Genomic DNA, 125,773 nt, shown 5'->3' with positions numbered 1-125,773 from the left:
TCCTGACTGATGTCCTGAGATGTTGCTTCAATATATCCACATAATTTTCATTCCTCATGATGTCATCTATTTTGTGAAGTGCACCAGTTCCTCCTGCAGCAAAGCACCCCCACAACATGATGCTGCCACCCCCGTGCTTCATGATTGGGATAGTGTTCTTCGGCTTGCAAGCCTCCCCCTTTTTCCTCCAAACATAACGATGGTCATTATGGCCAAACAGTTTTATTTTTGTTTCATCAGACCAGAGGATATTTCTGAAAAAAGTATGATCTTTGTTCCCATGTGCAGTTGCAAACTGTAGTCTGGCTTTTTTATGGCGGTTTAGGAACAGTGGCTTCTACCTTGCTGAGCGGCCTTTCAGGTTATGTCGATATAGGACTCGTTTTACTGTGGATATAGATACTTTTGCACCTGTTTCCTCCAGCATCTTCACAAGGTCCTTGGCTGTTGTTCCGGGATTGATTTGCACTTTTCGCACCAAAGTACGTTCATCTCTAGGAGACGGAACGCATATCCTTTCTGAGCGGTATGACGGCTGCGTGATCCCATGGTGTTTATACTTGCATATTGTTTGTACAGATGAACGTGGTACCTTCAGGTGTTTGGAAATTGAACCAGACTTGTGGAGGTCTACAATTTTTTTCTGAGGTCTTGGCTGATTTTTAGATTTTCCCATGATGTCAAGCAAAGAGGCACTGAGTTTGAAGGTAGGCCTTAAAATACATCCACAGGTACGCCTCCAATTGTTTCAAATTATGTCAATTAGCCTATCAGAAGCTTCTAAAGCCATGACATAATATTCTGGAATTTTCCAAGCTGTTTAAAGGCAATAGGCAACTTAGTGTATGTAAACTTCTGACCCACTGGAATTGTGTTACAGTGAATTATAAGTTAAGTAATCTGTCTGTGAACAATTTTTGGAAAAATTACTTGTGTCATGAACAAAATAGATGTCCTAATCGACTTGCCAAAACTATAGTTTCTTAACAAGAAATTTGTGGAGTGGTTAAAAAACGAGTTTTAATGACTCCAACCTAAGTGTATGTAAACTTCCGACTTCAACTGTACTTAGTGGCAGTACAAAATTGGTACCCTTTCTGCCCAGAGACGCCATTCAAATGCCTGCTAACTCATTACAACTTCAGCTTTAAGCACAAAGTGATTTAGTCCCCCTGTGACCAAGAAAAAGTGCTCTTGTTTGAATTCTACGTTTTTTCATGTTGATCTCTAAATCCATCTGAGAACATCACAGCAAGATGACACTGCTTTTGCCGCAGATGCTTTCCCGTCTCATATGCCATATTGTGAGCTGAGCTGCGAGGTTCACAGGCAGAGGAAATCGATCCCTTGTCTGGATAGGCCAGAAAATGTGACGTGTTTTCTCTATGCAAATTAGGTGTCAGATTACACCTACTGCATCTCAGCCATAGAATTTGAATTTAATAGGATCTCTATGATCTCATCATTGGCTTACAGGAACGCGTCAATTCTGCCTGTACATGTTGCGCGATTCACAGAGCGCCCGTACACACAAATGTCAGTCGGAACCGGTCCAAGAACTGCTCATAGTCCCCTAAATAGGGGACTTAACATTTAAACTTGTCTCACCATCCATCATTGAGAGGATGAATGTAATTTTCTTTAGCAGTTCAATTTCTAGGAAGAGCTTGGTTCTACTGATCACTATCACCTGGCAAGATTTGTTTCACGAAGTCGTCTATAAATAAATACCCACTCAAGGAATAGTTTGCCCATTACACAGTGGTGGAAGAAGTACCCAGTTGTCATACTTGAGTAAAAGTAAAAAATACCCAAACAGAAAATGACTCAAGTAAAAGTGGAAGTCACACAGTAAAATACTACTTGAGTTAGTCTAAAAGCATTTGTTTTTAAATATATTTACAGTACCAGTCAAAAATGTATTTTTTTCTTCTATATTTGTACTATTTCTACATTGTATAACAATAGTGAAGACATCAAAACTATGAAGTAACACATGGAATTATGTAGTAACCAAAAAAGTGTTAAACAAATTCAAAATACATTTTAGAATCTTCAAAGGTGCCACCCTTTGCCTTGATGACAGCTTTGTACACTCTTGGCATTCTCTCAACCAGCTTTACCTGGAATGCTTTTCCAACAGTAATGATGGACTGTCATTTCTCATTGCTTATTTGAGCAGTTCTTGCCATAATATGGACTTGGACTTTTACCAAATAGGACTATCTTCTGTATACCTACCCCTACCTTGTCACAACACAACTGATTGGCTCAAACGCATTAAGAAGGAAAGAAATTCCAAAAATGTCACACCTGTTAATTGAAATGCATTCCAGGTAACTACCTCAAAGTTGGTTGAGAGAATGCCAAGAGTGTGCAAAGCTGTCAAGGCAAAGGGTGACTAATTTGAAGAATCTCAAATATAAAATATTAGATTTTTTTAAACATTTTTTTGGTTACATGATTCCATCTGTTATTTCATAGTTTTGATGTCTTCACTATTATTCTACAATGTAGAAAAGAGTCAAAAGAAAAACCTTAATGAGTAGATGTCCAAACTTTTGAATGGTACTGTAAGTATCAAAAATAAAAGTATAAAATCACTTCACATTCCTTGTAATAAATAAGCAAACCAGATAGCATGGTTCTTTTTTTATTTAAAATATAGTGTTGGAGTGTGCCCCTGGCTAAGACAATTTACAAACAAAACATATGTTCAGTGAGCCCACCAGATCAGAGGCAGTGGGGATGACCAGGGGTATTTTTAAAGAAAAACATTTAACTAGGCAAGTCGGTTAAGAACAAATTCATATTTACAATGACGGCCTACACTTGATAAGTGTGAATTTGAAAATGTTCCTGTCCTGCTAAGCATTTGAAATGTAACTTTGGGAGTCAGGGAAAAAGTATGGCGTAACAATTACACTATTTTCTTTTGGAATGTAGTGGAGTAGAAGTAGTCAAACATAAATGGTAAAGTAGAGATACTCCAAAAAAACTACTTAAGTAGTACTTTAAAGTATTTTTACTTGAGTACTTTACACCACTGCCATTACACATGTTCATGTAAGCGACTTACCCTTTCTGCAGAGGATGATAAGTAGACTGCACCTTTTACATTGTCAGGACAATTTACAACTATTTACTATTGTGGTTGAAAGCTGATAGACATCAGTTCCTTTCAGAGCTGGAGTCTGGACAAATATCTATTGCAGTTTTCTAAAGTTTAATGACAGTGCCCACTAGTGGTGGTTGCTATGAAAAAACACTGACATAGCAATGTCCTACAGTAGTACTGTAGATAGGCAACTGAATAAAATGTGAAAGCGGATGTATATATTTCTTTGCTAAGCAAAGATATTTGTTACATGACTTATCAATTCATATTTGCTAGTTCCAAAACACAGGGCCTTATATCAATGTAAATAAATGCCTCTCAGATAACATCCTGTAATCAGAATCAATGAAATCACTCTTGTTACAGTGATACGTTTAGGCACAAGGTACAGTCTTATGATGGGACAATCCATGACATGAAACCAATACCACGACATATGAGGAAATAGGTGCTGTTGTGTAGTGCATTGCGGCAGTTTGATGTTAAACAGAATGTAACATTTTGGACTAATGGTCAGTAAAAGGCTTTTGCAGACAAGTATAACAAAAAGAGTGGCTCCCTTCAAGCGTAGAGTGGATTTTTCTTCTTTACGGAAACAAGACTAATATCCAAGACCTTAGATTTTGTCAATAACAAAACAATCGATTCCAAATGGAACAAAAATCAAGTAATTGTGACAGGCTACAGGGAGAGAAGGCATTAGAGAGCGCTGTCACCAAGTTGTTCAGATCTAATGCTACAGTTCAAAATTAAAGGACACTGAAAAGGGATACACAAGCTCATGAGATTTTGCCTTAGTTCAGAGTTGATGCGTTACAATACATACGGTATGTCAGAGTTATAGAACTTGATCACGCCAGCACATTTGTACTGAAGACATTCCCAATTATTTGCTCAAAGTACCAGTGCTCATAGCAGCAACTGTTTGAAGTAGACACAGCATACGGTGACAAAGGTGAACTCAAAACAACCAGCACAGCCTGAATTGGACAGGACTCAAATAATCATTAATTGAAAGGGTTATCATTTTGAACTAGATTACAGGAATTATTTATAAATGGATTCGTCTTAATTCTGAACCCACTGAAGTTAAGACTCCAGGAACTCCGTTTAACAAGGTGCATTACAGAAGGGAAAGAAAATCCTTGTTAGTCTAAAACCTTGACATGTATTAGTATATTCATTATTTAAAATAGTATTATTTAAAAATAGAACAGCTGTAATTTATGGTTGCCAAATCAACCCAAACAATGGTAGTAAATGGCTGCTGTTAAAGTTTGTAAATGTCTATGATCAGTTAACAAGTCCTGGCTGGTACATTGCTAAAATAAAAAGCAGGCTTTAGTTCTTTATATAAGATGTACCCGCATCAACATGTCAATATCCAGAGAAAAGAAACATGTTTACTTTCAAACAGCACACCGGGAGAATTGTATAGTTCAATGCATCTTTACTGAAGAATATATCAAAACGAGACACTTGTAGTTGCGAACAGTGAAAATTGCTGTGCCATGGATGTATTCAAATATTCCATACCGAAAACCGCTGTGTGAAGTATTGACAGTACATATACTTTGTAGGTAAATCTAACCTCTTCTCATGACCTAATGCTACCCGTCTTTGTTTAGTTGCATATAGTTTAAAGAGTGGATCTCTGTACATGTAGTTCATGCTCTGTCCTAAATACATCCACACCATAATGAATAAGTCTGTCCAATTACTCTAAATCTACAGGATCAAGCCTCAAATGGTCCAGGATCGCAGTGGTTCATCTGCCAGAAGAAGGCCGCTCTGTGTTGCGATTGCATGTGTAGCAAGGACAACGACAAAACTATTGGAAACAAAAGCACATTCAGCCAAGGTTATTGGTTAATGTTGCAGCTGTCATCAAGGCTGAGACACATCGTTCTCTTCACTCCGTCTTTTCCTGGCAAAAACCCCCTGCAGTCCATATTCCCATCGATTGTGCGTTTCAAAGTGCCATTTTGTTTCATGGTCACTGGCCACTTGGGAGTCTGAGCTGTAGTTAGACTTGTATTCACTCTTGCTTTTGCACTTTCTCTGGGTTTTCCTGGACTTTTTGGCGAACAACTTTCAATGTGGTAAGAAAATTCCCCAGGAATAGGACAAGAAATGTCAGTGCCAACATAAATACCTGAAATACACAAAAAGGCATTAAAGAAATCACATTTATGCTGAAAATCTTTACAAGACTACTGACACTGGAAGTTAAACCTTCCATTGAGGACATCTAGTACAATGACATCACAGGTGTCATTCTTAAAATTATTTTTATTTTAATACACAGTTCCAAAAATGTGGCATGTCAGTAGTGAAGTTAAGATATTGGGCTTTTAAAAAGCAAAGTGTCACCAGCTACTTCATGATGACACAAAATTGATATATTTTGCATCATCATGATGATGTGGCCTGTGACTGAGTAGAGAGTAGTCTTGTAACGAGACAGGGGTGGATGTAGAGGCATGTTGTACTGTATTCTATATGAAAACAAGGGATTTTACAGAGATTGGATGGTAGTATTTCTGTCCTTACCTGCCACTCTTTACAGTCTTTATGTCCTGCCAACCGAAACAGGGTCAAAGCATTGTACAGCTGCCAGAACTGTGAATGGGATTGGAGAGAGAAAAGTTCAGTCTAAGACCTAAAACCTTATTCAAGAACACAAGCATGGCAGCTGGCGTATGTACATGTAAAAGTATAAACAGCTGAAATAAGGAACAAAATGTAAGCTTTGCAATCATGTTGGGCAACACTTATTTTACAAGTGTGACAGATTTTGCAATACCATCTTTTAACTTCTTCAAGTCTCCCCACTCCACTCTCTTCCCCCATAATGCCTCATCCTAGTCTGTGTGAAACAAGCTGGCACACACTCAGACCTCATCCCTGGATAACCATTTTAGTACAGTTGTGTTAGACTTACATGTCCGAAGAAGAGGAATGGCAAGAGGAAGGTGAGCCCTCTCCACATCCATGACTGGAACCCCTCTGCAAAACAGAAACAATTAATAAAATGGTGGAAAATCCAGAACATTGAATAATGTATAAACTTCCCGAAAGACAGTATGTTTACATCCAGTTCAACTGGCTTTGTCAGGAGTACAGGTTAATCATTAGACTAAAATACATGGTAGAGTAAAGTAAGCTATATCAAAAACAGCTAAACAAGAGGGACAAAAGCTTTATCCTCTTGACCAATACTATGTTCAAAGGGCAGCTGCAAACTGATTGCAAAATGTTGTCCATTAGCTCCCTCTGGTAAGCAAGATTTCACTAAATATATTTTGCTACAGTCTATCATAATTGGAATTTTGGGCAGTAGAAATGTAAACTTTGATTAAAAGAGGACGTGTGTGAACTCATGCAGGGCATTCCGACAACTGGGACATCACTCAAAATGGAAGAGTAGAGACTTGCTCAAGGTTAAAACACCACCTTTGTCCCATTTTTCCAGTCATGGGGTTGCTTGTGGCCCACTTCTTTGTAAGAACTATTAAAACACATGCAAATGTCTTGTACAGGGAATATAGCGGAATACAAACAGTGTAGCTATTCCCACCGCAAGGCAATCAAACAAGAGAAATGTCGGTATAGGGACAAAGTGGAGTCGCAATTCAACGGCTCAGACACGAGACGTATGTGGCAGGGTCTACAGGCAATCACAGACTACAAAAAGAAAACCAGCCACGTCTTGCTTCCAGACAAACTAAACACCTTCTTTGCCTGCTTTGAGGATAATACTGCGCCACCGATGCAGCCCACTACCAAGGACTGCAGGCTCTCCCTCTCCATGGCTGACGTGAGTAAGACATTTAAACGTGTTAACACTCAATAGGCTGCCGGCCAAGACGGCATCCCTAGCCGCATCCTCAGAGCACGTGCAGACCAGCTGACTGGTGTGTTTACGAACATATTCAATCTCCCCATCCCAGTCTGCTGTCCCCACATGCTTCAAGATGGCCACCATTGTTCCTGTACCCAATAACACAAAGGTAACAGAACTAAATGACTATCGCCCAGTAGCACTCACTTCTGTCATCATGAAGTGCTTTGGGAGACTCACCTCCACCTTAGCTGCCACCCTAGACCCACTTCAATTTGCTTACCACCCCCAATAGATCCACAGATGACGCAATCACCATCACACTGCCCCTTACCATCTGGACAAGAGGAATACCTATGTAAGAATGCTGTTCATTGACTACAGCTCAGCATTCAACACCATAGTACACTCCAAGCTCATCATTAAGCTTGAGGGCCTGGGTCTCAACCCCGCCCTGTGCAATTGGGTCCTGGACTTCCTGACGGGCTGCCCCCAGGTGGTGAAGGTAGGAAACACTTCTTCGCTGATCCTCAACACTGGGGTCCCACAAGGGTGCGTGCTCAGCCTCCTCCTGTACTCCCTGTTCATCTATGACTGCGTGGACATGCACGTCTCCAACTCAATCATCAAGTTTGCAGACGACACTACAGTAGTGGGCTTGATTACCAACAATGACGAGCCTAAAGGAAGGAGGTGAGGGCACTGAGTGTGGTATCAGGAAAATAACCTTGCACTCAACGTCAACAAAACAAAGGAGATGATCGTGGACTTCAGGAAACAGCAGAGGGTGCACCCCCCTATCCACATCGACAGGACAGCAGTGGACAAGGTGGAAATCTTCAAGTTCCTCGGCATACACATCACAGACAAACAGAAATGGTCCACCCACACAGAGTGTGGTGAAGGCGCAACAGCGCCTCTTCAACCTCAGGAGGCTAAAGAAATTTGGCTTAACACCTAAAACTTCGACAGATGCACAATTAAGAGCATCCTGTCGGGCTGTATCACCACCTGGTACGGCAACTGCACCGCGCACAAACGCAAGGCTCTCCAGAGGGTGGTGCGGTCTGCATAATGCATCACACAGGGGCAAACTACCTTCCCTCCATGCCACCTACAGCACCCGGTGTCATAGGAAGGCCTGCATGTTCACCCCGCTACCATCCAGAAGGCGAGGTGCATCAAAGCTGGGACCGAGAGACAGCTTATTTCAAGGCCATCATACTGTTAAACAACCATCACTAACACAGAGAGGCTGCTGCCAACCTACAGACATGAAATCATTGGCCACTTCAATAAATGGATCACTAGTCACTTTAATAATGTCTTGCATTACTCTTCTCGTATGTATATGTATTCTATACCATCTTGCCTATGCCCGCTCGGTCATCCATATATTCTTATTCCATCCCTTTACTTAGATGTGTGTATTAGGTAGTTGTGGAATTGTTAGAGTACTGTTAGATATTACTGCAGTCAGAACGAGAAGCACAAGCATTTCGCTACACTCGTAATAACATCTGCTAACCATGTGTTGGCGACCAATAAAATGTTATTTGATTTACAGGCATGACTGAAATTACTGGCACCCTTGATCAAGATGAGAGAGAGAAAAAAAGACGAAAGTAATGAGATATTGTATGCAAAAATTATATCATTTTATACAATTGCTCAGAGGGAAATATTTTATTTAACAAGTAATAAAAAAACTATTCTCAAAAAGATAGGGGTCAGAATTATTGGCACCCGTGTTTTCAATACTCATGCACCCTCCCTTTGCGAGGATAACGGCACAGAGCCTTTTTCTAAAATGTTTTATGAGATTGGAGACCACATTGGAAGGGATCTTAAGAGACCATTCCCCCATAGAGAATAGTTCCAGATTATTATGATGCATTCGTAAATTCACGCTGGAGTGCCCTGGGCGTTCGTAAATTCAAAGCGTTGTCAGATTGTCCGTTCATAAATTCAGAGCGTTTTGCTCTTGAAGTGTTTGAGCGCACACTGGACACTCTGGCCAAGGAATAGGGTTTATTTGAACGTTCTGACCTCCCAAGTTAACTGGGTAAAGTTAGCTAGCTTGCTTGCTACTTCCAGACGTAACTGAGAGAACACCTCACTCTGACCATTTTACTTGACCTAGCAGAGCTGGTTAGGCTTTTCACAATGTTAACTAGAGCGTTGGTGACTTAACTGTGCTGCTGGCGACAGTTTAATGAAGCAAACCCCCCCACTATATTTTACAGTAGATATGGATTTTTTTTCTGTATATGCGCATGGCGTGCGTGGCCAAAGAGCTCTATTTTCATGTCATCCAACAAATGCAAACACACAATGTTCTATTTTTTTTTAGCATACAATATAGCTCAGTATTTGTATTATTTATTTTAGACCGCCTTTAAAAAAAATGTTTTATCAAGGGTGCCAATAATTTTGGTTGTGACTTAATGGTTCAAAAGCTTTCCCAAGTCATAACCAATAAGCAAGCCTTAGAAACTGTCTTAACTGAAAAGGAACTCATCATACCCACTGTGAGGTCCAACTGATTTCTTTCCCCCAAAGCTCGTAACCTGTATAAGCAGCCACTTTGGTAGTAATATTGAAGAAACTGCACAAAGCCTGAAAAACACAGGGATGAATTTCAACAAATGAATCAAATACTTTTACAATCAATCATATGAGTAATGACATGGACTTACATTGTGCGACTTCTTTTCAAAAAACTCAACACATGAAGATAAAATGAGAAAGTAGATGCTTACTCTGATAAATGGAGAAGGCAAGGAATTGACTTCTGAACATCTGATACATGGACCCCTCTGGCCTTTGAGAAGAAAAGAGGAACCAATCAATACAGGCAATCTAATAACATTTATCAAACTGCTCGTCAAGCAACCTTTGAGGATAACTGCCAATCGATTTTGACCGACAGCAATTCATGAAAGTGTTCAAAGTTGAAAATAAATAAAAAGGACTTACCAGGTAAGCATTACACCTGATAGGAAGGTAGAGACGTAATGATGGGAGACCCACCACCCTTTGATCCTGAAAGGACACATTGAGTGGAATTAGAATAAAGCAGCAGAACTAGGTCAACATGCTAGTCTATTATTTGAATCTCACGGAGTAAATAAATAATTCGGTCACATAAAAAGCTTAGTAGCTCACCGGGACCCATTGCTCATGAGGATGCTTTCCCTTATGGTCAAAGTGCAATAGTACCAAACCAGCAAGAAGTTGAAGATTTCATCTGTGACACTGAAACAAAAAACAGACATTTACAACTACCTTGCTTTAACAAAACATTAAAAGATGCAATGAGGAAACATCAAAATGTATAATATAACCAACTCACCGGTAATTGAACAAGAAGAGACAGGTTATGGCAGCAAACATCAAGATTATTGTCATGCAAAGCTTGAACTTCTCATATTCATCTTTGTAGGCAAATCTGCTCGAGCGAAAAGATACAACAAGGAATTAGATGCAGCAACCAAACAGATGTGACTGAATACAGATATTCTGTAAAGCTGAAGCAACACACTTACTTAGCCTGGTTGCTGAGGAGTGTGACATTCACATTGCCAAGGACCAAATTTAAGTACAATCTGAAAAGAGACACATACTTTTACACCCTCTAATGACAAACTGCGTCAAATCTGTAACCAACCAAAAAATAACCATGTCCTCAAATACACTGACCCATTCTTCTTTGGCAAATAGGCTTCCATATCAAAGAAGAAATGTTCTTTGTCTTTAATTTGCATTTGGATGTCTTTGATCAGTTCTGTTTCTTTCTCATCGCTTGTTTTTGTACATCTGTAAGAGAACAACACACTAAATGCTCAGGTCCTAATTATGAGAACCTTTGGTACAGGAAAACAAGACTGGATGGACCATTCTTTGTCAATAACTGCAAGCTGCCAGCACTAATAATAGGCTACTTACTTGCGCAGACTGTTCCGGAGGTCTTTTAGACCCTTCCTCTGTTTACTAATGGCAATGCTGCATGTTGCCTGGAGGTTGGTGAGCTCATCGAGCTTCTGTCTGTACACTTTGTGAGTTTCCTAGAAATAAGAATGGAAAGCAAATGACTGCACATTGCTCACCAGTACTCAAATATGTTGATAACGGTCAGGCAATTATTTTCAAAGTCCAAATTTAGACAAGCCGTGATGGATAAGGTCTTGGACAGATCCCCTCTTTTATTCTTGCAGTTTGAGGCTGTCTCAGTGGCTTACTTTCTTTCTTTCCTCTCTCTATGGTCCTTGATCTAGCAGTATATGACAAGTGGATGGAAGGCAATATTACAATATCATTGAAACCTATCCAGTCGTTTCAAATGGTAGCAATTAAGAAGGAAATAACGTTAAGAGGGGAGGAAGACACGACTACACCCGGAGTTAAGTGACATTTATTTGCTACTTATCCGCATTGGTTGACTGATTTAACTGCGCCGAAGTGAAAACTTGGTGGATTTCACTTAAACACAACTAACGTTACCTAATCATTGTTATTAATCGGAGTTGGCTTGCTAGCTTGCTGGTTATAAGGACTATAACAGGCGAACGTTATTATTGCTAGATATTTAACGTTAGCTAACATTCGCCATTCATTGTTCAAATGTGCGGATATTAAAAGCTAGCTGTACCACTTTAAGTAAATTTGACTTGCAGATACCACAGTATACGAATTAGTTATATTGGAAAGTTCCTAAATACAACATATTGTGTACAAAAATACCTGATGTTGTGTACAAAAATACCCTTTATCAAGTTAGTATGCTAGCTAGCTTCTAGCCATGTTGGCTGGGTTAGCTAAACTAGCTAGAAAGCTAGCTGAGCTGACAATAGTAACGTTATATCAGTTATCTTCCAACCTCTCTTTCTGAACTGGCGGTAGTCCACTTCATGCCACGCACCTAGCTAGTTATCAAACTGGCTTCACATAGGCCTACCTGTAACTGTTGATATTCTTGGTCAATTTCTCCCCATTCAGTTTGACACCTTTGCAGTGACATTGTGTCAGTAAGCGGCACTCGCCGACTCCCACTGTACAGAACGGACAGTGCAGCTGTCCACGATTATTTTCTTATTTCATTTAGAGCGCATGCGTCTGAACGCCTACTACTGAAAAATGTACATCTGTGTCGTCACTTGTTCTAAGTGCAGAAACAAACTTACTAGACAGGAACCCCTACTACAGTAACATTTTCATAAACAGAACTGCATTTGTATGAATGTTTTGAATAATGATTTTGAGGGCAATATAATGACACATTTACAAAGAGAAAGTTTCTCAGCCCGAACGAAATCTAGTATTTGTACATCTATGCAAGTTGGTTGCTATGGGGATAGGACGCTTGGTAATTGTTGCCTCGCTTGTCTTTTACCACCTAGCTAGCTAACCAGCTATGTTGACCTAATGTTAAATTTGACTTCACTTTGAAAATTTAAAAGACAAGTGGATTGAGCTAATAGGAGTCGTTCGCTTGGACACATACGAGGTACAATTTGAGTTAATCAATTATTTTTAGCTGTAAAAGTAATGTATAAAAATTTCACATTTGCTAGCTAGCTAGCTAACTTTGTTGGCATAATCTGCGAAATGTTCTTATTTTGTTTCAGTTTTGGTTATAGCTAGCTTCAAATGATAAACTATTTTCAACTACCTGTTCCATGAATGGACTGTCAAGTCTTTGCATCCATAGCTGTAGTCTAGTGGTTACCAGATACATTTATTTCTACAGCATCCTCCAAACCAGTTGGTGGTGGGGCTGCAGTTATGCTGTAAATTGATTAAGGATTATGCCTTTAAGTTAATAAACAATGTTTGAAAATCATGTATGTTCTGCTTACAGCCATGCCTCATCTGAAGAAACCTCGAAAAGTGGAGCCCCTGTCAAAATTATGGGACAGAAAGGCACAAAAGTGTGGACTGCGACACACTGTTTATTCAGTCAATGGAGATGAATACACCGGGGATTGGCTGGACAGCAAGAAGCATGGTACTACTGTAGCATGACATAGATTTTCCACACACCAAGTATTAGGCCTAGGCTTACTGTGTCACCATTCAGACACATGGGCTGTGATTGGTTCTCTCCAATTTAAAAATAATAATCTTTCAACAGATTATAAGAACATACAGTACCAGTCAAAGGTTTGGACACATCTACTCATTCAAGTGTTTGTCTTTATTTTTTTCTATATTGTAGAATAATAAACTCTTGGCATTTTCTCAACCAGCTTCACCTGAATGCTTTTCCAACAGTCTTGGAGTTCCCACATATGCTGATCACTTGTTGGCTGCTTTTCCTTCACTCTGCGGTCCAACTCATCCCAAACCATCTTAATTTGGTTGAGGTCAGGTGATTGTGGAGGCCAGGTCATCTGATGCAGCACTCCGTCACTCTCCTTCTTGGTCAAATAGCCCAAATACAGCCTGGAGGTGTGTTAGGTCATTGTCCTGTTGAAAAACAAATTATAGTCCCACTAAGCGCAAACCAGATGGGATGGCATATTGCTGCAGAATTCTGTGGTAGCCATGCTGGTTAAGTGCCTTGAATTCTAAATAAATCACAGACAGTGTCACCAGCAAAGCACCCCCACACCATCTCACCTCCTCCTCCATGCTTCAGGGTGGGAACCACAAGTGGAGATCATCTGTTCACCTACTCTGCATCTCACAAAGACACAGCGGTTGTAACCAAGAAGTCATCAAATTTCGACTCCTCAGACCAAAGGACAGATTTCCACCAGTCTAATGTCCATTGCTCGTGTTTCTTGGCCCAAGCAAGTCTCTTCTTATTGGTGTCCTTGGTAGTGGTTTCATTGCAGAAATTCGACCATGAAGGCATGATTCACGCAGTCTCCTCTGAACAGTTGATGTTGAGATGTGTCTGTTACTTGAACTCTGTGAAGCATTTATTCTGGCTGCAATTTCTGAGGCTGGTAACTCCAATGAACTTATCCTCTGCAGCAGAGGTAATTCTGGGTCTTCCTTTCCTGATCTGTAAATGATGGGCAAATTAACATTCATGGATATAGTTTACTTAGAAGGGACAGAAATAGGAATGGTGGGGGTGTAGCACTGTACATTCAGAATCATATACCTTCTGAAAGGAGCGATTACCTTAATGTATGTCAAATAGAGGCACTATGGGCTCAAGTACATCTGCCTCACCAGGCACCCATATTGGTAGGTTGTGTGTATAGGCCTAGCTCTAAGGTGTCCTATCTGGATGACTTATGCACTGGGTTTGACCAGGCCACAGATAGTAACAGAGATGTATTTATCTTGGGTGATTTTAATATAAATTGGAAGGATCATAATAATTAAAATATAACTAAATTGATGAGATATGCCGAGAACTGTGGTTTGAAACAAATGGTTAATGATACCACTAGATCATCAACTAAGTTGGGTCATCGTTCAGATAGCATTGATCTGATCTTCTGTAATATACCATTGCAATGCTTAAAAGCCAGATCAATGCTAGTGGGCTGGACAGACCATAATATTGTGGCCATTACCATGAACACCAATGTTCCAAAGAAACCCCAAAGGATTGTGGTCATGATACATTTTTAAAAATTTAATCATGAGCTATTTCAAAATGATTTGGCTGCTGTACCCTGGGCGCTGATTTATCTAGAGGATGATTTAAATCACGCTACTGAATGCTTATTGATTTGCTCACTGAGGTAATGGACCATCATGCACCAGTAAGAAAGAGTACAGTTGAGGTTCGTCAATCTCCATGGATTGATGAGGAACTGGGTGAAGCATTTTCTCAAAGAAATATGGCAAAATTCTTAGCAGCCATATCTAAACTAGAAATTGATGAACATAATTATAGAACATTACGTAATTATGCAGTTAAATTAAATCGTAAGAAAAAAACGTTATTTTACAAAAATGCTTTTAGTGGTTGTAAAAAGGTATGGAATACAGTGAAGGGCTTACTTGATACATCTATTTCATCATACCCATCTAGTGTGGAGATTGATGGGAGAACAATAACAAAACCAGCTGATATTGCCAATAATTTTGCAGTTTCTTTTACAAAGAAAATGTATTTACTGAGTGATAATGTAAACACCCATTCTTCCAAACAAGCTATTGTCCAATGGATTGATGATCATATTATGAGCAAAAAAACATGCTCTTTTAGTCTACAAATGGTTTCAGTAGAGGTGTTAAACCTATTGAAGTCATTACCCAATGGTAAATCTACAGGTTATGATCTTATGGACAATTTTTTACTTCGCTATGCTGCTCCCCAGATAGCAGCTCCACTGAAATACATATTTAATTGGTCACTGGAAAAGGGGACATTTGCAAATGTATGGAAGCATGTTAAACTGTGTTCTATCCTGAAAGACAGCAAAAAAACAAAACAATTACTCCTCCCAGTAGTTGACCAATCAGTCTGCTCTCTTCACTCAGTAAGATATTGGAGGGTATTGCGAGTCGACAAATATGGGAGTACATGGAAAAAAATGATCTGATTACAGCCAATCAGCATGCTTATCGCAAAAACCATTCCACTACCACTGCATTGGTTGACATGACTGACCATTGGCTCAATGCTATGGATAATGGCAGCTTTGTGGAGTACTATTTTTAGATTTTAGTGAAGCATTTGATTTAGTGGATCATTAAATAATTTGGACAAAAGAGAATGTTGGTAAGAGACAGACATTCAGTAAATAATAGGAATAGATTGTGTTATCCAGACAGAAAAGAGAAATAGGCAAAATAACATTTCGATTTAGACCAATAAAGAAATTGAATAATTTAGCTGAGCAAACCAGAAACCTTTCAATATATAAATTCAAACAATACTTTAAAACCATTTAAATATAATACATAGGAAAGTTGTGCTGGACTATGGTCGATGAAGAATCAATCTATCTTGTTAGACTGTTAGGGTATTAATCGGGTCAATATGTTAGTGTATTATGTCTGTTTGTAGCAGTGTGTTATATGTAAAAATGTGATCGTATTATAAATTGTATTTTAATGTTTAAGGACTCTTGGAAGATTAGTCCAAATGAGGACTAAAAAAGATCCTAATCAAATCAAATCAATCATGTGGCAGTCCTCATGAGAGCCAATTTCATCATAGTGCTTGATGGTTTTGGTGACTACCTCATGAAGCTGGTTGAGAGAATACCAAGAGTGTGCAAAGCTGTCATCAAGGTAAAGGGTGGCTACTTTGAAGAATCTCAAATATAAAATATTTTGATTTGTTTAACGCTTTTTTGCTTACTACATGATTCCATATCTGTTATTTCATAGTTTTGATGTCTTCACTATTATTCTACAATGTAGAAAATAGTAAAAAATAAAGAAAAACCTTGGATTGAGTAGGTGTGTCCAAAGTTGTCAGGTACTGTAGATAACTTTTTTTCTTTCCCACTATAACTTCAATAGTATTGGTCATCACTTAATTTGTTACCAGCTAGACCTATTTAAAAAAAAAATCTGTAATCAATATGTGGGTAGCTTTTCTCACTGTTCCTTTAATTTTTCTAGGCAAAGGAACTCAAATTTGGAAGAAGCCCGGGGCCATTTATGATGGAGACTGGAAATATGGCAAACGTTATGGATATGGGACCTATAGCAAACTCCTGTCTGTAACCAATGAGTATTCAAGGGAATACTCAGGTGGATGGGAAAATGACAAAAAGCATGTATGTACACAGGACAATGTTTGTTTTGTTAGGCTAAAAATGTAAATAATGTAAACCTAGGCCTATTCTATTTCTTCATTTATTATAAGACACCTGGCCTCAGTGAAACAAGGGCAGGTTTCTATGTCTTCTCATCTACCTTAGGGGTTTGGGACCTACTTCTACAGTGACACTGCCTGCTATGAGGGAGAATGGAGTGAGGATCAGAGGAGTGGCTGGGGCAGGATGTATTATGACAATGGGGACATATATGAGGGAGAATGGCTGAAAAACAAACATCACGGACAGGGCATGCTTCGTCTCGGTAAGGGCACATTATTTTACATTTAAGACTATCTCATGACTGGGGCGGCAGGTAGTCTAGTTGTTAGAGCGTTGGGCCAGTAACCGAAAGGTTGCCGGATTGAATCCTCGAGCTGACAAGAAATCTGTCGTTCTGCCCCTGAACAAGGCAGTTAACCCACTGTTCCCCGGTAGGCCGTCATTGTAAATAAGATAATGTTCTGACTTGCGTAGTTAAAAAGGTTACATTTGAAAAAAATAACCATTTAAAAAAAAAAAAAAGTAATGACTTGTCAGGGGTGTGTGGAAGACAAAAAAAAAGTTGATTTCCAGAGTGTGCAGTGGATGGGTGAGAAAGATGAAGTAATTGTAGACTACATTTTATTGCATCTTCATTAGAGTACTTTGACAATATGGATGTAATTCAATGAAACACTAAGACATCAATATTGCACACAAGTCTTACTACTGTGCCAACAGTGATTCGATAATACAATGGGTTTTTTTGTGAAAAAAAAGTTGTAATTTGGTTTTAATTAATTCTGTGTGGGTTTGAATGGATTTAGCCGTAGACTATATACAGTATGTCAGGTTGCGACTTCTCTCATTTGTTTTGAAGCAAATGAAAACAGGTATGAAGGCAACTGGAAGTATGGGAAGAAGAATGGGCATGGAAAGTTCTTTTACCTGGACAAAGGTCAGCTTTATGAGGGCTTCTGGGTGGATGGAGTGGCCAAATGTGGAACAGTCTCTGACTTTGGAAGAGATGAGGCACCAACACCAACAATATACCCAATTCCTAAGGTACATACTTTGTCTTTTGAAGTGTTTTAAGAGGTTTGTCTTTACCGGGTGTTGCAAGTGTTGAGCCAAGCCACGTTACCTGCTTATGTGAATATCAATTCACTGTATGGTGAGGTCTCCCCCTTTTCTCTATTTAAAGGTACATCTGTTGGATGTGAGATCAGTTTTAATGGAAACACAATCAACATACCACAGTGAATAGGACAAGCCAAAGAAGAACATCAGAACACCCTAAAGTGCTCCATCTCTGCTGATCTCTGGACACCATGCTCACTTACCATGCTGTTAAATGCCATCATGTAACAAATAAAGAGAGCACATCATCATGAGGAAGATTTGAGTAATTTTACTTCTATGAAACGGGACCACTGAACATGATTTGACTTGTAATGAGATCATGGTGCCATCTGGATATCATTCCCCAGTGGCAACTCGAGGTATTACAAACACATTCCTAGAAGCAAAACTAAAAGTAAACAGTTACATTTGCCAAGACCAACCCACTCAGTGTACAAACAAACAAGTCACAAAGGGTGCACTTTGAACAGAAAATGAAAGCAACAGATAACACTTTTACAAAGCCAATTGTGTTTAGAAAGAATATGTGCAGTTAATCTCTGTATTCACTGTTTAAGCAGCAGTGAAAATAACTTGACACTTTTCTAGTCACAAATTCATATTTTCCGACCAAATAATCATGGTACAAAATGCTATTTCAATACCACAGGTTACAACTATGAAAACACTTTTTGTAGAGTTTATGCAGCAACATTTGGCCAACCGATTAGACTAAAAATAACTTAAACAGGCTGATTACATTTAATCTCTCAAACATGAATTGAAACCTGAACCTTAGGTTGAATACAGAACTGACAGAAGTAAGACAATGGTCGCGTTCTGCTGGTCAGACGTTGCATGCATCAACCAATGGTTGTGTGCCCCATCGTCGACTGCGCCTTCGGACACCAGATTGTTATAACATATGTGGTTAGCTGGTACTTAAAATACCTATCCAGGCATTGTAAGATCTGGCATGCATCAGCAACGCCTGGGCAGAGGTACGTGCCCATTCATTGGTGCTCATAGAATACAATGAGGCAAGCCACCGTGTCACAATATAGTAGTTAAAGGGATAGTTTACCCAAATTACAGAATGACATATTGGTTTCCTTACCCTTTAAGCAGTCTATGGACAAGGTATGACAGCAATCCAGTCTTTGGTTTAATTTCCCTGGGACTGTTTCCACAAGCTAACGTTTTAGCATTTGAGGCACAAATCCCATTCAAGTCATTTTTTGCACATCATGTTCAAAACTTCTAAGTGACTTTTGAGCTTTACTACCAATTTTAGATACTTTCTTATGATTTGGACACGATGCGCGAAAATTGCTAATATCGACCCATCAATGTGATTTGTGCCACAAATGCTAAAAAGTTAACATGTGGAAACAGTGCCAGGGACACCAAAGCATAGATTGTTTTCATACCTTGTCCTTGGGCTGCTTAGAGGGTAAGGAAAACAGCGTCCTTTTGTAATTTGGGTGAACTATCCTTTTAATGAGAGGCCTCTTTAGCCCCCTCCTACCATTACCTGTAAGGTAAAAAAAAAAAAAAAAAAACTGGCCTAAATGCTCCAAATGCCAGTGAAAGATGCATTCTCAAACATTTGTATAACTTTAGCCAGTAGTTTTGAAAGTGCTGGTCACGAGACAAAAGTGCTACCCGTTTTTTGTGTACGACTTCATCCAATTGTGTGCTATGTCATCCATTTTGTGTGATATGTTACAAATATAGCAATTTGTATGATTTCATAAGATTGAGCAATTTGTGTGGTATGTTACGAATCCAAATGACCCTTTGCTAAGCCCCCGGCCCCCTTGGTTACTGTTGCAACCTTGGACCACGTTTTCCCAGGAAGCCCAATTCCCCCTTCGAACCACTGGCATAATCCCCTCACAATGACAAACTGTGTTTTTAATACACAATGAAATGAAACACAGACTACCCCGTGCAAGTCAGGAGACTCTCGGGTATGTTGTGGTTGACTGTCATTGCAATTGCTTCATGGGAACCTGGTCAAATGAAGGTTGTAGTGTGGCTAGCCACTGGACGGCTTTGAATGCACCGTCAGCATGCAGCCAAAGTTACTAACCACTTTTGGAGCCAACTAGTGCTCTTAAATCGTATCCTGATGTCGACAGCAGATGAGAGTTGTATTCTAGCATGGCTAATTTAGCTTTTTTTTTATATATATATATAAAAAAAGTTATTAACTGCAATATTGGGTGGTCAATAAGACAGAGCTAGTTAAGCAGCTGAGTTAGCAAACAATGTAACTAAAGTATAATTTTGAATTAGTAAAATAATTAAACAGGCTCTGCATTTCAGGAATCACAGTAGCAAGTACCTGCGCACTTTTCAATTGTAAAGTCATTTAAAACTATTTGTTTTTGGATAGAAATTCTGTTTTTGTAATGGCTTTCATGTGTTTCAAATATGAGCTTATCCGTGGTGTTGGAATTGCTGACAGGTGCTATCCATTGGAGCGCTGCGATTGGTTAGAGTGCATCTTTAAGACTGTGTTAACTGGTATAGTTTCACAGTTAAAAAGTAACACTGTCTGGAATCATTCTTTGAAAAATAATTTTTAAAAATCTCTAGAAATGTGAATATTTGGAAATGGTGAGTAACATCTCAAATGTTTTGAAATTATGAGCAGATTATGTAGCGTTTTAATAGAAATGTATAACTATTGGCAACAAAGGATTGGCTTGAAATAGACATTATCAACGAGAGGTCAGTCTTTATGGGAAATGAGAGCTGGGGGATTGCAAGTGGGACTCTCCTCTACCGTCCAGCTCATTCTGCAGCCTGGTCAGGTTGGATAACTCCTCCAGCTCCTGGAACTGCCTGTCTGTCTTGTGGCTGACAAGGGAACGGTAGAAATGTACAGCAAAGACTATAAATATCAGGCCAAAAGGCACCATGATGGAGGTGGAGGTGATGGCAGCAGCCACACCTGCAGATATGGTCCCATTGTTGGGGTTGTGGTTCTTAGGCCTAATGGGTAAAAATTTGACCCAGCAGAGGAGCACCACCTCAGCCAGGAAGAGCAGGGTGCCAATGACTGTCGAGAAGGCCCAGGCCAGCTCTATGTGGTGGTGCATTCTCTCATGTGGAGACTCCTTCACCGAGTTGAGGTTGTGAACATTACTGACTGCCTCGATGTTAGGCAGGATGCAGGTACTAACCATCAGGGCAAAGAGGTGAACAGCCACCAACACTGTGGTGCAGGCACTGAAGGCAATGAGGAGACCAGGTGGGTATGGATAGCTTGTGTCCAACTGAACCTCCACCATTGCTACCTGAGAGAAGGGGGGAAGAACATTGTGGAATAAGCATACAAGACAGGCTGTCTGGAACATGACCTTCCAAAATGAAGCAGAACTCTTTTTTTTTTAAACTAGGGAGTGCAAGAAATCCATACATGATTAATACATAACGTTTCTGGTTTTGGATGATGCTGGTCCTCATGCTATGCACATCAAATAATTGCCTCTGCTGCTATGCATCTGACTTTGGGCCAGTTTATTCCTTACCATAGCGAACCCAGACAGTAGAGCAGACGTTCGACTGGAAGCCTTCAGTTTTGCTCGACTCAAGTAAAGCTTCCTCCACGACAGTGCTTGCAACGAATGTTCGTTCAGACTCATTGCACTGCTGAAATTGAATAGACTGAACGGGCTGATTGTTGTTTGACTCGTAGCCTATGTGGCTGTTCAACAATTGGCATTAGCTAGCCTAGATAGTAACATCCTCGGTGTCCACTGACATCGATGTACAAAAATTATCGGTTGAGGTCCATTCTATCGATTCTCGCTAGTATTCCTGTTTACCTTTAACGTCCACTTCTTCCGCACCGCCGTTTCGATCGAGCTGGATGGCTGGCTGCACCCCCGGATTACCCATAAACCATTGCGGTAAAGATACATAAACTTGGAACAAGTCTGCCTATGTAAAATAAGTGAGTTATTGCTATAGTTGATCATACAAACAAGGTAGTTACCTAATTCACCACAAAACTCTTTCTAGTTCGTACAATGATTAGATTACGGTCATTGTTTTTCATGTAGGGCCACTTGTGCAAAATGTCACCAAGCTTACTTGACCCCATGATGAAGGAAGATTTTGACGATGATCACCCAGGAGGTGTTTTCTCTGGCCTCTCGAAGGGGTCTTCGTGGTTTAGAGAGAACATGTCAGAACTGGTAGACGCACGTCGACTGACCCGAATGATAGATCGAAAGAAAAGAGTGAAGTCTATCGGTTTTATTGTAATTTGATCAAGACAAAAGTTTTTCCCGACTCATGCAACACTTGGGTATATGAGATATGCACTGAGACAATGAGGCCAAGTGAGCCGACACTTGCAAAACGCAGTCAATCCATCAATCTGTGTCCTCATGAATTTGAGTGCGCAAACACTTTACGGTATCGCGTGTTTTCGGATGCACTCTCATGCAAAGATTGAGACGATAGCTACAAATCATTCCAAGCAAACAGTCTGACACACGCTTACTCAATCTTCCCCAATAAAAATGATACCAATTCGTATTTGTTTTAAATAGCACGCTTTTTTTCATGTTATTACTTTAACGTCACGGGTAGAGTGAGATTGCAGTAGCCTCCCTGGGGTGCTGTTCCGCCAATGTTCAAATCAAATTTATTTATATAGCCCTTCGTACATCAGCTGATATCTCAAAGTGCTCTACAGAAACCCAGCCTAAAACCCCAAACAGCAAGCAATGCAGGTGTAGAAGCATGTTAAATTGTGAAAGCAACATGTGTTTAGTTATAGGGTGCGTTCGTAAATTCGCTCTGGCTATCTATTCCGATTTTAGAGCACTCGCGTCTAGAGTGTGCCAGAGCACAGAATACTGATGAATTTAAGAACGGTCAACGCCGGTTTTAGCACAGTTACCAATACTCTAGGAAACATGAAAACAGTCTAACCAGTTCTGCTAGGGGGAGTAAATGGTCAAAGTGAGGTGTTCAATTCAATTGAATTCAAATTGAAATTGTACAAATAGTTAAAGTAAAAATGGAAAATAAATCAACATAAATATGTGTTGTATTTACAATGGTGTTTGTTATTCACTGGTTGCCGTTTAATTGTGGCAACAGGTCACAAATCTTGCTGCTGTGATAGTACACTGTGGTATTTCACCCAATAGCTATGGTAGTTTATCAAAATTTGATTTGTTTTTTTTTCGAATTCTTTGTGGGTCTGTGTAATCTGAAGAATGTGTGTCTCTAATATGGTCATACATTTGGTAGGAGGTTAGGAAGTGCAGCTCAGTTTCCACCTCGTTTTGTGTGCAGTGTGCGCATAGCCTGTCTTCTCTTGAGAGCCACATCTGCCTACGGCAATCTTTTTCAATAGCAAGGCTATGCTCACTGAGTCTGTACATAGCCAAAGCTTTCCTTGATTTTGGGTCAGTCACAGTGGTCATGTATTCTGCCACTGTGTACTCTCTGTTTAGGGCCAAATAGCATTCTAGTTTGCTCTGTTTCTTTGTTAATTCTTTCCAATGTGTCAAGTAATTATCTTTTTGTTTCTTATGATTTGGTTGGGTCTAACTGTGTTTCTGTCCTGGGGCTCTGTGAGGTCTGTTTATGTTTGTGAACAGAGACCCAGGACCAGCTTGTTTAGGGGACTCTTCTCCAGGTTCATCTCTCTGTAAGTGATGGCTTGTTATGGCAGGTTTGGGAATCACTTCCTTTTAGGTGGTTGTAGAATTTAACAGTTACAGTGCCTTGCGAAAGTATTCGGCCCCCTGGAACTTTGCGACCTTTTGCCACATTTCAGGCTTCAAACATAAAGATATAAAACTGTATTGTTTTGTGAAGAATCAACAACAAGTGGGACACAGTCAGGAAGTGGAACGACATTTATTGGATATTTCTAACTTTTTTAACAAATCAAAAACTGAAAAATTGGGCGTGCAAAATTATTCAGCCCCTTTACTTTCAGTGCAGCAAACTCTCTCCAGAAGTTCAGTGAGGATCTCTGAATGATCCAATGTTGACCTAAATGACTAATGATGATAAATACAATCCACCTGTGTGTAATCAAGTCTCCGTATAAATGCACCTGCACTGTGATAGTCTCAGAGGTCCGTTAAAAGCGCAGAGAGCATCATGAAGAACAAGGAACACACCAGGCAGGTCCGAGATACTGTTGTGAAGAAGTTTAAAGCCGGATTTGGATACAAAAAGATTTCCCAAGCTTTAAACATCCCAAGGAGCACTGTGCAAGCGATAATATTGAAATGGAAGGAGTATCAGACCACTGCAAATCTACCAAGACCTGGCCGTCCCTCTAAACTTTCAGCTCATACAAGGAGAAGACTGATCAGAGATGCAGCCAAGAGGCCCATGATCACTCTGGATGAACTGCAGAGATCTACAGCTGAGGTGGGAGACTCTGTCCATAGGACAACAATCAGTCGTATATTGCACAAATCTGGCCTTTATGGAAGAGTGGCAAGAAGAAAGCCATTTCTTAAAGATATCCATAAAAAGTGTCAGTTAAAGTTTGCCACAAGCCACCTGGGAGACACACCAAACATGTGGAAGAAGGTGCTCTGGTCAGATGAAACCAAAATTGAACTTTTTGGCAACAATGCAAAACGTTATGTTTGGCGTAAAAGCAACACAGCTCATCACCCTGAACACACCATACCCACTGTCAAACATGGTGGTGGCAGCATCGTGGTTTGGGCCTGCTTTTCTTCAGCAGGGACAGGGAAGATGGTTAAAATTGATGGGAAGATGGATGGAGCCAAATACAGGACCATTCTGGAAGAAAACCTGATGGAGTCTGCAAAAGACCTGAGACTGGGACAGAGATTTGTCTTCCAACAAGACAATGATCCAAAACATAAAGCAAAATCTACAATGGAATGGTTCAAAAATAAACATATCCAGGTGTTAGAATGGCCAAGTCAAAGTCCAGACCTGAATCCAATCGAGAATCTGTGGAAAGAACTGAAAACTGCTGTTCACAAATGCTCTCCATCCAACCTCACTGAGCTCGAGCTGTTTTGCAAGGAGGAATGGGAAAAAATGTCAGTCTCTCGATGTGCAAAACTGATAGAGACATACCCCAAGCGACTTACAGCTGTAATCGCAGCAAAAGGTGGCGCTACAAAGTATTAACTTAAGGGGGCTGAATAATTTTGCACGCCCAATTTTTCAGTTTTTGATTTGTTAAAAAAGTTTGAAATATCCAATAAATGTCGTTCCACTTCATGATTGTGTCCCACTTGTTGTTGATTCTTCACAAAAAAATACAGTTTTATATCTTTATGTTTGAAGCCTGAAATGTGGCAAAAGGTCGCAAAGTTCAAGGGGGCCGAATACTTTCGCAAGGCACTGTATGCCCAGTTCCAAACCAAACCCTTCTGTAGAAAGTGTTTTATGACATTGGAGAACACATTAGGAGCAATCTTAGACTACTCCTCCTCCATACAGGATCTTTCCAGATCTTTGATATCCATTTTCTGCACTTATGGAATACCCTCTTCAATTCATATCACGTTATTGGTCACATACACATATTTATCAGATGTTACTGCGGGTGTAGCGAAATGTTTGTGTTCCTAGCTGCAACAGTGCAGTAATATATAATAATTCACATCAATACACAGAAATCTAAAAGTGAAATAATGGAATTAAGAATTATATAAATATTAAGACGAGCAATGTCGGAGTGGCATTGACTAAAATACAGTAGAATAGAATACAGTATATACATATGAGATGAGTAAAGCAGTATGTAAACATTATTAAAGTGACTAGTGTTCCATTATTTAAGTAACCAGTGATTCCATGTCTATGTATATAGGGCAGCAGCCTCTAAGGTGCAGGGTTGGGTAACCGGGTGGTAGCCGGCTAGTGATGACTATTTAACAGTCTGATGGCCTTGAGATTGCTGTTTCAGTCTCTCGGTCCCAGCTTTGATGCACCTGTACTGACCTCGCCTTCACAGCAAATTTGAAAGTGTTTATTTAACACCATGCGTGTTCATTTTAACATTCGTCCAGTGTTTATATAGGTCCACTCAGTGTTAACACTTTTTGTAGTGTTAGTATTGAAACACCCTTGAGTGTTAAGATACAACACTTCAGGTGTTGTTCAAATGACCCATCGGTGTGACCCACCCTCAGTATTAAGCAGCAACACCTTTCAGTGTTGAGGATCAACTCTAGAGAATGCATCCTGTAGCTGAATTAACACCAGGAAGTGCTAAATATTCACACTAGGAAATATATATATTTTTGTCTGGTTCTCACCCACTCATAACTCAAGCCTGCAAGTTGTAGGTGAGTTAAACAGGAGCAATAAAGGATTTGTTACAAGAGTAGTGACTCTGCTTTGTATCATTTATTTAGGCCACAAAGAGAGGGTGGATCAGAATATAATCAGTGCATCACAGGCACATAAAAAAGAAATCGGTGCATCACAGTGAAAACAATGCATCACAGGTGCATCACAGTGAAATCAGTGCATCACAGGCGCATCACAGTGAAATCAGTGCATCACAGGCGCATCACAGTGAAAACAATGCATCACAGGCACATCAGAATGAAATCAGTGCATCACAGGCACATAAAAAAGAAATCGGTGCATCACAGGCGCATCACAGTGAAAACAATGCATCACAGGTGCATCACAGTGAAATCAGTGCATCACAGGCGCATCACAGTGAAAACAATGCATCACAGGTGCATCACAGTGAAATCAGTGCATCACAGGCGCATCACAGTGAAAACAATGCATCACAGGCACATCAGAATGAAATCAGTGCATCACAAGCGCATCAGTACATGTACTATATGAGAGCAAGAGTATTTGCAGAGTTGCTATTTAACACGAGGAAGTTCTCCTAAGACTAGGTATGCTATTTTCTTGACAAATTTGCCAATAATCTGACTATTACTCAATCATGTCAAACAAAGGAACATAAATGCGCTCATCAGCACTTTGAAGACAAAAGGCTTATACATCAACTTTGACAATTTTGTCATCAACACCGTCAAACACAGGGAATGCATGGTAATGTTCAATTAAATTATCAGCATGGAACTTGTCCAGCAATAAGTATACAATATTGTTAACAACAATGATCTTAGTTATTTTTACACAAGACTGGCATTTCATGCTCCATCTTAATGCAAACTAACAGTCCCTCTCTGTACTCCATGCCATCCATCTTAACCCAGCTGGCAGAGTAAATGGCTTTCTGCATAGTGACCTGAACTGACGCTGCAAACTCCTCACCAGCAGTAACATCACTCAGGGAAAACACTTTCATCGGTCCATACTCCGTATGTCGCAATGGTGATGTCTCCCAGTGATGACCTATACGAAATTGGTGTTTTTGGTAAGGGACTTAGTAATGTTCTTGAAGTTTTTGAGGGTGTTCTAAAGAGTTTGTGCTTTGCCTCAAACCTCATATGTAATAAAGGACTGATTTGTCTTATGCATGCTGGGTGTTTTTATAAAGTGATGTGTGGGTATTAAGAAAAAAAACGGATTATTGCAGTAAGATGAGCAGCAAATTCCAGTTCTCATTTTCTGGTGGAAAAACATCCCCCAAAATCAAGGGAACGTTTCTCAGAAGACAGTTTGAAAATAATTAAGTGCTATGCCAGTTCCACTGTTCTCTAGGTTGACTTTAGTTGGATGGTTTTTGCGTTCCAATTACCCATAGTCAAATGAGTAGATTCTAGAGAGAAGTGCACGTTTCTAAAGAAAATCTTCAGAGACATATTCAAACAACAATTTTAACTCAAACTGAGCAACCCTTACTAGAATGTCATGCATTATGTCCACAGAACAATGACTACAAACATGTAAGTGCTGCAAACTGTTCAGTTTAGAATTTCTTTACACCATTCACAGACGGGAGCTGTGGGTCTGACTGCAACGGATTCAAATGCATTTCAAATCGATATTTACCACACAAAGGTCATCCTCACTGTAAACCGTCTGAACATTAGACTTTTCTATCAAACAGAACCGGCAAAAGTAATGACCACTGAAGGACCCTGAAACCAAGGACTGCATTCACCCCCAAATTGTCTCCGGTTATTTGGCAGATAGTGCCATAAACTCTATCAGTTGAAAGTAATTTACACCATCACTCCAATTTAACATCATTAACCAAGGGCTCTAGAATGGCATAAAATACATATTTCTTTAGATCTTGATAATGAAATAATGAAAATAAATTAATATTCATCACAGCAGAGTAAAACTTGGTGGGGATTCCTGAGGACAAAATAAATGGTGCCTATCTGGTAAACACCACGCTTGGATCCAAGCAGGTTGGCAGCTTCAAAGTCATCATAGTACAATTGGATCTGTAAAGCCCATCTAGGTTTTGAGAACAAGGGATGAGTCTCAAAAAACTTCCAACACAAAAGTCTTCATATGTGTCTTCTACAGATCTATCCCTAGGTGCATTTTCCAATAACTTACAGATTTCAGAATTGTCGACACATGAACGTCAATATTTCCAGTGTAGGAATACAAATGTATCTTTCACTGGGACTTGATCATACATGCCTGTTTGTTTATTTTGCCTGCTGTCATATCTAACTCTCAACACTACTTCTACTGACTCCACAACATCTCTTGGTTTCTGTTAAAACTGGCAAATGGGTTTTGAAAGTTCTCCCAAACTATAATTTACAGCAGATGTAGAGGGGTTATCCATAGGCATAACTGACAGAACATCTTGTTCAATTTGGGAGTGCAGCCCAGTAGTAAGCTCTTCTAAATCACAAACTACTGTTGACACAACACTATTTGCAACACCGCTAGCTTGCAACATGGCAATGAAGGAGGCACACATATCTTTAGCAAGACTGTCCATTCTTCTTAAAACAATCACTGAGTGTTATGGTGTGGGACACCAATGTTGCCACCCATTTGTGGAGCTTCTGACTGGACTGGAGAATCAGCAACATGAGAGGGCACTTTTAAGATTAATGCATCAACTACTTTACCAATATCCTTATGAATACTATTCCGAATGTTTTCTGAAACCGGAGTATGTTGAAAACTGCCATCTACAATTATCTTGAGCACCGACCAATCTAAACTTGGTGGAGGGATAGAAACTATGCTTAATTCTCAAATGAGATATCAATGACTGGCTGTTTCTGTGCAACGCTTGACAGTAAAAGCACCGTAACCTACATTTATCTAGTTAAGAAGTTTTGTCCTCAACTCTATCATGCTAGGGGCCTCTCTTGTTTTGTCTATATCAATGTTGTAGATGGTTGTCTGCACAAATGTGTAGAAGTTGACAAGAGCATCGTCATACGTCAGGTTAAAGACAAATTGGGCATTGAACAGTTCATCAAACGCACACAGACCACTAGTTGCCTGGCAGGGAACAAGCCTCTTGTCCACCATGATGTAGTAGTTGTCAATCTTGCTCTGTCTTCTTCCGACGGCAAGGAGGTATGTCTGTCGACCATGGCTCCCATCAAGATGGTCTACAATGCTGCAACACACAAATGGTCTTTCTAAGTCACTCTCCACATGTTAAGACAATGAAGAGACAACCCCCAAAAAGAAGCCTACCTGGTTAAATAAAGGTGAAATATATATATATATATATATATATATATATATATATATATTTTTTTTAAATAAATAGCCTCCTTGCAAGCTTCACCAACAAGGTCCAGGACAGTCTTCCTCCTATGGGTTGTGCCTGGGGTGAAATACTCTTCTTGATGCACCCAAATTCAGGAGGAAACGGACGTGTGGATCCTTGACTTTTTGACTTTTTTTGGGGGGGGGGGGGGGGTACTTTTGAATATAAGAAATATTGTTTCACCCTTCCCTTCTCCCTACTACTTTGCGTTAAAGTGATACATTTTCACCCCATCCAGTAGGTGGCGGCACACACCACAAACGTCGTTTACGGACTGCCATAATACCATAGAAGATGATTTATTGTGAAATTTAGCCCCGACTACATCGATTCGCCCAAGGTCAATACTTCTAAACATGTAAATTGTTGAAATCTTACCCTGTACCAATGTTTAACCTCTGTAGTTGTGTCCCTTTATTTGTTTGCTCAAATCCATACTTTTTAACAAAACGTTCGTCAAATACAACCTCGGTTTCCTCGTTTCGGTCTCCAAAATGGCATATCAGGAAGAATACGCTAATTCAATCGCAGATTACGTTAAGTAATGTGCATTAAGTCATTTTAGAGCAACACAACATTAGTCAACGGTCGGTGGTTATATTTGAATGTTTTGTTAAATTTGGATTTCAGTAAACAAATAAAGGCAATACAGAGGACAAACAGGTACAACGATTTTTGAACGAAAATCGTTTACCACTTTAAGAAGAAAATTGAAGAAAAATGAGTTTATATTAGACAAATTAAGGTAGGTTCCTCCCGGTTTCGTTCTGTTTAAGAAACGTTTTGCAGCCGGATCGTTCTAGTGAATATGTCCCTGCTCAGTTCTGTTGCAGTTCATCAGAAACTTCCTTCACCATGTGGGGTTGAGTTTAGTTTGCTAATCTGAAACATATACTGGAGAATGCGCACCAAGCCAATTGCACATTATTTGAATGGTAGCGGGTGATTATAACGAAGCCATGCGTGTCACACGTTGTAGTTACACTAACACATTGTTATAATAGATTGTCTAAATAATTCAATGTCTCCGCTGCGGATATCGCGCATGTATGCCATGCCGTTCATGAAATTGCAGATCTGTGACGGACAGTGTGGAATGGTCGCAGAAAGAAATTGTAGTGTTTTTTATAAACGTTCACAACTATTTGAGTTGACATGAATAAGTAGTGTTGGAAATCAGCCACTACGGATGACGTTGTCCAACAATGTTTTGATTCAATCGGTGACGTAATCCAGAACACAACAAATATGGTTCCCACTTAGTTTTGTGTCGAAACGTAAAGTGATAATTACTTTCAATGTGATTATTTGTTTTTTTTAAATTAAGGTTTAAACGGATATACTAGGCAAGGGCTCAGATCATGGAAGCGAGTGCAGAATCTGGACGCAAACTGGTGTGTAGCATTACCCTATTATAGCTAGCCTTGTTTGACTACTGTGTACGCGTTAGCTGAGCTATCATCAATAGCTAGCTAGCGTTACAGTGATCCTCATTAGTCAGAAGAAGTGCCATGTTAAAATGTTGACAAAGTTCAACTTTATGTAGTTACTTACATTTGACTTGTTTGGTAAATTATATAGCTAGGTAGTTGGCTACATTACATTATTCACAAGCCCACTCAGCGCAACGTTGTGGCAAGTGCAGCAGTTCCAACGTTGTTGTTATTGTTTTGCATCTATCTTAGCACGTTATGTCAATGTTGATCCGGGACATGATATCAGCGATTGATGTATTTTACGAACATTGTCTAATCATCTGTAAAGGTGTTTGCAGCAGAAGGCCCATCTACAACCACACATTCAGAGGTTTAGCCTAGCCATGTGCACGTGCACCACTGTTTTATTGTGAATTATTTCGAGCCTACACAACAATGCACTGACTGGCCTACTCTTTTCTAATTTGAAAAGACAGCTCTTATTCCAAGCCATGCATACATATTCATTATATGCAATTTTTAAAAACACGGTTAGTGAGATGTGATAAATTAATATATTGATATTGATATATACTTTTATAACAGTTATTTTCATTCCTCTAGCGCTCCATCTGCCGGACAATGTATGACGAAAACGAGGACTTCTCTGACGTTGAAGAAATTGCAAATGTCAGGGGTTTCAATCTGGAGGAGAAACTTGTTAGTGACTCATACAACACACATTTCGTTCAGTTGATGGATGGCAAAGGTACACATCTGTTTCATTCATAAAATATTACCACACACTCACAGTCCCCCATGCAGACTCATAACTGACTGGACATGCACAATTTCTACCCTTTTATGGATTCACACATGATAAGGGAAAAGTTCCTGTTGGGTAATTCATTTTTGTGCAGGATGTCCTCACAAATCCATGACATACACACACATCACACATTGCTCTACCTGAATATATATGCAGAAGTTATGGCCCACTGACTACACTTTTTTCTTCTCAGATTTCACTTATGAGTATGTTCAGAGAGAGGCACTTCAGACCCCTCTTATTTTCAAAGCCAAAGATGGACTGGGAATCAGGTGAGACATGAGTCAAATATGATGACCTGTGACCAATACAATCAATTTGTTTTTACACTACTGCTACTCACTGTTTATTATCTATGCATAGTCACTTTACCCCTATCTACATGTACAAAATAACTTGACTAACCTGGATCTCCGCACATTGACTCTTACAGTTACTTTTTACTTTAGTTTATTTAGTAAATATTTCCTTAACTCTTTCTTGAACTGCGTTGTTGGTTAAGGGCTTGTAAGTAAGCATTTCACAGTAAGGTCTACACCTGTTGTATTCGGAGCATGTGACAAATACAATTTGATTTGATCATGTTTATCCTATTACATGCTCATTTTCTGCCTTGGTTAAATATTGGGCTTTATGGAATGGTTTGATGTTAATATGCTTATCTTGACTATATTCTTTAAAAAAACAAAAACAGAATGCCAGACCCGGAGTTCACCGTCAGTGAGATTAAAGGTTTGGTTGGTAAGTCTATCTGTTTTTAAATAGCAGGCAAAAAAGTTGCTAAATGCTTCCTTTCCCTCCATCAATTCTTATCTTAGTCAGCAGTGCTGGTGTACTCCACAATACCCTGCATTTCTTGATGAATGAAAAGCATGCTACTGGAAAAGGTGTTATGTCAAAAAGTATGTGGGTGTTGATGTAAACTTCTATAAGCCTGTAATGCAAAAATGAGATGACTCACTGTACAAAGACAATTTCTATACATTTGCATTACAGACAAAATAGATATAGGCCTAGTCATATAGATTCTATATTTTAATCAGACTGACATCAGTTAAATGGCACTTTTTACTTAGGCTAAATGACCACTTATTAGATTTCGGCAGGGTTCTTCAGTGCGACGATTTTACTCGCATAAGCGCTTAAATATTTTTCTGTGCGACCTAGAATTTTAATTAAGGACTACCAGTGCCCAGACAAATGTAGCATTCTAGCTTTACTACCTCAAAGATTTTTAATTGTGCCCCTACATTTCTTTGTAAGCGCCTACATTTTCAACTTAGTGCACACATATTTGGTATTTTATTAGGATCCCCATTAGCTGTTGCAAAAGCAGGAGCTATTCCTCCTGGGGTTAACACAAAACATGAAACATAAATACAGAATGACATAATACAGAACATCATTAGACAAGAACAGCTCAAGGATAGCTACATACCTTTGTTTATTTGCCCGACGTAGGCTAGCCCTGCTCATGTCAGATGATGAAAGTGTTCAGGACAGGGTGTACTTTTTTTTATTATGGTACATAATGTATGTGTGCTGTGGTTCAGCAACTCCACCTATTGGTAAAGGTTATGAACAAAGCGCATACAAATTGTACAGTTGTACCCAGGTTTACCGTAAGACTGCTGTGTTGGTGTTTGCAGGTAGCCGTCGTGCCGTTGATGTGATGGATGTGAGCACCCAGAAAGGCTCTGAGATGAGCATGGCCCAGTTTGTCCGCTACTATGAGACGCCTGAGGAAGAGAGGGACAAACTCTTCAATGTTATCAGCCTAGAGTTCAGCCACACCAAACTGGAGAACCTCATCAAGAGGCCCACTGTGGTGAGATGACGCTGGCAGTTTTTATTTCATCTGTTCATTATGAACGAGAGCAAATTTGATAGTGAATGCCAGCCAACTGTCAACTCTCTTATAGGTGGATTTAGTGGACTGGGTGGACAACATGTGGCCCCTAAAACTGAAACGAAGACAAACCGAAGCCACTAATGTCATCTCAGAGATGAAGTACCCCAAAGTACAGAAGTAAGTATTTTAGAAATGTCCTTAGTTATTGCATAGTATTTGCCATGCAATGTCAGAAAGTTTCTTTGGATGTTTTAACCTGTTTGCAAAACGTAGTGGATTGTACCTAACAGGAAAATGCTCAAGCACAGGGCAAATTTTATTTTTAAAAGCTGCTTTGCTGGGAGGAAATATTAGCCTACTCCTCCTCCCTTTTCCAAAGTCCCTCTGCCCGCTGCGCACTGCTGTTGTTCACTTCCTCTTATGGCTCTAGATGGTTGCTAGGCAGCGGGGCTCTTTCATGGTGGAGGGCGGTTCTTCACAGAGTGCAGAAGTGACTGGATCCTCCTCAGCCAATCAGTTGCCAGCATTAGGGCATAACCCGCACTCCAGAGCCAATTGTGCCCTCCCTTTCATCCTCATTCTTCCCCTCTCTCTCACACTCTATCTTGCTCTCTCTCTTTCACTATAATATTCTCTCTCCTCCCAGTTTCTCACTCTTTCTCTTTACTAAATGGAGCCCTCCGCAGATGGAGAGGCAGGGAAATAAAAGCCAGAAATAAAAGCTATAGCAGTTCTCTCCTGTCCGGTCGGTGAAAAGCTCGTGGGGGGGGGGGGGGGGGCTGGTCCTGAGCGAACCGGCTCAGAGAGAGAGGAATAGCTATCGGGTACGTCTCTGTCTTTCATTGGGAAAAGCTGCTGGGGTTTAGAGATGTCGGGAGTACTCTACCATGTCATTTGACTTCGCTTTATTTACCCCCTCTTTAATGGAGACGCTTATGGGGTGCTGAGATTGATTGTGAGTGGTGTTTGTAGTGGGATGTTGGGCTCTTAGCCCAGGGTCTGGTCACTCTCTGTCCATAGGGGAAACTGCTGTGCAGCCAATAGGATGGGGATCTATGTGTGTGATTATGTTGTGTCTCACAGGTTCAGCAGATGGGCCCTCAGTTTATGATAATTGCAACAGACGTGGGTGAAGATAGTTCTATCATAAACATCTGTGAATGTGTAGGAGGCCTATATGTGCTTCTTTGGAAATTATTTGTCTTTGTTTGCAAGTATGGTATTCATAATATAAAGAGAGTGAATGTGAAGTATGTAAGCCATACAGTATTATGCGTCTCTACATGTTCCGTTGAGTGTAGGTGATATTTGTGTCTAGTTATACAAAAGGTGGTCCAATCCTGGATACTGATTGTTTAAAACTGCATTCCAACTGGTGTCTATTCAACAAGTTACCACCGGCTAAAGCTATGACGTTGAAATGCATATTTACTCTGATCCATCTCACTGCGCAATTCACTGTCTCATCAACCCAGCCAGGCAATTTATAAACTTGATCTCCACTATAAAAAGCATCTAGACATTATATCCCATTTTTTTTTAGACAAGCAGTTGGTTTTCCACAGCTGAGATTTGTATAAACCTCTGACATTTGCAACATTATTTCAATATTGAAATTCTTTCTCCACCTGTCCCATAGTAATGAATGTGTCGGGACGAAACAGACCACTTTTCTCAGCCAGTTAAATTCATGAATCAGCTGGCACCATTTTTATGGATATATACAAAGAAATGTCAAGAAAACAGGTAATGTCAGAAAACAGGTAAAACAAAACGAAATGCAGCTTGTTTGAAGTCTTTCCAGCTTCAGTTTGTTGTGATTGTGTTAGCTGTGTTGTTGGCTAGCTCCTCTGAACAACAGTGTCCTGACGAGAGAACACATTTTCTATGCCAGGTGAAATCGCGCCCCATTAGCTCATTGTTATGGATGATTCCAAATAAATGTCACTAGAAAACAGCTTAAACAAACGCAAATGCAGCTACTTTGATGTTATTCTGGCTGCACTGTTTGACGTGACTGTAATTTAGCCATAACTGGCTAGCAAGCAAGCAAGGAATAAGTACGTTGCCAGCCAGTATGGTAATGGAACATTTAGAATGAGTGACTGGGTCGCGTCCATAGATAGAGAACAGAAATGACGGATGGGTCACATCTCTTGCAACCGAACCGATAGAACGAATGACCAGTCGGCTTGGCTGGCAACCTTAGATTTGTGTCGGGACTATATCTTGTGGAAGGATGAAATAGTATGAATAAAAAATGTTTTTTTTATTAAAATATGTCAATCATTATTTGAATATGTTGGTAACCCTTTGTATAAAAATGATAATGCCCATGATGCCAGTGTTTGGAGGATATATTAGCACGGTTTGCCGGCCCTCTACGACACTCGTGGCAATATATCCTCCAAACACCGGCTTCTTGGGCATTATCACTTAAATGAATGAGGTGTCCTTCTCCCTGAGTATTTATGTGCTTAAACTGGCAGTTTAACCCATTACCTCAGTCAAGGTCATACTCCTGTAAACCCTTTCCTCAGGTCTCTCTGTGGGAGGGAGCAGATACACTGCTGTAGGATGGATGACAAGCCTGTATCTTTCTGACTAGCGTCATACAGTAGGAGCCAGCGGAGGCTGGAGAACTATATCTTAGCCCCCGAATTATGTAATAGACCAAATTAAATATGTATGGCTGAAATTAGCCGCGTTGACAGGATGGGAAGTGGTCTGTATTTTATGAGCTCTTGCAACTGGCTGGATCAGAGGAGGCAAACAAGCTTGTATTGATCAACTGGTGTTATGGAGGCTCCCTGGTGGACTCGTGCTGCCAAGAGAGGTCATTTGTCCTACAACAGGAACAGGGGTTGTGTCGATCAGTGTTTGGTATAGATTTGGTGTATTGTTTGTTCATCATTCATGATGGATGTCCCATGGCATGAATAGTGGAATTACAACCCTGTGAAAGGCTTTGAATTAGAAATGTCATAACCTTTTTCATCAAACACTCAGTGTATGTATGGACCTGTATCTAGAATTGTTGTTGTTGCCTGATTTACTGTAGGGTATAGATCTAAGAAACCTGGCGAGTAGAATACCTGTGCTGACTTTAAAATGATACCAGGAGAAAGGATGTACCATTTTGCAGTAGCCTACATACAAATCAAACCATCTTACAACAATCATGACTGTGGCTTTAACCATAATTTGCATTGTTTTCCCTATATTAATTTAGCAGCCTGCTGCTAGAATGTTTGATTCACTCCGCTGCATAAGAACACTACATAAGCCTCGGCAAAATGTGTAGAATTGCAGGAAATGAGCTTAAAACGTTAACATTTTCTCCCCTCCGAAGGCAAAATTTGCAGGAAGTCTCTGCAGCCAAGAGAACAGCATTTAAAAATGTTCCTTCAGAGACTGCGCCATTGGCCACGACCACAGATTTATAAGTAGATTTCAGTCAAAAGTGTAACTCGGCCACTAAGGAACATTGACTGTCTTGGTAAGCAATTCCAGTAGATTTGGCCTTGTGTTTTAGGTTATTGTCTTGCTGGAAGGTGAATTAATCTCCCAGTGTTTGGTGGAATGCAGACTGAACCAGGTTTTCCTTTTGCCTGAGTTTAGCTCCATTTCTTTTTTTATCCTGAAAAACTCCCCGGTCCTTAATGATTACAAGCATACCCATAACATGATGCAGCCACTACTGTGCTTGAAAATATGGAGAGTAGGACTCCATAATGTGTTGTATTGGATCTGTCCCAAACATAAGACTTCATATTCAGGACAAAACTTTTGCAGTTGTACTTTAATGCCTTCTTGCAAACAGGATGCATGCTTTGTAATATTTTCATTCTGTACAGGCTTCCTTTTCACTCTGTCAATTAGTTTAGTATTGTGGAGTAACTACAATGTTGTTGATCCATCCTCAGTTTTCTCCTTTTTATTTGTAATAATGACAATTACAACAATACTGAATGACCACTTTTATTTTAACTTAATATAATACATCAATAAAATCAATTTAGCCTCAAATAAATAATGAAACATGTTCAGTTTGGTTTAAATAATGCAAAAACAAAGTGTTGGAGAAGAAAGTAAAAGTGCAATATGTGCCATGTAAGAAAGCTAACATTTAAGTTCCTTGCTCAGAACATGAGAACATATGAAAGCTGGTGGTTTCTTTTAAAACGAGTCTACAATATTCCCAGGTAAGAAGTTTTAGGTTGTAGTTATTATATGACTATTTCTCTCTATACCATTTATATTTAATATACCTTTGACTATTAGATGTTCTTATAGGCACTTTAGTATTGCCAGTGTAACAGTATAGCTTCTGTCCCTTTCCTCGCCCCTACCTGGGCTCAAACCAGCAACACAACGACAACAGCCAGTTACCCATCGCTCAACAAAAGCCAAGGCCCTTTTGAACAACTACTTGAACAACTACTTCAAGGTCTCAGAGCGAGTTACGTCACCGATTGAAACGCTATTAGCAACTAGCTAGCCATTTCACATCGGTTACACCAGCCTAATCTCGGGAGTTGATAGGCTTGAAGTCATAAACTGCTCAATGCTTGGAGCACAGGGAAAAGCTGCTGGCAAATGCACAAATTTGCTGTTTGAATGAATGCTTACGAGCCTGCTGTTGCCTACCACTGCTCAGTCAGACTGCTCTATCAAATATCAAATCAGAGACTTAATTATAATATAATAACACACAGAAATACAAGCTTTATGTCATTAATATGGTAAAATCTGGAAACTATCATTTTGAAAACAAAACATTTATTCTTTCAGTGAAATACGGAACCGTTCCGTATTTTATCTAATGGGTGGCATCCATAAGTCTAAATATTCCTGTTACATTGCACAACCTACAATGTTATGTCATAATTACGTAAAATTCTGGCAAATTAGTTCTCAACGAGCCAGGCGACCCAAACTGTTGCATATTCCCTGACTCTGCATGCAATAACCGCAAGAGAAGTGACACAATTTCCCTAGTTTAATATTGCCTGCTAACCTGGATTTCTTTTAGCTAAATATGCAGGTTTAAAAAAATATACCTCGTGTGTATTGATTTTAAGAAAGGCATTGATGTTTATGGTTAGGTACATTTGTGCAACGATTGTGCTTTTTTTGCAAATGCGCTGTTATTAAGTCATCCCCCGTTTGGCCAAGTTGGTCTTCACACAGTTCGCAACGAGCCAGGCGGCCCAAACTGCTGCATATAGCCTGACTCTGTTGCACGGAACGCAAGAGAAGTGACACAATTTCCCTAGTTAAAAGAAATTAATGTTAGCAGGTAATATTAACTAAATATGCAGGTAAAGACGTTGATGTTTATGGTTAGGTACACATTGGTGCAACGACAGTGTTGCTTTTCACGAATGCACTTGTTAAATAACCATTTGGTGAAGTAGGCTATGATTCAATGATAAATTAACAGGCACCGCATCGATTATATGCAATGCAGGACAAGCTAGTTAACCTAGTAATATCATCAACCATGTGTAGTTAACTAGTGATTATGTGAAGATTTGATTGTTTTTATAAGGTATGTTTAATGCTAGCTAGCACCTTACCGTGGCTCCTTGCGGCACTCGCATAACAGGTAGTCAGCTTGCCACTCAGTCTCCTCGTGGAGTGCAATGTAATCGGCCGTGATCGGTGTCCAAAAATGTTGATTACCGATTGTTATGAAAACTTGAAATCGGCCCTAATTAATCGGCCATTCCGGTTAATCGGTCGACCACTAGTATTGATACACCATCCAAAGTATAATTAATAACTTCATCATGCTCAAAGGGTTATTCAACGTCTGCTTTAAAAAATAAAAAAAACGATCTATCCAATAGGTGCCCTTCTTTGCGAGGGCCCTTCTCTGGTCTTTGTGGTTGAATCTGTGTTTGAAATGTACTGCTCGACTGAGGGACCTTACAGATAATTGTCCATGCAACTTATATTACTTGCTAAACAACATATTTACTCTTGAACTTTAGGCTTACCATAAGAAAGGAGTTGAATACTTATGGACTCAAGACATTTCATCTTTTCTTTCTTAATTAATTAGTAAAAACTGCAAATAACCATCCACTTTGACATTATGGGCTATTGTGTGTGTGTCCACACATTTGTGGTTATTGATTTTTTTGATGTTGGTCGGAATAGAGTATTGGTAGATGTAGAAGATTTCAACCAGGTATTGGGGCTATTCCAAATTGGTTGAACTGCTTGTTTTGAAGGAATAAATAGACATTTTCGGCCAAATAGCATTCCATGTACTGGAATGTTGCAATGCTACACTTTCTGGATAGTTTCTGGGGTAAGAACAGTGAACAAAAGTTTGCTCACTGAGCGCTTCTTTGACAAAGTTGGTGACCATACTGCACATGTTTTATTTACCCATTTCTGATGTTCATTTAGCTCAGTATCTAACCCACTGTCTGATCCCTCAGGTTCATCATAACTATGCAGATGCGGGGTCTCATCATCCATCCCTCTCATCCCTCCTCTGTAGGTACTGTTTGATGAGCGTGAAGGGCTGCTATACTGACTTCCACATTGATTTCGGGGGCACGTCTGTGTGGTATCACGTTTTCAAGGGAGGGAAGGTAAGTTCATTTATTTGTATTATTATTTGTATTCATTTTTCTTTAACAGTATGTGGATAACAGCAGTGCATCCACCTGAGGCTCTGATGTACCCTCCCCCAATGCCGGTACTGTAAATGTATCAGATTTCTGCAGAGGCGCTACAAACGAACCTGCCCCCTGTTTTTCTCAGCGACGGCTGCAGAAATCACAGGACTGTTGCTAGGTAGTCCGTTGAGGGATCTCATTATATAAACGTGCACATTTCAAGCTAGAGGAAGAGAAATGTTGAGGTAGGATAGTCAAATCTAAGAAATGTCCCGGCTTCTCTAGTATAAGATGTAACATTGAGTGCTGTTAACATAGAAATATCACCCTTGTTTTAGATGACTACCAAAGCTACATTTACAGCTTTTCATACCCTGTCCCGTCCCCAGGTGTTCTGGCTGGTGCCTCCGACGCCTCATAACCTTGCCCTGTATGAGGAATGGGTTCTGTCAGGCAAGCAGAGTGACATCTTCCTGGGAGACCGTGCAGATGGCTGCCAGAGGGTGGAGCTGAAACAGGGCTACACCTTCTTCATCCCCTCTGGTGAACTGCCTAGCATTTAATTTTGATGTATTCCTATCATATTGACGTTAATATTATTGTAGCAAACCATACATTACATGCTCTGCTTTATTCAAGCATGTGTTTGAGGACATGTTTGGGCATGCTATCTGTTTTGAGTGGGTCAGCCGGTTCTCATGATGTTTGGCTGGCTGTCCTGTTTCAGGCTGGATTCATGCAGTCTACACCCCTGAGGACACGCTGGTGTTTGGAGGCAACATTCTGCACAGCTTTAACATTCCCATGCAACTCTCCATCTATGAGATAGAGAATAGGACTAAGGTAGGCTGTCATACAGGTGTCCCACTACTGACGCTTCACTCCACCTATGACCATTAGTTAAACTAAACTGTGTCTCTACAATGAAGATGGATGAGGAAACAGCCTCACCTCATGCAAACAAGTCAAGGTCACTTAGTTTGCTGCGTCAATGAGTGTGAGAATGTCAAATCAACCTTGTGATGTCATCAGAGTGCGCAGCTGAACACTGTATGCTGGAAACACTCGGCTTGTTATTTTTGATTAAAACATAACTAATATTCGTTAAATATAAATACCAAACTTGTTTTTGCGTGGATTCCGTGACGTGGTTAGCTTTTAACAGCTAGGACCGCTATTTCTTGTCCCAGAATTCTGCTTAACAGACAGGTTGAAGCCTGCTTGACAGAGCTGCTAAGCTGCTTGCCACCAAGCTAACGAAGTTAGTCCCAGATGAGTTTTGCAATGGAGCCCTCTTTGTCTGGAGAAATAATTGTAGTGTTCCTGCGCTGTAGGAGCTGTGTCTACTACGCTTTGCTTCAGGACAAACCGGATCACTCAGAGTTCCAATGCGGCAATTGTTTGCTTGCCGGGGATTATAGGCTTGAGGTGGCTTCCTTGATCACGCAGGTTGCCAGTCTACCTAAGAAACTGGTTAAAACGCAGAGTGGAATGTTTACCTTTTCTACGCCAGTGGCTGGACGGTGTACGCGCTTGTTGGCTGCATCTCCGCCTTGTCTTTTGTCATTATCCGACTGGCCTGTGTTGCCTGGAGCTCCCCCATCTGATAGCAGAGTTGAAGGGGCACAGCAAGAGGAGCAAGGCAATCAAAGATGGTCACATGTCATGAGCCGTGGAAGGCAAAGACAGCGGCCTCCCGCAAAGCAGTCTACACTCCCAACGATAGGCCCGGAGTAGATACAAACAACGAATAGTTTTGGCGTCCTGGAGCCTGATCTTCCTGCACCTTATGTCTGCGGCCGCAGTGCCTACTCCTACGATTTCGAAGTTGACGTCGGCAACCTTCCGTCCCTGCTCTGGATCGAACAGGGATTCTCCATATGTCGGATGCCTGTGCCGGGAGCAACAGGCTCAAGTTATCCTACCTCTCGCCCGCCCATAAAGTGTTCTCCGAGGCATGGGAGTGGGAGGTGTCCTCGTCCTTCTCGCCAGCCGTGATTTTGTGCTGCTCCATGGTAAGAAATGTGAATGTTTTTGCACCAGGAACAATGTCCTATCCCAGAGCTTGAGTAAATGACATTACTTAACTGCTATCGAATGTGCTACTTCAGGACATGGAAATCGATTCTATCGTAGTTCATGTGCGTTTTAATAACATTATGAAGGGCAACTCTGAACTGTTGAAACTGGATTTTAAAGAGGTCATTGACTCTCTGCTAGACGCTAATTAAATACCCATCATATTTGGCTCTGTGCCCTCTGAATAGTGGCATTAAATGCTTTTGCAGGATTCTTTCTTTTCACTACTGGCTACGTGATTATTGCAGCTCAATTGGTGTAATTTTTTGTTGACAATTTCAATAACCTTTTGGAAACAAAACACATTTTATAAGGAGGATGTGATCCATCCAAATCATTTGGGTTCCTGGATCCTTTTACAACATTAAAGCTGCATTGAGACAATGACTTATCAATGACTCAAGCCCAGCTCAGCTAATCCCTACCATTGTGATGCTGAGTTGTCATAATTCTTCAGAAAATGTACATTATACCAGGGGAGTTGGTAGACACAATGTAAGTAACCTGATGTTCTGAAAGAACTGCAAAATCTGGATCCCTACAAATCAGCTGGGCTAGACAATCTGGACCCTCTCTTTCTAAATATATCCTCCAAAATTGTTGCAACCCCTACTACTAGCCTATTCAACCTCTCTTTCGTATCGTCTGAGATCCCCAAAGATTGAAAGCTGCCGCGGTCATCCCCCTCTTCAAAGGGGGAGACTCTAGACCCAAACCTACATCCATCCTGCCCTGCCTTTCTAAAATCTTTGAAAGCCAAGTTAATAAACAGATCACCGACCATTTTGAATTCCACCGTACTTTCTCCACTATGCAATCTGGTTTCCGAGCTGGTCATGGGTGCACCTCAGCCACGCTCAAGGTCCTAAACGATATCATAACCGCCATCGATAAAAGACAGTACTGTGCAGCTGTCTTCATCGACCTGGCCAAGGCTTTCGACTCTGTCAATCACCGCGTTCTTATCGGCAGACTCAACAGCATTGGCTTCTCAAATGACTGCCTCGCCTGGTTCACTTGTCAGATAGAGTTTAGTGTGTCAAATCGGAGGGTCTGTTGTCCGAACCTCTGGCAGTCTCTATGGGGGTGCCACAGGGTTAAATTCTTGGGACGACTCTTTTCTCTTTATATATCATTGATGTCGCTCTTGCTGCTGGTGATTCTCTGATCCACCTCTACGCAGACGACACCATTCTGTATACATCTGGCCCTTCTTTGAACACTGTGCTAACAAACCTCCAAACGAGCTTCAACGCCATACAACACTCCTTCCGTGGCCTCCAACTGCTTTTAAATGCTAGTAAAACTAAGTGCATGCTCTTCAACCGATTGCTGCCTGCACCCTCCCGCCCGACTAGCATCACTACTCTGGACGGTTCTGACCCAGAATATGTGGACAACACCTAGGTGTCTGGTTAGACTGTAAACTCTCCTTCCAGACCCACATTAAGCATCTCCAATACAAAATTAAATCTAGTATCAGCATCCTATTTCGCAACAAAGCCTCCTTCACTTATGCTGCCAAACTTGCCCTCAAAAAACAGATTATCCTACCTTTCCTTGACTTTGGCTATGTCATTTACAAAATAGCCTCCAACACTTTACTAAGCAAACTGGATGTAGTCTATCACAGTGCCGTCCGTTTTATCACCAAAGCCCCATATACTACCCACCACTGTGACCTTTATGCTCTCGTTGGCTGGCCCTCGCTACATATCCGTCGCCAAACCCACTGGCTCCAGGTGATCTATAAGTCTTTGCTAGGTAAAGCCCCGCCTCAGTTCACTGGTCACCATAGCTACATCCACCCGTAGCACGCGCTCAAGCAAGTATATTTCACTGGTCATCCCCAAAGCCAACACTTCCTTTGGCCGCCTTTCCTTCCAGTTTTCTGCTGCCAATGACATGAACGAATTGCAAAAATCTGCAAGAAGCTGGAGACTTATATCTCCTTCACTAACTTTAAGCGTCAGCTGTCTGAGCAGCTTACCCATCACTGTACCTGTACACAGCCAATCTGTAAATAGCACATCCGACTACCTCATCCCCATATTATTACTTACCCTCTTGCTCTTTTTCACCCCAGTGTCTTTACTTGCACATCATCATCCACACATCTATCATTCCAGTATTAATGCTAAATTGTATTTTTTTTTCCGCTTCTAGGGCCTATTTATGGCCTACCTCCTTACTCTTCTACATTTGCATACACTGTACATAGATTTTTCTATTTGTCTTTTCTTTTGTGTTATTGTTTATTGTTTGTGTTATTGTTATCCGTTGTTTATGTGTAACTCTGTGTTGTTTTTGTCGCACTGCATTGCTTTATCTTGGCCAGGTCGCAGTTGTAAATGAGAACTTGTTCTCAACTGGCCTACCTGGTTAAATAAAGGTGAAATAATTCATTCAAAAACAGCGTAATTTTGTCCCTCTAGCTGTCCTGAATGCCTCTGCTGATCCTTCAGCTATTGTGTGCAGTAATCATGTGCATATGAACCAAATGTATACTGTTAGCACCGAGGCAGTGTTCCCTAGTAGGAAGTTCACTGTGTGCAGCTCACCATGCACAAACATAAATAACATGAGCATATCTACTTCTGCTAAGCTTCACCGTAAAGCAATGAAAACAAGTAAGCATCCCGGAAGAAAAGTGCTCAAAATAGCCAACGTTAACATATTTTTCAACCTCTCCCTGTCCGAGTCTGTAATACCAACATGTTTTAAGCAGATCACCATAGTGCCTGTGTCCAAGAACACTAAGGTAACCTACCTAAATGACTACCCGTAGCACTCACGTCTAAAGCCAAGAAGGGCTTTGAAAGGCTGGTTATGGCTCACATCAACACCATTATCCCAGAAACCCTAGACCCACTCTAATTTGCATACTGCCTCAACAGATCCACAGATGATGCAATCTCTTTTGCACTCCACACTGCCCTTTCCCACCTGGACAAAAATAACACCTATGTGAGAATGTTATTCATTGACTACAGCTCAGTGCCCTCAAAGCTCATCAATAAGCTAAGGAACCTGGGACTAAACAGGTCACTCTGCAACTGAATTGTGGACTTCCTGATGGGCCGTCCCCAGGTGTTAAGGGTAGGTAACAACACATTCGCCATGCTGATCCTCAACACGGGCCTGTCGGGTGCGTGCTCAGTCCACTCCTGTACTCCCTGTTCACTCATGACTGTACGGCCAGGCACGACTCCAACACCATCATTAAGTTTGCCGATGACACAGTGGTAGGCCTGATCAACAACGAGACAGCCTATAGGGAGGAGGTCCGAGACCTGGCCGTGTGGTGCCAGGACAACAACCTCTCCCTCAACGTGATCAAGACAAAGGAGATGATTGTGGACTACAGGAAAAAGAGGACCGAGCACACCCCCATTCTCATCGACGGGGCTGCAGTGGAACAGGTTGAGAGCTTCAAGTTCCTTGGTGTCCACGTCATTAACCTGTTGAGTGTAGGGGGCAGTATTTTGATGTTTGGATGAAAAACGTACCCAAATGAAACTGCCTATTTCTCAGGCCCAGACTTTAGAATATGCAGATGTCAGATTAGGATGTCAGATTAGGATAGAAAACACTCTAAAGTTTCCAAAATGTCAAAATATTGTCTGTGAGTATAACAGAACTGATATTGCAGGCGAAAACCTGAGGAAAACCCAACTCAGAAGTGTTGTTTTTCCTGAAAGCTCTCTGTTCCATTGCCTGCCTTCAATCCATTTATAGGGATATCAACCAGATTCCTTTTCCTATGGCTTCCACATGTTGTGAACAGTCTTTAGACGACATACTTTCAGGCTTTTATTTTGAAAAATGAGCGAGAATGATCACATCGCGTCATTGGATGGCTGGGTGCCAAGCAGCATTTTTTTATGCGCTGCTGGCACAGCTTAGCGCAGACATTTTCTCTCTCCTATTGAAGAAGCTATCGTCCGGTTGAAATAGTATCGATTAGGATTGATTATAAAAAATGTTTGACATGTTTCTACAAACTTTACAGATACTATTTGGAATTTTCGTCTGCCCGGTTGTGCCCGCTCGAGCCTGTGTATTTCTGAACATAACGCGCCAACCAAATGGAGGTATTTTGGATATAAAAATAATCTTTATGGAACAAAAGGAACATTTATTGTGTAACTGTGAGTCTCGTGAGTGCAAACATCCGGAGATCATCAAAGGTAAGCAGTTCATTTTATTGCTTTTCTGACTTTCGTGACCAATCTACTCGGCTGCTAGCTGTTTGTAATGTTTAGTCTGCTGAGAGAGATGTCCTTACATAAACGCTTGGTATGCTTTCGCCAAAAAGCTTTTTTGAAATCTGACACGCCAGGTGGATTAACAACAAGCTAAGTTGTGTTTTGCTATATTGCACTTGTGATTTCATGAAAATTAAATATTTTTAGTAATTTAATTTGAATTTGGCGCTCTGCAATTCAGCGAATGTTGACTAAAATGATCCCGCTAACGGGATGGGTGCATCAAGAAGTTAACTAACTAACATGGTCCAAGCACACCAACACAGTCTTAAAGAGTGCACGACAAAACCTATTCTCCCTCGGGAGACTGAAAAGATTTGGCATGGGTCCTCAGATCCTCAAAAGGTTCTTCAGCTGCACCATCGAGAGCATCCCTGGCTGGTTGCATCACTCCTTGGTACGGCAACTGCTCGGCCTCCGACCGCAAGGAAATACAAACGGCCCAGTACATCACTGGGGCTAAGCTTCCTGCAATCCAGGACCTCTATACCAGGTGGTGTCAGAGTAAGGCCCTAAAAATTGTCAGACTCCAGCCACCCTAGTCATAGACTGTTCTCTATGGTACCGCACAGCAAGCTGTACCGGAGCGCCAAGTCTAGGTCCAAAAGGCTTCTTAACAGCTTCTACCCCCAAGCCATAAGACTCCTGAACACCTAATCAAATGGCTACCCAGACAATTTGCATTGCCCCCCCCACCCCTCTTTTACACCACTGCTACTCAATGTTGTTATCATCTATGCATAGTCACTTTAATTACTCTACCTACATGTACATATTACCTCAACTAACCGGTGCCCCTGCACATTGACTCTGTACCGGTACCCTCCCTGTATATAGTCTCGTTATTATTGTTTTACTGCTGCTCTTTAATTACTTGTTACTTTTATTTCTTATTCTTATCTCGTAAGTAAGCATTTCATTGTACGGTTTACACCTGTTGTATTCGGCGCATGTGACTAATTCGATTTGATTTTATATGTAGCTTAAGAAACAAGGTTCATGAAATCAATAGTTTGCTAGTAACAGATGACATTCATATTCTGCCTATTTCTGAAATCAGTTAGATAATACCTTTTGATACAGTGGTAGCAATACAAGGTTAGAACATTTACAGAAATGCCAATGGTGGAGGTGTTGCTGTTTTATATTCGGAACCACATTCCTGTAAAGCTTAGAGAGGATCTCATGTTAAATACTGTTCAAGTAATATGTCTATAGGTTCATCTGCCTCACCTAAAGCCCATTATTGTGGGAATCTGGATAACGTGTAAAATGCTTGATAATGTATGTGATATCAACAGCGGTATATTTTCTGGGTGATTTAAATATTGACTGGCTTTCATCAAGCTGCCCACTCAAGAAAAAGCTTCAAACTGTAACCAGTGCCTGCAACCTGGTCCAGGTTATCAGTCAACCTACCAGGGTAGTTAAAAACAGCCCAGGAATGAAATAATCAACATGTATTGATCACAGCTTTACTAACGCTGCAGAAATGAGCTTGAAAGCAGTATCCAGATCCATCGAATGTAGTGATCACAATATAGTTGCTATATCTAGGAAAACGAAAGTTTCAAAGGCTGGGCCTAATATACTGTATGAGGTCATACAATATGTTTTTTAGTGATTCATATGTTGTTGATGTAAAGAATATTTGTTGGTCTGTGGTGTTTAATGAGGAGCAAACAAATCCAGCACTTGACACATTTATGAAATTGCCTTTTCCAGTTACTAATAAGCCTGCACCCATTTAAGAAAATGACTGTTAAATCTCAGTGGAATGATGAGGAATTGAAAACATTTATGGTTGAGGGATGAGGCAAAAGGAATGGCAAATAAGTCTGTCTGCACAACTGATTGGCAAACGTATTGAAAATTGAGGAATCATGTGACTAACTGAATAATAAAGAAGAAGAAACTACACTATGAAACAAAGATAAATGACAAAGAATGATAGTAAAAGGTCTTGGAGCACCTTAAATTACATTTGGGGAAAAAAGGCAAACTCGGCTCCATCATTCATTGAATCAGATTGGTCATTAATCACAAAACCGACTGATATTGCCAACTACTTTTAATTATTTTTTTCATTGGCAAGATTAGCAAACATAGGCATGACATGCCAGCAACAAAAGCTGACACTACACATCCAAGTATATCTGACCAAATTATGAAAGGTGAGAATTGTCATTTTGAATTCTGTAAAGTATCTGTGTGGAAGAGGTTAAAAAATTATTGTTGTATATCAACAATGACAAGCCACTGGGTCTGACAATTGGATGGAATATTACTGAGGATAATAGCGGACAATATTGCCACTCCTATTTGCTATATCTTTGCAAACCCTTAGTAAACTTGTGGGAAAAAATTGTGTTCGACCAGATACAATGCTATTTTACAGTAAACAAATTGACAACAGACTTCCAGCACGCTTATAGGGAAGGACATTCAACAAGCATAGCACTTACACAGCCAGAAGAGGACTGGCCACCCCTCGTAGCCTGGTTCCTTTCTACGTTTCTTTCTAGGTTCTGGCCTTTCTAGGTAGTTTTTCCTAGGGGTTTTAGGCTGGGTTTCTGTACAGCACTTTGTGACATCAGCTGATGTAAGACAGGGCTTTATAAATAAATTTGATTGATTGATTACACAAATGACTTATGATTGGCTGAGAGAAATTGAGGATAAAAAAGATTGGGGGGGCTGTTTTGTTGAGACTTCAGTGCGGCTTTTGACATTATCGATCATATTCTTCTGCTGGAAAAACGTATGTGTTATGGCTTTACACCCACTGCTATATTGTGGATATAGTTACTTGTCTAACAGAACTCAGAGGGTGTCCTTTAATGGAAGCCTCTCCAACATAATCTATGTAGAATCAGGAATTCCACAGGGCAGTTGTCTAGGCCCCTTACTTATTTCAATCTTTACTAATGAATTGCCACTTGTCTATGTATGCGGATGACTTATCACTCACTATACACGTTAGCGACTGAAATGACTGCAACACTTTACGAAGCGCTGCAGTTAGTTTCAGAGTAGATGGCAAGGAATAAGTTAGTACTAAATATTTCTAAAACTGAAAGCATTGTATTTGGGACAAATCATTCACTAAACAATTAAATCATGTAGTAAATAATGTGGAAATTGAGCAAGTTGACTAAACTGCTTGGAGTAACTCTGGATGTTAATTGTCATGGTCAAAACATATTGATACAACAGTAGCTAAGATGGGGAGAAGTCTGTCCACAATAAAGCGCTGCTCTACCTTCTTAACAGCATTATCAACAAGGCAGTTCCTACAGGCCCTAGTTGTTGCAACTGGGCTGCTGTTCAGTTGTGTGGTCAGGTGCCACAAAAATGGACTTAGGAAAATTGCAATTGGCTCTGAACAGGGCAGCACAGCTGGCCCTTGGATGTACACAGAGAGCTACCATTAATAATATGTATGTCAATCTTTTCTGGCTCAAAGTGGAGGAGAGATTGACTTCATCACTACATGTATTTATGAGAGGTATTGACATGTTGAATGCACCGAGTTGTCTGTCTGAACTACGGGCGCACAACTCGGACACCCATGCCTACCCCACAAGATATGCCACGAGGTCTCTTCACAGTCCCCAAGTCCAGAACAGACTATGGAAGACCCACAGTACTACATAGAGCCATGATGACATGGAACTCTATTCCATATCAAGTAACTCATGCAAGCAGTAAAATTAGATTTAAAAACATAAAAATACACCTTATGGAACAGCGGGCACTGTGAAGAGACACAAACACATGCACACACACGATAACATACTCACTATACAGACGTACACATGGATTTTGTATTGTAGATATGTGGTAGCGATGGAGTAGGTGCCTGAGTGCACACAGTGTGTTTGTGAAATCTGTCAATGTATTGCAATGTTTTAAAAATTGTATAATTGCGTAGCTGCTGCCTTGTCAGCAGATAATGGGGATCCATAATTAATAGAAATACAATTAGGCCCTTCCTCAGCCAGACCTCCTTGGTTTTCACAGATCTGATCAGGATAGGTTTAAGTAATATGAAATAAACTGTTGGGAAGCTAGGGATTTGAATGGAACTGTGCAGGAATGTGACACCGTAAGGCACACAAGTGCTGAAAGTGCAGTCATTTCCATTACCGTCCAATTGAGAAGCAGACTGATGCTAATGGTGGTGCCGATGAGGATGAGGGCTTTGCCCCCCTGCTTAAAAAAAAAAAAAAAATGCCATCCATATTCATGTGGAAATGGAGTCAGTGACAGGAGTGCATGTTGAATCAGGCTGAAAATAATCTTGGCGCTTGCTTCATATTATCAGCCAGAGACGGACTTCAAGGAAAGAGGGTCAAGCCTGTAGGCCTATTTGTTTATCTCTTCTTTTCACACAAACTCCCAAGGGCTTCTTATGGTGATCAGATATTGTGTAGGATTGGTTTTGTGTGTATGCGTTTGTTTGTACTGTATGACCTATATAGAGGAATTCCTAGACAGATTTCACTCGTCTTATTCGGATATTCTTTACAATAATATGATCAGAGTAGTTATTGTAATAATATGGATGCTAGTCCTGCAGGCTTTGCGATTTATGTGGATACTTGGCTAAATGTGGCTTTCTCAGAAATGATGGATAGATTGTAGGAAGAGTCAGCTTTGCAGGAAGTACCGTACTATTTTTGTTTCTGCTGGAAAAGAGGCATGAGTGTAACAACGGCGACAGTTTCATACGCTCCCCAGGGCTCGGCACGTTGTGCTCGCTCTATTTTTACACCTCGAGATAGAAATGTAGCTAAAGAAAGGAAAGGATCATCACTTTGACAAGTGTTGATCTGTGTGAAATTGTCTTTGGGAGATAAATATAGCTGTGTTTCTAAGAGGAGAGTGGGAATCAGATCATGCTGCTGTGTCTATGAGAGGGCAAGCTCTGCCTGGAGAAGTGAATGAATGGAAGAGCTTGGCCTTCAGAAGAGCCTCTGGTTTGCCAGTGTGTCTTACATTTGTGTCACTTAACTTAAAGGTCCTTTCAATCTTTTGAAAGAAACTACTGGGAAGTTTGAAAAGACTGGCTGAGTGGGCGGCGAGCTAATATTCAGGAGCTCGCCTTGGCTGACCAGTCATTGAAACGCCTATGTCAAAAGCAACTTGGATGCAGTGTCGCAGTAAAATCATCTCAAGCAAATTTGGTGATACACAAAGCAACTCAAACAACGTTGAAATTGCATCAGTTATATCACATTTTTCATACATCTCTAGGTTTGTATGTATCTTGTGATGTGGTTCACAGCAGCAGTGACGGATGTGTTGACTTGACAGCTGCGTCTGAGTTTTGGATCCCCCACCCCCATTTGTTCCATGCTGGCTGAAGACCTAATACCAGACACAGATGTAAGGGCAAACATATAAGTATCTTTGCCATAGATGAATAGGGTACACTTTTAAAAATTATATTTGCTGACACCCTACAGTCACATTTTTGGCACCAGAAGAGTAGCTATATAAACTACGCTCCTCTGCCAACACTTCTTCTCCGATGTTTGTTACAAGACAGTACTTATTTATATTAGGTAAGAGAATATCATGCTGTATTAAAATGAGAGTTAAGGTGATGTCACCTTGTCCCCTTTATAGTGAATCCAAGTGGTTGACATGGGGGAGGGGACCAGTAACTTTATGATCAAACTTTCAATCAATGTACAAGCAAGTCAGTTTTCATACTTGGGTCATCATACTTTGATCTGGTTCCTTAAAATATCATCCAATTTCTTGAAAAACATGATATTTACTGTTCATAACCTTTTAACGTTGTCTTTTATCCATGTTGTTTTTAAGTTGGATTTATTTATTTAAAATTTTTTTTTTTTTTACAATACTTGACAGTCACAGTAGATCTACTGTCTGGGTATTAAGACAGTGAATGCATCACTAGACTCACATTAAAGATAAGGTATCAACAAGGTATTAACTTTGTTAATCATAAAGAAATGGTAGTAGATTAAACATGGTAATGAAACCCCCATTGTCTTTTTTTTAAGCTTTTTGTTCTCTCAGACTGTGAAAGTTTCTCCAAACTCGTTTCAGGTTCATTCCAAGTTCCGCTACCCATTCTACCATGAGATGTGCTGGTATGTCCTGGAGAGGTACGTGCACTGCCTGACCAAGCGCTCCCATCTCACTCCGGAGTTCCGCAGAGAGCCTCTGCTAATCGGTGAGTGAGCCCAGCTAATGCCGCTATTTAACCAATACCCAGAGTGTGTCTATGAATACCGGTTCTATCCTGATAATTCTTATGGGGAGCCTTGCCTTGCACTCTTGTTGTAATTACCACTCACAAGTGGGTAATGCTTTGGAAAGAGCCAATGATATAACTCATGTGTTTAATCAGTTAGTTTGCCTTCTCACATAAATGATAGCATGATGAAAGTGACTGAAATTATAATCTGACTGGAATGGTTACACATGGAGCACAGCAGATTCGTCCCCTCGTCTTCTCTCATTCTTGTCTTCCTCAGACTTGGAAACTAAGCTGAGCACAGAGAGCCCCTCCTCTGACTCCCGGAGTCAGGACATGGACGAGGAGGACTCCTGTGAGACGCAGCAGGGACGGGATGAACAGGGTGACAGGTCAGCATTTGATGATCCCTGCTCTCCTGATAACACGAAGGGTAAATCCAGCGGCCTTCGACACCTCAAAGCTGCCTTGTCCAATGATTCTGAGGACACCTGCATCACCACCTCCACCCAGCCTCCAGAGTTCCCCAAAACCCCCTTTGGCTCGCCAGTCTCAGAGTCTCCGAGTAAATGGACTCATCTGACTGAGTTTGAACTGAAGGGCCTCAAGGCCCTCGTGGAGAAACTGGAAGCCCTCCCTGAAAATAAGAAGGGTGTTCCAGATGGCATCAAGGACCCCCAGGCCCTGCTGGAGGACATGAAGGTATGTGCCTCATCCAGCTTAGTTCTCGTGTATTTTTTTGTCTTATGTATATATCTGGATGAACCATTACAAAACACAGGAACATACTTTACTCTTCTACCCGTTCCCCAGGTTGTCTTGAAGGAACATGAAGATGATGACCCCAAAATGGCTGCCACTGGAGTACCTGTGGTGTTCTGGCCCAAGAAGTCTGCCAAGGTGAGAATGCATGCATGTTTCCTTAGAATTGTATATTCATTTTTCATCTGATATCCTGCCCATCCTGATTCTCTCTGTCTTGGACCAGTGAAGTAGTGAGCATATCCTAGGGGAGAGTGGGGTAAGTTGAGCCACCATTGTTTATTGGAAACTATACAGAAAATGAACCATTTGACCAAATATTTAGGAAGAGGTCATCATTTCATGGAGTCTGTGAAGGAAGACATTTCCTGGGGAAAAGTAGTAACAAGTTAGGTCCAAAAAATAGATTTTCACCAAGTCAAATGAATTTGTTAGAGGTTTCATGATGCTTCTATCTAAACCAAGGTAGATCATGTTTAATATTGTTCTATACATCAGTTGGGGTCTCTATAAGCGTCAACATGAGGTCCTAAACCTAGCATGAAAGTGCATCCTTTTTTTCCCCTCGGGTGTCGTTGAGCCAATGGCAAGTTGAGGAAATTTAAAGTGTTTTCTTCTCAGGTGTAATGCAAGGCATTATCGCTGGGATATGAGGTAACAGCAAGGCCTTGCCTATGTTAAAGTACAAAGTGTTTGTTAGGTGTTAAGCGCTGTTAAAATATACTTACAATTATTAAAAGACAAGAAAGTGATTGTGATTGTATGGAATTGTGTTTGGGAAATAAAGATGGTTTTGAAAAGGTAGTGGAAATATTTAGTGACCGTAATTACATTTTTGGCCGATACCGATATCCGATATTTTCCTTGCCCCCCAAAAAACGAAACCGATATTTAAAATTTTAGTGGCCTTTTAAGCATTCTAGTAGAGTTAGAGTTAACACACACATTGACCGTGCGGTCTAAGGCACTGCATCTCAGTACAAGAGGCTTCACTACAGACCCTGGTTCGAATCCAGGATGTATCACATCTGGCCCGTGATTGGTAGTCCCAAAGGGCGGCACACAATTAGCCAAGAGTCGCCCGAGTTTGGCCGGGTTAGGCCGTCATTGTAAATAAGAATTTGTTCTTAACCGACTTACCTAGTTAAATAAAGGTTACACATACACTAACTATATATAGCTAGGTGTCATCATCTAAAAGAACCCTAATTTCTAAGACAGTTCTTATTTGATTAATAGTGGTCGGACCCATCTAAACAGAATAAGGATTTGCCACAATAGTGCTCTTTGCAGTTAGCCTTCAAAATAAAAGTATGTCATTAACAGTGATGTAAATGAATACAAATAGTACAATGCCATACTTTTATTTTGAAGGCTAACCGCAAGGTCCACTATTGTGACAAATCCTTATTGTGGCTAGCTTCACATAGATGGGCCTGAACACCATTAATGTGAAGCTAGCCACAATAAGGATTTGCCACAATAGTGGACTTTGCGGTTAGCCTTCAAAATAAAAGTCAGGTCGAGCCTCTCTAGCCAGATGACGCTATCTGGCTGCTTATAACGTTAGCTTTGGGCAACAGGGTTAAGTAGCTGGCTAGCTATTTATTTTCATGAACTGAAGTTCAATTTCAATAGGCAAACAAGTGGCAACCTAGCTAATACACTCACAAGGATTCCTAAATCATTGCTAAGAATAATGACAATTACTGCAGTTTCTACTGGGCATTGTTTTCAGGCTGGTTGTATTGGTGCTAGCTAGGTACAAAGCTAAAGCTAGCTACCCCAGAAGTTGCGGTTGAAAAATTATGCTTTATTACCAACGCGGTATTGTAAACACATCATTCGTGGCCGGTGTTTGCTTGTTTGCAGACTTTTTTGTTCTGCTTTGACAGTGCTACTGTATCTATTTTGACACGCATAGACCCAAATGGCATTCCATAGTATGTATGTATGTATGTATGTATGTATGTATGTATGTATGTATGTATGTACAGTGCCTTGCGAAAGTATTCGGCCCCCTTGAACTTTGCGACCTTTTGCCACATTTCAGGCTTCAAACATAAAGATATAAAACTGTATTTTTTTGTGAAGAATCAACAACAAGTGGGACACCATCATGAAGTGGAACGACATTTATTGGATATTTCAAACTTTTTTAACAAATCAAAAACTGAAAAATTGGGCGTGCAAAATTATTCAGCCCCCTTAAGTTAATACTTTGTAGCGCCACCTTTCGCTGCGATTACAGCTGTAAGTCGCTTGGGGTATGTCTCTATCAGTTTTGCACATCGAGAGAATGAAATGTTTTACCCTTCCTTCTTGCAAAACAGCTCGAGCTCAGTGAGGTTGGATGGAGAGCATTTGTGAACAGCAGTTTTCAGTTCTTTCCACAGATTCTCGATTGGATTCAGGTCTGGACTTTGACTTGGCCATTCTAACACCTGGATATGTTTATTTTTGAACCATTCCATTGTAGATTTTGCTTTATGTTTTGGATCATTGTCTTGTTGGAAGACAAATCTCCGTCCCAGTTTCAGGTCTTTTGCAGACTCCATCAAGTTTTCTTCCAGAATGGTCCTGTATTTGGCTCCATCCATCTTCCCATCAATTTTAACCATCTTCCCTGTCCCTGCTGAAGAAAAGCAGGCCCAAACCATGATGCTGCCACCACCATGTTTGACAGCGGGATGGTGTGTTCAGGGTGATGTGCTGTGTTGCTTTTACGCCAAACATAACGTTTTGCATTGTTGCCAAAAAATTCAATTTTGGTTTCATCTGACCAGAGCACCTTCTTCCACATGTTTGGTGTGTCTCCCAGGTGGCTTGTGGCAAACTTTAAACGACACTTTTTATGGATATCTTTAAGAAATGGCTTTCTTCTTGCCACTCTTCCATAAAGGCCAGATTTGTGCAATATACAACTGATTGTTGTCCTATGGACAGAGTCTCCCACCTCAGCTGTAGATCTCTGCAGTTCATCCAGAGTGATCATGGGCCTCTTGGCTGCATCTCTGATCAGTCTTCTCCTTGTATGAGCTGAAAGTTTAGAGGGACGGCCAGGTCTTGGTAGATTTGCAGTGGTCTGATACTCCTTCCATTTCAATATTATCGCTTGCACAGTGCTCCTTGGGATGTTTAAAGCTTGGGAAATCTTTTTGTATCCAAATCCGGCTTTAAACTTCTTCACAACAGTATCTCGGACCTGCCTGGTGTGTTCCTTGTTCTTCATGATGCTCTCTGCGCTTTTAACGGACCTCTGAGACTATCACAGTGCAGGTGCATTTATACGGAGACTTGATTACACACAGGTGGGTTGTATTTATCATCATTAGTCATTTAGGTCAACATTGGATCATTCAGAGATCCTCACTGAACTTCTGGAGAGAGTTTGCTGCACTGAAAGTAAAGGGGCTGAATAATTTTGCATTTTGCTTTACTTATTTCCATAATTTTGACTTAGCGGGCTGCAGGGTTGCCTAACGAGGAACACAATGAGATTCTCTATTTGTTGCTTTTCATCTTCATGTCACAGCTGTGTCTCCTCATCAGTGTTTGTTGGATAATTAACACTGTTTTGAAGTGTTCTTGTTTACCAAGCAAGAGCTTTGCGCTAAGTGATAAATGGTTTCCTTTCAGTCAGTCACTCGGTATAACATACTATGGGGGGTCAACTATTTTGTATTTTTACATTTTTAATTTCACCTTTATTTAACTAGGCTAGTCAGTTAAGAACCTATTCTTATTTACAAACCCGGACGACACTGGGCCAATTGTGCGCCGCCATATGGGACAATCACGGCCGGATGTGATACAGCATGGATTCGAACCAGGGACTGTAGTGACACCTCTTGCACTGAGATGCAGTGCCTTCGATGTGGCGCAGCGTTCTATCAATCCTGCTCACCTGAAGCAAACTGAAATCACAATAGATGGCGCAACCATTTCCTTAATTCTTCGCTCTTCAGGTCGCCTGAAGGAAGAACATGTCACGCAATTTGCGCACTTTCCAAGCACACGAAGGCTACGAGATTCGCTTCCGAATTAGGTGTCTGTTAGCGGGGAGAGAGTACTCGTCCCCCTAGATGTTGCAAGTTTTGGGCCTGGGGTCTTGGTATGGCTTTTGTGTTTGCTAAAAGCTAACTACTTTCTGTTCTGCTTGTGTAGCCAGTGCTTCCTTGCTTGAGTAAGATGGCCAGTGGTGAGAGGAAGTTCAAAAAGGCTAACTAGTTGGGTTTGAACCTCCGACCGTGCTGTAGGGCATGTGGTTCCACAATGAAAAGGAAAGATACTCATCACTGAACAATGATGTGACATCATTTAACTGAAGTTTTCTGACGTTTGCTTTTTTGGTTGTGTGCCATTATTGCTGGCTAGACTACCCTAGACTTTACTTAGATGGCAGACATGTTCTGATTAGTCTGTCAGTATTTGTTCAGGCTTGTGATTGCATTGCAGATGGAAACTTTTATAGCGCCCAGTTCAGATGGGTTTATGCAGATAGATCTTCACAGATATACTGTATGAAGAACCATCTGAAGCTCTGTTATATGTAACTAACTCATTTGACAAGGTCAACCTTGTAGTCCCAAGGTCACGATTTGTAGTTGAACAAGTCATTGCATGTGTAGATTTAATTATTATTTAATTTTTTTACTTGAATTGAAAAAACGTTACATGCTCTTAGGATGCATGACTTGGACTGTGTGTCCATAGTATGACGTGATTGTGTGTCCCATAGTATGTTATACAGAGTCACCGACTGAAAGGGAACGTACAGTTATGATTATAATTACTGTTCCCTGAAAGAGGGAACAAGGTATATAACATGTTTGGCCCCACGCCGTCAGGGGTTTTGGGCTCACTGAAGAGCGGTACTGAATTGAGAAAATGGATGCAAGCCCCGGTATTATAGCCAGGAAGGCTGTGTGATTTCAGCTTGATTCAGGTGAATAGGATCGGCCGTTGACTCTTCATGGTATGTTGTACCTTGTTCCCTCCTTTAGGGAACATTAGTTATATTCATAACTGGACATTATGGATGACCTAGGCATACTGACCAGCTTGACAAAAAGTCTGATTTATCCTTTTGTAGCAGGTCCAAAAATGTGAAATTGTGTCACAGCATCTGTGCCTTTTTGTAAAAATAAATATATTCATGTAGTTCTGTCCTTGAGCTGTTCTGTATTATGTCATGTTTTATGTGAACCCCAGGAAGAGTAGCTGCTGTGTTTGCAACAGCTAATGGGGATCCTAATAAAATACCAAATAACACATTTCCACTGCTGTGTTAAGACAGAATGGGGAAGGAATGCAGCATAACAGAACATGGTCTGTGTGGAGCTCTGTGATCTTCTCTAACTTCCTGTGTTGCATGTTAAGTTCCAAGCTACTGGAAATACAGTAGATGCCATAGCAGAGCCATCAAATCCAGATCCACTGATACAGCGGGCAGGGAGGAAAGCAACAGACTAGATGAATCACTCACAGAGCAGTGTGATTGAGACACAATAGCAGTGCTCTGCATTGTGCTAGAATTTTGAGAATAGAAATCTGTGGTCAACTGCTGCTCCTCACCGTCGGTCCCTTTAAATGCCAGCCGGTGATTCTGTGTGCACCTTTGGTGATTAAACCCCATCTGTCTCTCTATTGGCTGGACTGGTCTGGTCTGGTTTTCCTTCCCAGTGATCCTGCTCATGAATATCCCCCAATTGGTTTTGCGTTCTCTCTCCTGACTGGAAGAAGTGGGGCTCCCTTGCACATATTCAAATACATTATCTGCATATGGTCTTCCAATTGGCTGCACTGTCTTCCTGTACTCCCTCCCAGACCTAGCTTTTCTCTACTCATGAGCTAGCCTGATCTGTGGTGCGGTGCTGTGTGCCTTGCCTTTGCTGGTGATTGTGGAGCAGGAGGGAGGGCCGTGGGGTAGACAGCAGTAGGAGGAGGAGGCTTTAGGCTGGGGCTGCCTTCAGCCATGTCAGTTTGCTGTGAGCTGGTCGGGGTATGAAAACCGGCCATGGCCATGTCGCTGAGCGCTGACGATGAGGATTACGACTCAGAGGCTGAGCAGGTTGGTTAGCGCACTGAACCCAACCCCTCGGGACAAAGAAAAGGATAGGAATGTGTATGTGTGTGAGGCACGGTGAATTGAGCTGAGCATTGGTAGATGTTGTGTGGAACTGGAGCCACCTAAAGAGATGCCGTTTCTCCTTTCTCTTGTTTCTTTTCTCCCCTGTACTTTTCATTGACAGGTTGTGTGCGTGTGTGTACCTGGTAAGTGCAGGAAGAAGGCACTGAGTGTTCAGACAGCAGTGTTAGTCCACAGGGCAGCTACTGGTTGTTCCAGAACAGGAAAGAAAAATGAGATAAACAACAAGAATGTTGTGTGTGTGATCAGACAGAAAGATGCAGATTAGAGATGAATATTTAAATGGCTCGTATGGGCTTGTGTAAGCATGTATGAACAGGGAAGAATGAATCAGATGCATTTTAATAGATTTACTGTGCCTGCGATTGTGTATGGTAAAGAGAGAAAATGAAGTTCATGTGTATCGTGTGAATTGGGTTTGGCACAGCCTGCAAATTGTGCATGTAAACAGTGAGGGAGATATTGTGTTTGTGTATAGGCTCTTCAGCCACACAGTCATATCCCTGACTGCATTCCACACCCCCTTCCAATTATACACAGGCTGGGTTGTGATATCATTGGATACAGTTGAATTCTTTTCCATCCTTCCACAGATGAGATGGCGGAAGATTCCCCCCGTTATTGCTGTAGATATTTACACAACCAGTTTGTATGTGGTGTTCCTGTGCAAGTTTGCAGATGTTCAATGTCAGATGAAAACATATCACCATTTCAAGGGTCTGGTTGCAGATGTTTTTACAGTGCTATGAGATATGGATAGATTGATCTGAGATAAATTACAAGAAGTTGTTCAGTCAGTCACTTGTGAATTCCTTGTCCTTTTTGAGTTTTTGTTGTATCAAGAGCAAGTTTCATAGGCTTGTAAATCCAGAAGATTACAATAGAAAGTGCCAGTGCAGTCAATGTTTGGACAGCAGTTGGCAACAAGCCTTTTTGATCCCCGTTAACATGAATATTCAGGAAGTAGCCTAAAATAAATATGGTGACGTGATAACGATTCATCTTTTTCTGACCGTGCCCCTGGGCGATCACAGTGCCTCAGGTTCTGAGAGCTCTGCATCTATTATTCCTCGCTCGCTTTTTCCTCTTGAGGTTTTCCAGCAGTATTTTATCTAAGATCCAGATGTCTGTTTGTACTGTATGACTGGGAGTGCGTGGGTATGGCCAATGCACATTGAGTAGGTCCTCCTGTGCTTAGCTGTAGTGCAGTAGATTATTATGCTGTGGCATCTGCTTCTACTCCTCTGCTGAACCTCAGCTTTGCTGAGCTAAGGAATAAGCCTGCTTAGTAACGCTCATCTTCATACCTTACATAATATGCGTCTGTGGTCTTGGAATGCATTACATAGTTTACAGATAACAAACCTGTTGTCAAACTACTAGGCATTAAAGGCTTTGTTGCTGATGAGATGGAGAGGCTACACTTCTGATGTCATTGCATGTCCTTGCAAGGAGATGGCATGCTCCCTATACAATCTCCATTGGAATATGATGAGGAACATCTGTCACTGAAAGTGATCCTAGCTTCCTGTGACCGTGATTATGGTAACTGAGACTCTCTTCCTCTATGACGAGGGAGATTTAACCCCTTATGTCACTGCTCTACAGGAATCTCATTGTGCGTTTATCCTTTCAAGGGGTGTTGCATCCAGACATGGTGGGTGACCAAGGTGATTATGGAGACAATGTGGAGGGCTGTCTGGAAAATCTTTTCTCATGAGAGGTCTGTGGTCCTTTGGCCTCCTGGCCCGAGGTATGATCTGACAGCGATAGAGCTACTCTTTTAAGGCAGGTTAACTTCAAGATCACTAAATTATGTCAGGTAATCGGTTACATAAGGGAATCTGATGGATGATACATCAGTGTCTTGTTACTTTTGGTCATGTAGTGTACGTCACAAGCATGTGAGCACCTGCTCGTCGAACATCTCATTCCAAAATCTTGAGCATTAATAGGGAGTTGGTCCCACCGTTTGCTGCTATAGCAGACTCCACTCTTCTGAGCTCTATACTAGATGTTTGAACATTTATGCGGGGACTTGCTTCCATTCAGCTACAAGCGTTAGTGAGGTCGGGCACTGATGTTGGGCGATTAAACCCGGCTTGCAGTCTGCGTTCCAATTCATCCCAAAGGTGTTCGATGGGGTTGAGTTCAGGGCTCTGTGCAGGCCAGTCAAGTTCTTCCACACCAATCTCAACCTCGCTTTGTGGCCACAAAGTTGGAAGCACGGAATCATCTAAAATGTCATTGTATGCTGTAGAGTTAAGATTTCCCTTCACTGAAACTAAGGGGCCTAGCCCGAACCGTGAAAAACAGCTCCAGACCATTATTCCTCCTCCACCAAACTTTACAGTCGGAACTGTACATTGGGGCAGGTAGTGTTCTCCTGGCATCGGCCAAACCCAGATGGTGAATCGTGATTCATCACTGCAGAGAAAGTGTTTTTCCACTGTTCCAGACTCCAATGGCGGCGAGCTTTACACCACTCCAGCCGACGCTTGGCATGGCACCTTGTGATCTTAGGCTTGTGTGCGACTGCTGGGCCATGGAAACGCATTTCATGAAGCTCCCCTACGAACAGTTCTTGTGCTGATGTTTCTTCCAGAGGCAAGTTTTGCAACCGAGGACAGACAATGTTTACGTGCTTCAGCACTCAACAGTCCTGTTCTGTGAGCTTGTGTGGCCTACCACTTCGCGGCTGAGATGTTGTTTATCCTAGACATTTCCACCTCACAATAACAGTACTTACAGTTAACCGGGACAGCTATAGCAGGGCTGACAAACTGACTTGTTGGAAAGCTGGCATCGTATGACGGTGCCATGTTGAAAGTAACTGAGCTCTTCAGTCCAATTCTACTGCCAATGTTTGTCTATGGAGATTGCATTTCAGCGTGCTTGATTTTTATAGATCTGTCAGCAATGGGTGTGGCTGAAATAGGGGTGTCCACATACTTTTGTGTATATATGGTGTTTGCCAAGGAGGTGACCGGTGACACAGGACAGGTGATGGAGCACTGTACATGTCCATGCTTTGTTTAGTTTTAGCAGTTCCTTGGATCAGTCAGACCCCCATTCTATAGTACTAACAGAGTCCCTCGGATTCCACCACTGATTTAGATTTCCCCCAATATCCAAAATAATCCTCTCTGGCTGTTTCTTGGATCTCTGATCACCCCAGCCTGGACACTCTGCTTAGTGTCCACTTGTTTGAGGATAAGTCTAGAACAAGGCAAGGATCTATCCTCGGACCCTGCTGTTCATTTGTGTTTTCTCTGTGGTAGCTGGGCTTGTTACTGAACCTGATTTCTTTGTGTATGACAGTAAAACATTCTTCTGATGACTATAACATTTGTTGGCACCTTCAATTCTTGCACATTTTCTCGTAAAAAGTATATTTCAACACTGTTTGCTCAGGTAAATTTGCTGAACTGCTAAACTTGGACCCAATCAGAACTCCTGTACACACCCCTCATCATGAAGGCAGCCAATGGCCTGCTTCTATGTAGGATGTAAACACATGCTCACGTGAAAACTGTGATAAAGAGGATCATCTAGCTAGCCCCCAAAGACTGAAATAAGATGCATATCTGTTTTTGATTTTTGACCTGAATTCGTGTTTCACTTTTTCAGCATCTCCTTTCAGGAAAGCAAACTTCCTTTCATTGAGGCACATGTCCAAGTCATTAGACACCCAGGGCTTGTAGTTGGGAAATACTCTTAACAGTTTTTGTGTTAATGACGGTGTACTCACAGAACTGGATATATGATGTGATGCTGTCTGTCGACTCATGGGGATCCCTGCACGAATCAAAGAACACCTCCCAGTCTGTGACATCAAAGCTCCTCCCTGCCCCCTTCTGTCTATACCTGAATGGATTTCTCCACAGGTTTTTCGTGTTTCACCTATTGCCTATATCTCGGATGCGCTGCACACTGCCTTCTATGTGTCATCTACATTGCCATAACAATGTAGTTGAGTGATGAAACAGGTGACGTACTGTTGCAGACTGGGGAGGTGTGCGGAGAGGGAGAGCGAATTTAAAATCCTCAAGCACAGTCAGGTCAGCCGATGGTGAAAGAGCTGCATTGAAGCATTGAAACAGTCCTGGCAACAGCTTGCTTATTGTTAAGTCCAGGCACATAGACCAACCTGTCCAAACTCGCGGGGTAGTTAGAATGGCCTGAATGATACAACGAGATTCTCAGTCTCTGGTGATCAATTGTTCAATGACGTTACACTGCTTGGACAAGCATTTCGCTACACTCGCATTAACATCTACTAACCATGTGTATGTGCCCAATAAAATGTGGTTTGTATTATCTACAAAGATGCATAGCCCCCCCGGGCTATTGATTTATGTGTTGTTTTGTCTCAATCTGTTCTAATAACATTGTATCCATCTACGTTCACATCAATATTGTCCTGCGTGAGCCACGTTTCTATAAAGCAGATTTTTAGATATCTTCTCCTAAAGGATTTAGCCGCTAACTCATCCAGGTTATGATGTAGTGACTGCCCGTTTGACAGGGTGATCACCGGGGAGCGGGTGATGGCTTCCCTACCTCTGTAGTCTGTTGCTAATACCACCTCTTGAGCCTCGCTGCTGCCTCTTCTTCTTTACGTTTTGACAAGGCCAGGCTGCTTTCGAGCTTTATCTCGGAAAGGGAGCAGGCACTCACAGGAATAGATGATGATGATGGTTGATTTATTGATTTACTCACTGACTATAGTGGTTGCTCCACTAAATATTTAGCGATTATGCTGCAGGACTTAGAGGTAATTTGTGGTTTAGTACGGTACCCTGCGTCACCAATTCATTGCTCCAGACCAGCGCAAGGGGGAGTTAGAGCACTGATTATGCTTTTGGGTCCTACTGTGTCTCTAACTGACAATGAATGGGCAACCATAAACCTAAATAGAAACAGATAATTGTGCACGACTTCAGTATTACTTACTGAAACTGTTGTTACACTGAGGATTTTATTTTGTTAGGATTATTTTGCTCTTACTGTAGTACTGTAGCCCACTCCCGACCGGTCACATTGTACAGTGCCTGAGTGGCGCAATTGTCTAAGACACTGCATAGCAGTGCAAGCTGTGTTGTTACCAATGCTGGTTCAATACCCGTGCCGGCCTTGACTGGGAGACCCATGAGATGACTGTAGGTTTCTGTTTTCTCTCCCTCTAAAAACAGAAATAAATCATTCTGAATAACAAACTGGCTTTATTTACAAATTAGTAACAATGTCTCACCCCATGGGCTTTTTCTCACTCATTTTACCTTATTTGAAAACAAAATCATCTCCAAAATATTGTTATTTTTTAAACAAAGCGATTATTATTAATTTAGAATTATATAAAAGCTCCTTGGATATTCTCACAGGTACATTATTAACCCTGTTATTAGCAGGACAATATATCATGGCTCCCAAGTGGCACACAATGGTTTTGCCTTGCAGTTCTCCAGCTGTATACACTGAAAGCGCACGAGGTTCAAGGCACAAGGGCAGGGGGCACGGGATGGGCCACAGAGCCGCGCACAGAAGACAGACTAGCCCATGGGGAAGGAAGGAGTAGGAAGGGGGAGGGAGGGTGGACCGCCACACTGGGTAGCACAGAGCAACACTTTAAGGGGCATTGCACTAATAATGGCACTGACTAGGGAAACATTTCCACCTTGCTTAGTGTCAGTCTCCACATTCAAACTAAAACAATGTAACTAATAATGGCATCTTTATGCTTTCGCTAATAAAATGTATGATAAGAAATACTCTTTCAAAATGCTGATGTTTATTTGGTTATGGATCCATAACGAATTACTATGGGAATAAATATCACTGAAATATCCTCCAATCCTCTATATGTAATTATTGGCGGAGAGTCTTTCATATTTTTCCATACACTGTAGCCCTACTGTAGTTGTAGCTCTTATTTAAAGAGCATAAAGTTCGAAGCAATAGGATTTGAAACAATAGCCTACAACTATTTTAGCACCATTTAGCGCTGCTCTGAGACAAGCATGGGGACTGGTCTTGATAAATCAAAGCGATTTTTATTTTCACTGATTTTGAGTATTGGTTAGATTACAATTAGGGTGATTAAATGTTATGCTCTTAGAATAATCTTTATTTAACTTGGCAAGTCAGTTAAGAACAAATTCTTATTTACAAGGACAGCCTACTCCTTCCTCCCGGTCGGGGAATTGAACCACGGTCTCCCGCGTGCCCGCACGACACTGGGATTCTTTAGCTAAATAGCCCAGTACTGTAGCCTACTCCCGGCCGTCACGTTGTACAGCGCCATATTTTCCGTTCCATCTTAATGGAAACCTAGAGTTTTTTTAGAAACACCATAATATTAATCTAATTAATTAAGCAACATTTCTTAAAATCAGTCCCATATACTAGGTTTTAAATTCTCTAGTACAGCCAATGTTGAAGGCCATCAAATGCTTCTCAAAGATGCCCTCTGGTGGTGAAACTAGCATTAATGGTACCAGTGGTTGGCACTTAAATAACGTGCCATAGAATTCTGCGGCACCATGCAAGCTGTGCCGCAGTACGATGCAACTTTTAAAGGATGAACCACTGTACATACAACCTCCGGTAGTGATTGTAAAGTTTTTTGCATATCACAGCAATTGAGATTAAGAGAGTCACACATGCCACGTACAATCCACTTTCAAACTTGCGATGCACTTGGACTTAGACAAAACAAAATTCAGCGATATCACTATGAACAAACCAACAATTGACGCAGGTGAGCTCAGGGTCTGGCAGCAGTGCATATGCTACACGTATAGCGTACCTTGCCATACAATCTTCTTTAAAAAACAGCAGGGAGAAATGTTTACACTGTGCTCTGCAATAAGATGATCAGTGTTTGATTTCTAATCCAGTTGAGTTATCAAATGTCAGCAGCTGCCTAATTCCATTGTGGGCATGCAGCATGTTTGATGCATTGGAATATAGACTATGCTATGGAGAATGATAGTCTCCAGGATTATAGAAAAGGCAGTTGTGAAATTGAGTTTCAAATACTTAAATGTTGACAGTGCCAAATTCTTGCCACTTATTATTTTACCAACTATTACTGAGTATGAGGCATGTTTTCCATAATGTACGTTTCATGCGTATACATTTGTCACTATATATCGTGTATATCATGCCCCCCCCTTCTCACAAATCAGGTTTTTACAACGGTCGTAAATACCTGGTAGAGACTGCCATGTAGTATTGAGGGAGAGAGTCTATGGAGAACAAAGAGCTTCTCTTTAGAAACTCCTAATCCCCAAAATGGGAGAATTAAACAGTATTTATATTTTTGAGAATGTGGGAATGGTCCGTGGACACTTAAGGGACAGTCATGTCGAGTGTGTTTCATTTGGTGATCTCATGAAGGACAGGAAACGAAACACACAACTATTTCTCTTAATGTGTACATATTCCAGCTGTTAGGTTTACATCTGAAGGTTGTATAAGATGAATAAGTATAAGAATACTTTTGGAAAGATAACAATGTGATTTATTCTTCTAAATAAGAATTTGTTGTTTTATGGTAACTTATGCACTGTCAGTAGCCACGCCCAGGTGGGCACAAATATGACAAGATGGCCCTTTTCTACCCAAGTGTAAAAGCCCCTGTGACGCCATTCACACCAGACCACCAAACCACAGTGTAAGCTAAGGTTGCAAATAGTTGAATTTCCAAGACTAGAAAACATGCAGCTGACACAACATGTGAAATGGTTAAGAACTACAACTCTATAGGCCCTGGAGGCCATACAGCGTGTAGCATTGGCTACACGGCTGGAAATGGTTCAACTCTGAGACTATCGATCACTACAGAATAAGAGCAAATCCTAGGTGTAGAATTACTAGTCTGCAGCTGGAAATTAAGTCTAGTACAAGAATACTGACAACCACGGAAGCATCTATTCTATACAACGACAATCTGTATGCCTGACGTATCCATTACAACAGACACTATCCAGAGCTGCTGCGAAAGCGACAACCATGAAAAACATTGTGACTTCTGGGGAAGTTAATCAGACGCTCTCTGATGAACTGACTCTCCAGCAGTCAGACCGGCGATTCCTACAGAGAAGACAACAACGACATATGAACGTAAATATATACATACAACTTTTCTCGAATGAGCTGCCGTTCATGTGCAAAGGATTAGCATTTCAATTAATATAATTATCAGCTGTATGTAGTGAATCCATTTTGTCTTTCCTGCTCTTTTATCTGTCCCCACCCCTTTCCATTGTCTACCAAGCCGTCATGCCTGTTTAGCCCACTTGAGACTTATCAATGCATTGTGTTAGTAACCAATATCAACTGTTTATGTATTTCTGTGATTTATTTAGTTAGTAAATAAATAATTAAGCCAATTTGTATATTGCTGATTCATCATTTAGGCTAACGTTCGAGAAGGTAATGAGAACTCAGGTAATAATGCTACATTAATAGAAGACTAATCAATAAGATATGATAATATCTGAAGAGTCGATTCGGGAAAGAGAGACTCCTGTGGTGAAGTGCTTCGACTTCCTAGTTAATTAAAGTTTACATGATTAGTTTAATCACATAATAATAATTACACAGAAAAATGTATTTGATAATACAACAGTCTTCACATTAATGAATAGTCAGACACAACACATTTGAACAAGGAACACAATCAATTTGAGTGTTTCACCATGTATTTCGTATGGACAGAAATTGCAAAGGTTTCTCGGGTAGGCCTGTTACGTTGACCGTATTACCGCCACACCAGCATTCACGAGTCATGACCGCAGTCAAATTCCACGTGACCACTTAGTCAAGGTAACTAGGCTTTGCCAAAACTGCTCTCTGATGCCGCTGTTCTTATAAGCCGAGTCGTTGCGCAATTGCATGGGAAAACAGATTTTTGACTGGCCACCATTCAAAAGATAATCCCAGCTTTCTTGTGCTGCTAAATTCTTAAAATGAAGCACGTCAACCTGCATTCCAACCGGTGTAGCCTACCAGGCATACATAGGCGCGGTGCATGAGTTTCAAGTTTGGGGGAAGATAATTTTCACCATAAATGCACCTTTTATAATGAAGCATTCCATTCCATGTTTCATCACATTTGCAGACTTGTGTAAGGTAGCCTACTATTTTGCAATGTGATGAGTAGATTGAATAGTCATAATTTAGGCTAATAATGTAACTCAATCACTGTTTGCAAAAAAGACCGTTCAATGCATGGCTGAGCGTGTAGAGTAGGCCTGGGCTATATCTCTTCTTCCTGCTGGAGGAATAAATGATTGTCCAAAAACAAACTTAAGTAGCACTGACCCAACATTGATAAATAGTGAATATGTGCAGTGCGCACTCACCAGGGATATTGCCTATGCTCTCCACTATTCGCTCAATTAAGTTGATCATTTTGATAACTGAAAGAGCTATTAGTCTTTATTCTTCCCTGCAATAACCATTTGCTTTCCAAACTGTTTTCCCGCGATTTGTATTTTACATTTTTGAATTATGCCTGGCTTGGCCTCTAGCCTACTTTTCAGGCAGTCGCAACACAACAATAATCCTTTCCTTACGACTGTAGGCAATGCGATTTAAAACAATACACAACCACATTTAAAAAATAAATAAAAAAGATAATGATCCTCTGTGGTCAAATCTGATCCTCTGTGGTACCCTGTTTTGAATGATTTTATTTACTTATTTATGGACAGGAGTAGGCTAATTCGGCTATTTAATTTTGCCATTTTAATTGTATTTACTTTAGAGAAAGCTTAGTTTCCCCTCGCCTTATGAACTTCCCGCCTATGCTTGCATATTAAAAACGGAACCGCACGTAACCTACATTCGCTATTCGAGTGCAGGCTACAGATTTTTATCATTTTCTGTGGGCCATTATCAATCAAAAAATTATTCCACACCTACAGTACCAGTCAAACGTTGACACACCTATTCATTCAAGGGTTTTTCTTTATTTTTACTATTTGCTACATTGTAGAATAATAGTGAAGACATCAAAACTATAGCAACCAATTTTTTAAACAAATCTAAATATTTGATTTTTGAGATTCTTCAAAGTTTCCACAGCTTTGCATGCTCTTGGCATTAACTCAACCAGCTTTATGAGGTAGTCACCTGGAATGCATTTCAATTAACAGGTGTGCCTGGTTAAAAGTTCATCTGTGCAATTCCTTTCCTCCTTAATGCATTTGAGGCAATCAGTTGTGTTGTGACAAGGTAGGATTGGTATACAGAATATAGCCCTATTTAGTCAAGTCCATATTATGGCAAAAGCAGCTCAAATAAGCAAAGAGAAACGACAGTCTACCATTACTTTAAGACATGAAGGTCAGTCAATCCGGGAACATTTCAAGAACATTGAAAGTATCTTCCAAATCAAATCAAATTTTATTTGTCACATACACATGGTTAGCAGATGTTAATGCGAGTGTAGCGAAATGCTTGTGCTTCTAGTTCCGACAATGCAGTAATAACCAACAAGTAATCTAGCTAACAATTCCAAAACTACTACCTTACACACAAGTGTAAGGGGATAAAGAATATGTACATACAGATATATGAATGAGTGATGGTACAGAGCGGCATAGGCAAGATACAGTAGATGGTATTGAGTGCAGTATATACATATGAGATGAGTATGTAAACAAAGTGGCATAGTTAAAGTGGCTAGTGATACATGTATTACATAAAGATGCAGTAGATGATAGAGTACAGTATATACATATGAGATGAATAATGTAGGGTGTGTAAACATTATATTAGGTAGCATTGTTTAAAGTGGCTAGTGATATATTTTACATCATTTCCCATCAATTCCCATTATTAAAGTGGCTGGAGTTGAGTCAGTGTGTTGGCAGCAGCCACTCAATGTTAGTGGTGGCTGTTTAACAGTCTGATGGCCTTGAGAAGCTGTTTTTCAGTCTCTCTGTCCCAGCTTTGATGCACCTGTACTGACCTCGCCTTCTGGATGATAGCGGGGTGAACAGGCAGTGGCTCGGGTGGTTGTTGTCCTTGATGATCTTTATGGCCTTCCTGTGACATCGGGTGGTGTAGGTGTCCTGGAGGGCAGGTAGTTTGCCCCCGGTGATGCGTTGTGCAGACCTCACTACCCTCTGGAGAGCCTTACGGTTGTGGGCGGAGCAGTTGCCGTACCAGGCGGTGATACAGCCCGACAGGATGCTCTCGATTGTGCATCTGTAGAAGTTTGTGAGTGCTTTTGGTGACAAGCCGAATTTCTTCAGCCTTCTTCAGCCTGCTGCGCCTTCTTCACAATGCTGTCTGTGTGGGTGGACCAATTCAGTTTGTCTGTGATGTGTACGCCGAGGAACTTAAAACTTACTACCCTCTCCACTACTGTTCCATCGATGTGGATAGGGGGGTGTTCCCTCTGCTGTTTCCTGAAGTCCACAATCATCTCCTTAGTTTTGTTGACGTTGAGTGTGAGGTTATTTTCCTGACACCATACTCCGAGGTCCCTCACCTCCTCCCTGTAGGCCGTCTCGTCGTTGTTGGTAATCAAGCCTACCACTGTTGTGTCGTCCGCAAACTTGATGATTGAGTTGGAGGCGTGCGTGGCCACGCAGTCGTGGGTGAACAGGGAGTACAGGAGAGGGCTCAGAACGCACCCTTGTGGGGCCCCAGTGTTGAGGATCAGCGGGGTGGAAATGTTGTTGCCTACCCTCACCACCTGGGGGCGGCCGGTCAGGAAGTCCAGTACCCAGTTGCACAGGGCGGGGTCGAGACCCAGGGTCTCGAGCTTGATGACGAGCTTGGAGGGCACTATGGTGTTAAATGCCGAGCTGTAGTCAATGAACAGCATTCTCACATAGGTATTCCTCTTGTCCAGATGGGTTAGGGCAGTGTGCAGTGTGGTTGAGATTGCATCGTCTGTGGACCTATTTGGGCGGTAAGCAAATTGGAGTGGGTCTAGGGTGTCAGGTAGGGTGGAGGTGATATGGGCCTTGACTAGTCTCTCAAAGCACTTCATGATGACGGAAGTGAGTGCTACGGGGCGGTAGTCGTTTAGCTCAGTTACCTTAGCTTTCTTGGGAACAGGAACAATGGTGGCCCTCTTGAAGTATGTGCGAACAACAGACTGGGATAGGGATTGATTGAATATGTCCGTAAACACACCAGCCAGCTGGTCTGCGCATGCTCTGAGGGCGCGGCTGGGGATGCCGTCTGGGCATGCAGCCTTGCGAGGGTTGACACGTTTAAATGTTTTCCTCACGTCGGCTGCAGTGAAGGGGAGTCCGCATGTTTTAGTTGCGGGCCGTGTCAGTGGCACTGTATTGTCCTCAAAGCAGGCAAAAAAAGTTATTTAGTCTGCCTGGGAGCAAGACATCCTGGTCCGTGACGGGGCTTTTTGTAATCCGTGATTGACTGTAGACCCTGCCACATACCTCTTGTGTCTGAGCCTTTGAATTGAGATTCTACTTTGTCTCTATACTGATGCTTAGCTTGTTTGATTGCCTTGCAGAGGGAATAGTTACACTGTTTGTATTCGGTCATGTTTCCGGTCACCTTGCCCTGATTAAAAGCAGTGGTTCGGGCTTTCAGTTTCACGCGAATGCTGCCATCAATCCACGGTTTCTGGTTTGGGAATGTTTTAATCGTTGCTATGGGAACAACATCTTCAACGCACGTTCTAATGAACTCGCTCACCGAATCAGCGTATTCGTCAATGTTGTTGTCTGACACAATACGAAACATATCCCAGTCCACATGATGGAAGCAGTCTTGGAGTGTGGAATCAGATTGGTCGGACCAGCGTTGAACAGACCTCAGCGCGGGAGCTTCTTGTTTTAGTTTCTGTCTGTAGGCAGGGATCAACAAAATGGAGTCGTGGTCAGCTTTTCCGAAAGGAGGGCGGGGCAGGGCCTTATATGCGTTGTGGAAGTTAGTCGCAAAAACCATCAAGCACTATGATGAAACTGGTTCTCATGTTGACCGAAACAGGAAAGGAAGAACCAGAGTTAACTCTGATGCAGAGCACAAGTTCATTAGAGTTACCAGCCTCAGAAATGGCAGCCCATATAAATGCATTCCAGAGTTAAAGTAACAGAAACATCAACTGTTCAGAGGACACTGCGTGAATCAGGCCTTCATGGTCAAATTGCTGTAAAGAAACCAGTACTACAGGACACCAATAAGAAGAAGAGACTTGCTTGGGCCAAGAAACACGAGCAATGAACATTAAGTCCACATTTGTTTTTTTAAATTCCAACCGCTGTCTTTGTGAGACGCAGGGTAGGTGAACGGAGGATCTCCGCATGTGAAGTTCCCACCGTGAAGCATGGAGGAGTAGGTGTAATGGTGCGGGCGTGCTTTTTCTGGTGACGCTGTCAGTGATTTAATTTAGAATTCAAGGCACACTTAACCAGTATGGCTACCACCACATTTTGCAGCGATACGCCATCCCATCTGGTTTGCTCTTAGTGGGACAATCATTTGTTTTTCAACAGGACAATGACCGCAAACACACCTCCAAACTGTTAAGGCTATTTAACCAAGAAGGAGAGTGATGGAGTGCTGCATCAGATGACCTGGCTTCTGCAATCACCCGACCTCAACCCAATTGAGATGGTTTGGGATGAGTTGGACCGCAGAGTGATTGAAAAGCAGCCAACAAGTGCTCAGCATATATGGGAACTCCTTCAAGACTGTTGGAAAAGCATTCTAAGTACATTTGGTTGAGAGAATGCCAAGAGTGTACAAAGCTGTCAAGGCAAAGGGTGGCTACTTTGAAGAATCTCAAATATATAAAATATATTTTGATTTGTAACACTTTGGTTACTACATGATTACATATGTATTTCATCGTTTTGATGTCTTCACTATTATTCTACAATTGAAAAAATTAATAAATAAAAACCCTTGAATGAGTAGGTGTCCAAACTTTTGACTGATACTGTATATTAGTAGGCTATACAGTGCATTCGGAAAGTATTCAGACCCCTTGACTTTAAAAAATGTTACAGCCTTACTAAAATGGATAAAACATTTAAAAATCCTCATCAATCTACACACAATACCCGATAATGACAAAGGGAATACAGGTTTTTAGAAATGTACATTATAAATAAACAGAAATACCTTATTTAAATAAGTATTCAGACCCTTTGCTATGAGAGTTGAAATTGAGCTCTGGTGCATCCTGTTCCCATTGATCATCCTTGAGATGTTTCTACAACTTGATTGGAGTTCACCTGTGGTAAATTCAATTGATTTAACATGATTTGGAAAGGGACACACCTGTCTATTCAGGTCCCACAGCTGACAGTGCATGTCAGAGCAAAAACCAAGCCATGAGGTCGAAGGAATTGTCCGTAGAGCTCCGCGACAGGATTGTGCACAGGTCTGAGGAAGGGCACCAAAAACATTCTGCAGCATTGAAGGTCACCAAGAACGTAATGGCCTCCATAATTTTTAAATGGAGGCGTTTGGAATAACTAAGACTCTTCCTAGAGCTGGCCAACCACCAAACTGTGCATTCGGGGGAGAAGGGCCTTGGTCAGGGAGGTGACCAAGAACCCGATGGTCACTCTGACAGAACTCCAGAGTTCCTCTGTGGAGATGGGAGAACCTTCCAGAAGGGCAGCCATCTCTGCAGCACTCCACCAATCAGGCCAGACGGAAGCCACTCAGAAGTAAAAGGCACATGACTAAAGGACTCTCAGACCATGAGAAACAAGATTCTCTGGTCTGATGAAACCAAGAGTGTCTTTGGCCTGAATTCCAAGTGTCACGTTTGGAGGAAACCTGGCACCTTCCCTACAGTGAAGCATGGTAGTGGCAGCATCATGCTGTGGGGATGTTTTCAGTGGCAGAGACTGGGAGACTAGTCAGGATTGAGGGAAAGATTAATGGAGCAAAGTACAGCGAGATCCTTGATGAAAAGCTGCTCCAGAGCGCTCAGAACCTCAGACTGCGTCGAAGGTTCATCTTCCAACAGGACAACGACCCTAAGCACACAGCCAAGACAACGCAGGAGTGGCTTCTGGACAAGTCTCTGAATTTCCTTGAGTGGCCCAGCCAGAACCCGATCGAAAATCTCTGGAGAGACCTGAAAATAGCTGTGCAGTGATGCTACCCATCCAACCTGACAGAGCTTGAGAGGATCTGCAGAGAAGATTGGGAGAAAGTCCGCAAATTCAGGTGTGCCAAGCTTGTACTGTAGCGGCATACCCAAGAAGACTCGAGGCGGTAATTGCTGCCAAAGGTGCTTCCATAAGGTACTGAGTAAAGGGTCTGAATAATTGCGTAAATGTGATATTTCAGTTTTTTTTTTATGTTGAATACATTAGCAAAAAAATGTAAACTATTTTTGCTTTGGCATTATGGGGTATTGTATGTAACTTGATGAGAAGGAAAAAAACAATTTAATCAATTTTAGAATAAGGCTGTAATGTAACACAATGTGGAAAGAGTCTAATGGTCTATATACTTTCAGAATGCACTGCATGTAAAGACCAGATTCAATTTGACAATAGTCTGATGGGTGAAACACATGTATTCTTCTGTGGGTTGCTGTGGAAACAAGTGCCTGTTGGATACTTGCCATTTGAATTCACATTACCATAATTTCCTCTTGTGTACAGCCCTCTTAAAGTGGGTATTGGTCATGCCATAACCATACATCAGTATGTTCCGTTTGGTACAGTACAAGTACAGTATGTCCCTGTGATCTATACTATGAGTAAAGGGTGGTTATGATTGCAGCATATTTTTGATGTAGGAACAACCTCCAGTAGTCTGCCTATATAGATGAGATCACAAGTACCCTCAGTAGCTAATATCTCCTGGCCAGGCATAGCCTGTGTGTTCTTGTTTGCGTACAGTACATCTATATAACGTGTGTGTGTGTGTGTGTTTGTTTATGAGCAGCATGTACAGTATTGTCTCAGTGTTGGCTCAGCCAGTAATAACAGGAGAACATAAACTCAATAATGGAAAGTGCTTCACATCAAAGCAGTCCCCCTCCTCATCTCTCACTGTCTTCAATTGAATTTAAATGTATGCCCTCTCCCTGTTTTATTTAACACTTTGTTAAAAAAATAACAAAATGTCATGTTCTCACTTGAGTGCGGTCGGATGATGGCTTCTTCCCTGGTCCTGTGTTTTCCATAGAAAGTGGAAGTAGCTAGTTAGACCAGACAGCCGAGTACAACCGGTCATAATAAAGGCTCTGCTGCTTATGACTCGACACTTAATTGGTCAACCGCTAGCATTGATTAGATGAGTCAATACACCTGGTTTCCCTAATCAGCTGCTTATTCAGGGGTCAATACTGCAGACACTGCAGCCCACCGTAGCCCTGATCCATCTGTCTCTGTACCTTTTTAGTGTTGCGCTATAAAGACACCTCTCCCTCCACTTCAGCAGCAGCGGCCTCCTAACAGACCCAAACCCAAAATGGCGGCCTCGTCTCCTGCGGCGGCGGTCAAGCTGTCGGCCAGCCGGAGCACGTCTGGCGCCAGGAGGAGAAGGACGCGTTGTCGGAAGTGCGAGGCGTGCCTGAGGACAGAGTGTGGAGAATGCCACTTCTGTAAAGACATGAAGAAGTTCGGAGGGCCAGGTCGCATGAAACAGTCCTGCATCATGAGGCAGTGTATAGCGGTAGGTCTCCGACTAATCTTAACTACAGTAAGTCTGTTTGGCTTTTTATTGTGGTATGTTTTAAATGGTCAAACTAAAACTATCCTGCAAGGGACATTATGTGTGTGGACGTTTTAGAGTGAGTTTCTAATATGATGTTTGTGGTCTCCAGCCTGTCCTGCCCCACACAGCGGTGTGTCTGGTGTGTGGAGAGGCAGGGAAGGAGGACACAGTGGAGGAAGAGGAGGACAAGTTTAACCGCATGCTCATGGAGTGCTCCATCTGCAATGAGATAGTCCATCCTCTCTGCCTCAAGGTAAACGGCTCAATGCGGTGTGTGGATGCTGTCACTGAGCCTCTCATATCTCTCTGTACGTGATCGATCGAATCAGTGTGAGCACTAATGTTACTGCAGTGTATTTGTTTATGGTTGCCCTTCCTCCTATAGAGGACTCCTATGCTGCAAATGATAAATGATAGCTCTGCTTCTTACTGTCTCACTTTTACTTGTGCTTCCTATCACCTTCACCCACTCACTACTTTGTGTTCTTTTGTTCAGGTGAAAGATTCTGGTGGAGTTGTAAATGACGAGTTGCCAAACTGCTGGGAGTGTCCAAAATGCAACCATTCAGGGAAGACAGGGAAAGTAAGCATCTATGTGGGTGTGGAACCGGAATACTCTGAATATCTAGCCTCTGTTCAAGACATCAAATGTATCGTAAAAATACTTTAGAATTAAAAGTGTCCGGAAACAAATAGGCAAAAGATATAAAGTAGTCTTCTCTTGTTTCTCACCTTTTGGCCGTCAAGCAAAAAAGAGGACCAGGGTTCAAGTACGCGTCCAACCTTCCCGGGTCGCTGCTGAAGGACTCACGATTGAACCGTGACATCAAGGAAGAGCCCGACCCGCCCAGTCTGCCAACATCACCCACTGGGACCACGGCAACCGTGGCCACAGTGAAGAGGAAGGCGGAGCGTGATGACACCCCCAAAACGAAAGCAGAGGAGTCTCCTCCTCTGAAGAAACGTTCTCCCATGCTGTCTCTGGGCGGGCTGCCCCGACCCAGGCCTGAGGACAACCCTCTGAGGAAGAAGAGGATGCTGTTCGACATCAAAGATGAGGACGAGCCTCCTGTTGTCAAGAAAAAGGTGATTTATCCAACAGACTGATCAGCCTGATCACAGATAATTACGTTTATAATGAAGTATCTGTACTGAGCATTCCTCTTGATTTGAGAAAAATTGACAAGTTTATTTAGTCAAGATTCAATTACCAAACCGTAACCCCTTACTTGTGAAACACTACTTGGAGAAAAATGTAGAAAATTATATGTATAAGGCCACTTCAAACTGTAAAGTGGATTGTAAGAAATGAATGTCAGAGTAACTGATCTGCTGCCTATGTTCCTTTACAGAAGAAGCCCCCAAAACCTGATGACCTTTTGATCCCCAAGCTGTTAAAGACCATCAAGCAAGAGCAAGTAGATGAGGACGACGAACACAAAGACCATGAAGATGAAGAGGAGGACAGATGCACAGGGGACAGGGTTGTAACTAAAGGGAGAAGAGAAGAGGAGGAAGAGGATGGAGATGAGGAGGAGGAGAAAGATGGTGGTGTAGAGGACAGTAAAGACGGTACAGTAAAGACTATGCTGAGTCCACTGCTACGGATGTCTAGAGCCAGAGAGAGTGACCAGTCCTGCTCCAGCTCTCCCCGGGCAGGGCCCAGCAGTGTAGGGTGCGATGCCCCAGAAAAGACACCTGGCCAGCTGAAGGCACGCAAGCGCCGCCGCCTCCCCAACAAAGAGCTGAGCAAGGAGCTGAGCAAAGAGCTCAATCTGGAGATTCAGAAGACCGAGGACTGCCTGGCCAATCAGAACCGCAGACCACTGAAGAGGGAGGACAGCCCAGCCAATAACATCCGTCGACCCTTGAAAACTGAGGACTCCTTGACCAATCCGAACCGCAGACCACCAAAAACAGAGGACTCACCTGCCAATCATAACCGCAGGCCAATTAAGACTGAGGATGGTCTATCCAATCACAACCGCCGGCCATTGAGGACCGAGGACCGCTTAGTCAATCAGAACCACAGGCCAATGAAGACAGAGCCTGAGAGCGACGGGGAGGAGCCTAAGCCCAAGCGGCCACTCAACAACTGCACCAGTGACCTTGGAGACTGGCTCCACCCCAGGGGGCGGGAATTAAACGGGACGCCCCGCCAGCTCTCGCCCCTGGGGTGGAATCGCAGCCCTCCGATCACACCCATTTGCCCACGCCCCCCTCCCTGCCGCTCACCACCCAAGTGTGTCCAGATGGAGCGTCACGTGATCCGGCCACCTCCCATCAGCCCCCCGCCAGACAGACTGCCCCTGGAAGACGGACAGACCCACATGATGCACAGGGAGGTGTGGATGGCCGTGTTCAGGCACCTCGCACACAGAGACCTTTGTGTCTGCATGCGCGTCTGCAAAACCTGGAACAGATGGTGAGTTTTCAGCTGTGGCTATCAGATAGAGCAAGGGGTCTGATACCAAGTTAAACCAGTCAGTCTTGTGAATTAGTGGGTTGTGCTTCTCATAATGGACCTTGTTCATTGGAACTACAGTATGAACACTAAGCTGTAAGGCTCTCTAGCCTAGAGCTCTCACCTCAGTGTAGTCCTTCCACAGCCTTAGCTATGGCGGCTGTGTGATCGTGTGCTGACCTTCGCCCCTGCCTCCCCAGGTGCTGTGATAAGAGGCTGTGGACGCGGATCGATCTGAACCGCTGTAAGTCCATCACTCCCCTCATGCTGAGTGGCATCATCCGCAGACAGCCTGTGGCTCTGGACCTCAGCTGGACCAACATCTCCAAGAAGCAGCTCAGCTGGCTCATCAACAGGCTGCCAGGTAAACACCAGCCAGCAGTGTTGTAACTGAGGAAATGTGCAAATCCCTCTGTGCCTTTATAACAGAATGGTCTGAACTGTCGTGTGTGTGTGTGTGTGTGTGTGTGTATACACTGTTACACTGTATCTCTGTCCATGGTTCTGGGTACACACTGGAAACCTGATGTCACCACTACTGTCTATTACAGTGCTTCTCTGTACTGAGGGCATTGACAGGAACATATTTAATGTGACTAGTTGTGATGGGTTTATGTTTGGCAATACTGTAATGCCGTCTTTGTTTCCATGGCTGGGCGAGCTGCTCCGGCATGTCTGACGCTTGTATCTCCAGGGTTTCCTTAAGTGTTTCAGCCCATTTGCTTTGTTTCTTATTAATTTATGCGGCGACTATAATTACATTTGCATAGTGATTGTTTTTGTTTCCTTGTTTTTGAAGCCTCAGGTTAACGAGCTGCTGGAGACTAATATGATTCCTTAATGGAAAATCACAATTAGTCTCCCCCCAACAATTGAAAATAGCAGCAGAGAATGTTACACGTTAGCTGGGACTGGCCTAGTTGGAGGGAGGGAGCCCTGATGATGTATTATTCAGGCTTCTTTTTTTTGGGGGGGGGGGGCATTGTGACAGTGCTAGGGTGTTAGCAAGAGAGAGAGTGATGTTGAGTTTCGACCCCTTGTTAACCCCTGACTGTTGTCCCTGCAGGTCTGCGGATGCTGCTGCTCTCAGGCTGCTCCTGGGTGGCTGTGTCTGCCCTCTGCACCGCCAGCTGCCCGCTGCTGAGGACCCTAGATGTCCAGTGGGTAGAGGGGCTCAAAGACGCCCAGATGAGGGACCTACTCTCACCCCCCACAGACAACAGACCAGGTATATTCCCACCATCCTCCAGTGTGTTAGAATGACCGTCTGCACACGTGGCGAGGAGTTTTGAACAGCATGTCCATGTGTTTTGCGATCCAGTCAGGCTGCTGCAGCCCATCCATGTCAGGTTTTGCTGTGCTCTCTGGTGCCCCCATGTGGCTGTCTTTACAGGCCATACAGCTGGAAACACTTGGACCTGATTGTGCTCCGAGTAAGGAAGCTTAAAAACAACTTGACACATTCAATCTCTCCGTCTCTTTCTGTCTCTCCTTCTCTAGGTCAGCTGGACAACAGGAGTAAGCTGCGGAATGTGGTGGACCTGCGTCTGGCCGGGCTGGACATCACAGACACCTCCCTGCGCCTCCTCATCCGCTACACGCCCCAGCTGACCAGGCTGGACTTGAGCTACTGCAACCACGTCACTGACCAGTCGGTCAACATCCTGACTGCGGCTGGGACCACCACCAGAGACTCGCTCACTGACATCAACCTCTCTGGTAGGAGGATACAAGGCCGTGTTACAATGCCTACTATCACTACGGACAATGACTATGTCAGAATGTCCCTACATCCTAATGTTTACTGAAAGTATTTACGACTAACAGTAACAGTACTAGTCACCAGTTAGAACATATTGGTTAGAATCCAGACACAGCCATTGACTATCCCCCCCCCCCCCCCCATAAAGACATGTAACGAGCCCATGGATGCCAATATGAATCTCACAAACAGTCAGGAATGATCTAATGAATTCAGGGCTTGTTAAGTTAAACCTAGGCTAAATAGAATCCTTCCACAACCGTAAGACCCACTAATAATGTAATTGTTTTATGAAAATAGTTGAACCTACTTTTGTGGTGTTGCAATAATCACTGATCTGGCTTTCAAGTGTGTTAATGACAAAGCCCTTTTTGTTATAAAATTACCCAGAACCATGTGTAATGCAAATCCACTAATGATGACGAACTTATTCAGGCGGACATTATAGAAAACAAACACAGGTCTCATAAACAATATCTCAAACACAAGCCCACATGCTAGCGAGGAGCCAGCTAATATTCATATTTCAAGTCTAGCCAACTTGGATCTATTTTCTTGCTAAAAAGGCAGAACAGGAGGCCTCCCGGGTGGCGCAGTGGCGACGCACAATTGGCCTAGCGTCGCCCGGGTTAGGGAGGGCTTGGTCGGTAGGGGTGTCCTTGTCTCATCGTGCACCAGCGACTCCTGTGGCGGGCTGGGCGCAGTGTGCGCTAACCAAGGTGGCCAGGTGTTTCCTCCGGCGCATTGGTGCGGCTGGCTTCCGGGTTGGATGCGTGCTGTGTTAAGAAGCAGTGCGGCTTGGTTGGGTTGTGTATCGGAGGACGCGTGACTTTCAACCTTCGTCTCTCCCGAGCCCGTACGGGAGTTGAGCGATGAGACAAGATAGTAGCTACTACAACACGAAATTGGGAAGAAAAAGGGGTAAAAAAAAAAATTTAAATAAAAAAAAAATTAAAAGGCACTGAACTGTTATGAACACACCCTCCTGTCCGTCTCCAACTGTAGCGATTCTGTTGGACCAAACCTCAAATTCAAACCGATTGTTGTCAGAGAGTGGCAACTAGAAATGTGCATGCAGCACAGAAGGACACGAGACCAAAAAGACAGACATTTGGAACACCGCGCTAAAACATACATTCAAATAAATGTTATAGATTGCGCAGCCCTATATAAATAGCTTTAATTGTGCCTATTTGTGATGCTCTATTGGAGCCAATGGGGCGGAGTAAAACTAGGGCTCACAGTCCCCCCGGAGTGAAGCTCCACTACAAACCATAACTGAAACACCCCCCCCCCCCCCATGTTTCTCCACTCTATTCGCCACACTACTTGAGTAGTGCCCTTAAAGGTTGGATCAATGAGAGATAGACATTCCCATTATGAGACAGTCGGGGGGAACCGTGTGGCAGTCAGACTAATGAGGTCTCTGGCACCACTGATGTCAGTCGCTCACTGACGGAACCGCTTGAAAGCTTGTTAATGGAGCACTTGAAATCCCCATGCACATGACTACGGTGAGATTTTGGTTAGAATCTTATATCCTAGAAGGATATCCTAGGTGTATAGGAGGAGCCTATCTGTCTGTATACGCACTGAAGATACTGAATGGTCTCCTATTACATCAACCTATCTTCCTCCTCCCTCCCCTCTGCAGTGTGCAACAGAGTCACGGACCAGTCGCTGGCCTACTTCAAGCGCTGTGGAAGCATCTGTCATATTGACTTGCGCTACTGCAAGCAGGTGACCAAGGAGGGCTGTGAGCAGTTCGTTGCTGAAATGTCAGTGAGTGTACAGTTTGGACTTGTAGAGGAGAAACTACTGCAGAAACTCTGCTAGCGGTTGAGAGAGAGACTGCGCTGTATACACTCGCTAGTTAGGACACTCTTCAGAATAAGGAACCGTCAAGGGTGGCGTCATCGCCATGGAGAAAGTGTTGCATTTGACGTAGGACATTTTACAAGTGACTGTGGCTCTGATACTCATTGAATGCCTCTTGTGCTGCTGAAACAAGCATGTTTTCCAAAACAGGATTTTCAACATGTAAAAGGCCACCTGGCATTACTGGACATTTGACAAAGCATGTTCCCCCCCCCCCCTGTTTTGTCTATGCCAAGATATTTAAGTTATTTTTTTATTTCTGCAAATGAACAGGCAGTGTATGTTCACAGTGGTGAGGTTTGACTTCTTTTGTTTAGTATGTGCTGTTGTTGCAGTGCACAGTTTATGCATTACACGTCAATATTTTTGTATCAGAAAGTGTTTCATACTTATATGTGCAGGGTTGACTGCACTGATTTACAGTACCATTTTTGATGGACAGTATTCAATCTGTCTCTTGTTTTTTATTCTTTTAGACTAGATTTATGCCAAGAGCAGTAGCTTGTTTTCTGTACGGCTGTTTTATATGTCATTTATTTAAGTGCTGAGGTTCATCTTTATGCGTGTAATTGTCTGTACAGTACACAGATACGTTCTCCTTTTCATGTTTTACTCAACTTAAATTTGGAAAATATCTAGAAAAAAAAAATCTATTTGTACTGTTTGACAAATAAATATTACTGTCCTTTCCAAGGTTTATCAAGTCCGTATGAGTAGGCACCAGTGACTGTTTGCAAGAGGAAGCATCATAAGGCTGATTTAAAGTCTACTACTGCATACCAAGAATCTGTCCGTCTTCATATACCAGGCCGGTGTGACATTATCATGGTCTGTGTTGTTTTTTTCACAAGGGATTCTCACACCTATGGATGCAAGTTTTAAGTAGACACTTGCTTTTGAATAAAACCAATACAGTATGTACACTGAGTGTACAAAACATTAGGAACAGCCTCAGAACAGCCTCAGTTTGTCAGGCCATGGACTCTACGAGCTGTCGAAAGCGTTTCACAGGGGTGCTGGCCTATGTTTTCTCTCCAATGCTCCCCACAGTTGTGTGAAGTTGGCTGGATGTTCTTTGGCTGGTGGACCATTCTTGATACACACTGGAAACTGTCGTGTGAAAAACCCAGCGCCGTTGCAGTTCTTGACACTCGAACCGGTGCGCCTGACACCGACTACCATACCCCGTTAAAAGTATAGGTGGCTGGCGGCACTTTAATTGGGGAGGACGGGGCTCATAGTAACGGCTGGAACGGAATACATGGAATGGTATCCAACATGATTCCCATGTGTTTGATACCCATTCCATTGACTCCTTTCCAGCCATTATTATGAGCCGTCCTCCCCGCCCAAGCCTCCTGTGGTTCAAAGGCACTAAATCTTTTGTCTTGCCCATTCACCCTCTGAATGGCATACACACGCGTGTCGATTGTTTCAAGGCTCAAAAATCCTTCTTTAACCTGTCTCCTCCCTTCATCTACACTAATTGAAGTGGATTTAATAAGTGGCATCAATAAGGGATCATGGCTTTCACCTGGATTCACCTGGTCAGTCTGTTTTGGAGAAGAGCAGGAGTTACTAATGTTTTGTACATTCAGTGTATATGATCTACTGGGGTACTGTACGGTCAGTGTCTGACAGGTAACTAACTACTTTATATTATACCTTAATTACACTGGTTGTAAGTAGTGGCTTTTTTTTGTGTATGCAGGCTATTATTAGACTACACTGAGTGTATTAAAAAAAGGCTATGTACAGGAAATGACAAAAGTACGACTACTAGGGGCTCCTAATCGATGTTTTGATAAATCTCCTTTTTGTATGTGGACAGGTCTAACTACCAATCACCATGTCTTCCCTGTGTGGTTGGGAAATGTATTAGTATATAATTGGTCAACTGTATATACTGTAAATCTTCCGCTTAGAGAAACTAGTTTGTGACTTTTGAGTTATTAAAAACTCATCCTAAATACCGAGCTCTCTATTTTTGGTCACTTTTTCCCGCCCACAATCGTCTTAATTTATCTTTTTGTTCATAACCAGTCTGTGCAATATGTAAACAAAACATGTGTGAAATATGTTTAAAATGTCATACATTGGAGTATCTATGAATGTTTTTTAGGTTCTGAAATAAATACCTTAAACATCAAATCTAGAGTAGTATGCCATTCTGTCAACATTGCATTCATTAAACCGGGAATAAACAATTCATTGATGGTAGCCAGTCGGATACAGCAAGAAGTGTGTTAAAAAAATTACAGGATCTTTGCTTATTATTTTATGGTATAATCTTGTAATTACCAAAATAAGAAGTTCAAAGATCCAGGATTCCATTGAATGCCCATATAACTCATTATACTTTAATATCATATAGCTGCCTACAAGTGGCATCTTTTTGAGAAGTAGCAGGATTATAATGAACAAACATGTAAACACAGTGACAGAGTTCGCTACCGTGCGTGATGTATAAATGGATCCCAGCAGGTAAGAACAAGAAATTCTCCAAAGGAAAAGGAGAGAACTTTAATTGTGAGCTGTCACATGATCAGTAAGTGCCCTGTTTTTGATTGGCAGAACATCATATTCATCTGATCAAATTAAGTGCATTTACATTCTGAAAAAAATTGCAATTCAACCTCTCAAAAATATCAATTAATGCTAATAAATGATATAAGACTTCCAAAGCAAATGGAAAAATAGATTTGTCTATAGATTACATATCAGTAAACAACAATATTAGATATCCTATGCAATACATTTTACAGCAATAAGCTTTTCTGCTATAACGTACCACAGGCATCAGTAGCTACTTTTTTAAAGTCATTCAAAAAATCTGAAAGAACAGAAGCTGTATTTTATTAACTGATTAATGTAGAATAGACTTAAGTTATGCTTCCTTTTTATTCTCTTAAAAAAATATTAGAGATATCACAAGACACACCCACAACATGATACAAGATATGTTTAAGTATAGGCACCGATTACCTACTTCTCGAGTTGAGCACGGCCAATGGACAACACAAGCGGACAAAACACCTATGGAAAAATAAATGGCATGATATTGCTTAATTAAATGGCAGAGACACATTGCCAGTCATGCCTGACTTTAATAAAAGCGACACAGAGCACAGGAATATAAAGCACGGGATGACCCAGCCACAGTGTATGGCATGTTACCACAGTAGACAGCGTGCAGTAGACGGGAGCCTTATCCAAGCCAAACAAGATCATCAACATAGTACATATTGATCATAATGTGATATCACTTGTGACTGACTAAACACATGCAAGAAGAGATGGGTGGAACAACTCTGAACTGAAGCCCCTTACTAACCCATAGCATGTGGCTCAAGTGTTTCCCTACAATCTAACCAATCACGGAGCTTGAACACATTTGATTCATTTGAGTTTGGGTTGGATGCTGCTCCAATCTACAATGCATGGCCTGAAGTGAGGAGTGGCACTTGGCATAGAAACCGCAATCAGACATCAGTAATGTACTGTAGTTGTGGTGTGAAGTTTGGCACCTAAAACACCCTACGATGTGTGTGTAGAACGAAACAGCACAGAAACATACAGACTGGTTTATAGACAGACAGTCCCTCACTCACACATAGAAGTCTCTTTTTTTAAATATTGCACATACTAAAGAACAGTGAAGGAGATACGTACAGTATAGCCTGGTGTGACAGGAGTGTGTAAACCATATCGACTCTAACCCTGGAATATCGTCATCATTTCCACCTTGATCACCTCAGCCACGCACCATGAACGATCACATCCAATTCAAGCATCCATGGGACCAACTCCGCTCCATGGTTAATTATACGTTTTTTTTTTTTAAATGCTACAAACTGAATTGAAGCACTGTAAAATAAGATATTGTAGTTATTTTTGGAACGGTTCAGTGTGTGTTACACTAAAGACCTGTAGAAGGTCAGTCAGTGCAGCTAGTGGGGTCCAGACCATCACTGGGGGGGAGTGGGACTTGTAGTTCTAGTAATAGAAGTTAGGCTGTGTGAAGCTGTCTGCTCTGCATGTCATTTCAACTGGAGGATGTGCACGTCTGTTGCATCCTTGGAAACGTGCACAGCCCATTCACACTCCCTCACTACAGATTCAGGTTTTCGAGCATGTGCACACTCTGCCACAGGTTCAATGTCCTCGGCTGAAATGCTCGCCCACGGCAGAGTTAAGACTTGAAGACGTGCACGGCCCGCACCACGTACTGCCTGCAGATGGGGCACTCGCTCATTCTCATCCCACATTTGGTACAGGTGACCATGTGGCCGCACTCCAGCAGCACACAGTCGATCACAGCGTCCATGCAGATGCGACACAGGTGATCATCAGAGGCCAGCTGAGCCTTCATACTATCTGTGGAGAGAAACAAGGTATGAGGAAACAGCATTACCCTACGCAGTACGCAGCCTGAGGATGGCCGTCTTCTCTGGTTCATTCACATACCCTACATCAGTAGCAGTGGAGCCCTCAGAAAACGGGCTCATTGTAATGGCTGGAATGGAATAATTGCAACAGAGTCACGTGGTTTCCATATATTTGATCTGTTTGATACCGTTCCATTCATTCCATTCCAGCCATTACAATGAGCCCATCCTCTTATAGCTCCTCCCACCAGCCTCCTCTGATCAGTAGCTACATGATGTATGTAGTGTGTCAATAGTCAGTTTAAACTGGTCTCTCTCCAGAACAACACTTAGTGTGTTAAACAGCAGGGTTAATGGGTCTCTCTCCAGAACAACACTTAGTGTGTTAAACAGCAGGGTTAACTGGTCTCTCTCCAGAACAACACTTAGTGTGTTAAACAGCAGGGTTAACTGGTCTCTCTCCAGAACAACACTTAGTGTGTTAAACAGCAGGGTTAACGGGTCTCTCTCCAGAACAACACTTAGTGTGTTAAACAGCAGGGTTAACTGGTCTCTCTCCAGAACAACACTTAGTGTGTTAAACAGCAGGGTTAACGGGTCTCTCTCCAGAACAACACTTAGTGTGTTAAACAGCAGGGTTAACGGGTCTCTCTCCAGAACAACACTTAGTGTGTTAAACAGCAGGGTTAACTGGTCTCTCTCCAGAACAACACTTAGTGTGTTAAACAGCAGGGTTAACTGGTCTCTCTCCAGAACAACACATAGTGTGTTAAACAGCAGGGTTAACTGGTCTCTCTCCAGAACAACACTTAGTGTGTTAAACAGCAGGGTTAACTGGTCTCTCTCCAGAACAACACTTAGTGTGTTAAACAGCAGGGTTAACTGGTCTCTCTCCAGAACAACACTTAGTGTGTTAAACAGCAGGGTTAACGGGTCTCTCTCCAGAACAACACTTAGTGTGTTAAACAGCAGGGTATAATGCAACTCTCAAGCCCTTTATATTATTAGGAAGGGTGTCTCAAAGACCTGCACTACAATGAAACCTGATGAAGATGGTGGGATTCAAATAATATGACGGGTCGTAATGAGGTAAGAGTTGTTAGGGACCGCGTTAATGACAGGATGAACGACAGGCCTTCAGTACTAATGAGATGATGGAAATGAGAACAACATGGAACCATGCCGGGAAATATGATCAGGATCCGACGGAAATTTGACTTCAGCATGCATCAATATGGAGAGTTGTATTTTAAGACAGTGCTGAGCACTCTGTGGTTTTGCAGTTGGGATGATGGTGGAGTTAGACATGCTTTACACAATAATTCCTTACCTCCCACTGCACCATTGCATATAGGTGGAGGATATGCCACCACTTAGAATGAAAGCACATACCAAAAGAGCCATTAGTGATTCTAACAGGATACAAGCTCTTACTCCAATTCTTCCACCTCACGTAGTACTGAGAACAACTCCTGTACACAGTCATCTGATCCAGCAGTGAATGAGAAGTCACACTTTCACACAAATATGTGCATGTTATATACAACCCAACGATAGTGTTGAATGCTCACCTGCGGTCATGCTGTTGATGTTACTGACATTTTCCACTAAAATAAAATCAAGAAATGCATTTTTAATACTGTGCTGTATCTGGAACTGTAAATAACACCAATCAAAAAAAGATGTTTTAACTTTCTTAAGTTTCTATATGGTTGAAAATAGGGTTTAACTGGAGATTGATAAGCTACAATGGTCGTTATTAACAGGATCACTATGGGTTCTAGCTGAGGTTGAGGTTGGTTGGTAAAGGAGGAAATGATTCAACGTGGTGCTTACTGGACTTCCTGTTCTGCTCGTTCTCCCTGTAGAGCCGATGTACCCGCTCGATCAGCTCCCACTTCTCACAGCAGCCAGAGTAGTTGACAAAGTTACGGGCCAGAATCTCTTTGAGCTGCCGAACAGACAGGCTCTCAATGTCCCCCTCATTATCCAGGTCAGACAAAGAGGCCCGCATCCTCCTCTGCGTCACCGGACTGACCTACCAGAGAGAGAAGAGGAGGCCCTTCAGAAAACATGTGCAAGCCAACAAGTTCAACTACGACTAGGTTTTTGTAGTGAACGCCATGGTCATTGAAGCAATAGCACAGAGTGAATCCTCTCACAAGAGTGGGTCAGTGAGTTCTCTTCAGTTAAACACATGCGGGGGAGACAGAGGCAGAGCTGGCTGTCTCACCTCTATGATAGGTTCCCTGGCAGGTTCCAGGTGCAGGAGGGGGATGGTTGGAGCTTCCCCATGCGGCTGGGGTTTCCACAGAAAACAAAACATAGATCAAAAAGACGGTCAGATTCAATTTTTGAAATGGTATGAAAGCAGATAAGCAGCTTTGAAATACTTGTTTTTTTCCCCCGACAGGATGCTCCTCACTCTTTCGCCCACAAATCAGAATGTCTATAAAACACCACAGGGTGGGCTCTAATCACGAGACTTCCACTTGCAGTTAATCACATTGATATTTGATGGCTCTCTTAAAATGTCTGATAAGGAAATTCGGTATGGAGGCGTGTCCTCTAAAAGGTCGTCCGTGTTACACTTAGTATTCAGCATCATTTGCTTCTTCTAATCTTCAAATCAGTGGTTAACTATTCCCTTTTTTGAAGGCGATGGCTTTATTAGGAGTTTGCCTGCGACCAGAATCCAATGGTCTTGGCAGGGATGCAGCAAAAACGCAGAGTGAGTCTGGTGAGAATGCGTTTGGCTTGCGGCATATTGCCCTACATTAACTTAGCCCTTTATGTGAAATGAAGAGAGTAGCTCCACTGGACCATAGCACATAAAGCAGTTAGCTAATGGTGCAGGCCGCCGGGCATTCTTCTGGTGTGACATCACAATGAGGGATGGGTGTGTAGGGGTCGGGGGACGCTGACGTCCCTGGTCGTACATGCACACACACGCGCTCCCTCCGTCACATTCCGCTGGACCAATAAGCCAGCAGGCTCCCAGCATGCACCTGCGTTAATAATGCATCAGCAGTCCTGTTGGTGGCGTGCTAGCCTCCCCAGCCCAGATGTCACGCTCGAACGATCGAACCGCTGTGCAAGCACCGGGCACCAGCGATGCCCATAACCAGCCGAGGGCGTTACAGTTAGTGCATTCATCTTAAGATAGTTGGTGAGACAACCACACATCACTGTCCGAGTACCTCTCCTCGATAGCAGCAAAGACAGTGCTAGAGGTATCACAATAGGAGGATGTTGATGTTTGGGATGCCGAAGATGACCCCAGGGACAGAGATGTGAGAAGTACTGTTGTCTTTCTCTTTCTCTCTGTCTTCTCAGTTACAGCTGTGCGGTTGAGAGGAATCAGAAGCCAGCCTGTGTGCGACTGAGCGTGACATAACCGACTCAGCTTAACAGGCAAAGGGTTTAAGCCTTGACTGTTGCTGACTGGCTCCAGCTCCCAGGGTGACACTGTAAATGCAGCTGTTTCCAACAGTCAGTCAAGTGGACGTCAGCTCACTGCAGTAGCGCTGGGCTTTTCCCTGTGTGAGTGAGGCACCTCATTCATGTCAAACACACACAGCACCAGACTGTATCAAACTGTTTGTTTTTCTGGCTGCAAAGAACAGGGCCTGACTGCAATACTACACTGCAATTACTAGACTGCTTGGAAGCTTTTCATGCTCCTATATTTAGCCTATATGGTTTTCCCAGGGGGTTACTTTCAGTAGGACTGGGGACAATCATAGCCCTACAAACCAGCACTAGAGATCTAGAACAGATTGCACGTTGCTGATTGTTATGCTTAGCTGTGACTTCACACTGACAAATATGCTTCCTACATCCGTGCCATGTGCTCTTCAAGCTTCACATTAATTAGCTTTGAAACAAGTAGGACAGATGTCAAAAGAGTAGGGAAGGCAGTAACAGAGGGGGGCAGACGTGAGGGAATGGGACCAAGTTTTGTGTGTGTGTATGTGTGTCCGCGTGCGTGTGTGAGTGTGTTGTGTGTGTGGATGTGTTGTGTGTGTGTGTGTGTGTCCGCGTGCGTGTGCGACTGTGCATGCGTGTGTGAGTGTGTGGGTGTGTGAGTGTGTTGTGAGTGTTGTGTGTCGTCACACCTGGCTCTGAGCGGTCCCTGAGCTGTCACTCCGGCTGAGAGGAGCGTCTCCCTGGGAGGCAGAGAGCACCGACTGCTCCGAGGCGGAGCGTCGTGTGGCTGAGGGGGGCGAGGCGTGGAGGGAGTGGGGGAGGGAGTGCAGGCTGTCTGTGTCCTCCTCCTCCTCCTCCTCCTCTACAGCTCCTTGTGTGGAGGTGTTTTCCCCTGCTTCCAGGTGGCAGAGCACCAGGTCCACCAGGTCCTCCTTCTCCCTGCAGGTGTCTGTGGGGATGTTGCGCAGCAGCAGGTACTGGCGCAGGTCTTTAACGCGCAGCGCCATGAGCTGTGGTCTCTGGAAGGCCGTGCCGCGCAGGAGGTGACAGGTGGTACAGCAGCGGAGGTTCTCCTGCAGCACCGAGCACAGGGCACAGAAACTCTTCTTACAGTCCGAGCAAATGTGCTGAGAAAGAGAGGGAGAGAGAGAGGGAGTAGAGAGAGGGAGAGAGAGTAGAGAGAGAGAGAGAGCGAGGGAATAGAGAGAGAGAGGGAGTAGAGAGAGAGAGGGAGTAGAGAGAGGGAGAGAGGGAGTAGAGAGAGGGAGAGAGCGAGGGAGAGAGGGAATAGAGAGAGAGTTAGTCGAGAGAGAGTAGAGAGAGAGGGAGTAGAGAGAGAGGGAGTAGAGAGAGGGAGGGTGTAGAGAGAGGGAGAGGGAGTAGAGAGAGGGAGTAGAGAGAGGGAGTAGATAGTGGGAGAGGGAGTAGAGAGGGGGAGTAGAGAGAGGGAGAGGGAGTAGAGAGAGAGAGGGAGTAGAGAGAGAGAGAGGGAGTAGAGAGAGAGAGAGGGAGAGAGGGAGTAGAGAGAGGAAGAGTCACCACACACATTTAGAAGACAGGCGATCCCATCAGCCAGTCATGTCCATTCCTCCTGATCAATTAATTACTAGATTTAATTAATTATTTGGCATCATGGAGTCATTTAACTTTCCTGTTTTTGGAAATATATTAATTACAGCTAATGAGAGGGATTTGCCAAATTTGCTAGCCAACAGCTTTCCAAAACAAGGACTCATTTGTGAAGGTGGTAAATGACCTTTTAATGGTGTCAGACCGATCTTTCCTCATGCGCCGAGATCTTAGTGCTGCTTTGATACCATCGATCACCACATTCTTTTGGAGATATTGGAAACCCAAATTGATCTACACGGACAAGTTCTGTCCTGGTTTGGATCTTATCTGTTGGAAAGATATCTGTTTGTCTCTATGGATGGTTTGTCCTCTGACAAATCAACTGTAAATTTCGGTGTTCCTCAAGGTTCCGTTTTGGGACCACTATTGTTTCCACTATATATTTTACCTCTTGGGGATGTCATTCGGAAACATAATGTTAACTTTCACTGTTATGCGGATGACACACAGCTGTACATTTCGATGAAACATGGTGAAGCCCCAAAACTGCCCTCGCTGGAAGCCTGTGTTTCAGACATAAGGAAGTGGATGGCTGCTTGTTCTAGGTCCCAAGAAACAAAGAGATCTTCTGTTGAATCTGACAATTAATCTTGATGTCGTCTCGAATAAAACTGTGAAGGACCTCGGCGTTACTCTGGACTCTGATCTCTCTTTGAACGAACATATCAAGACTGTTTCAAGGACAGCTTTTTTCCATCTACGTAACATTGCAAAAATCAGAAACATTCTGTCCAAAAATGATGCAGAAAAATTCATCCATGTTTTTGTCACTTCTAGGTTAGACTACTGCAATGCTCTACTTTCCGTCTACCTGGATAAAGCAATAAATAAACTTCAGTTAGTGCTAAACACAGCTGCTAGAATCTTGACTAGATCCAAAACATTTGATCATACTACTCCAGTGCTAGCCTCTCTACACTGGCTTCCTGTTAAGGCAAGGGCTAATTTCAAGGTTTTACTGCTAACCTACAAAGCATTACATGGGCTTGCCTACCTATCTTTCCGATTTAGTCCTGCCGCACATACCAACACGTACGCTACGGTCACAAGACGCAGACCTCATAACTGTCCCTAGAATTTCCAAGCAAACAGCTGGAGGCAGGGCTTTCTCCTATAGAGCTCCATTTTTAATGGAATGGTCTGCCTACCCATGTGAGAGACGCAGAATCGGTCTCAACCTTTAAATCTTTATTGAAGACTCATCTCTTCAGTGGGTCATATGATTGAGTGTAGTCTGGCCCAGAAGTGTGCAGGTGAACAGAAAGGCACTGGAGCAACAAACCGCCCTTGCTGTCTCTGCCTGGCCGGTTCCCCTCTTTCCACTGGTATTCTCTGCCTCTAACCCTGTTACAGTGGCTGAGTAACTGGCTTACTGGTGCTCTTCCATTCTGTCCCTAGGACGGGTGCGTCACTTGAGTGGGTTGAGTGGTTGGTGGTTGAAGATATCCCTCTAGTGGTGTGGGGGCTGTGCTTTGGCAAAGTGGGTGGGGTTATATCCTGCTTGCTTGGCCCTGTCCGGGGGTATCGTCAGATGGGGCTACAGTGTCTCCTGACCCCTCCTGTCTCAGCCTCCAGTATTTATGCTGCAGTAGTTTATGCGTTGGGGGGCTAGAGTCAGTCTGTTATATCTGGAGTCTTATCCGGTGTCCTGTGTGAATTTAAGTATTTTCTCTCTCTCTCTCTCTCTCTCTCTCTCTCTCTCTCTCTCTCTCTCTCTCTCTCTCTCTCTCTCTCTCTCTCTCTCTCTCTCTCTCTCTCTCTCTCTCTCTCTCTCTCTCTCTCTCTCTCTCTCTCTCTCTCTCTCTCTCTCTCTCTCTCTCTCTCTCTCTCTCTCTCTCTCTCTCTCTCTCTCTCTCTCTCTCTCTCTCTCTCTCTCTCTCCCTCCCCCCCCCCCCCCCCCCCCCCCCCCCCCCCCCCCCCACCTGGACCTGAGCCCTAGGACAATGCCTGATGACTCCTTGCTGTCCCCAGTACACCTGGCCGTGCTGCTGCTCAGGTTTCAACTGTTCTGCCTGCGGCTATGGAACCTGTTCACCGGACGTGCTACCTGTCCCAGACCTGCTGTTTTCAACTCTCTAGAGACAGCAGGAGCGGTAGAGATACTCTGAATGATCGGCACAGCCAGAAGAGGACTGGCCACCCCTCATAGCCTGGTTACTCTCTAGGTTTCTTCCTAGGTTCTGGCCGTTCTAGGGAGTTTTTCCTAGCCACCGTGCTTCTACACCTGCATTGCTTGCTGTTTGGGGTTTTAGGCTGGGTTTCTGTACAGCACTTTGAGATATCAGCTGATGTAAGAAGGGCTTTATAAATCAATTTGATTTGATTTGATTCCCTATGACATCACCATGTTCTAGGACAGAGGAGGACTTTATCTCATTTCTTGGCACATAAAATCTAAATAATATTATATGGCAAATTGCCCAGATATTCCTGACATTCACAAGCTTATCTTGGTTTACTGAGGCAATTCAGATGAATCGACTGACAGACAGCCAGTTTGAATGGAGATTTTTCCATGTCATTGGTGTGTAAATGAGCAGCGGACCACTCTGACAGATCTATTCTTCAATCATCAGTGTTAATCCCCCTGAACCTCTGCTTTCATGACACAAATATCAAGCTGAGCCACACACACACACACGTGTGGTTATAATATAACCCGGGACTGAATCTGCCATCGGCATAGCAACAGGTGTGAGCGGGCTGATAGAGCAGTCTGAGCCTGGAAGCTCAGAGAACGCTCCAGGGGCTTCCATCGCTGTCCCAGCATGCCACACTGTCAGACAACGCCTAGAGACACTCTGCCATTTACCTGTCTGCAGTCTAAGCTGGTGCCCTGGTGTGGCCATTATGATTGAGTACTTCATATGGAAGTTAGTTTTATTTGTTTATTTTTAAGGGGCGCATTCTTCCTCCTCCTCCTCATCTTCTTACACACTGTCCTCATCAGCTTTCTCATCATAAACAACATCATCATCGTCATTCTTTTACACACTAAAAACATCATCCCCCTCACCACTTACCTTGCGCCTGAAGACAGAGAAGGCCAGCCCACAGGCCTTGCAGAGCTGACCTACACTCCCTGCGCTGGTGGGGGGGTAGGTGGAGTACCCGGCGCTGGGGGCAAAGCGGAAGGGTCCCGCCCCGGCCCCGAACCCTGGCTGCTGCCCGCGCACCGTCCCGGTGCCCATCACCTCGTTCAGCAGCCCGCAGCATGATGCCCACATGGACGATGCCCCTGCCTACGACACAAACATACACAGCATGCACGTCTGTTCTCCAAGTTTGAATGCCTAGTTTAGAGTCCTATTATCCATCCCAGTAGGTTCATAAACAATATGCCTTTGGCAGTACTGAAATCATAGTAGCCTGCAATGCAATCAATACAGTGCCCCAATTTCATCCCTTTTTTACAACTTTTGTTGCAGGTCACATCACTAAGGGAAAGGATCTCAGACTTCACACTTTATTTGTCATTTGTCCCTGAATCCCACAATGCCTCAGTGTGATCTTCCGCTGCTCAACAACCTTTCCCCTCAATGAACTACATGCCTTTGTGGCTCCTGAGTTCCTCTACAAAAGGCATTGAAATATTGTAATACAGTCTCTGGGATCCTAGTGCATTGAAAATTGTGTAGCAGTGCATGGCGGCAGCCGGCGTATTCAGAACAGAACGTATTCAGAGGCCTGTGAACAGTGGAGCAGCAGAGGCGGATGTTACGGTTTATAGAGCTTCAGAAGAAAGACTTAATAGTCTCTCAGACTGGAACGAACAGGGTGAAAGACACAAAAAAAGACAGGACGCGGGCTGCAAATACATTACTATGAGAACTCTTTGGGTCTGTTTGAGGTTGAAAATGACTGAGTCAAGCACCAGAGTAGAGGTCGACCGTTTAATCGGAATGGCCGATTTCAAGTTTTCATAACAATCGGAAATCGGTAATTTTTACACCTTTATTTAATCTTTATTTAACTAGGCAAGTCGGTTAATAACGCATTCTTATTTTCAATGACGGCCTAGGAACGGTGGGTTATCTGCCTTGTTCAGGGGCAGAACGACAGATTTTTACCTTGTCAGCTCAGGGATTCAATCTTGCAACCTTACAGTTAACTAGTCCAACGCTCTAACCACCTGCCTCACGAGGAGTCTGCCTGTTACGCAAATGCAGTAAGAAGCCAAGGTAAGTTGCTAGCTAGCATTAAACTTATCTTATAAAAATCAATCATAATCACTAGTTATAACTACACATGGTTGATGATATTACTAGTTTATCTAGCGTGTTCTGCATTGTTTAAAATAGATGCAGTGCGCATTTGCGAAAAAGGACTGTCGTTGCTCCAACTTGTACCTAACCTTAAACACCAATGCCTTTCTTAAAATCAATACACAGAAGTATATATTTTTAAACCTGCATATTTAGCTAAAAGAAATCCAGGTTAGCAGGCAATATTAACCAGGTGAAATTGTGTCACTTCTCTTGCGTTCATTGCACGCAGAGTCAGAGTATATGCAACAGTTTGTGCCGCCTGGCTCATTGCGAACTAATTTGCCAGAATTGTACGTAATTATGACATAACATTGAAGGTTGTGCAATGTAACAGGAATATTTAGACTGATGGATGCCACCCGTTAGATAAAATACAGAACAGTTCCGTATTTCACTGAAAGAATAAATGTCTTGTTTTCGAAATGATAGTTTCCGAATTCGACCATATTAATGACCAAAGGTTCGCATTTCGGTGTGTTATTATGTTATAATTAAGTATATGATTTGATAGAGCAGTCTGACTGAGCGATGGTAGGCACCAGCAGGCTCATAAGCATTCATTCACTTTCATGCATTTTGCCAGCAGCTCTGCTGTTTATGACTTCAAGCCTATCAACTCCCGAGATTAGGCTGGTGTAACGATGTGATGTGAAATGGCTAGCTAGTTAGCGGGGTGTGCGCTAATAGCGTTTCAAAAGTCACTCGCTCTGAGACTTGGAGTAGTTGTTCCCCTTGCTCTGCATGGGTAACGCTGCTTCGAGGGTGGCTGTTGTCGATGTGTCCCTGGTTCGAGCCCAGGTAGGAGCGAGGAGAGGGACGGAAGTTATACTGTTACACTGGCAATACTGGCAATACTAAAGTGCCTATAAGATATTCCAATAGTCAAAGGTATATGAAACACAAACGGTATAGAGAGAAATAGTCCTATAATTCCTATAATAACTACAACCTAAAACTTCTTACATTGAAGACTCATGTTAAAAGGAACCACCAGCTTTCATATGTTCTCATGTTCTGAGCAAGGAACTTAAATGTTAGCTTTCTTACATGGCACATATTGCACTTTTACTTTCTTCTCCAACACTTTGTTTTTGCATTATTTAAACTAAATTGAACAAGTTTCATTATTTATTTGAGGCTAAATTGATTTTTTTGATATATTATATTAAGTTAAAATAAGTGTTCATTCAGTATTGTTGTAATTGTCATTAATACAAATACATTTTATTTTTATTATTATTATTATTATTTTTAAAATCGGCCGATTAATCGTTATCTGCTTTTTTTGTCCTCCAATAATCGGTATTGGCGTTGAAAAATCATATTCGGTCGACCTCTACACCAGAGCCCAAACAGCCTGTCCTAATGAGCTAGTCCAAAGGGGATGTTGCAATTAATCAATACATTTCTGTCCATTATCTAATGAATAACAACATTGCAGCAGGAAAGTGACCACAGCTCTTATTGACAAAAAACACCAGATGAGAGGAAGGTGAAAATATCTTCTCTACGTAAAGACTTCTATGGTTACTGTGGGAGCAGTGGGGTAATTTCTCAGTTATGACAGCCTTATGACCTGGTAGAGTAGGTGCACTTAGGGATATTAGTGTGGTCAAGGACCATAAGAGGACCGTACAGTGCATGTGACATGTTTGCCTGATCAATGTTTTACTGACAGCAAGACTGTCCACTCCAGAGCCTCAGACCCAAGATGGTGTGATCTCAGGCGCAGCTCCTTGGAGCATACTGATGAGAGGATGAGGGAGGGGCTGGGAGAGAGAGAATATGTCTTCTGTTCCACGGTCTGGGGAATCAAGAGCTGACATGAGCATACAGTATGTGGCTCTGTCGGAGTTCAGAAGAGAAGCCAGTGTATATTTTACGAGCAGGGGTCTCCGCTGTCCACAAATAAAGCTCTGCTCAGCCATGACCTGCCACAATACTCAGGCCTGCCCTGTGATCTCACCTCAGTTACATAAGTGCATGTCAGATGGCTAGATGGAATATGTAGAACTGACTGCACTGAGAAAGAGAAGGTCTTCTCGGAAATACATTACAGCAATAAGCTTATTGTGAAACTGAACAGAAAGGACCACAGCAGCTCACTTTCTAGTTCCAGTTTTACAGATAATATTTTGCTTTGTTGCCTTCAGAAACTATTCATACACCTTGACTTATTGCAAAATGTGTTGTGTTAGAGGCAGAATTCACAATGGGTTCAATAAAATTTAACTTCTCACCCATCTCCACACAATACCCCATAATGGCAAAGTGAAAACATGTTTTTAGAAATGTTAGCAAATTTCTTGAAAATGAAATACAGAAATATCTCATTAACATAAGTATTCACACCCCTGAGTCAATACATGTTAGGATCACCTATGACAGCGATTACAGCTGTGAGTTTTTCTGGGTAAGTCCCTAAGTGTAAATAAGAATGTCTTAACTGACTTGCCTAGTTAAATAAAGGTAAATAAAGAAAAAAAGAAAGTGCTTTTACACACCTGGATTATACAATATTTGCACATTACTTAAGTGAAAACTGTAACTAGGCCACTCAACATTAAAATGTTGTCTTAGTAAGCAACTCCATTGTATATTTGGCCTTGTGTCTTGCGTTATTGTCCTGCTGAAAGGTGAATTAGTCTCCCAGTGTCTGTTGGAAAGAAGACTGAACCAGGTTTTCCTCTAAGATTTTGCCTGTGCTTGTTCTATTCAGTTTCTTTTTATCCTAAAAAACTCTAGTCCTTGCCAATGACATGATGCAGCCACCACCATGCTTGAAAATATGAAGAGTGGTACTTAGTGATGTGTTTGATTTGCCCCAAACATAACACTTCTTATTCAGGACATAAAGTGAATTTCTTTGCCACATTTTTTGCAGTTGTACTTTACGGCCTTATTACAAACAGGATGCAGGTTTTGGAACATTTGTATTCTGTACAGGCTTCCTTCTTTTCGCTCTGTCAATTTGGTTAGTATTGTGGAGTAACTACAATGTAGATCCTCTCACAGCCATTAAACTCTGTAACAATTGTTTATATATTTACTTATACCCAATTGGTAGTCTCGCCTCTCCCGTACAGGCTCGGGAGAGGCGAAGGTCGAGAGCCACGAGTCCTCCAAAATACAACCCTGCCAAGCCGCACTGCTTGCTTAACCCAGAATCCAGCCGTACCAATGTGTCAGAGGAAACACTACAACTGGCCACTAGTGCCAGCCCGCCACAAGGAGTTGCTAGAGCGCGATGGGCCAAACCCTCCCCTAACCCAGATGACGCTGGGCCAATTGTGTGCCGCCTCATGGGTCTCCTGGTCACGGCCGGCCTGGGATCGAACCCGGGGCTGTAGTGACGCCACAAGCACTGTGATGCAGTGCTTGAGACCACTGCGCCACACTGGAGCCATTACTCTGTAACTGTTTCCTTCCTCTCCGGCAACTAAGTTAGGAAGGACGCCTGTATCTTTGTAGTGACTGGGTGTATTGATACACCATCCAAAGTATAATTAATAACTTCACCATGCTCAAAGAAATATTCAATGTCTGTTTTTTTATTTTAACCCATCTACCAATAGGTGCCCTTCTTTGCGAGGAGTTGGAAAACCTCCCTGGTCTTTGTGGTAAAATTTGTATTTGAAATTCACTGCTAGACTGATATTCACTTTCAGATAATTTTATGTGTGGGATACAGAAATAAGGTAGTCATAACAAAATCATGTTAAAGACTATTATTGCTCACAGAGTGAGTCCATGCCACTTATGTGATTTATTAAGCACATTTGTATTGCCATAACAAAGGGGTTGAATACTTAATCACTCAAGACATTTCGGCTTTTCATTTTTAATTAATTTGTTACATTTAAAAAAAAACATTGGACAATTCCTTTTATTGTGTGTAGGGGGTATTGTACGAAGGCCAGTAACAAAAACATCATTCCACTTTGACATTGTGTGTAGAGGGTATTGCACGAAGGCCAGTAACAAAAACATCACAATTGAATCCATTTTAAATTCAGACCCCTTGACTTTTTCCACATTTTGTTACTTATTCTAAAACGGATATACACACAATACCCCATAATGACAAAGCAAAACAGGTTTATACATTTTTGCAAATGTATAAAAAATAAAAACTGAAACATCACATTTACATAAGTATTCAGACCCTTTACTCAGTACTTTGTTGAAGTACCTTTGGCAGTGATTACAACCTCAAGTCTTCTGGAGTATGCCGCTACAAGCTTGGCACACCTGTATTTGGTGGGTTTCTCCCATTATTCTCTGCAGATCCTCTCAAGCTCTGTGAGGTTGGATGGGGAGCGTCGCTGCACAGCTATTTTCAGATCTCTCCAGAGATGTTTGATTGGGTTCAAGTCCGGGCTCTGGCTGGGCCACTCATGGACATTCAGAGACTTGTCCCGAAGCCACTCCTGGGTTGTCTTGGCTGTGTGCTTAGGGACGTTGTCCTGTTGGAAGGTGAACCTTTGCCCCAGTCTGACGTCCTGAGCGCTCTGGAGCAGTTTTTTTTATCAAGGATCTCTCTGTAAGTTGCTCCGTTCATCTTTCTCTCGATCTTGACTAGTCTCCCAGTCCCTGCCATTGAAAAACACCCCACAGCATGATACTGTCACCTCCATTCTTCACCGTAGGGATGTGCCAGGTTTCCTCCAAACGTGACGCTTGGCCTTTAGGCCAAAGAGTTCAATATTGGTTTCATCAGACAAGATAATCTTGTTTCTCATGGTCTGAAAGTCTTTAGATGCCTTTTGGCAAATTCCAAGCAGGCTGTGATGTGCCTTTTACTGAGGAATGACTTCCGTCTGGCCAATCTACCATAAAGGCCTGATTGATGCAGAGATGGTTGTCCTTCTGGAAGGTCCTCCCATCTCCACAGAGGAACTCTGGAGCTTTGTCAGAGTGACCATCGGGTTCTTGGTCACCTCTCTGACCAAGGCCCTTCTCCTCCCCGATTGATCAGTTTGGCCGGGTGGCCAGCTCTAGGAAGAGTCTTGGTGGTTCCAAACTTCTTCCATTTAAGAATGATGGAGGCCACTGTGTTCTTGGGACCTTAAATAATGCAGACATTTTTTGGTACCCTTCCCCAGATCTGTGCCTCGACACAATCCTCTCAGAGCTCTAGGGACAATTCCTACACCCACATGGCTTGGTTTTTGCTCTGACATGCACTGTCAACTCTGGGACCTTATATAGACAAGTGTTTGCCTTTCCAAATCATGTCCAATCAATTGAATTTACCACAGGTGGACTCCGATCAAGATGTAGAAACATCTCAGGGATGATAAATAGAAACAAGATGCACCTGAGCTCAATTTCAACTCATAGCAAAGGGTCTGAATACTTATATGTAAATGAGGTGTTTCTGTTTTTTATTTGTAATACATTTCCCAAAATTTCTAAAAAACTGTTTTCCCTTTGTCATTGATGAGGGGGAAAAACAATTGTTTAATCAATTTTAAAATAAGGCTGTAATGTAACAAAATGTGGAAAAAGTCAAGGGGTCCGATTACTTTCCGAATGCACTGTATGTCAATGCTACAGTATTCACACCCCTCGACTTTAAAATGTAAATGAGCCACCATGACTCAGATGCGCCCCTTCCCTTTGGACAGTCACTCAGTGGGCCATTACTACACCCTTCCTCCTCTTTTCTGCTAGATTTACCAAGATGAGGCACAGCGGTCTGGCCATAAAATCACTCATATCTGGCCCAGTGCCAGAGGCAGAGCTTTCCCCTGTCACCTCAATTAGCACCCAGTAAGCTCTGCAGGGAGGGACTGCCAAAGCATACAAGAGATACCTGCAAACAAGAGTTACACTACAGTGCACTACTCTGTTACCAATATCTACACTTTCTTTGCGCTTATTAATATCTCATCTACTGATCATGAAGATTAAATATTAATTACTATAACATGCCTGGTTGTGGGCAGTTTTATCTGATGGGGGGGGGAGCTTAACCCCACCTGTCATGTTTGACTGTTTTCTACACTGTTAAAATGTCTATCTCATGATGTGCTGGACCTGCTGATGAGCATTGTGATATTAAATGCTTCTGACCTTTGACTTCTATCATCCTTTTTTTGCAGACTATATGACAGTGTAAGACATTCCCTAAAGAACAAAGACCAGACAAGGTTGACAAACTGTGCAAATAATTTACGTTTTCTTCCTAAACGCAAAATCCACCAATTCTTCACGTTTTTTCACTAGAAATGATTGCTTATGGGTACCTTAATGTGTGTGTAAAATATTACTGTTCTCCTCTACTGTTTTTTTATTCATAGATTTTAGATGCGTATTCAAAAATAACGCTATTTATCCATTCTTTAGATGGAATGGAATGTTCGCATCCTATATATTTGACCGTGACATGCCGTTGTCTCACCAAGCTATCTTAAGCCCAACGGACTAACTGTAGGTCATTATGGATAAGAGCATCTACTAAATTACAAAAATGTCTAACCTACAGATCTCATTTTACTGTACTGTTTATACTGATGTCACAAATGTACAGTTCTTTATTCAAAATGTCGTTTCTGTTACATTTGACTGTGTATAACCTATCAGTACTACTTATTTCTCCGAGAGTGAGGGGGATATTGTTCAGCAAAATAAAATGATTATTTATCTCTGAAAAGAAACCATCAAGTGATAGATTTCAAACAAATGCATGTCTGTCATTGAACAACCCCATACCATGATTAGATAGTGAAAAAACACACCAATCTCTTTCATAAATTCTTCATACAATAAAAGTGAATATATCAACATTTCAATTTTTTTATTATATAGCGTTTTGTAGTGGTGGAAGAAGTACCCAATTTTCATACTTGAGTAAAAGTAAAGATACCATAATAGAAAATGACTCAAGTAAAAGTGAAAGTCCACCAGTAAAATACTACTTGAGTTAAAAGTCTAAAAGTATTTGGTTTTAAATATACTAAGTATCAAAATTAAATGTAATTGCTAAAAAAAAGAATTAATCATTTTCAAATTCCTTATACATATACAGTACCAGTCAACAGTTTGGACACACCAACTCATTCAAGGGGTGTTCTTTATTTTGACTATTTTCTACATTATAGAACAATAGTGAAGACTATGAAGTAGCACATATGGAATCATGTAGAAACCAAAAAAGTGTTGAACAAATCAAATATATTTGAGATTCTTCAAAGGTGCCACCCTTTGCCTTGATGACAGCTTTGCACACTCTTGGCATTCTCTCAACCAGCTTCACCTGGAATGCTTTTCCAACAGTCTTGAAGGAGTTCCCACATATGCTGAGCACTTGTTGGCTGCTTTTCCTTCATACTGTGGCCCAACTCATCCCAAACCATCTCAATTGGGTTGAGGTCGGGTGATTGTGGAGGCCAGGTAACCCCCATACTCTAATTCAATTCCCACTCTCCCCACTACATATGGCAGAAAGGTAGGCCTCACTTGAAGCCTGATCAGGAGTTAATGTGCTTTTGAGTGAAATCGGCAGAAGCGTTGAGCCAAAATGTGGAGACAAAGTGTGGGTTAAGGTTAGAGTTAGGGACAGGGTTACAGATAAGGTTGAGCTGGGAGTTTATATGAAGTTAGGGTTGAGGCTAGGTTTAGGGTTGAGCCGGGAGTTGATATTAAGTTAGGGTTAGGATTGAGGCTAGGTTTAGGGTTGAGCTGCAATGTGGACATGAAGCTAGGGTTAATGCCTCAACCCTAGACACACTGGCCACCCCTCAGAGTCTGGTTCCTCTCTAGGTTTCTTCCTAGGTTCCTGCCTTTCTATGGAGCTTTTCCTAGCCACCATGCTTCTACATCTGCATTGCATGCCATTCTGGGTTTTAGGCTGGGTTTCTGTACAAACATCTGCTGATGTAAAAATGACTTTATAAATAAATGTGACAGATTGGCATAACCCTAACCTTATTCCAATTAACAATTAATTAATTTGCCCCTCTTCCCACTACATGGCAGAAAGTTAGGCCTCGCTTGAAGCCTGAACTAGATTTAATGTGCTTTTGAGTGACATTGGCAGAATGGTTGAGGCTAGAAAGAGAAATCACGCATGGGGTCGTTCAACAGACACTACCGATGAACCCAAGCCTATATCTGACCATGTGAAATGAACTCTTCACATTGAATACTTGGTCCTACAGAGAACAAGGCATTTCTCTCCATAGAAATTACCTACACCCCTCACATAATCATAAAGCTCCGTTAACTGCGATTGAGATAGCTAATCGTCCTTGCACGCAACCAATCGTGACCTTATAGGGATGCCCTGTGTTGTGGTTCAGCTTCCTGTGGCAAAAGGAAGTGTCTTAATTCATCCTCAACATGGTCCTTCATTCTCTCCCTGTAGTTACACAAAAACACTGTCTTCCATCCTCTGTAGAACGGTCAATTCTTAACGTAAAGACTTGAAACTCAGGGCATCATTAAAGAGGGTCCCCAGGAGGCTGTACATTTAATCCTATGATTACAGAAAGTGACTTAATAGGGGGTCATATGGGCAGTTTCAAAGGGTTAAAAAGGTTGAATCTTCCCAAATTGTACATATTTGTGACTGGGGGACCTGGCATATGAAAGTCAATCGCCCCAAAATAATGTTTCACCACCATTGGACACAATGGTCTTGCAAGTCAGAAACTAAGAGCATTGTTATGAATTCCTGAATGAATTCAGAAGAGGATATTGGTCTTTTTTTCTTTCTTTTTTTGGACTTGAAACTGTCTGTCTGTCTGTCTGTCTGTCTGTCTATCGGCTGTCTGTGGGAGAGTAGAGGGAGAGATAAGAGGAGGGAGAGGCAGGAAAAGAAGGAGGGAGAGAGAATGAAGGGGGAGGAGAGAGAGAAAAAGAGAGAGAGGGAGGGTGAGAGTGGGAGGATTTTTAAAGAAGGGGGAGGGAGTGAAAAGAGAATGAGGGGGTGATAAAGAGGAAGTAAATAGTGAGAGGCAGACATTAAATAAACGAGAAAAACATTAACCTTGTTACATTCATCTTTTCCCAATGACTACAATGTATTGAGAAAAATATCAACCCTGTGACGCTCATCTTTTCCCATTGACTGCAATGTATTAAGAAAAACATTAGCTAATTCAACATTTTACCTTTTTGCAAAAAGGTGCCAGGATGACGTTTTCCTATGATATCATGTTGCAAAGCCTGAATACTCATAAACTGTAAACCAGGTCTAACCCTGCACCTCAGTTCCAGTAATAACCAGGTCTACACCTTTGACTGAGTCCCAATACTAATATAACCCAGATCTACACCTGTATATCTCAGCCCAAATAGCCAATTATCTTGGTTCGTATGGGTATGTCCCAGTACTCTGATAAACCAGGTCAACTCTTGTGACTATTCAGCAAAACTCACATAAACCAGGTCTACCATTGTGTAAGAGACACTAAAGACACCTTTTGACATTAAATATTTGTTACGTTATTACACAAATTCAGTTTATGGGTCCATACATGGCCAATTCCCCCTGATTTAAACATGTTGGCGCTAATGGAAAACCATCTGTAAAATAATCTTGATCAAGTATATCCATTACCCAACTCAACTTGAATCTACTGAAAAAAGCAATCATCTGCTATGATAAACTATATACAGTGCCTTGCGAAAGTATTCGGCCCCCTTGAACTTTGCAACCTTTTGCCACATTTCAGGCTTCAAACATAAAGATATAAAACTGTATGTTTTTGTGAAGAATCAACAACAAGTGGGACACAATCATGAAGTGGAACGACATTTATTGGATATTTCAAACTTTTTTAACAAATCAAAAACTGAAAAATTGGGCGTGCAAAATTATTCAGCCCCTTTACTTTCAGTGCAGCAAACTCCCTCCAGAAGATCTCTGAATGATCCAATGTTGACCTAAATGACTAATGATGATAAATACAATCCACCTGTGTGTAATCAAGTCTCCGTATAAATGCACCTGCACTGTGATAGTCTCAGAGGTCCGTTAAAAGCGCAGAGAGCATCATGAAGAACAAGGAACACACCAGGCAGGTCCGAGATACTGTTGTGAAGAAGTTTAAAGCTGGATTTGGATACAAAAAGATTTCCCAAGCTTTAAACATCCCAAGGAGCACTGTGCAAGCGATAATATTGAAATGGAAGGAGTATCAGACCACTGCAAATCTACCAAGACCTGGCCGTCCCTCTAAACTTTCAGCTCTTACAAGGAGAAGACTGATCAGAGATGCAGCCAAGAGGCCCATGATCACTCTGGATGAACTGCAGAGATCTACAGCTGAGGTGGGAGACTCTGTCCATAGGACAACAATCAGTCAGTCGTATATTGCACAAATCTGGCCTTTATGGAAGAGTGGCAAGAAGAAAGCCATTTCTTAAAGATATCCATAAAAAGTGTCGTTTAAAGTTTGCCACAAGCCACCTGGGAGACACACCAAACATGTGGAAGAAGGTGCTCTGGTCAGATGAAACCAAAATTGAACTTTTTGGCAACAATGCAAAACGTTATGTTTGGCGTAAAAGCAACACAGCTGAACACACCATCCCCACTGTCAAACATGGTGGTGGCAGCATCATGGTTTGGGCCTGCTTTTCTTCAGCAGGGACAGGGAAGATGGTTAAAATTGATGGGAAGATGGATGGAGCCAAATACAGGACCATTCTGGAAGAAAACCTGATGGAGTCTGCAAAAGACCTGAGACTGGGATGGAGATTTGTCTTCCAACAAGACAATGATCCAAAACATAAAGCAAAATCTACAATGGAATGGTTCAAAAATAAACATATCCAGGTGTTAGAATGGCCAAGTCAAAGTCCAGACCTGAATCCAATCGAGAATCTGTGGAAAGAACTGAAAACTGCTGTTCACAAATGCTCTCCATCCAACCTCACTGAGCTCGAGCTGTTTTGCAAGGAGGAATGGGAAAAAAATTCAGTCTCTCGATGTGCAAAACTGATAGAGACATACCCCAAGCGACTTACAGCTGTAATCGCAGCAAAAGGTGGCGCTACAAAGTATTAACTTAAGGGGGCTGAATAATTTTGCACACCCAATTTTTCAGTTTTTGATTTGTTAAAAAAGTTTGAAATATCCAATAAATGTCGTTCCACTTCATGATTGTGTCCCACTTGTTGTTGATTCTTCACAAAAAAATACAGTTTTATATCTTTATGTTTGAAGCCTGAAATGTGGCAAAAGGTCGCAAAGTTCAAGGGGGCCGAATACTTTTGCAAGGCACTGTATATTAAATTAGATCACACATGTGACCACTAAGATATGTATATGCCACAAGCATCATGGATTCAATGTATTGAAAATGAAGGCACATATGTAAACTAGACCCTTTAAACATTAGATTTACAAAAGACAATATTTAAAAATATTTATTTTTTAAATGAATGTATTTGAAGAGTTTATTCCCAAAACACTGTATTCACCAATTTTTCACATTTGTGTTTTTACATCAGCAATTATTTCTTATGGGTCCCTTCATGTGTGTTTAAAATATTACTGTTCTCAGATGTTGTTTTTATTTTTGGTGTGCAAAATGCTATATATCCTTTGTTTAGCTGGAATGGAATGTTGGTATCCTGTATATTTGACTGTGACAGGTGGTTGTCTCACCTAGCTCTATCTTTAGATGAATGCACTTACTGTAAATCCCTCTGAATAAGAGCATCTGCTAAATGACTCAAATGTCCAATGTATAGACCTCATATTACCGTATTGAATTATTATTTTATTTTTTAGAAATGTAGTTATTTGTTACATTTGACTGTGTAAAACCTAGTAGTACTACTTCTTCCTCTCAGAGTGAGGCGGATATATATATATATAAAAAAACAGGATTATTTGTCTCTCTGAAATGAAACCGTCAAGTGATAGATTGTAAACATACTGATTAGATTTTGGGGAAAAAACACACCAATGTATTTCAGAATTTCTTTAAACAATAAAAGCACATTTTACAGACAAATTTGGAATGAAACTCTCTTAGTTTTTAAGCTGTTGAATACAGACTTCTGGTGCCAAATTCATCAGGAAAAGGACACCTTGGAGATTTCTGCTTGTGGTCTTGTGACCATTTTGAGAAATCATATGAAACTTCTCTGAATCATACTAGACACCCTAATATATTGCTTAGTTGTTGATAAGTACAACTTTAACTTCTCTAAAACCTTTAAAGTACCAAAATATTGTTCTCACTATTGTGACTGATGAGATTAAATGGGTTAAAGGCTGTTGGCACATCTAGAAATAAGACCTCATTCTTACGCAGTCAAAAAAAAAAGAAGTGAAGAACAACTGCTTTAAACACTTACTCTTGGGGTGGAAGAGGACAGCTCCTTCTAATAAAAAATAGTGATTTGGATCAGGGAATATTTTGTTTGCAGGAAATAAAAATGAAGTGGTGCGTCTGCTCCTGTGATATTAAATACAGTATGACTGCTGTATTTAATAAACGGATACCTTTCTGAGTATGTATCACATTTCATTCCAACAAACCATAGCTCATCTCACAGGTCCAAATCCATTTTGGACTTCAGAACTGTGTCATGGCAGTCAACCTATCCTGAGTGAATTCTCTTGCACAATAAAACAATATACCCCAATGAGCAACAGACCTGTCTCGAACAAGTCCCCATGACAATTCAATGGAACTCAAGAGAAGTCATGTTGAGTAACAGAATGCAGTATCATTTCATTACCTGAAAAACGCACGATACACCGACTGCAACAACAACAACAAAAAACGGTTAATGTGTGTTTCTGCACGTACTGTATTTCAGCTATCATCCTCCATTTCTCATGAACTGAAAAGCTCATTTTCAATATAAACCAGATTAGTCAACAAAACATCACGGCGTTCTCTCTGGGACAGATTATGGTTTGTCATGATCAGAAAGAAGACCAGGTGACCTTTCACCTGCACTGAGACAACAAGGACAATATGGAATACCTGAAGATATAGATGTTACACAAACATGCAATAATACACATGTGTTTATGATAGGCCTTTGAACAATCATAGCCAGCATTTGTATCGACACTTGTCTAACATCAATGTGTTCCTTCATTGCATATACAAGGAAGATACAGTACGTCTTCACTGCAAAGTATTCACCTCCCTACAATGGGTGGGGATAAACTCCTTATGTTTACTTTGCAAAGCGCCTTGTGATACTATTGCAATTTCAAAGACAACTGCCTGCTGTATAACATAACACTGATATGCTGGATCGGAGCCAAACATTACCATTGGAAATAATTGCTCAATTTAGAAAATCTTTACTCCAAATTCTATACTCTGATACTCATTAGTGTTGCAAGAAGCAGGACTTTTAAAAAGGGGGTAGAGGTGGTTAATTAAAACGAGGTAAATAACTTTCCCGCAAATTGGATACTCTCACTGACAAAGTGCAAGGGGGTTATTTTTCATAATCATCCATCCTCCACCTCACCATCACCATTGTTATTGTTCTCGCCTGTTGTAGCACTACCGGTCAGTGAGTTGTAGAGATTACTGAGTCCAAAGGCTAACTAAGTACGGGTATTTATCAACAGACCAGAAATCTCACAAATATTTCCTCACTCATTGACTGCAGTATACTGATCTCATTATAGCAGATTAACGCTGGGAAATGGAATAGACATCGCACTGTGGTCCCAGTCTGACACTGGTGCACAGTGGTACAGTCCACTAGTGTCAGACTGAGGGTCAGAAAGCGCTCATGACCATCAACATATAATATCATATATGGATGCCATTATAAATAGAACGCAACATAAATATTTCAACCCTGAGAAAATATTCCAACCGGTAAAAACATGAATGTTACTCACCTTATACATGCATCCGTATAATCAGAGTTTGCAACCCTTTAAAGCAAACGACAACACAATTCATGTATTGTAATTTTATAACATTGCATGGGTTTGACTGCATATGAAATTGACATTTTGTTTAAATATTTGTCGACAACCGTAATTGAAAGTTGTAAAATAGATAGAATGCAAGCCGGTTGTGCAAAAATATAATAACACAGATACTTTGACATTGCAATAGGCTTACCATACCTTCATTCCGACTCCCGGTTCTGGAATTTGTCGAGTAATATTAGAATGATGACCATTGCAAGGGCACAAGGAATCACACCATTACGTCTTCCCTCTCAGAAGCTCTCTGTGTATTTGCAGAATGAGCATAACGCAACGTACAAGTCACCCTGGACCAATCAGCAAATAACCTGAGGTACGGTTATCTTTACCAGCCAATCGCCTTTTCAATTGCCGCATAGTAGGCGTTCTAAACTATCCTTAGACACGCGCACGTCTTGATACGGGCAACCCGCCGTACACTATCGATATTTAATTTAGATATTGGGAATTTATGAAACGCTGTTTCAGCATTTTTTATTAAGATGTTAACTTGATTATGTTGCAACATGTTTAGGGGTGAACATGAAACTAGTGCACAGTGCACAGGTGAGTTATATCTCAGTAGGCTATGATTTCATTTTAGCCAAACACAGAGCCATCGAACACACCTGTGGCTTCATATCTGCGGATCACTTCACTGCACTAGAAGTCTATAACAAATTATAGAGCCTAGTGAACCTCTGAATGGTCATTTGATTAGCCTATGATTATCAGTAATGCATACACAAATACTTATTTGGGGAAAAAAATACAGTGTCTACTATATTTTGCATGATTTTCATCTGATGTCTTGAATAAGTATTATTTCACAAAACACTTAATCAGATCACTTAATCTCTAAAACCAATGTCAAATAAATGTGAGGCTATGCATCTGGCTCTACAAACTTCAAAGTAGGAGGGGAAACAAGTGTGTGTTTGTGTGTGTGTCAGGGTGATCAGAAATGCAAATGGACCCTAGGCTTGCAGATGCTGAGAGAGAGAGAGAGAGAGAGAGAGAGAGAGAGAGAGAGAGAGAGAGAGAGAGAGAGAGAGAGAGAGAGAGAGAGAGAGAGAGAGAGAGAGAGAGAGAGAGAGAGAGAGAGAGAGAGAGAGAGAGAGAGAGATGCTGCAATGGAGAGATTACAGCACAACAAAACATTAGGCCTACACAAAAGAGAAGTAAATAAACAAACCTCTGCAGACAGCATTAGTCATACAAGGAATAATCCATGCACAGAAAGGTGCATATGTACACTATAACCCACAACCTGCAAAAATCACATACTTCAGAAGTTGCTTTTTTTTAACTTCTTATGGGTAGACAGTAAGCCTGTCCAAAATAAATTTAGCCTGTTCCAAATATTAGGGACATTTGTACCATAAATTGTCCCTACAACAAAAATCTATTTATACAGTGCCTTCAGAAAGTATTCATACACTATCTCTTCACGTATTCTACATTTTGTTGTGTTACAGCCTGATTTCAAAATGGATTAAATAGATTTTTTTCTCTCTCATCCATCTAAACACAATATCCCATGACAAAGTGAAAATATGTTTTGAGAAATCTTAGCAAATGTATTGAAATGAAATAGATAAATATCTAATTTACAAACACATTCACAGCCCTGAGTCAATACTTTGTAGACGCACCTTTGGCAGCGATTACAGCTGTGAATCTTTCTGGGTAAGTCTCTAAGAGCTTCCCACACCTGCATTGTGCAACATTTGCCCATTATTCTTTAAAACATTATTCAAGCTCTGTCAAATTGGTTGTTGATCATCACTAGACAACCATTTTGAGGCCTTGCCATGGAATTTCAAGTAGATTTAAGTCAAAACTATAACTAGGCTACTCAGGAACATTCAATGTGGTCTTGGTAAGCAACTCCAGTGTATACTTGACCTTGTGTTAATTTCTTTGCCACATTTTTTGCAGTTTTACGTTAGTGCCTTATTGCAAACAGGATGCATGTCTTGGAATATTTGTATTCTGTACAGGCTTCCTTCTTTTCACTCTGTCAATTACATTAGTATTGTGGAGTAACTACAATGTTGTGAAACTATCCTCAGTTTTCTTCTATTGCAGCCATTACACTCTGTATATGTTTTAAAGTCACCATTGGCCTCATGATACAATCCCTGAGTGGTTTCCTTCCTCTACGGCAACTGAGTTTGGAAGGACGCCTGTATCTTTGTACAGTTGTGGCCAAAAGTTTTGAGAATGACACAAATATTAATTTTCACAAAGTTTGCTGCTTTAGTGTCTTTAGATATTTTTGTCAGATGTTACTATGGAATACTGAAGTATAATTACAAGCATTTCATGAGTGTCAACGGCTTCTATTGACAATAACATGAAGTTGATGCAAAAAGTCAGTATTTGCAGTGTTGACCTTTCTTTTTCAAGACCTCTGCAATCCGCCCTGGCATGCTGTCAATTAACTTCTAGTTATCATTTTTGCCTTATGTTCCTGGATGGTTGGGAGAAGTTGCTCTCAGGGGATGTATTGGTACCATTCTTTATTTATGGCTGTGTTCTTGGGCAAAATTGTGAGTGAGCCCACTCCCTTGGCTGAGAAGCAACCCCACACATGAATGGTCTCAGGATGCTTTACTGTTGGCATGACACAGGACTGATGGTAGCGCTCACCTTGTCTTCTCTGGACAAGCTTTTTTCCGGATGCCCCAAACAATCGGGAAGGGGATTCATCAGAGAAAAGGACTTTACCCCAGTCCTCAGCAGTCCAATCCCTGTACCTTCTGCATAATATCAGTCTGTCCCTGATGTTTTTCCTGGAGAGAAGTGGCTTCTTTGCTGCCCTTCTTGACACCAGGCCATCCTCCAAAAGTCTTCGCCTCACTGTGCGTGCAGATGCACTCACACCTGCCTGCTGCCATTCCTGAGCAAGCTCTGTACTGGTGGTGCCCCAATCCCGCATCAGAATCAACTTTAGGAGACGGTCCTGGCGCTTGCTGGATTTTCTTGGGTGCCCTGAAGCCTTCTTCACAACAATTAAACCGCTCTCCTTGAAGTTCTTGATGATCCGATAAATGGTTGATTTAGGTGCAATCTTACTGGCAGCAATATCCTTGCCTGTGAAGCCTTTTTTGTGCAAAGCAATGATGACGGCACGTGTTTCCTTGCAGGTAACCATGATTGACAGAGGAAGAACAATGGTTCCAAGCACCACCCTCTTTTTGAAGCTTCCAGTCTGTTATTCGAACTCAATCAGCATGACAGAGTGATCTCCAGCCTTGTCCTCGTCAACACTCACACCTGTGTTAACGAGAGAATCACTGACATGATGTCAGCTGGTCCTTTTGTGGCAGGGCTGAAATGCAGTGGAAATGTTTATTTGGGCATTCAGTTCATTTGCATGGTAAAGAGGGTATACAGTGCCTTGTGAAAGTATTCGGCCCCCTTGAACTTTGCGACCTTTTGCCACATTTCAGGCTTCAAACATAAAGATATAAAACTGTATTTTTTTGTGAAGAATCAACAACAAGTGGGACACAATCATGAAGTGGAACGACATTTATTGGATATTTCAAACTTTTTTAACAAATCAAAAACTGAAAAATTGGGCGTGCAAAATTATTCAGCCCCCTTAAGTTAATACTTTGTAGCGCCACCTTTTGCTGCGATTACAGCTGTAAGTCGCTTGGGGTATATCTCTATCAGTTTTGCACATTGAGAGACTGACATTTTTTCCCATTCCTCCTTGCAAAACAGCTCGAGCTCAGTGAGGTTGGATGGAGAGCATTTGTGAACAGCAGTTTTCAGTTCTTTCCACAGATTCTCGATTGGATTCAGGTCTGGACTTTGACTTGGCCATTCTAACACCTGGATATGTTTATGTTTTTGAACCATTCCATTGTAGATTTTGCTTTATGTTTTGGATCATTGTCTTGTTGGAAGACAAATCTCCGTCCCAGTCTCAGGTCTTTTGCAGACTCCATCAGGTTTTCTTCCAGAATTGTCCTGTATTTGGCTCCATCCATCTTCCCATCAATTTTAACCATCTTCCCTGTCCCTGCTGAAGAAAAGCAGGCCCAAACCATGATGCTGCCACCACCATGTTTGACAGTGGGGATGGTGTGTTCAGCTGTGTTGCTTTTACGCCAAACATAACGTTTTGCATTGTTGCCAAAAAGTTCAATTTTGGTTTCATCTGACCAGAGCACCTTCTTCCACATGTTTGGTGTGTCTCCCAGGTGGCTTGTGGCAAACTTTAAACTACACTTTTTATGGATATCTTTAAGAAATGGCTTTCTTCTTGCCACTCTTCCATAAAGGCCAGATTTATGCAATATACGACTGATTGTTGTCCTATGGACAGAGTCTCCCACCTCAGCTGTAGATCTCTGCAGTTCATCCAAAGTGATCATGGGCCTCTTGGCTGCATCTCTGATCAGTCTTCTCCTTGTATGAGCTGAAAGTTTAGAGGGACGGCCAGGTCTTGGTAGATTTGCAGTGGTCTGATACTCCTTCCATTTCAATATTATCGCTTGCACAGTGCTCCTTGGGATGTTTAAAGCTTGGGAAATCTTTTTGTATCCAAATCCGGCTTTAAACTTCTTCACAACAGTATCTCGGACCTGCCTGGTGTGTTTCTTGTTCTTCATGATGCTCTCTGCGCTTTTAACGGACCTCTGAGACTATCACAGTGCAGATGCATTTATACGGAGACTTGATTACACACAGGTGGATTGTATTTATCATCATTAGTCATTTAGGTCAACATTGGATCATTCAGAGATCCTCACTGAACTTCTGGAGAGAGTTTGCTGCACTGAAAGTAAAGGGGCTGAATAATTTTGCACGCCCAATTTTTCAGTTTTTGATTTGTTAAAAAAGTTTGAAATATCCAATAAATGTTGTTCCACTTCATGATTGTGTCCCACTTGTTGTTGATTCTTCACAAAAAAATACAGTTTTATATCTTTATGTTTGAAGCCTGAAATGTGGCAAAAGTTCGCAAAGTTCAAGGGGGCCGAATACTTTCGCAAGGCACTGTATATATTTATATATATATATATTTACATATACATCTTCCTCCCCCATGTCCCATTGCTGCAACTCCCGTACGGACTCGGGAAAGGCGAAGGTCGAGAGCCATGCGTCCTCTGAAACACGACCCTTCTTGACACACTGCTCGCTTAACCTGGAAGCAAGCCGCACCAATGTGTCGGAGGAAACATCGTACAACTGGCGACTGAAGTCAGCGTGCCTATGCCCGGCCCTCCACAAGGAGTCGCTAGAGCGCAATGGAACAAGGACATCTTGGCCAGCAAACCCTCTCCTAACCCAGACAATGCTGGGCCTTGTGCATTACCTCATCGTGGCCATAGACCGCTGCGTCACTCGGTAGGCCATATATATTTTATTTTCATCTAGTCGGATAAACACTGCAAACAGCCTACCTGACCGCTCGGAGGGTGTCCACATGGTCCTAAAGCACACCGTCGCTTGGTTTTGAATCACATTCCAATGATAAATCTGGGGGGCACAAAAATGCTATCAGAATGTGTGTGTGGGGGTGGCGGGGATTTGTTAAGCAAATTATTACTCTTGAACGTATTTAGGCTTGCCATAACAAAGGGGTTTTTAAAAAATCAGCTTATAATTTTTATTAATATGAAAACATAAAAAAAAACATCATTCCACTTTGACATCAGGCACTGTAGTAGGCTTATGTGTACACATTACCAATAGGCCTCCATTATAAAACTGCACAATTTTCCTCAGTCTTTTGGCAAAATGTGAAGAATAGTATGAGGTGAGCTATAAAACAGCACGTTTTTCTCTCTGTCCCAGGGCAGAATGTGTAAAATTGCAGGAAATGTACATAAAAAAATAAAAAATTATCTCCAGCATCATGACAAAATGTAATTTAATTATAAAACTACACATTGTCTCTCGGCCCCGTGGCAAAATGTGTTGAAATGCAGGAAGTTAGCTGTTTTCCTTTTTAAAAAAAATCTGTTTTCCTAAAAGGGTGTTATCCCTGGGGTGGAGCTAAAAGTAAATACAAAGGATACAACTGAAGAAACAGAGTGATTGGTGCATGCCAACTGACCCATATAGGTCAATTGTCCCTATTGTTCTTTGAAGAAAACTCTTTCCCTTCTCACTTAGCCTATTTTGAGGTAATGCAAGATACCCTGTAAGAGCCTTTGTTCCCAAAGTCATGCAGTGTGATAAATGCTAAAATATTTGGACGTGTCAAGTGTATGTAGAATGAGGACTACTGTACCAGTTGAGGTTCAAATAGGATGTATCAAATTACATGGCAACAGAAGTACTGAAAAAGACAGAATTGGGAAAATAAAATCTTACCCTAACCCTAACCTTAACCCTACCTTCATGTCCACATTCCGGTTCAACACCAACCCCAACCCCAGCCTCAACCTTAATGCCTAGCCCTAACCCTACACAGTGAACGTGAATGCTGAGGAAAAGACCCATGTAAGATATGGCTCATAATACAGTACACTCTAACGGCCATACTGTGGCACTGTATGCACGGTAAATGCTGTGAGAATGCCTTTGGTGCTGATAAAGTATACCGAAAACATAGCAGTTTGTTGAGTGTTTGTTGAGTGTAGGTCTCCATGGGGTTGTTTTGGACCAAGACTTTCAAATCTCAGCCAAAGACCTGACCCGTGGCTATTGTGGCAAATAAATACTCAACTACTCCCCCTCACTGCCTCCCAAGTGGATCACTCTGACCTCCTGAGGGGTCTGTAAAGAGTAAAGCAACACTGTAGTAGGCCAAAACATCGGCTAACAAACACAAATCAAAAGTGAGAGTGGGATTTGTTCCTGGCCCTCATAGAGGTTTACTGTGAAGTGAGAAACAACTCCAACTAGATACAGCTTACCTGAAAGATGGTCTTGTTATTCTGATGCGTATAAAAAGATATTCAGGAGACTTTCAGATGCCATTGGCATGTCTCTGTGTTATTACTGGCCCCAATATGGAAAGCGTTTTGATTTGAACATGGGACAGAGTTATGCTAAGTGGGATCACCACCTCAAGTCTAAACCAGAAACCCCCAAACACATATCCAGGGCATGGCACCATGGTTATTATAGTTTTGTGTTTTTACATTTGTTTTAATTTATATCAGTGTAAAGATTTTTATTTGATATTCATTTTAGTTTCAGTTTACTACAATAACCTTGCATGACGCCACTATCTCGCAGAGTTTACTGGAAGCAGAGCACTCTGTTAACAGGAAAGGACACATGGGTTATCGTAAAACAAACTCCAAAGTGTTGACATCCTTTTTTTTTTTCTTTTTTGGGGGGGGGGGGGGTTGGATCAGCTTTAATATTGCAGATAGAGTGAGGCTTCCATCAATGTAATTGTCTGCATAATTTCCAATCACCCATATATTTTTTGTCTGAAATACATATATATACACACTTATATATATATAATAGTGAAGACATCAAACTATGAAATAACACATATGGAATCATGTAGTAACCAAAAAAGTGTTAAACAAATAAAATTATATTTTGCATTTGAAATTCTTCAAAGTAGCCACCCTTTTGCCTTGATGACAGCTTTGCACACTCTTGGCATTCTCTCATCCAACTTCATGTGGAATGTTTTTCCAAAAGTCTTGAAGGAATTGCTACATGTGCTGAGCACTTGTTGGATGCTTTTCCTTCACTCTGCGGTCCAACTCATCCCAAACCATCTCAATCAGGTTGAGGTCGGGTGATTGTGGAGGCCAGGTCATCTGATGCAGCACTGCATCACTCTCCTTGATCAAATAGCCTTTACAGAGCCTGGAGGTGTTTTGGGTCATTGTCCTGTTGAAAACAAATGATAGTCCCGCTAAGCGCAAACCAGATGGGATGGCGTTTTGCTGCAGAATGCTGTGGTAGCCATACTGGTTAAGTGTGCCTTGAATTCTAAATAAATCACAGACAGTGTCACCAGCAAAACACCCCCACACATCACACCTCCTCCTCCATGCTTCACGGTGGGAACCTCACATGCGGAGATCATCAGTTCACCTACTCTGCATCTCATAAAGACACTGCGGTTGGAACCAAAAATCTCAAATTTTGACTCATCAGACCAAAGAACAGATTTCCATCAGTCTAATGTCCATTACTTGTGTTTCTTGGCCCAAGCAAGTCTCTTCTTATTATTGGTGTCCTTTAGTAGTGTTTTTATTGCAGCAATTCGACCATGAAGACCTGATTCACGCAGTCTCCTCTGAACAGTTGATGTTGAGACGTGTCTGTTACTTGAGCTCTGTGAAGCATTTATTTGGGCTGCAATTTCTGAGGCTGGTAACTCTAATGAACTTATCCTCTGCAGCAGAGGACTCTACAACTTGATTGGAGTCCACCTGTGATACATTCAATTAATTGTACATGATTTAGAAAGGAAAACACCTGTCTCTATAAGGTTCCAGAGTTGACAGTGCATGTCAGAGCAAAAACCAAGCCATGAGGTTGAAGGAATTGTACGTAGAGCTCCGAGACAGGATTGTATCGAGGCACAGAGCTTGGGAAGGGTACCAAAAAATGTCTGCAGCATTGAAGGGCCCCAAGAACACAGTGGCCACCAATCTTAAATGGAAGAAGTTTGGAACCACCAAAACTCTTCCTATAACTGGCCACCCGGCCAAACTGATCAATCGGGGAGAAGGGCCTTGGTCAGGAAAGTTAACAAGAACCTGATGGTCACTCTGACAGAGCTCCAGAGTTCCTCTGTGGGGAAGGGATAGCTTTCCAGAAGGACAACCATCTCTGCATCACTCCACCAATCAGGCCTTTATGATAGAGTGGCCAGATGGAAACCACTCCTCAGTAAAAGGCACATGACAGCCCGCTTGGAGTTTGCCAAAGGCACCTTCCCTGCGGTGAAGCATGGTGGTGGCAGCATCATGCTGTGGGGATGTTTTTCAGCAGTGGGGACTGGGAGACTAGTCAGGATCAAGGAAAAGATGAATGAAGCAAAGTACAGAGAGATTCTTGATGAAAACCTGCTCCAGAGCGCTCAGGACCTCAGACTTGGGCGAAGGTTCTCGTTCCAACAGGACAACGACCCTAAACACACAGCCAAGACATTGCAGGAGTGGCTTCGGAACTCTGAATGTCCTTGAGTGGCCCAGCCAGAGCCCGGACTTGAACCCGATCAAAAACCCCTGGAGAGACCTGAAAATAACTGTGCAACGACTCTCCCAATCCAACCTGACAGAGCTTGAGAGGATCTACAGAGAAGAATGGGAGAAGCTCCCCAAATACAAGTGTGCCAAGCTTGTAGTGTCATACCCAAGAAGCCTCACGACTGTAATCGCTGCTAAAGGTGCTTCAACAAAGTGCTGAGTGAAGGGTCTGAATACTTATGTAAATGTTATATTTCATTTTTGTTTTGTGCAAATGTAAAAAAAATTACATTTCTTGCTTCGTCATTATGGGGTATTGTGTGTAGATTGATGAGGAAAAAAACGATTGAATACATTTTAGAATAAGGCTGCAACCTAACAAAATGTTGAAAACGTCAAATACTTTCCTAACGCACTGTATGTATTTTCAAAGAAGCGTGGATCTTCATTGTTTGGACCGTATAGATTAATCAGCCAAATCTGTTTAAGGTCCAATAACATATTTAAAATAAACCATCTACGTTTGCAAATCTGTTTGAGCAATTTGCAGTCGGATCAATTAATCATCACCCCTTTTGAGTTTCTTTGCCTATCCGAGAAGTACATTTCGCACCCCCAGTACTTTATCCACACAACTTCATCTAAAATATTTGAATGAGTTCCCTGTAAACAATAGATACTATATTCCTTATTTTTTAGCAAGGTAAATACTGATCGTCTTTTCTTATTATCTGCTAAGCCATTACAATTTTATCTGGCTATACTTATTTCACCATTTGCCATAATGAGACACAAGTTTCAATTATTTTTATCATAATATATGTTTGTGAACTTACCATTAAAAACTACCATAATGATTGACTGTCCATGTACCATGGTATTTGCACTGCTACTGAGTAAACCTTCAAATGTTCTTCACCATTCCACCCGCTAAAACCTCCATCCCAAATTGAATTGTCATCCAAGAGACTGGCAGACCACCCCTGTTCACCTGTATTCTAGGGCTTTTGAGAGATTGGGACCCATCATTTAAAAAGAGCACACAGTGCCACCCACAGAACAGAAGCGGATTAACTGCCAAAATAATTTCCTACGCACTCACCTCCATTGTACTGTATACAGCTAATAAAAAATATACACGCTGTATATAAAAAATATTGCATATCTTAATTTATTTCCACAATTAACGAATAACATGCGTCATAATGTTGGCTGTTTTATTTTATTTTATTTCACCTTTATTTAACCAGGTAGGCTAGTTGATAACAAGTTCTCATTTACAACTGGCCAAGATAAAGCATAGCAGTGTGAACAGACAACAACACAGAGTTACACATGGAGTAAACAATAAACAAGGCAATAACACAGTAGAAAAAAATAAAGAGTCTATATACATTGTGTGCAAAAGGCATGAGGAGGTAGGCGAATAATTACAATTTAGCAGATTAACATTGGAGTGATAAATGATCAGATGGTCATGTGCAGGTAGAGATACTGGTGTGCAAAAGAGCAGAAAAGTAAATAAATAAAAACATTATGGGGATGAGGTAGGTGAATTGGGTGGGCTATTTACCGATGGACTATGTACAGCTGCAGCGATCGGTTAGTTGCTCAGATAGCAGATGTTTAAAGTTGGTGAGGGAGATATGAAGGATTGTTACTTTTAACCAGGATTGGCATTACAAAAATTACATTTTTGGCAAACAATTATTGTGGTTCATCCTGTATTATCCCTAATATCACTACCCCATTAGAAGAGTTGTGGGATACACACACACACACACACACACACACACACACACACACACACACACACACACACACACACACACACACACACACACACACACACACACTCACACACACACACACACACTCACACACACACACACACACACACACACACACACACACACACACACACACACACACACACACACACACACACACACACACACACTCCCCACACTTCCCACCATAAACAACCACAAGCACAGATGTTCAACTGTTGTTCCATCCCCGAGCCCAACTCAAGAGAAGACTTGATGTGCGAATGCATACAGTTGTAGCTGTTTGAGAAGGCATGGACAATTGAGAAAAAAATGGGGAGATTTGATCAACCAATGTCAAGTCCTAGCTGATGATGCTCAGATACACCCCCTACCCTGAAACACACACACACACACTGGTCCTCCGTTGTGACCATTTTCCCAAAAATCTCTGTGCACTTTTGATTATTTTGTGCCACCAGTGCCGCAATAATTTGCCCCCTCTCTGATTGTCCAAGTGTGACCCCCCCCCTTGCAGCTAGTGTTGCCTGCACTGCCACTACCAGGGTGGGGGCACTCCACTGGAATCCCCACCAGTTAGGTACAAGGTCGTCAAGGTTCTCATTAGCAGCTTTGAAAAATTCCATGTATATTATGCTCACCCGTCCGGGTGCTTTAGCTTTGTTGGACCAAGCCTGCCAGGCAGGCTCAGACTCTTAAAGGTGGCAGTGCTGCTTTATTGGGTCTCTGACCGCATTTATCTTTCTGACTTGGCTGCGTATAGGCTACTTTCAGTAGGACTATAAAACAGATAAGGATTTCTCCTTAGTGTGTGGGTCGCTCAAGTGGGTGTCTAGGGTAAAGGGTTGGGGACTGCTCCATCATGATAAGACAATAAATAAATAAACTATATTTATAATCTATTTTAAAATATATATCCCATATCAAATCAAATCAAAGTTTATTTGTCACGTGAGCTGAATAGAACATTTTCCGTTTTGACCTGACAGTGAAATGCTTACTTACAGGCTCTAACCAATAGTGCAAAAAAGTTATTAGGTGAACAATAGGTAGGTAAAGAAATAAAACAACAGTAAAAAGACAGGCTATATCCAGTAGCGAGGCTATAAAAGTAGCGAGGCTTCATACAGATACCGGTTAGTCAGGCTGATTGAGGTAGTATGTACATGTAGATATGGTTAAAGTGACTATGCATATATGATGAACAGAGAGTAGCAGTAGCGTAAAAGAGGGAGGGGGGCACACAATGCAAATAGTCCAGGTAGCCATTTGATTACCTGTTCAGGAGTCTTATGGCTTGGGGGTAAAAACATTTGAAAAGCCTTTTTGTCCTAGACTTGGCACTCTGGTACCGCTTGCCATGCGTAGTAGAGAGAACAGTCTATGACTGGGTAAGCTGGGGTCTTTGACAATTTTTAGGGCCTTCCTCTGACACCGCCTGGTGTAGAGGTCCTGGATGGCAGGCAGTTTAGCCCCAGTGATGTACTGGGCCTTACACAATACCCTCTGTAGTGCCTTGCGGTCAGAGGCCGAGCAATTGCCGTATCAGGCAGTGAAATTGAAAGCTCTCTCTCTCTCACAACTCCAAGTCGCAGACACACATAGGCTCTGGCATTTGCAACCATTTTCCGTTTTGACTCACTTAACTCCAGACTTTTCCAAACACAAAAACACACACCGCACCTTCCATCACAATACACCCGCCCATACCCACATACAGTGCCTTCTATATCCTCTGTTCGCTGTGCTTTTATCCCTACCATGTTGATTCCTACCTAAATTCGGGCCCCTAAGTATTTTCGTGTTCCAGATGTATTATTTCAATAATTATCCTTTCTTCTGAGGCTGTCTTTTATCTATTTCTAAATATTATGAATAGAAAGTCGAATACTAATTATTTTACAACATTCCCTATCTTGAATGGTGTAGTGTATTTTTAGTTTATTTCTTTATCAATTGTTGTATTTGATTGTTTTTATATAAATTATATTATATCAACTTCTATGGGAACGTTGTATTTTTTAGAATAGCCATGGAGTATTCTTGGAGTCTCGGGAACAGTTGGTTCCCAGCTAGCACAGTGGAGCTGAGAGTCAGACTCGGCCGATGTTATGTGGCCCTAGTCTGGGCCGCCTTAGGCAGTATTACTTATGGCCACGATGCGGGGATTGAGCTCGGGCCGATTCCGGTGTGAGTTATCTGGCCCAAATGTATAACTTGGGGCTCGGGCCGTTGGGTGCTACTCTCTGGCAGATGATTACACGGGCTGCTTTACATAACATTTCATTATTTATTTATTGTTCCGTATTTTCTCATTGTTTCTGTGATTTAAAAATACAATTAACATTTAAATTAAATTCTTTAAAAGTCCTGTTTAAGTAGTATTTTAGTATTTTGATACTTTGTGCAAGGCAATTGATAAGCTTTAAAAACTTTGTGGCTGGAGCCCCGGTCTAAGACACTGCACCGTACAAACTGCGTTGCTACAGATGCTAGTTCGATACCCATGCCGGCCGCGACCGGGAGACCCATGAGGTGATGCACAATTGGAGTTAGGGGAGGGTTTGGCAGGTCGGGATGTCCTTGTCCCATCGTGCTGTAACGACTCCTGTGGTGGGCCAGGCGCATGCATGCTGACATGGTCACCAGGTGTTTCCTCCGACATAATTGTTTGGGGGGTGGATGGGAATAATTAGTATGCATGAAATGTATAATAGTAATATTTAAAATGACTAAATTGAGCAATTTTGCATACATTTATTTACATTTGCATATGGACGCTTCTGGGGGAATTCTCGTAAGATGCCGGCAAAGTTCGGCTGAATTCCGGTAGACGGAAACGGCCAGATGTACTTGGGCCAATTCTGGGCAGTGATTCATTTTGATTCTGGGCCGAGTCCGACACCCGATTCCGGGCCGATTCAATCAGTTCCTGCCCCCGGAAGACGGCCGCTTTAGGGACGATTCCTCATTGCTAGCTGGGTTATCAATAAAAAGTTTATTGACTACGAGAGCTACACGTTTTCCTTTAAGTTTATTCACCTTGAAGAGTGGTTACAGAAATGTGCGCCGTTCTGCAATTTACTTGGGGAACTGATCATTAATTCCTATTTTCATGCAAGAATAGAATAGGATTTTTATCAGGTCTTGGAATTTCAGTCTTTTTCTGGCTTTGTTTCATGCCCTGTTGGTTTAACATGCTGCTAAACCCTCTCGATAAGAGGCTTTCTTCTCCCCCAAAGTAAGCCTGTTTGGTTTGAATCAAAAAACACTGGAGCTGTGCAGGGAAACCCTGGTGAACAACCCCATCATCCATCTCTCTTGTTCCTGTCAGAATTGTGAAACTGGGGCCATGGGAAACTGAGATTGAGTAATTAGGTGCAACTAACAAAACACTCTCACATACACAGACATAAACACACATAACTACATACACATGCAGGCACTCACAAGCTGTGTTGTTATGAATACGTTTTTTTGGAACTGTTTGTCTCTTAGTTTTACTGGTATTGTTTATCTTGTCACAGTGTCATGTGTTTATGAGATTGAATAAGCAGCTTGCGTTGCACCAGGGTAAATCAACAGACTTTTCCTGTCTCGTTAATAGTGAACCAGTCCTGCCTCTCTGGATTTCAGGTCAGCGAGGGGTTGCATTGTAGCGATGGTTTCTGACCATCCATATTTTTTTGTATTTATTTTACTAGGCAAGTCAGTTAAGAACAAATTCTTATTTACAATGACAGCCTTGTTCAGGGGCAAACTGCCTTGTTCAGGGGCAAAATGACAAAATGACACCATTACATTGCAACATTAGAGCAAAGATATCACATAAACAGAAAAGAGTAAAGTGAAACAACACAATGTTTTATTTATACCACCAGACATTAATACATGTGAATATGTTCATATACCCAAAGACAGTGTGAAGTAAAAAAAAATACAAATGAAGTATGAAGTGCTTTTCACATTGCGATTACTCCTTGACATGACAAGTTATTTCCCTTTGCTTATCCACAGTCAAAGATGAGTGCAATTGCATTGCATTAAACATATTTTTAGACTGCAGGGCTAGAATTCCATGAACTGCTTCCTCCAGTAACTCTTCCTTGACAGGGAGAGTACCCCCGCATTACTAGGTTCACTGGTAAATGAGGAAGCATGGGTACAATTAGTGTGAGGTTGACCTGTTAAACCCCGGTGCAAAGCCCATTCTGTTCACTGACCTCTGGCCCCTAACTGCACACATCCAAGGGATGGAGAATAATAAGTCTGTGGGGGCTTGACTGACCATAAACAACAAGTGGTGTGTTGTGTCCTCTCAGAATAATTAGAAAGGCTCACATAGGACACTTTAAAACGGACATTGTGCTGAATGATGTTACAAATGAAAACATCTTACGAATTGGCAGAGGTGACCTTAAATAACACTAATGTCATATTGTGTGTTATTTTGTGACGTCATTAAAAATGTTATAAAGGAAATACTGTAACTTGAAGAGTATACACACTATATGTGTGAAGTGTTCATCCGATGCATTGTGCATGAAATATGAAAAATTATGAAAGTGTTTTTTTTAAGAGAGGGACATAATTTGAGGAGCCATAAGAGATAATAGATAATAGATAAAAGTCTAGCCCCTGAGTGATGTCAGAGAGCATGTCAGCCTGATGGAACCTCCCTTTTGAATGAACTGTAT

At 41.9% G+C, this 125,773-nt stretch overlaps 5 protein-coding genes across 21 annotated transcripts; 2 read left to right on the top strand and 3 right to left on the bottom strand.

Annotated features, from left to right (window-relative positions):
* Positions 1 to 4,551: 4,551 nt before the first annotated feature.
* On the bottom strand, positions 4,552 to 12,113 carry LOC100653458 (transmembrane protein 120B). Its single transcript, XM_021602667.3, has 12 exons — positions 11,920 to 12,113; positions 10,911 to 11,029; positions 10,665 to 10,781; positions 10,511 to 10,570; positions 10,318 to 10,413; positions 10,131 to 10,220; positions 9,942 to 10,007; positions 9,725 to 9,786; positions 9,489 to 9,581; positions 6,063 to 6,127; positions 5,672 to 5,740; positions 4,552 to 5,273 (listed from the first exon to the last, which is right to left on the bottom strand). Exons 1-12 carry the CDS (start codon positions 11,980 to 11,982, stop codon positions 5,157 to 5,159), a joined length of 1,017 nt encoding a protein of 338 aa, XP_021458342.1. The 5' UTR covers positions 11,983 to 12,113; the 3' UTR covers positions 4,552 to 5,156.
* morn3 (MORN repeat containing 3) lies at positions 11,120 to 18,079 on the top strand. Of its 2 annotated transcripts, none has more exons than XM_021602670.3 (6): positions 11,120 to 11,364; positions 12,823 to 12,969; positions 16,506 to 16,663; positions 16,808 to 16,967; positions 17,565 to 17,749; positions 17,889 to 18,079. In XM_021602670.3, exons 2-6 carry the CDS (start codon positions 12,825 to 12,827, stop codon positions 17,949 to 17,951), a joined length of 711 nt encoding a protein of 236 aa, XP_021458345.2. In that variant the 5' UTR covers positions 11,120 to 11,364; positions 12,823 to 12,824; the 3' UTR covers positions 17,952 to 18,079. The 2 variants fall into 2 exon arrangements, with proteins under 2 accessions (XP_021458345.2, XP_021458344.2); XM_021602669.3 differs by lacking the exon at positions 11,120 to 11,364 and adding an exon at positions 12,083 to 12,468.
* orai1b (ORAI calcium release-activated calcium modulator 1b) lies at positions 18,078 to 22,463 on the bottom strand. The gene is made up of 2 exons (XM_021602671.3): positions 21,349 to 22,463; positions 18,078 to 21,114 (listed from the first exon to the last, which is right to left on the bottom strand). Exons 1-2 carry the CDS (start codon positions 21,460 to 21,462, stop codon positions 20,554 to 20,556), a joined length of 675 nt encoding a protein of 224 aa, XP_021458346.1. The 5' UTR covers positions 21,463 to 22,463; the 3' UTR covers positions 18,078 to 20,553.
* A 7,280-nt stretch (positions 22,464 to 29,743) lies between these two features.
* On the top strand, positions 29,744 to 84,659 carry kdm2bb (lysine demethylase 2B b). 14 transcript variants are annotated; one of them, XM_090234726.1, is made up of 21 exons: positions 29,744 to 29,826; positions 31,526 to 31,670; positions 31,924 to 32,002; positions 32,425 to 32,471; positions 33,380 to 33,558; positions 33,653 to 33,759; positions 40,100 to 40,193; positions 40,610 to 40,763; positions 40,948 to 41,063; positions 52,652 to 52,778; positions 53,083 to 53,504; positions 53,616 to 53,702; positions 76,129 to 76,362; positions 76,514 to 76,657; positions 76,901 to 76,988; positions 77,144 to 77,490; positions 77,757 to 78,829; positions 79,069 to 79,232; positions 79,935 to 80,096; positions 80,369 to 80,587; positions 82,285 to 84,659. In XM_090234726.1, exons 2-21 carry the CDS (start codon positions 31,544 to 31,546, stop codon positions 82,464 to 82,466), a joined length of 4,152 nt encoding a protein of 1,383 aa, XP_090090852.1. In that variant the 5' UTR covers positions 29,744 to 29,826; positions 31,526 to 31,543; the 3' UTR covers positions 82,467 to 84,659. The 14 variants fall into 14 exon arrangements, with proteins under 14 accessions (XP_090090852.1, XP_090090850.1, XP_090090853.1 ...); XM_090234724.1 differs by having other exon boundaries at positions 76,126 to 76,362; XM_090234727.1 differs by having other exon boundaries at positions 29,752 to 30,231.
* Positions 84,660 to 85,011: 352 nt separating this feature from the next.
* rnf34b (ring finger protein 34b) lies at positions 85,012 to 110,436 on the bottom strand. 3 transcript variants are annotated; one of them, XM_021602662.3, is made up of 9 exons: positions 110,303 to 110,436; positions 110,069 to 110,104; positions 94,981 to 95,199; positions 91,015 to 91,452; positions 89,130 to 89,195; positions 88,733 to 88,934; positions 88,468 to 88,503; positions 88,227 to 88,268; positions 85,012 to 86,885 (listed from the first exon to the last, which is right to left on the bottom strand). In XM_021602662.3, exons 2-9 carry the CDS (start codon positions 110,075 to 110,077, stop codon positions 86,701 to 86,703), a joined length of 1,197 nt encoding a protein of 398 aa, XP_021458337.3. In that variant the 5' UTR covers positions 110,078 to 110,104; positions 110,303 to 110,436; the 3' UTR covers positions 85,012 to 86,700. The 3 variants fall into 3 exon arrangements, with proteins under 3 accessions (XP_021458337.3, XP_021458338.3, XP_021458339.3); XM_021602663.3 differs by having other exon boundaries at positions 110,298 to 110,425; XM_021602664.3 differs by lacking the exon at positions 88,227 to 88,268.
* Between the last annotated feature and the right edge of the window lie 15,337 nt (positions 110,437 to 125,773).

This window comes from Oncorhynchus mykiss, chromosome 5 (genome assembly GCF_057628025.1).
Source record: "Oncorhynchus mykiss isolate SJ-2025 chromosome 5, ASM5762802v1, whole genome shotgun sequence".
Taxonomy (NCBI): Eukaryota; Metazoa; Chordata; class Actinopteri; order Salmoniformes; family Salmonidae; genus Oncorhynchus; species Oncorhynchus mykiss.
This window is presented reverse-complemented; position numbering and strand designations above follow the sequence as displayed.

Coding starts and splice junctions, on each gene's coding strand:
- LOC100653458 (XM_021602667.3), bottom strand. CDS start 11,982: ATGTCACTGCAAAGGTGTCAAACTGAATGGGGAGAAATTGACCAAGAA. Junction 10,571..10,664: donor TATTTGCCAAAGAAGAATGG/GTCAGTGTATTT, acceptor GTCTCTTTTCAG/ATTGTACTTAAATTTGGTCC. Junction 9,582..9,724: donor TGCCTTCTCCATTTATCAGA/GTAAGCATCTAC, acceptor TGTGTTTTTCAG/GCTTTGTGCAGTTTCTTCAA.
- morn3 (XM_021602670.3), top strand. CDS start 12,825: ATGCCTCATCTGAAGAAACCTCGAAAAGTGGAGCCCCTGTCAAAATTA. Junction 16,664..16,807: donor GGGAAAATGACAAAAAGCAT/GTATGTACACAG, acceptor CATCTACCTTAG/GGGTTTGGGACCTACTTCTA. Junction 17,750..17,888: donor CAATATACCCAATTCCTAAG/GTACATACTTTG, acceptor CTCTATTTAAAG/GTACATCTGTTGGATGTGAG.
- orai1b (XM_021602671.3), bottom strand. CDS start 21,462: ATGAGTCTGAACGAACATTCGTTGCAAGCACTGTCGTGGAGGAAGCTT. Junction 21,115..21,348: donor TACTGTCTGGGTTCGCTATG/GTAAGGAATAAA, acceptor CCCTTCTCTCAG/GTAGCAATGGTGGAGGTTCA.
- kdm2bb (XM_090234722.1), top strand. CDS start 30,848: ATGGAAGCGAGTGCAGAATCTGGACGCAAACTG. Junction 32,472..33,379: donor TGAGATTAAAGGTTTGGTTG/GTAAGTCTATCT, acceptor TGGTGTTTGCAG/GTAGCCGTCGTGCCGTTGAT. Junction 33,559..33,652: donor TCATCAAGAGGCCCACTGTG/GTGAGATGACGC, acceptor ACTCTCTTATAG/GTGGATTTAGTGGACTGGGT.
- rnf34b (XM_021602662.3), bottom strand. Junction 88,504..88,732: donor CGAGCAGAACAGGAAGTCCA/GTAAGCACCACG, acceptor ATTTTATTTTAG/TGGAAAATGTCAGTAACATC. Junction 86,886..88,226: donor ATGCAATGGTGCAGTGGGAG/GTAAGGAATTAT, acceptor TTCTCTCCACAG/ATAGTATGAAGGCTCAGCTG.